Source organism: Blennius ocellaris (genome assembly GCF_963422515.1).
Source record: "Blennius ocellaris genome assembly, chromosome: 5".
Taxonomy (NCBI): domain Eukaryota; kingdom Metazoa; phylum Chordata; class Actinopteri; order Blenniiformes; family Blenniidae; genus Blennius; species Blennius ocellaris.
Window position 1 is genome coordinate 12,638,305 of NC_137654.1, and position 108,759 is coordinate 12,747,063.

Consider the following 108,759-nt stretch of genomic DNA (forward strand, 5'->3'; position numbering starts at 1 on the left):
AATTTTCAGGTTTGATGAATGCATTTCACTTGTTTCTTATTCCTCTTTTTTGAAAAACTGAATTGGAAAATAGAAAAGTATTGATTTTGTGTGTCATGGTTTTAAAGTCGATCAAAACACTTCTGACAGAGTGGAACTGTTCTGAAACAACTGTACATGTTATTTTGTCAACAACAAAATGGTTTTTAAACAAAAACCAAACACTCAGTATTAATATACTGCTATATTCCTGTTGAATTGAAGCACTTGAAACACCAAAATACTGCATGGAAATGACACACCGGTTCAGAACAGTAGAAAACAAGAGGTATAACAATGTGGACAGAGGTGTTTGTTGTAGTGTTGCACCAAACCCAGACAACGGTGGCACTGATTTTACTGGCCGCTGAATCGCAGAAAGAAAGGTCAACGAGTAACAACGGAGAGTCAAGTGTGGAAGAAACGAGATTAAGGAAAGAGGGATTTGGAAGGAAGGGAAGGTGCCGGAGGGGGAGGATGATAAGAAGTGTCAAAGGGAAGTTAAAGAAATGTGAAATGAAACTTGCAGGTGACCGGAAAGGAGGCGAGGCGAGGCGGGGGGGGGGGGGGGGGGTCCCATGGTGGACGACGAGTGAGGGGAAGACAAGGATGGGGAGAGACAAAAGATGAAGAGGAAGCAGGAGGAGGCGGAAGACAGGTGTGATCCTTCACAGCTTAGGTGTTTGTTTAGCCAGGAGCAGCAGTGGTAGAGCAGGGGATTATGGGATTACAATCAGTGTCGCTGGTCATGTGAGTCGGCACAGTCGACAGTGACCCTGCTTACCTTCTCTCAGTAAGGAAGCTTAGCTTGGCTGTGAAGGTGAGGGCACACACACACACATCCACACACATGCACACACACACACACCCGCCCACGCATCTCTCAATCTCCCGCACAGACCTCCGAAGCCTCGTGTTTCTCTCCGTTTTTACTTTTCTCCATCCTTCAAACTTTTCCTACCTTTTCCTTCTCATTTCCTCACAATCTCCTCCTCTCCCGACACCTCGCTTCCCTCTTTTTTTTAATTCGCTCTATTTTGGTCTCCTTATCTCCCTCCCTCTCTTCCTTTATCTCTCTCTTCCGGATGTTAGGCTCCTTTTGGTTGCATGTCATACATGCACAGTTCATCCATGCCCGCGCAAATCCAGCTGGATTCACCGGTTGCGCTATCACTGAGTGGAAAGAAGAAAATTGAAGACGGGGGAATTCAATATTTCAGCACCAGGAGGAGAGACTCCGATGATGTCCAGACTGTGAGGAGAAAACACAGGAACAACACCGGCCTTGGTGAGTTTGACTTGTCTCGATTTTCGTTGTGGTGAATCGATTTTGGTCGTCTGCCCGACCAAAATACGTATGTTGAGATTTAAATCAACAATTGCTGTTCAAAGCAGAAAATCAACTTATTAAACACACATGGACCAGACACAACCCCAGCACACAGGCCCTTCTAAAGTTGATCTGATGTTTTCACAGAATGTGGTCATTAGTTTGGCTCAATCACGAGAAAACACCTGGTCTGTCAATGATTCTGCCTCAGCCGGTAAAGATATTTGAGATGTTCGCACCAGTTCAGCATTGTGGAACAAGTGTAGATGTCAACACACTAAGACAACTTTATGCATGTTTCGGGGGACAGGAATGCAAATAAATACTTTTTGATTTGAACTCCATTGTATTCCAGAGGCAATATTAGAAGATATGCTTAAGTCTCGGTACGGCTACAAGATTTATTAATTTAAAGAGCAACATCAAAAATTCAAATGTGTCCACATAATTAACGTGACTCTGACATCTTAAAAATGAAGTCAAATGCATGAAACCTCATAGTAAATGGATTTCACTTATGTAGCGCTTTTCCACTGCTTGAGCAGTCCCAAAAGTGAGTTATATTGTTCATCACATTCACCCATTCACACACCAGTGAAGTCGATTCTGGTCGGACTTGAAGTCAATACAGTCATGTTGTCTGAGCCACTTCCCAAATCTGGCAAAAGTGCCTGTCAGAGTTTCTGATATTGTAATATGCTGACTACTGAGACAATATTATCTCTGGAGGTGATTTTACTCGTCGATATCAACCTGCTTTTCCCCCAAAAACATTCAGTTCATTATCTTCAGACAACAAAATACCGTTTGTACTGTTTGTCCTCATTTCTATGGAGATTTCAAACTTTATTTAAACAGTGACAGAACAGTCTGATCTAATCTAAGATACAAAGAAAGGTTTATAGTTAAGAAACAGTAGAGGAAGAGCTTTAAAGGGGAAGGATGGGTACATTTTGACCTGAGAGTGAAACGAGATGTGCTGCGTAAATAGCTTGGGAGTCTCAAAATGTAAAAATTGAGGTTCAAATTAACAAAATTGGGGAAAAAATTGCACTGAATTATTCCAGATGTTCCACATACTGTGGGTTTTCAACTGAGGAGAATAGAACAAAGTATATTCAGAAAAACAACAGAGTTGAAAGTGAACTGTGAATGTTGATTTGATTTGACAGTGCTATTACTATTAATATGTGGAATTTCTCTCTTGATTTGCAACTAAACTGATATACAATATTCCCAGAATTGTCCACGTACTTCTTTATATTTGTTTAGAAGTAATGAATATAGAAAAATGCAGCACCTCATATCTCAAATATTACAATATTTCACAAGATGAGATGAATAAACGTTCAATTCAACACAGCAACCTATTTTTAAATGAGAATAAAAACATTATAAAAATTTTTTTAAAGATGCACTTGTAGGCTAACTTCAAACTGACCACTCTAACACTTGGACTGTGTGTTAAAACTGAGGAGCTGGAGGCGTAGCCACACTGGATCTTTTCTGGGCATCAGGTCAGCGTCATGCATTTATCGCCTTAATCTCGTCCGATTTCATTTTCTGCTGTTTGTGTTACAAGGCTTGAAATTACAAGTTAAAAAACCATCATATTAACAGACATACTAGTAATAACATGAGTTACATTAAATACACCCTGATTATGCTCCTGAATAGCTTTTAATGTACAAATATAACTGACCTGTGATTAAAGCCTGTTTGTTGTCCAGTATAGTGTTTTTATAGTTAACCTCCGTGACGAAGTGGCTGTAAGCCTGAAGCGTCCAGTCCAGTGCCAAGTTTTTAAAAGGCACATGGAGGTCTAAATTTATCAGTATAATCGGGGTTGTCTTGTTGCATCCGACTATTTTCTTCCCATTTTTTTCTTCTTTTCGCACAGAATCTGTCTTTTTTAAATAAAGCAAAATTTGATGATGACAAGATCAAATCAGGCTCTCAGCAGGTTAAAATAACAAGTTTCCTTGTGTAATTTGCACAGCATGGAGGCTTTCATGACAGAGGAGCAGACACATCAACTGTGAGATGGAAATCAAGAGGAGAAAAACACCAGACAAAAAAAAGAAGGGAAATTAATAAGCTTATTAATTGTTTCTTCCCTAAAGGGTATGAAAGTAATTGATGTATTTCCTCTAAAAAGAATTAACAATAAAGGAGTTTACTTAAAGTCATCAAAAACATCCAAATTCTTGAGATAACTAACTTTGACTCAATACCGAGTGAAATCAAGACGGCCCACAGTAGGAGCCGCTGTTTGAGTTGTGGATCTTCAGCTTTAGCCTCGCCCAGACACAAAAGTAAACACAGACCAGGAGCTTAGTCTGAAGAGATTAGCCAGTTATCACGTTTACCACTCACTACTACCAGTACGGGAGGAATTACATACTGTGTGAGGGGATTACTATGGGGAAAAGAAATATTTGAAGAAAAAAAAAAGACAGAGCTGGAGAGCAGATTTGTGGCACTTTGGAAACAGTGGGAGCTGATTGTAATGACTGGATGTAATAAAATGTGATCGTCTGGCTCATGGTTGTAGAACATTACAGTTAAACACTCAGCAAGAGGACATGCACAATTATATACGACCTCAACTGCTCTCCGTTTCTCACTTTTGCAACCATGTTTCAAAACACGGAAATATGTTGATGTACTATATGTCCGCTCAGGAGACTTGATATTCTTCCATTGATCGAAAATGACCCATACTGTAACTCCAGAAGTAACTGTAACTCCACATATTTCTGTCCCTTGGTTCATGTTCACGTGTGCACTAATGCACTTTTCAACATAAACCATAAACAACCTTTTTAAAAGTCTGAAATCCTCTTTGCCGCAGTGATTCTCTTCAGAATTACGATGGTAAAGCCTCAGGCTGTTCTCAGCCTGCGTGATTTCAGCAGCGATCAGTGTGCATGTTTCTACAAATTGTCTCTCTTTGTGTGGGTTTGATGCAAATGTGATTTCAATTACAAAAAGCTCACTTCCATATCATCTTGATCAGTTCTGCTAATCGCAGTAAAACAATTAGAGCTGGGGGGTTGGGGGGGGAAGAAGAACAGCAGTATTAATGTCTTCAATGAAATCTTTTCACTTTGCAATGTTATCCTGTCGGCCAGTTTGGACAGTGGAGCGTGCCAGATTTGACCCGAGAGCCATATGATTGATGCCTCCGTATAAGCAGAGTGCAGTCAGAAACGAAGAGTCATAAAGAAAGATGACAAAAATGTGAGTTAATGGTCTGAATTACATTTTCAGCACTCAACTGATCAAGGCACATCATAATGCTGCGTCTTTCGCAACAGCTGCTACATGGAAATACTTCATTCATGTCAATTTAACCCTGTGCAAAGTTACTTTGGGGGGGCCACTGGGTCAATAATTGTAAATCATGGCTTCAGATATTTGGACATGCATTGAGGAGAGATCGTGGCTAAATCAGACAAAGGAGTGACAGCTTCCAGTTGGAAGGGCAAGGGGAAGATTCGTAGATTTAGTAAACTATGAGACGAGGCAGGAGAAGTGAGAAGTGATATTTTGTGACATTTCTTAAAGGTGCAGGCAAATGATAATTTAAACAAGAGTCAGTTTATTCAAGCATCTCCAAAATAGTTCTTGGAATAATATCTGATTATCACACAAAAAAGAACTTTATTCAGTACAACTTCAATGCTTATGATAACTATTGTGTTGATTCATAAAACTAACCTCAATGGTTAAGTGTATCACCCTTTTGTACTCAGTAATAGGTTACATTGATGTGCTTTGAGCTAAATACTTCCACCTCCACCTGTCTCACATAGTTTCTTTTCTTCAAGCAGCCCAATTTAATTATAACAGGTAAAAGAAAAAGAAAAACAGTACAGATTGAGCACATTCAATAATAAAAGACAGAATCAGACAGAAACCAAATCAACGAATCACCTTATTTCATATTCTGGCTGGAGGACGCTGTGCGACCTCTGACCTCCTGAGAAGCTTATAATGTTCACAATTAGACAGCTGATTCACCTCCTGGCCACAAAAGAAGTCCTTAACCTGTTGAAGCAAATAATTACATGTGTGTGGTTCATAGATGAGAACGCCTCCTCCGGGAGGTGATCTCAGGAATGTTAACTGGTATTTTACAAGTTTTCAAACACATCTCACGTTTCTAATTAACCTCCAACAGTGAAGCCGTGCTGTGGTCAGTCAGTTGGGGGCGGCTGAATATTAACCCTTCAAAGGCCAGCCAGGTTTTTAGGCTCCTGGTGAAAAACAATGTACTTTTTTATTTTCATAATCTGTGGAGTCTCTGCTTTCATTTGTTGTGTAGTTTGTGTGTGTAGCTTAAAGTTGAAAATCTGGGTTGATGAAATTATTATATGGATTTTGGCATTTGGGAATTAATTCAGTAGTTGTTCGGGTGTTTCATCATTTCTCATTCTTTTAAATGGTTATTTAGTAAAGATTTTATCTTCAAGATTCACATTTCTTCAGAAAGTAGCCGATTAACAGACACATCTAATGACCATTATACCTCCATCCTGATGATGCAACCAACTAAAAACTATGTAAAATAATATTATTGTGGTCGTGTTTATGCATTTCTGTAATGCCTCTTCCTGTGTATTTAAGTGTGAGTAGTATATAAGATGTAAGGGGGATGCCTATGGCATTTAGAAATGTACTTTGTCTCTAGCAGACACTCATCACATAAAGTGGAACATTTTCTTTTTAATGGCTTGTTAGAGAAGCGTGCAGAATTGTGCAGCCCTGAGAGGAGTTGCCACTGCTAACAAGCAATTCCTGGACCTCTCTCGCCGAAATGTGACAAGATCCTGGTGAACAAAAATAAGCCGGAAAACATAAAAATACCGCAGCCCCTTAAAAACACCAGAGGGACGGGTCACAATGTGATACAGTAGAGCTGAGTATGACTGCCATCAATCCAAACACACAAGGAACAAAAGCAAAAGAAAAAAAGAAAAAAAAAAGGGGGGGGACATAACAAGCACAGATGCTCCCACACAGAGAACAAGGGATCACTGAACGTGTGATACAGTATATGGACACACTGTGAATGGTATAGCAGTGAATTCACTGTCACCTGAACTCTCCAAAACTGATTCAACAAAACGCTGCTCTCTTGTCATCTAAACACCTAATGAGGGAATATGTTAGAGACAAATGATGCCTCTCCTCAGGAAGGGTTCATACAGCGGGGAAAAATACAGACCAGCCTTTCTCAAATCCGAGGTGCATCTCCATTTCCAGCTAATGACACACTGATAATGTGATGTTCTGTCAAAGTAATAGGGACACACACTCGCGGAGGTGCCGTGATGTCCTCCAAAATGCCACAAGTCAACGTGAGATATCTCTACATGTTCTCCATTTGAAAAAAAGAAAAAAAAAAGATTGATGAAAGATTTCCATATTTACCAAAAAACAAAAACAAAACTCCAATACATCGTCTAGTCCACTGCTATATCTAAGTCGAGGCAACAAGGTGTCGGAGCGAATCCAGGCTGATTATGGGCAAAGGTCAGCAGTCAATCACAAGACAAACACAGACACACAACATAAACATTTACACTTACAGGCAATTTAATTAAACTCAAACACATTTTCTTGGACTGAGGAAGAAAACTGGAGTATCGACAGGGAGCGAGACCATGCAATCTCCACATTGATATGTCCCTAAAGTCATAATCAAACAGGGGAATTCTCCATATAAAGAAGTGCAAAGAGCAGCACACTCTATCTTTTTGGAAAGCACAGCCAGTTTTAAACACAAGGGTCTGATTTACTAACATTATTCCCAAACAGAGCTAAATTGCACATTCATGCAAATAGAAAAGCAAATAGTTGTTTTATATGTATTGTCGCCCCAAGCGTGAAGTAAAATGTGATATAATGGAGTTGTACATGTTGGTGGAGGAAGTTATCAAACGTAGCTAATAATTGTGAACCCAAAAAGCAACATAGAAGATGACTGGTCTCAAAAGCAAAGTTTGCGGTCAAACACACAAAATATCTTTAAACAAAGTCGAAAAAATGTAAGTTGTGGCAAACACTCTCTTTTGAGGCCAGACTTATTGCTTCAGGGGGTTATTTGCAGTATAAAAGTGCAGCACAAAGTGCCAGTACACTAGTAGATTGTAGGTATGATGTGGTACATTGGCTCTTTCTTCAAACTTTTCCAGCTCGTAACGTAAACCTGGACAAGATTTAATCTGGTCAGATCATCCAGGAATGCACAGTCGAGAGATCACCCTGGAGTTTACTTGTCATTTCCTTTATAACACTTCACTGAAGCTGCCTGACTTCAGTTTAACTAGTTTATTGTTGTTCTTCACTGCACAGAGGTTTGATTCGATGCTGTTAGCCAGGTTACTTTGTAATGTGCTGCTATATGAAGATAACTATACCTATATGTTTCACAAGAGCGAATACAGTGAGCTGCTGCCACACGGACCATAATTATGCCACGGGTGAAGCGAGGACTCAAAGGCCAGACACAGCAGGTAGTGAGCAAAGAGAAAAGTGTTCTCTTTATTCCTTCTTAAGGGAAAAGGAAAGGTATGGCGTAGCAGAGCCGTGGTCGTGCAGGCGAAGGTCAAAAATCTTGAATGTCAGTCGAGGGCTGGACAGGAATCTTGGTCGGACCAGAAAAGGTCAAAATCATGACACTTGGAACACTAGAAGAAAGCTGGAGCGACTGGTGATACAACACAGATGAACTAGAAACGACACACAGAACTGAATCCCAACTTGTAGTGCAGTAACCAGGTGAAACACACCAGGGCCCAGAACGACAATCAAATATGAGGAGAAGAAGTCAAGGAAACAGAAATGAGAGACAGTGAGAGACTTAGAAAATTAAATATGAGCCGCTCCATACAGAAAATGTGCACTGTGACAAATGAATCTATCAAAACATCAATCCTATTCAAGTTGACATTTCTTTCTGAATAAATTGGTCCTATTTGATTGGAGCAAGTGGTGCAGCACTGCTGACCAGATGCTGTGGAAACAGCACATGTGTCTGTTCTCTCACTGTCAGAGCTTTGTACACATGTTTGACACCACATACACACTGATTGGAGAGCGACACAACGGGTCGATTCAAGACCCAGCGCTGCTCTTCAACATGTTTCCTACCATCTGTTCTAGTCTAAAAAGGCAATACTAAACAAAAGCACTATGGAATTGATCCATTCAATGTTTCTTTTTGTGCATATAAATCATCAGTCTGATCACTTTATTAGTGCTCGTGTCAACAGGACAATTTCATCCCTCAATCCTCAAGAATTAAGTCAGATTGAAGAAAAGTGATGACGTAAACGCAGCTCATCGACTCTCTACGCATGTCATGAGTTTATATTCTTATTAAGTAATTTGAAATGAGAGCTTTTGACTTGAACAGCTGAAGCTTTCAGTATTCAGTCGCTTTTCATATGTTGATTTCCATTGACATGGCCAGTCAGCAGCCTGACTTTGATACGTCACATATTAATGTTGAAGGGCCGGCCATACTGTTAGAAGTTCACTCAAACATATAGTATACATGCAACTGTATATTCTGTATCTCACATGATATTCTGCATCTCCAAAAAACAGGTGAGAAAATTCCAACTGAAGCCAAGCTTATTTATATGTAAATATCATCATAACAATTAGTACAATGGGAATTATGTTAAGGTTTCACAGGTTGCACAAAGTTACACCATAAATATGCTGACTTTTTTTAGCCTGTTCTGTTTAAATTCACTGATGATGCTGATGATGATGATGATGCTGATGATGATGATGATGATGGTGATGATGATGATGGGTTAGGGTTAGGCTTCACAACGTTAACAAAGTCATTGCTTCTTTTTCTTTTAACAACTTTTTCATTTGAACAAATAATTCCTTTGCTGTGTGACCAAGAGTCCGCCATCACACAAAACAACACACATTTAAAAAAAAAAAGGAAATAAAGAGTCAGTCTGAGAGCTGTTTCTACTTCTCATTATCTCTATGCTGTGCTGCCTGCTTAACAAGAGCTCAGTCCTCCGCTGTGACTGGAAATGCACAGTGTATCCCTTCCACTTTGCCCCATGTTTCCCGAATCAGACCCAGTAATGACGTCTACTTTCCCACTACGGTTCCGCTTCTCTGTCTGAAGAACTAATTAACACTTTAACCCATACAACTTCTACAGGTAGTTTGTTGGGCCAAAAAAGAAAAACACGAGACAAATGTGACAAAACTTTCTAACTCTGATTCACAAAAGAAACATTATCCAGGATGATTTCTTCAACATGAACAAAAAGCTGCAGGGAATGATGAATCTGTGTCCTCTTCTCCAAAAATTTAACATTTCAAAAAGAGCTGTGATCATTCAGAATTTATCAGGTAATAATACTCCGGAGGAAAACTATTCCATGCAACTGTTTGCTGGCGAGAGCGACAATCGTATAACGCACTGATTTTCAAAGTGAGGGGAGTAACTCCAATCCTCTGCTGAGCAAACTTAACCTTTACATCGAGGCAGAATCAATGAGTATTATTTACAGTAAGAAAGGAGGTTGAGTCTGAAGAGAAGACAGAGGAAATATGATGATGATTACTTAAAAGGTCATACTGTGTAATTGCAAAATGCTCATCAATCACAGTGAGAACTTGCCGACGCGGTTGTCATGTTGAGACAAAACCCTGATGTTTGGTGACCAAACTAAAGGAATTTCTGAACAATGGCTAAATGAACTGCAATCACAGAAAAGGAATCATAAAGCAGCAAGAATGCAAAGACAACAGAAGCTTGGTATTAGATGCTTAACAGTGAATTTCAGCTTGTAAAATCTGTTGTTCAGTTTTCCCTCACTGATTAAGAAATTCATCATAATTCAGATGTGCTGGATGTGATACAAACTCTAAAATGGATATTAAAACCCGATTCATCAAGATAATTACAGGGAAAAGAAAACGTTATAAATGTGGCAGTGACACTATTCCCTCCTTTGAGTGGGTGACTGGGGTCAAACTCTCTAATAGCGTTTCAAGATTGGACCTTGATCACCCGAAATCCCAAAATAGCACAATGGCTGGAGATGAAATAGCCGAAATTACAACATTTGTGCATTGACAAAAACTTTCTAAAGCATTTAACTGAACTCGGGGTATTTCTTGCAAAGTCATTGCAGTGACGAGCTTTGTGGTTTTAAAACGTCTCCTGATAAACAATATCAAACCGGCAGCAGCTGCATCGCATGCACCCCTCGTTAGAAAATCTGGGTTGTAACACGACACTGCGTATCATGCTCTGCTTTCTTAGTTGGAAAGACCATTACTTTTATTTCAATACTATTGTATTTGTCTCTACTGATAGTTAAAAACAAGGAGAGGAGAGGGAACCACTAGCTTTCGTCATGCCAACACTGACAGGAAGGAGGCTGCAATAAAGAATCATCTTTGAATTTTGAAGACAAGAAGTTTGGTCACTGATATTAGAAGAGAGTACGGAGAAATATTGCCTACTGATGAATGTTAAAAGTTTAGGTTGTGTACAATTGGGGTGATGTATAGAGCTGCATATTATCAATATCAAATTATTGTTTTATTATTGTTGTGTTTTGTTGAAGTGGAAACTGGACGTGTAGTGTATATGTGAATTGAAAAATAATGTGAAATTCTTAGAAAGAGATGGGTGATGAGGATGAATCAAATTTAAAAGTTACTCTGGCCGTTTGGATACCAGGTGATGTGAAATGCAGGTGCAGCAGTCCTGGGATTTATATGATTTCCCCGACTGGAGAGGTATAATAACCAGGAACACTTGGTCGAGTTTTCTCCCAAGTGAAACCAACAACCTGTTTTTTAGATCCGATTCCTACCTCACTTTTTAAGTCATTTTATGGGTTCTTTGAGGAACAGCTTTTATACATGGTCAACTGCTCTCTTCAGACGGGTGTTTTCCCCGCCGCCTTTAAAACGGCGGTGGTGAGGCCCCTTCTGAAGAAGAGCAGTCTAGACCCCAAGGTTCTTAATAACTATCGCCCTGTATCCAACTTACCATTTTTTAGCAAAATTTTAGAAAAAATAGTTTTTAATCAATTAAATACATTTTTACTTACAAATAACATTTTAGAGAAGCATCAATCTGGTTTTAGGAAGAACCACAGCACAGAGACAGCCCTTTTAAAGATTTTAAATGACATCAGGCACAATCAGGACTCCCAACAACTCACAGTCTTGATTTTATTGGATCTTAGCGCTGCTTTCGACACTATTGATCATTGTATTTTACTTGACAGACTTAGAAATCTGGTCGGCATCTCTGGTAATGTTTTTAATTGGTTCAGTTCTTATCTCACAGATCGACGCTTCTTTGTAAGTTTGGATACACGTTCCTCAGGTACCCATGAAATCCACTATGGGGTTCCCCAGGGGTCGATCTTAGGCCCAATCCTTTTTAATTTATACATGCTGCCACTAGGGGATGTCATCAGGAGACACGGTGTCAGCTTCCACAGCTATGCTGACGACACACAGCTGTATGTGGCCGTGTCTCCTGATGACACAAGGCCGATTGATGCCCTTTTTAACTGTATTTTAGATATCAAGTCATGGATGGCAGCAAATTTCCTCCAGCTCAACCAGGACAAAACAGAGATTTTAGTTGTAGGTCCTGAACACCAGAGAGAGAAACTTTTACCAAAACTGCTAGATTTTAACTCATCTTCATTTATAAAGAACCTGGGCGTAACTTTTGACTCTGAGCTTAATTTTATCTCACACATCAAAAATGTCACAAAGACTGGTTTTTATCATCTGAAGAATATAGCCAGAGTCCGCCCATTTCTCTCTCAGGCAAACGCGGAGGTGCTAATGCATGCTTTTATCTCTTGTCGAATTGACTATTGTAACGCCCTGCTCTCTGGTCTCCCCAAGAAAACTTTAGCACCACTACAACTCCTACAAAACTCTGCCGCACGAGTGCTGACGAGGACCAGAGGGCGGGCCCACATCACGCCTATTTTAAAATTGCTGCATTGGCTCCCCGTTCGCTTCAGGATCGATTTTAAGGTTCTTTTACTAGTTTTTAAGTGTCTTAATGGTTTTGCACCCTCTTATTTATCCGAACTACTTTTATCATATCAACCCTCGCGGGCCCTGAGGTCCTCCGGCACCGGCCTTTTAATTGTCCCTCAAACGAGGACCAAGACTCACGGGGAGGCTGCGTTCAGCTCCTATGGCCCCCGTTTGTGGAACAGCCTGCCGGGGAACCTCAGGGCTGCAGAGTCCATTGAGGTTTTTAAAAAAGGGTTAAAAACTCACCTTTTTAATCAGGCTTTTAACTGATTTTATACATGTATGTGTGTATATAGTTATGTATTTGATCAATGTATTTATCTACTTCTATTTATTTATTTCAGATAATTATCTAATTTTCTTTTTTATCTCCAGTGGTTCCTCTAGGGGGCGCTACACTGGTGGTGGCCGGTTTTTGCCGCTGGTGGAGCCGTCCCATGGGTTTCCCTGCCCGGGCACCTGGCAGGTCCCCCGCGTATGCGGTGGGATTGGCTTGTCTGCCCGGTTGGGGGGGGATCTGTGGGGCGGCGCCCCCTGTGGTCGGAAGTTGTGCCGCCCCCAGTGTGGACGGCCCAAATATGTCCCTTTCCTCACCTTAGTCCTCAGTGTCCTGCCATGTCTCCATATCACTCGGCATGTCTTCATCTATGATGTGTGTCTGCATGTGTGCGTGTGTGTTCACCTGCTTTTTATTCATCTATTTTATCTTTGCACTGTTTTTAATTTTTGTGGAAGCACTTTGTGTTGCTTAATGTATAAAAAGTGCTATAGAAATAAAGATTATTATTATTATTATTATTATTGTACTGTAAACCGCTGCACCAACACTGAACAATCGCTTGAGGTAGATGTCCATCAAACTGGTCAGAATGTTTACAAATATCAACAAAAGCAAGTACAACTATGCGGGTGGACAATGGATGTGTTCAGCTTAGGCGACCTTGTGGATTTTACTTTCTAAACAAACAAAACTTGTTCACTGCACCGTTTGCACCCGTGCTCTGAGAAAACGCGTATCGTGCATTTCCAGCCTCAAAAACCTGTTTACATGTTTGCAGTCCTCTGTCTGTCCTGTTTTTCCTGGGATATAGCAGCACGGACTACAATAAAAACAGTCTCGCAATGACAAACAAAATCACAAAGCGTATTTTGTTTACGTCCTCCATTGTGAAAGCCTGGGAACTGACGACATTCCACTAAAGTCATTCTAAATATTTTACATTGACATTATTCTGTTTTATGTGGCACTAATTAGAGCAAAGTAAGACCATGTGTTTGTGTTATTATGTGGACAGATGTTCTAATGTGAGTTTTGTTAAAAGGACATCAACTACAAATGAGACAGTATTACTTTGCCTCAGGCTTGCAGGCCGTGGGTTGAACAGTGACCTTGTTTTGTGATCAAATCCTTTTTCCAGACTGATGAATGGTCAACGTCTTCTTGTGTGTTTTTGTAGGAACATGATTGCTGATGACAGGCTGAAAGGGTGAAAGTCTGAGGCTGTCGCTTCAATGGCGTGGACTGACCGACAGTCCCACCCAGACCCAAAGCCACAACCAAAACAGACAATTTTCAATCTGAGGACTCACGCAGCTTCATCATCGGGTGTCTTCCTCCTCCTCCTCTTGCTTGCTGCCTTCACAGGCCTCTGTACGGCTGGTCCTCCCAAGCTGACCCGCCCTCCTCTCCTGTCTGGTCAGCCTTTTATTGTCTTTTGGGGGATCCCCGACTCCACCTGCTCGGGACGGACGGATGCCAGATCTTTTGGGATGGAACGGGCCGGTCGTGTCACCGTCTTTTACGAAGACACGTTGGGAAACTACCCATACTTTATTGACAGAGACACTCCCATAAATGGGGGGCTACCGCAGCACATGCGCCTGGACAATCATCTGCAGAAGACACAGCTGGATCTGGACGCAGCTTTACCAGCACCGAGGTACCTGGGGCTGGGGGTGCTGCTCTGGGCCGAGTGGGTTCCCCAGTGGTCCAGGAACAGAGAGAAGCAAGAGATGTATCGAGAGGCGTCAAGGAAGCTTCTGCAAGCTTTCTTTCCTAACTGGACCCCAGAGGAGCTGGAGAAGTGGTCAAAGGTGAGATAAGTTCGTGGAAAAATGGCTTTTCAAAAAGAGTCGGGGGAAAACGATCAAGTTAGAAAAGACAGAAAAAAAAAGTCAGTTAAAAAGAAAAACAATATAAAATATAAACGAATGGAACTTTAAAGGTTTGATGCAATGAGGGGAGAAAGAGAGAGAAGACATTAAAAGTCGCTGGCAGATGAGGGGTAGGATGCAATTTTCTCTCAAGAGGAATCCTATGACGCTTAATTAGACAAGTTTAGACTTCTTCGCTTTTGGTCATCAAACCAAAGTATCGGAAATAAGCTGGCTACATTTCAAAGTGAGTATGTGAGTACCTTTAAAGAGGGACCAGATACGAGGAGGGAAAAGTGAGGATGCAGCAGGATGAACACAAGTGCTTCACTCGTTGCTGTACTTTAAGAGATAAGACGCCAACACAAAGGCATTATCCTCTGAAGAGCTCGACGGAGCTGCTCTGGAGAACGAAACAAAGACTGCACTTGGATTCAAAACCGGAAATTTAATTAGAAGCTGCTTTTAAAAAATGAATTCCCGTTTATATCTAATGAGGCCTTTCAGACTCATCAATAACTGGAACTGTGGCTTCCATGAAGATCAAACGAAGAAATTAGGAATAATAAAAAAACCAGCCATGGCAGAACTTGTTGATTTGTTGTTTACCGGAGCATTTTTTAATGAGGTAGAGGTGAAAAACACAGCCAAAAATTCTACACTTAATCCGCTTTCTGAAAGAATTTGATTGACATTGCTCTCACGTAGCTCAGTTTGAATCATGCATGAGCATAAATTTTATGAGGTGTACGTCACATATGTGTCATAAAACCTGAATTGAAACAGTTGTGGTTTGACTGGACGGCCTGAGAATCTATCTCTGTCTGTTATCTCATGATACAGATAGTTCAGTGATCAAATCAGGTGCAGGACGATTGAGCCTTTTATCAACATCATGTGAAATATCAGTGGAAGGCTGAGTGATTTTCTCGTCGTGTCACAGGTGGACTTTGAGGCAGCGGCTCAGTCAGTCATCACAGAAACTCTCCGAGAAGCCAGGAGGCTAAGGCCCAAAGCATTGTGGGGCGTCTCTCCTTACCCCAGCTGCTACAATGGTGACCCCGCCCAAACTACGTTAGCCAATTACACCGGCAGGTGCCCCACGTCAGAGATGTCTCTCAATGACGATCTATTATGGCTCTGGAAACGAAGCTCCGCCCTCTACCCTTCTCTCAGCCTGGAGAAGCTGCAGGTGAGCAATTTTTCACATTGATCTTCATTAAAAAAAAAAAACTTACAATAAGAATGAAGGACAGCGACGTCAGAATGAGAATCAGTATGAAGATACAAGAGATAAGCAATGAAAATAGGATCGAGTGAGATTAGGATTGAGTTTCTGGAACATACCGGAGTGAGAGAGTGGAGATGGGAATGAGAGCTATTGGGATGGTGACATTATAAATGTGATTTAAAATAAGAATTAGTGTGAGTGTACCAGAGAAAGATTGGGATTAATAGTGTGCTTATCCTTGGAATGCAAAGTAGCTTGTGAATGAGATCAAGAATGAGACCGAGAATAAGATTACAAGTGGGATTTAAACAGGTAATGAGAGTCAGATTGAGGCTGGGCACGCAAATTAGACTGTCGATGATATTTTGATTGAGAATAAGATTGACAGTGAGACAGAGTTATGATGTTAATTATTATGAGACTGGGCGATTAAGGCAAAATGAGATTGCAATGGGAGTAACAGTGAGTTCAGTGACAAGCTGACCGTGAAAATTAGGATGAGAAAGTGAATAGAAATTGCAATTACCTTAAAACCAACTTTGAGGTCAAGATTATGGAGGAGATTGGGAATGAAACTTGAGATTAAGATTAATGCTATGTCGCACGAAGTGGATACAATCTAATTTTACCTTTAAAAGCTGTAAAATAGCTAAAATTAGTAAATATTTTGTCCATCACTGGAGGAACGCTGAAATGATCATTTTAACAAATGAGGCAAGTCAAAGTGTTTCGCAATTAAAGCAATTAAAACAATTAAAACAAAAAAAAAAGTTTGAATAGCTTTTTCATGGTTTGTAGCTACCCAGTGCTCAATCTGCTCCTCTTTCTTTAGGGAGGGACCACTGGAGCCAAGCTTTTTCTATCCAGTCAAATTAAAGAAGCTCTCCGAGTGTCATCGCTGACTGGGGCGGAGTTTGATCTGCCCGTGTTCCCACTGGTAAAAAGTGTCTACGTCTCAACGAATACTTTTCTATCACAGGTGAGACAAACTTGTTTGTGCACTATTTTAATGCAGGTACACTAGAACCAGATGACCATTTGGACAAATAAAGTAAATCACAACGCAGATTAAAGTATCATAGATCTGCTTTGTCCATGCTTCCTGAGAAATGTTTGCTCCTGAGTTTTCAATTTGAGGTTAAGTAAAATTGTTACACAAATGATGGAAAGTCAGTTTGGCATTTATTCCATTGTATATTTATGTTTTCAGGCTGACCTGGTCAACACAATAGGAGAAAGTGCAGCCATGGGAGCAGCGGGAGTCGTCATCTGGGAGAGAAGCGAGACCAAAACTGAGGTAGTTGTTGTACATTCACATTCATTTAAAGCTCATGTGTGACCCCAAAACACACACAGGGTTAAATTTAAGTGCGTGTTGTGATGGACTAGTGACCTGTCCAAGATGCACCCTGTCCAGCCAATTGGCATCATCTCCAGCAGGAGAGTTTAATAAAGCCGTACAGGAGATGGATGGGCTATTGGATGAATGAATAGAAGTCTTCATAACTGCACAGGTGACCTTGCTTTATACTGAAATCAAACTATCCACGTCTGTTTCATCCCAGAAAGAGTGCCAGGATTTGGCAGAGTTTGTCCGTAAAGTATTGGGACCCTACTCTATCAACGTAACCACGGCAACACGGCTCTGTTCGGCCTCCCTTTGCCAGGGAAGGGGTCGGTGCATCCGTCAAAATCCAGATAGCTCTGCCTATCTCCATCTCCCACCCCCTCCCACAGCAGCAGAAAAAGTGACTGAAAAGGTAAGGCGATGTCATTAAAAGACGATTTTAAGATGCAAGTGTAGATAACAAAGCTTGCTGATGTGTTGTACTCCAGTTATTATTAATTGTGTGCGAGACCCTGACTCTAACAGCTAAAATAAGCTATTAAGGAATGCTCAGAGAAGCCCGTTTAATGATCTTCAGATACAATGCCGAGTCGAACACCGGAAGCGTTGTCAAAGCAGCTATTGTGCAAAAGCATGACAAACTCCAGGACAAGTGGTGACCAAGTCCTCTGACAGATGAAACTTGTTAAATCTGAAATGAGTTCCCAGTTAATTAGCTGCACTCAGACAGAACCGCCGGAGTCTAACAAAACAGCCGTGATTAGAAATAAAAATCTCAAAATGTTGAAGAAACTTTTTTTTAGGAAATGTGTCTTTAGAATGGCTGATTAACTCTTGTGCTGCTCACAGTCCAGTTTGTGTATACATGGAGAAAGGCACATGCAATGATACCAAACTTCTCAAGCTATGCAAGAAAAGTTTGGAACAGAAAAACACATTTTGAGTCAGGACTAATAAAGACAAGCAGTCGCGCTGTATTTAAAGAGAGGGGGGGGGGGGGGGTGGGGGGTGGAGGAAGGACACAGCAGGGAGTCCAGTCGCCCGAGGATGTCACTGACAGAAAGAAGAAAACTATAGTGGAGACACAACAGAAGATGATCTGGTGGAGTTTGATACTTCAAAACCCTGGAGCACTGCTATGCATTAGTATCTGAAAAACCTCAGATGTCAAAAAGAAGTATTCCAACATGAAATCTGAACATGTCTGCAGAAGTCTATGAAAAAAATTATTTTTATTATTTTCTTACCATATATTTGTATTTTTAGATCAGAGCAGAATCAAAGTGATACAGTAAAATGTGAGATTGTGTCCTCTGAATGTAAAAGTGACTTTGTTTGCCTTATTTTCCGTCTTCCTTCTCAGGAAGAGGCGACAAAGGCCACAGATCAGCCAGACACAGACACTAAGGCGGCCGAACCGGACCCAGCTGAGATCTGGAAGAAAGACTTCCAATGTCAGTGGTACAAGACTGCAGACAGGGACGTGTCAGACCAGCAGTCCCCTAAAGATGGAGTATCTGTTCGGGGAACAGGGAAGGATACTCCCGGAAATGTAGTTAGGCCCACGATAACTTCCACCACAGGCCCCGTGACAAAACGTGCCTCTGTGACCGAGTTGAGAGGAGACACTACTTCGCCTGGAACAGGAAGTCCGATGCCTTCGTTGGAAGTACCTGCAGACGGGGGGACCAACCCCCGGATTGCACCAGACTTGACTGTTTTGCTGTTGCTGGCGGCTGGAAGCCTTTGCCTGGTACCTTAAATTGTGAACTGACCTTCACCTGGGGGCTCAGCGCGAAAACTGCAAGTCCAAACTTGTCTAAAGTGCCCTTGACAACAAATCCCTGCATGATGCAGGTTTGCTGCTTTGTAGCGGAACATAATCGGAACACAGTAGAAAACAATAAGAAGACAAAGTAGAGCAGGATGTGGAATTCAAATCAATCACTATCACATGTGCCAAGAGACAGTGATCCAAGCACTTTTCCTCATTTTTCTACTGGCTGGTTTGAGCCTTTCAGATGGGGCGTATTATTATTATACTCATTTCCATGGTTTTTACTGTATTCAGGAACTCATCATAGGTAGCTTTGAATTATTAACACTTTACATGATTTATTAAGGACTGTCCCTTCATGTAGAAGTTGTTTTAGCTTCAGTTTCTTTGAGACTACCTGAAAGCCTGCCGACATCTGATTGACTGGAAAAAAGCAAAGGTTTTAAAAAACCCAAAGATTTAAATTGACAGATTTAATTATTCTAGGAACGACAAAATGTGAAAGGCTGAACATCTTGAACAGATTAGACAAAAATAAATAAAAGCTAGTGTGTTCAGTTTAGCTACATCAGGGTGGTGACTGAATAGAAAATATCTCAAAATATTTTGCTAGAAGGCAATTCGTTACATATGATGAATTGTTTATATATTCTACCAAATACTTTTCAGCAAGAATATAATGTGAGCAAAAATATTGATTTGTGGAAGAAAAATCTTGCACCAATCCACCGCCATGTGAAGTGCTTAACTTTTTTAAGTTTTGGCAAATTTGAATGTATCAGCGACATGACAGAAATCATGGATGAAAGATGGCTCCCTTAAAAAACTCACAAATATGTTGGAATCATAATTGCATTATTTAGATGGATTTAGCGTAGTGCTCATTAGCTAATAACTCGAGCTTAACCGTTTGAAAAAAACTGCACTGGATTATGTGTTTTGCACGTTTGTTGTTACATATTCATGGAGGTGAACGTTATCTGGAACTCAATTTTTCATTCCGAGGCCTACAATACTCAGGTTTCTACTTTCTCTGGAGAGACAAAGGGCAAGTTCTGTAAAGTAATTGGATAAGGATAATACCAAATTATCCTCTGACTGTTTGGTTCATTGCTTTTCACTGGAACATTCATCTGAAATGATGGATCGTCAAAGCGGAAACGTCAGGGAACATGTTACATTCTCGACAATTAAAGCCAAACTATGTGTTTTGGGTAACCTGAACCTTTAATCTGCCTTAAAAAAAAAACAAGAAAAAAACCCCAAAACAAACAACAAATACTATTGGACATTGATGATTTATTATTTGACCCACATTTCATTACGACACCAGGCATTTAAGGAAAGGTTTAAAAATGTTTTTTTGTCAATATTGAGCTTGTTCATATGTCATTATAATGTATTGTAATATTTTTAGAGACTAGATTCTTAGACATGGGATGATTCAATGAGACACGCTTGTCATTTCTGAAATTCAAACACGACACAAGTGATTTAATCTTCAGACTTGAAGAGACAGTATTACCTTTTTCTTCATTTCCCGGGAGAAGCATTCAATCCAGTTTCAAGATGATCTTGAATGAAGTCAAATTATCACCAAGGTGATTCAGCTGCACTAAAGAGTCGTCAGTGGATCACGTCACCTGGATGTCTTCTTTCCTCAACCTGAGAGTTAAAGGCCACTTTCCAATTCTTGGAACGCCAGTGTGTACTCGCATACGTCATGAGTAACTACTTGCAGGGCGTCCTCGGAAGTACGGATCTCCTCTGCCATCTCTTGCCAAATGCATTATGGGTAACTTGTCTTCCAAAAGCCGACACAGGTCCGGTGTGGATACATCCTCGATAAAGAGGGCAGAGCGAGAATACACCCAGGTATTCCATGCGTATACTCGGTGAGAAAAGGCTTAAGTACTTGTACTCAGTACTTGGTTTCCCACGGGCGATGTTTCACGGGTACACGAGAACACAAGTATAGACAAGTATGGGTATTGGAAAATGGCCAAGGTCTTCCTCAGGGACCCACAGTGGTGACCCGTCGGCTCTGGAAATCAAACCGGGGAACGTCAAGCATTCTTATCTAACTTGTAAGCTCCACCTCTACAAAACCATCAAACAATGGAACTTTACACAATGACATTTTAAGCATCTTTTGTTACGTTTTTCTTATCTTCAATCTATTTTTACCTTTATAAATAATTTTCAAGATCAGATGATTTTCCAATTTATTTATTTTTTTCAATCTGAGGTTATAATTATCACAACATAAATTTTAAGAGGGCTTGAAACTTTTCAGTTTTATTCTCTTGGAATGTCAAAATAAAATGATTCCAATGATATTGAAATCTTTTTGAGAGGCATTGATGAAAGACAAAAATTAACAACTTTATTTCTTCATGTGAAACATATTGGAAAGTATATTGTTGAAAATGTGACTATATGACGTGGAGATAAGGCTTTTGTGGCGTATGAATGTCTCGCTTCGGGCAAGGATTGTGGAAGAAGTTTGTTTTTAAGTATACCGACTCATTCACTTTGCCTCCTCTTAATAAAAAAAAAAAATCAATAAATTACAACCCCCCCAAAACAACCACCTTTTACGGTTCACCAATGTGACACTGACTTATGTGAACCTCCCGACACTCTGACTGAGCTCTCTGGCCTCCTCTGCCTGAGATCAGGAGAAACTACACATCATCAACGCCGACCTCCTGGGCCGTGGAAGGAGCTCGATTGTAAATAATAAAATGAAGGTGACTCCGTCGCTCTCGGGATTACGGTCGGTCACAAGAAACCGGCATCACTCCTTGTAAATCACATCAGACCGCTTTTGCTGCTCATGTAAATTTATTTGTTTTTCATTAAAATATACACTCAAGACCAAGGGTATCGAAATCATTTGTTACAGAAAGAGGTCATATGTACACAGATGCATCTGATCGTAACACAGAGAAGTCATGGATCATACATTAACATATATTATGAACAGGAAAATGACATTTCTCTCTTTTCTTGTCATTGGATCCTTTCTCGCTTTCAAAAAAATTCTACGGAGACTTCAAAAAGGCTTTTCTCTGGACAATTTCACCTTCACCTACAAAAGAGCATCGACATCTTTACAGCCATGTTTTTAGTACAAGATGATCATATCTTTACTTACATTTTTCCAGAAGAATGCATCACTTTAAATAAAAAATTTTTTGAAATTCTAGTTCTGCTTTTTATTTGTTCACAAAGTTGAAAACAAGAAGAAAAACTTAATGTCTGAATAGCTGTTGTCTTTGTGGAGCCTGTGAAATGATCTTTCCCAATACGGCATTTATATCAAGTCTGATGTCCGTTTCTTGTAGTATTACTCTTCAGTGGCTGGCTTGAGTAACAGAAAGCACAACTAATATAAAGGTGTCCAGTTTAGGCTGGCCAATACCCCACCATTCATCTCATTACACTAATAATTAGTAATAAGGGACATGTATGAGTATTAGCTTAAAAATCTAGTACACGTTCTATGATCTACTACACAAGTCCCACCAGTGCAAAAACAGAAGTACCAGAGTTTCTTAAATCAAGTGTCATGGTTCATTAGCAACAATCATCATTCTGTGAAATAAACACTACCTTTTAAATGGTGAAAGTCCGTCTTAATTGACACCCAAAGGCTGATGACTGACTCCAAACAGCCCGCTTCCCAAGTTTAACTCTTCTTTGTTCAAAGAAATCAAAGTTGAATCTTCGCTATGATGAGGAAAAGGTTCTGCAGAAAGGTTGACGGCTGTGTAATTTGTGAAACAGATCTTATTGGTGACCGCTACTTAAACACAGTTGTATTTAATGGGTCAATGAACGGCCGACATCGAAAGACATAAAGTGAAACCTGAAGCTTGAGCAAAAACCTCAAGATTGAAGTCCCACAACTTATGACTCATTTAAATCATTCAAAGCTGTTTTGAAAAGCAGCTTCTCTTTAGAGCGGCAGAGCTGTTTCCGCACAAACACCATCCTATTTAAAGACATTAAGCACACCGTGAGCTCCTTGTATTCCTGGAAATGAAAAGCAGTTTCATTTGGGTGTATTAATGTTTCTGCTTGAAGAATTCATAATGTTGAAATCAAGCTTTGCCATACCATCCAGACTTCTTGTGAATGGTAGTTGACGTTAAGGGACTTAACTTATTAAAGCATCTTCATGTTATTTATTTTAAACATAAATATCCATTATGAGCCATGACGAAAATCATGAGCCAAACGAGTAAGAGACTGAAGGAATTACTCACTGCTGGCACAGATCTGAGGCCTCCGTTTACCTTGATAAAATGTCTCCGTTTTACTTTATTAACCGAGTCCCAGCAGGGGAGTGAAAGTGATCCAGCGGTCTTCAGAAACCGGGCTGACATCTCAACAACACAATTACATTTTCTGCATTTAATTTCCTCCAGAAACACATAAAATGACCTTGCGTATATGACGGACTAGAACCAGTGATGTACAGAAAATTAGCCTGACATTGAAAATGTTGCCTATTTATTCAGTATGATGACATCTTGTAAAGACGAATCTCAAATTTATCATTAAAAGCTGAATTGTTTGTCCAGTTATTTCATTACTCATAACTAAATTTGATTGTGATAATTCTGGTGTCCAGTTAAATGTTTTTTTGTTTTTCATTTTGTGGATTGACATCCAGCCTTCAAGTCAAACTCATTCCGAGCACTGAAAGCTTTTGCATGACGGACTATTTCAGAAATAACGTTTAAAGCCAGTGTGAAGGCTACATAAAGGTTAAACTGCTCTGATCATTTCAGAAAACTGTGGAGGCATGAGAGCAGCAGATCTGTGATTTACATGTTAAAAGTTTCTTCTGCACAGATGTGAGTGGATGATGGACTGAAACAGTACTGGTGGAGCATAATACACAGTACTCAGTACTGACTCTTCTACTTCCCGATGACACAAACGGCTTTTGAGCACACGTGCATGCCGACATAGTGAATAAATAAACAAACAAACAAACATATAAAAACAGACAGACAAGATGCTCCTCTTCCCTATTTCAGCCTGCAGTGAAAGAATCGGATCTTTGTTGCATAAGATAAAAAATAGACTTTCAGGTCCTGTGCAAAAGTCACTGTCTTCTCAGCAGTTTATTCTCACCTCTCCACAGACAAAGAGAGAAACGTCGACCCCGTGTGGCGAGGAGAGGTTAGTGCAATCTGAACCAAGCAGGCTGGACGGAGGAAATCCCACTCCAGACACCGTAAACTTGTAAAAGAGGTCTCTCCCAACATATCCCAGGATTTATTTATGTCTGTGGTTCCACACGTGTCTTAGTTTGTGAGATTTGGTTTCTTGACAACTTGAATAGAGGAAATGAGTGGAAAAAACAAAACAAAAACCAAAATACAAAATTGGAGAAAAAGCTGAGCCACGAGAGCAAATTAAGCACGATTCATTCGCGACCTCACGACACAGACACGGTGACCTCCAAACAAAGGACAGAGAAATTATAAGTGCCACTCATCCGTCATGCCTAGTCGCAATGGTTCCAGGACTCCGGAGGTGCACGATGCCTCAGTGTGTGTGCTACCTGCAGAGGAGCGAGCTGCTGACAAGACGTCCTCGCTGGGGACGTGCTCAAGAGTCGGATCTTTGAAGCGGGGATGTGTGCGATCGCACCGGGCGGGCGGAGTTACTTGCAAATGGCTTCCAGAGCGTCCAGGGTACGTTTGATGTCGCGGATTTGTGCCGCCAGGGTGTGTATGGGCTGCATGGAGCGGTCCAGCTCCTCGCAGCGAGCCATCAGCGTGTACATGCCCTGCGGAAGCAAAGAACACGGGGAGTTTCTCAGAGCTGAGCTCTTTTATCTAACGGGGACAAGCAATACAATTTAAATAAATACACTGTATCTCACCTTTATGCTCATGTCTACAGACTCTCCCAGGCTGTCAACAGAGTCTCTGTAGGTCTGGATGTAGCCCACACTCAGAGCGGTCATCTAAATGGACAAACCAGAGAGATCCATCACCGACACAGACTAAACCATCAGTCGTGTGCATGAAATTGCATTTGTAATAGTGTTTAAAGTACTTTTACTTTTATACCATGAAATTCTCCTAAATTAAATGCGACATTTGCAAACAGTTTTATGGATGAGTTTTCCCACAACTCCTTGATTCATGACTCACGGTCTTCGTACAGATTCAGAGTGCTGTGACGAATTACACTACAAAAACAAATAGCCTAAAAACTGCCGATATTTGGGACTCGCATTCTGGATGGTTCCATTGAGGCTCCGCATCATCATCTCCACACTGTGCGCCACTTCCTGTGTGTGCTTCTGGAGGTCCAATAGGACGGCGGGATCGATGGGAGGAATATCGGCTGGTCTTCGCGACAATCCCCGGCTTCGGTAGATGGGGCCCGAACAGTCCGCTGGGGGGAGGGAGGGAAAGATCGTGTCATGAATATGAAGAGGCCGATGCCGACGGACGGCAACCGCAGGTACAACACCGTTCAAACAGACAAACAGAGTAAACAAAACACAAATCCAGCTCAAGCGAAACTGAAGAATTATCCTCATTTGAAGCAACACCTGCTCTCACAAAAGCCACTCCACACATATTTTTACAAATTATGCACTTAACCATAAGCGCGCTCGTGCCTGGAGTCATTAAATCTCGAAACACACGACACACAGGTGGCTGATGGGAGTTTTAAAAAAGGCGTTTTCATCCGTGAAAGAGTTTCCTGTCAAGGCAGTGGCAGGAACCCAGTAATAAATCCCTCCAGTCTAAACAACGTCTGTGAGTCATCCATCTTAATTGAATCAGCAGGTAGCGGGAATGAGCTGCCACAGAGGGCATATTGACCGTGCTCCCGTGTTTAAATTGAGTGGCCAGTTTAGCTGACACTCCCATCCAGAGGGGCTTCTGACTGAAGGGCAGCGCTTCAGCGGCTTCCTCCCCGAAAAACCTGACAAGACAGATGGCTGGTAATGGACAAACCCCACAGACTCAACCGGCAGGACTTTGGGAGATCCGCCAAATGACAGTATATATAGTATGCGCGTATGACCTTTAAGAAAATACATCGGCTTCCATCGGACTCTCTGCAGTCTCCCTCCAACATGGTCTGAGGCTAATTTATTCCGCTGGGAGAATGGAGAGAGATGACGAGAGCAGAGGAGAGAGTGCGAGTCTCCTTCACCTTTGAATTATTCAGCTAAACATCTTCCCCAGTGAGGAGAGAAAGACTGGCTGGATCCTGAGAGCAAGTCTGTGACGTGTATGATGCTTTGTGTAACCACCAGTTCCCCTTCGCCATGTCACCTCAGCTGCACTGCGTTTCATAAGACGAGAAGTTATCCAAACACACGCAAACGTGAGTTTGCAATTTACAGTGATGCAACAGTTTCAATGATATCAAATCAAACCTCGATGAGGGTAAGTAACGTAACCTGATTGCTATCAGAAAGGCTGCTGACCCACATTTACATGTTTTCTTTGTGTGCGTGTGCGTGTGCGTGTGCGCGTGTGTGTGTGTGTGTGTGTGTGTGTGTGTGTGTGTGTGTGTGTTTACCAAGTTAAGATGGACATCAAAAAATATGTAAATGCATCTCAAGTATATTAAAAAAGCCATTTGGGACAAATCACATGACTGCTTGCAGAGACGCTGAAGAACATCAGATGATTCTGTTCATGACAAGTCAACAGACACAGCAATTCATTTGCTGAAGTGAGTCAAGTGCTTCGGCTCCTCTTCACCTCTCGTGGTTTGTAAATGACCGAAGCTATGAATGAATAATTGAATGAAAGCTGACTGGGCCAAAGGGGAAGACCGTGTGCGTTTCCACTAATCCGGTCATGAGTTACCAAGATTATAAAAAGAGAAAACTGCCTGAATGGAACGAGTTGAGTTCAGCTCTGTACTCACAGTCGCTGCAGTCCAGACTGGGCTTGGAGCTCATTTTGATCTTCTGCTCCAGGTTCTTGGTGATGAAGTTGGTCAGGTCTCCCTCCTGGCTCACGGTCCCCTCCAGCTCCAGAGCAGAGGAGATGGTGGCCCGCCGGCCCTCCGACTGCCCACTTCTGCCACCGCCTCGGGCCCCTGAGCCACCTGCGAGACACACAAATACCAGCCGCTGGGGCTTAACTCACTAAGAACCAGGGAAACACTCGAGCCAACACCTTAATACTTGTGTACAATCTTTTATTCCCTTTGAGAGCTGAAAATGATCAAATGGAGATGGTTGCTGTGTATGAAAATCGAGATGGGTTTTTTTCCTTTCATATAAAAATGCAAAAACCTGTTTTTAAACAGATCTTTTGAATATGACTGCCTCCGTTTAGGGCGTTGGAAAGTTTGGATCTGATTACAATTGTTCTGTGAGGTTTAACCCAAACAGCAAAACACTGACCACCACTCTGAGTTGTATGTTTGGGAGAATAGGCCTCTATAGGCCACCTGAAGACTCACTCATTGGTTCAGCTTCAAATACGAGGTCAATTCCCAGGCCACTGCCTTCCTGCTAAGGTGAGCTTGTTGTACAGAGAAGTGGTGGTTGTCATTGCTTTTATTCTCTAATATATTCTCTCTATTTGTTGCATTCTTTTCCTGGGAAACTGAGAGCACTTGAACGTGATTCCATCCAGCTTCTATACCGCCTTTACTCTGTTCAGGGCTGCGGGATGCTGGAGCCAATCCCAGCTAACTGTGGGCGAGAGCAGGGTACACCCTGGACAGGCCGCCACTCCATCACAGGACAAACACAGTGACACAACCACAACTACACACACACACACACTTCGGGCCAATTTAGTGTCACCAATTAACCTCAGATGCATGTTTTTGGACTGAGAGAGGAAACGCGCATACACACAGAAATACCCGGCTGGGATTTAAACCCATGATATTGTCGCTGTGAGGCAAGAGCGCTAATCACTGTACCACCGTGCGGCCATGAACTCAGTTCCACGTGAGGCAATTGTTTTGGTTTTTTTCATGATTTGCTTATTTATTTTTAACCTAACATTTTGTCTTATTTGTGTTTTAAATGTGTGATTTAGTAAAGGTGTGATTCTATATCTACTTCTCTTTTAGCACAGATTCTAATGAAAAGCTGATTGTTAACCTCAATGGGCCACCCTGATTAACCAAAACCTACAAATGAAAAGAAGATAAAGTCTATTGCTGCAGACGATGACTGATTTGATTTTGCAATGGGTCTTTAGAAAAGGTGGAATCATATGAACAGAAACACGTCCTATTTAGCTCTGAAGGTTCAAACTCCATTAAACAAGATGGAAGCTCTCCGACAGGTATCTACCTCCGCACGCTTGGCTGATTTCATCCAGGCTCTTGCTGTCCTGCATCCCCCGGACATTGCGAACCCAGACCTGGGCCATGATGTGAGGAGGACAGGGGGCATCATCTGAGGGGAGGAGCGGAGTTTGAGGAGACGAAGAGGACGAGGTGCTGGGGCCAGGAGCTGAGGAGGAGTAATGTCTCGAGGACTGCAAACATAGGTGAAAGGGTGGAATCCAGAAGAGGATGGGTGAGACTTAAATCACTGCTTATTAATTAAGAACACATCATAGACATGTCTGCTGCTATTTAAAACTCTACCCTTCTCTTTGATAGACAGCTTCTGTCCTCGCTTTGAAGTTTATCCACTGGAAAATCTATAATTACCTTCCTGTCAGTCAGCCGGCTGCACTTCATTTCAAGCATACCAAAATCTCAGTGGACTCTGCTGAAAAGGAACCGAGCTCTGATGGCTCACCAACTTTCCTCCGCACGAGCACTCTGTTGACATTGTTCTCGATTCATCTCTTAACTTTCATTCCCTCTCACGATAACCTGTGGCCCTTCTGCTACAGCTGAAATGCCAAAAGAATGATCCCAGTGCTCACCTCAGCCTCCGCTCTCTTCCCTGCATGCTGATTTCTCCATTTGCTTTCATTTTTCTCATCGTCCTCCTCATCTTGTTTCTCTTTCTCTCCATCTTCCTCCTCATCCTCCTCCTCCTCCTCTTCTTGGCAACCAGCGCCTTCATCTACTGTCTCCGCTTCTGTCTGCCGACTGTCCGCAGCCCCGGCGCCTCCTCGCTTGGACGACTCTTTGGACTGTCCATGCTGTGCCGATTCCCACAGACCATCGGGATGATACACAGTCTCAGAGGTCTGACAAATGTCTGAGTCTTTGGGTGCCGAGTCAGTGTCTTCCGTGCTTGTGGCAGCAGAGAAGGCGGAATCTGCCGCCTGAGAACTGTGTAACGACAAACCAGACATCTTCCCACCAATGTCCATCTCTGTGTCCAAATGGCCTTTGCCATCATTCACTCTGTTCTCCACGTCAACATGGTTCCCTGTGTGTGCAAAAGGCCTGTCTGCTGAATCCTCTCCGGGATCGGGCAATGTGCTCCCCCCACAGTGCACCGACACGGCTCCGTGGGGGCCGTTCTCCAGAGTAACAGGAGTCGCAACCCCGTTAGGCGTTTCTGGCACTCCAGTGCCAGTCACAGGGGAGAGACTCATCCCTCCACCTGCTGGAGAAAAGAGAAAGCATGTCACTGTAATACAATGCACATGACTCCCGTTTTTGTGACTATGTTAGCAGGTTTTACCATGTTGACCGAGTACCACTGCTTTTTAATTAAGGCTGTCAATACCGTGGCATGTTTGAAAACTAGTTTTTTCACAAGCAATGCTTCCGACATTTCTCTTGTGCTTCATCATTGGTGCAAAGATCCTTGCAGATCACAAGTAGGGAAACCATCATCCACTAGCAACGTCAGAAACTCCTACAGTGGCGATCTGGAGGCAGTGCAGATCGAACAAGTGAACTTCTGGTCACAAGCTTGCTTCACCAATCTTTGAATGCCAACTCCATCTAATATTACTTTGTGAATATGAGTTGATATTCAATGCAACGCTAAAGGGTTAGATAATGTGAATGAATCCTTCCCTTTATTGTGCGCAAAGTTTTAAAGTCCACCACCTGCTTATCCACCCATTAACCTTCAAGACCGCTTGCAAGGTATTTTACACAATATAGCAACTGAAACAAAATAAGGACACGTCAGCAAATGTAGCTACAGATTTTATTCACTTATGTTCTATACTGCTTGGATCAGCAGTTTTGAGGCTCGTTAGGAGGGTGGCCGAAGCCATACAAGCTGACTACGGCAAACACAGTAAGATAACCACACATTCACACCTACAAGGCACAACTTGCCTTACATGGATGTCTGCAAGCTGTTGGATAAAACCAGAACCCCAAGAAAATCCACACATGCACAGAGACAACATGGAGACTCCACACAGAAACGTCCCCCAGCCCAAATTTGAACCAGAAATTCCTGCTTACTAACTTGTCATTGTGTAGCAAGTTTACAAAACAACAATAAGATTGTCCAGTGCACATTACACGTATTGCAATATGTTTGTTACTATGTAATTATATCACCCTTATTGAATATTGTTGATTCAATTTTACTGCTTTAAAGTCCTCTCCTGCTCAGTCTTGTGATCAACTTACCCAATCGTCTCCAAGTTTGGAGGTAATAGAAGTGGAAAAATATATTACATTAGTTATCAAAATGAGCTGGAAACGCCTGGAACTGTGAGCCAGTTGCTGTTGAGAGAAAATGTTGTTTTTGGAGACTAAAAAATATAGAACAGGCCTAACATTTGTGTCTTTGGTTGTTTATACAGTAATATTAAGCCGGCTTCACTCACACGAATAAATATGTTCATGCTAAAGTTTTTGGAATTCCTCACGAGTAAACTGGAGAGGAGACCACACTGCGGAACAGTGGTAAGCCCTCCTGGCGAATACCGGGCTGGCCTTACTGTGTGGAGTTCGCATGTTATACCCGTATGTGCGTGGATTTCCTCCGGTTTCTTCCCAACGGTCCACAAACATGCATGTGAGGCTAATTGGTGACCTTAAATTGCCCCTATGTGTGAATGTGAGTGTGTGTGGTTGTCTGTTATTTTGTGACGTACTGGCGATCTGTACAGGACGAAGTGGGATAGAAGAAGGATGAAACTTGAGAGTGGTGCAGGGAAACCTTTCTTCTGACTTCTTCTGAGGAAAAGCCAATGAACCAATACTTTGGAAAGTACTCTATAAACAAGGTAATAAAAACAGCAGACTTTTCTGCAGAGCATCCCCAAGACAATGAAGTAAAACAGTTGTTGGCAGCAGAACAATTCTATCAAATTGAAGAATTTTAGAGGAACAATGCAGTAGAGGGATGTGGCCTGTGTTAAAACTAGATCAAGTATTCATAAACATTTCACAGGTTGGGAGTGCGAGTGTAATACTGATTCACTGTCACACAGCTGGCATTCATGTCCTGGTTGTGTGGATGGAAGACTGATCATCATGAAACTGCTCTGACCCTGTTATTTTCAGAACAGGCTGGTTGTGGATGATCAGTCTGGTTCTTGAGGGTCAGTCTGCAGAGACCGTGCGGTGCTCGGTACCATTTTACAATAAATGACGTAATATCACGGTGTTGGGTTTAACCCCACTGCTACACTCATGTTAGCCTGCTCCTTCAAGACTTCCACGGGGCAACTTTCAGGGTATATTGTTAGTTACGAACACATAAATGGAGAAGTGGAAGCCTGCTCTCGTGGATGGGGAAGTGGCTGTGTCGCCTTGTTAAACGCTGTCAGCGCAGTGCGGCTAACGTTAGCTGTCCCGGGGCCTCTGAACCACAACATCCCCAATGCTCTCCTTCTATTATCTGACAAGCTTTCACAATGAAGGCAGCTAAACGTCATCATCGATAGTTATGTGTCCACGTGTTGGCGCAGAATGTGTGTGAAGTGCATTTAGGTAAAGTAATCACTCACCAGAGCAGTTTAAACCTGGAAGATGTGCGGTACTACCAAGTCCGACCGAAATAATCCTCCCCTCTCACTTGTTAACAAAGAAGCGTTCCGCCTCAACAAAACTACGCTTGACAATAATATAAGAGATAACAACGACCACTACTTCCAAACAATATGTAAAAATATTAATCAAATTCAATATGTTTTTATTCAAGTTTATTTTACATTTCGACCATAAATAATTTTAGTTTCTAATCACCTCGTTCTCCAGTGCCATCAGATTCCTGTTAGTGAGCCAGAGTTAACACTAAATCAATAATATAGCTTTGGTACGCAATTGAGTGCACACTTTCATGCTGTTTCATATCACACTTGTTTTTTTTTGTATGCATACATTTCTTTCCCACGTTTTGCACTTCTTTTGTTTAGGTATTGTACATTTTTTTGACCTATCTTGCACTATTTTCTTCTACCTGCTATTTTACTGCTGGCATTCTCTGTAACCAGCTGAGAACGAATTTCCTTGTACGGGGAAGCATTATTTTACTGGTGTGCATATGACATTGATCTTTGAAAGTTGAATAGTTCTTTAGCTTTTAAAGCTGATATTTGTCTCTGTTAAGGATTATTTTATGTTGCGTGCATAATAGTGATTAAGTGTAAAATATAGCCCATTAATACTGAAGCTAAATTAATGAAATCAGTTTCCTTTCGAATCTCCACTGTCCATTTTGCATGCATCTGTTATCCCAACAGATGGAGACAAACACCACAGGCTCTCTGCCTGGGGCCTACAAGTACAGTCCAGTGTGTTTTGGAGATTTTATCCTGCCACGGGATTTTATTGGTAGATTAAAGGGTTATACAGGCTTTCTATCACTTCTTGGTATAGCTGTGCCCCTAACATTTAACCTGCACGCTTTAGAGTTCATTATAAGACAGTTTTTTTGTTTAAAAAAAAATATTTTAATGGTCTTGTCCTGTCTTACCTTTCAATTTTTATTCCTTAGCTTTTTTTTTTTTTTTAAACAGCATGAGACTTTATTCTTGTGTCTTTTGTTTTTATGACAATTTATGTACAGCAGTTGAATTAAGAGTTGAGCTGAATTACCATCTCTTTAGCAACAACGGAGTATTTTATTTCATTTTAAAATAGTGCAATTTCTTTGAAGTGAGGATGTATTTTGTTGTTATATGAAACACAATTTGAAAAAAGCTGTTTTGTAAAAAGTTGCTAATGTTTAGTTTAATTGGCTCCCTGCTTGTCTTCAGTGAATTCTGATCATGGAAAGCAGAAGACTCTAAGGGTGCATGCCACTAAATTAATCTTCCTCTTCCATTTTCAAGATTCTGGGGTTCTAGAATAAACAGATATTGATCAAATTAATAAGTTATTGCTATAATTTTAAAGTGTATATTAATTCAAAGAAGTGGGAGCAATTGTTCCAAATGTATACATGAAATGTTGTATATGTCAAGCTGTAAAACTATATAAGCCCCATATAAGACTATAAAAATGGCATTTTCACCCTCGATCTGATCTCATTTGTTCACTTTATGGAATCTCTTAAAATCTCAGTCATCAGAGTACTATTTTCAATGGAAAAGAGGTTTTATCTACCAAAATGATAGACACACAAGTAAATAATGTCAACCATCAATATCATTTTAGTGTTTTGAGTTTAAAGTCATTCAACAGCATTGTCAAAAAGATAAATGTTTGTTCTGGATGTATCATTAGCCCATGACTGTATTACAAAACAGCTCTTATCAGAGGTATTCAAGACAATAAATACCATTTAGACACCACCAAGCTGGTGTTTTTCTCTTCTCACATAGTGATCTCTTCCAGAAATGGCCTTTAAATTGTTTAACTAACCTTGACAGAGGGAATAATGAGAATACCTTGATTTGCCTTTTTTTGTCTCTGCAGTGGAACTCAAGCCAGTGTTTGTGGCTTTTAAATCCTTGAATGTGGTCACAAATGGCAAACACTGCTGCACAAGAGGAGAGCGGGCTCAAAACCACACAGCCACCACATCTGAAGATCTTGTAACATGTCTAATCTACCCCCTTGCATTCATGCCAGCTGCGCCCTCGCTCTCGGTGGAGATCCAGCTGCCTCATCCCATTTGTTGCATCTCCTTATTTGACTAACATCAAAGTCTGAAATTTTTTTTACCTAATTCTACAATTAGGCTTTAGAAATAAGCCTTTATCCAAAATGTCCCAGTTACCTTTCCTCTTTGACGACATGACTCTCAGAGAGAAACTGTTTTACCAGACATGTAAGGGCCACAAGAAAGGCAAGATTTAGGAAAACGATGGATACAATCCAAACTGGAAGCATGTGTCCTGATACTAATGTGGTTTTTTCATAATTGAATTTGGAGAGAGAACGTTTAAACATTCACTGCCAAAGCAGCAGTCACAGTCAGGTACCCACAACTGACATATACAAATATTTTAGGTCGAATATTTCTGATTAAACATCTTTAACATGCTCAGACAAAAAAGAGTTGCACCTTTGTAAATGCTGTTATTTATTTATTTATTTTGTTGTTGTTGTTGACTACAGATTAACATTTTGAGACACTTTGACTTCACCATCTATTCAATGGTCAGACCAGTTTGCTACGCTCTGCCATCTTCTCGCCTATTTTAAAATGTATCCACCTGATAGTTATCAAAACGTCTTTCAGTGGACCACACAAAGCACTTTAAATACATGTATTTTGAAATCTAAGCAAAGCAGAGCTGCATATCACCTCTCATCCATCCTGAATCAAACTCAATCGATATCTCAAAACTCAAAACTGTCTTATGCCAAATAGATTTGGTTTATATTATAGAAAGCACTTACTGATTAAAACAAAATGTTGGTTTTGATGGAAAACATTAGTCTGTATCACATCAAATGTGAAGTAACAGGCAAACTCTCCTAGATATAACTTGCTCTTTGCCCAATGCCAGTTGCCATACCCTCCAGCCCCTGCAGCCTTAAACTGAATTAATTAGGTGAAAAAGACAGATGGGTGGATCTTTGGCAAATGAGGTGATGTTTTCGATGTGGTTTATTTGTCATCACTAAAAACCGTGGGTCAATTTTTCAGTATATTTTCCCAACAGCCCATGAATTGCGACTCAGTAACGGTTAGGGTTCGTCGCCTAAAAGAAGCGCTGTTAGATCATCGTACTGCTGCCAATAGCCTGAGAACATGAGCAATACCCCACCCGCTGTTTTCTTGGGACAAACCCATCACATCTGTCAACTGAGAAACTACCAGTCCAGCTTTGGGAGAATTTGGAAGAACCCATTCACCCTCATTCACAGTCATTCAGCCCGTTCGTTCAGTTGAACCTGTAATTCACCCATGGATGCCAGTGGGCTTTCGCCAGACATCATTTCATTAATATTAAATGACATCCAGACATACGCTATAGAGTGGTTGTGGTTGCACATTTGCATACCATAGGAGAGTGGTTAGCTGGCTTTAGGTATGCTCTTTCATATGTTTTGTTATTTTTGTCATGGGGGAAATGGTGATCCTTGGAAGAGTGTCTCTTTGACTTTCTCACAAGTTTTCATCACTGGAGAAGATGACTGATGAAACTATCAAAAATGTTTGGACAGGAGGTCTTGTGGTTACCAGCAAGAGGAGGGGGCACCATCAACAACCACAATGTCCTTAAATCTCAGCCGGAATTACTCCCAGAGTGGCAGAGGACTGTCTGAGGCACTAGGCTGTAAAATTCAATCTTCAGCATGAACACACAGTTTTATTCAGCATGAAAACTTTTCTGAAAGGGATATTGTGGTGAAGTGCATGAACCGCTCATTACACCTAAAAGGCACATTTATGAGCAAAAGGGTAAAAAGAGGCCTTTCTGGTTGGGTGAGTGGCGGCGAAAGAAGTCAAACGGATATGTGAGTCATTTTGTGCGGCAAATGCCAAAATCCTCCCCTCCGGAGTGCTCGTTTTATCGACCAAAGTGTTCATTGTATTTCCCAACTCTGCGGTGTGTTTTTTATTGAATACTTTGAAGGAAACAGACAATAGCTACCAATAAATATAAAACCATTTTGAGTCACCATCTCTATAAAAAAACTGTTTTTCTTCAACACCTTGTCATCGTGTTGGTATTGAGCTCCTTTTGTTAATTTTGGACATCTCCCGGAACAGACAATTTCAGAAGCGGTTTTCGTAAAGTGTTTCTGTCATTGTCAGGAAGACGTGACGGAAGTCTACTGCTGTGAAATTGCAGCCACAGATGGCTATGAAATTGTCCCCATGGGTTTTATTGTCAAGTCTGGTTCCGTTTGTGCACTGGATGCCTCACAATCTACAAAAGATGATAGATGGGAGGAGAAACTCAAGCAATAAGCATGCTTATTTACCTTCGACTTTCCACCTACATTTTCACAGAGGAGTCCAACAAAGTTTGTAATTCTTTTTTGTTGGAAGTCTGTTCCATTTTTTTGTAGTGTGATGTCGAGTGTGGATGGCTGTCTGTCTTTGGACAAACGATCTCTGAACTCTGATATTTATGACAAGGATTGCTGATTGAGGAAGCAATCACAGAAGCGTGAATCCAAGCACAGAGAAAAGCACAAGGAACCTGGAAATCACGGGAACACAACTGACGCTGAAACACAGCAGAACTGGTAAACAAGACACAGGAAATGCCCAGTATGTGCCGAAGCCACCAGGTGAAAACAGTCGCACTCAGGCACAGGTGAAACACATGAGGGCAGGGAACAGCAATCAGACACGAGGGGGGGGGGGGGGTTAAGGAGGCTGAAAAAAAAGAGAGTTAGAATTTCAAAATAACAGGAAACATGAACCATGACATTTCACTCAGTGTGGGAAAGACTCCTGCCTGTGAATTGAGAGAATCTGATTTTCTTAGGGATGTAAGATTCCATCCATCCATCCATCTGGGCAGTTTTAAAGTCACTAATTAATCTGAAATATGCAACATAAAGCATTTTTTAAGGTGCGTTAGTTAAAGGGTTTCAATTAGTCGTTATCTCCCTCTTCTTGTTTGTAGACCTGTAACCATGACACCTGTTCACTTATAGTTTTTCATTAAAGCTTCTTTTTTCTAGTTTGGTTTATCTTCAGTACACTGAATTTATATACAGTTGAAAAAAGATGTCTGTTTTATTCAATAATTGAAAGCTTTCAACTCAACTTATTCCTGTCTTATCATTTTTATTTAATTTGTTAAAAAAAAAAAAAAAAAAAAAAAAAACAGATCGTGGGAAACATTCACCCCCCATCACATCCTGGGCACACCACTCACATGACTCACAGCAGGACTCAAACACGAGGCTCACAGACACAGACTGATGCACACGGCCAGTTTATTCAGAATCATCAGACACAGGTTTAAGTAACAATGGGGCAGTCACATCTGTGACAGTTTCCAAAAAAAGAACAGAGCAGACATGAAAAGCTGGGAAGAGAGGTTCAAGACAAACTGCACCAAGTGAAATGAAAACATAAAAGTGAGGAAAAGCAACACGGTTGGGCAAAGTCAAAGTGAGGGAGTTGCTCTCATCATAGACCAATGACAATTGTATGAAGCCACAGAACTCCTGAAATAGAGGAAAGAAATAGAACACAAAAACACTCAAAAGAATGAAAATGACAAAAACAGTAAGATCAGCACCCGACTATAAACAACATGGAAAAACATCAACCGACAAGTACAATGTCCGTGAATGTGAGGTGAAACACCATTTCACCACAAGGCTAAAAGGGAAAAAAGTAGTCTTGCACAATGTGATTGTAGATAAAACTACGGCCTCTGGCATGTTGAAGTACGGACAGTTTAAATGATTCAAATTGTTAAGATTTATTCTCTCGATATAGGGCATTCGTAGCATATTTATTGACATATTTCAGTCTGAACTCAATTGGCAGTTTGACCTTTAAGTGAAGAAAACACTCAAGGTAATCACAATGATAACATTGCTATGTGTAAATGAAAACAGCTTTTTCTTTAATTTACCATTGTGGTATCACTGTTCTCCATATACAGACATTTATTTTTTTTCAGGGGATTTTTATTTTTTTTTAAAGTACCGGTAATATTTCATGAGAGATGTACAGATATACCATGTCACATGAAACATTTATACTCAAAGCTGTTTAACATGCAAACCTGACAAAACACATCAGATCAATGTCATTCATCATCATTTTATCACTTCATGTGAAATAATACGCCACACTGAGTTATAATGAGCCTGACTTCCTGAAATCCTTGGACAAAAATAACAATTTTGGGGGAAACAGTAAATGTTTTTCTAAGGTAATTAGAGTTTATTTATGGCATGATGTGAGTAAATGACACGATCCAGTCAAGAGGATTATTTGACTGAGGCTAAAATACTACCTTTCATCTATTCCACGGTATGATGAGGAAGCCAATACTGTATAATTATGGTATCACAACTTCGTGAGGCAGGAGAAGTTTGTAGGAAAAACTCTTGGGAAAAAAAGTCTTCTTGTTAGCATAATACAGCACCACAATGCTTTAATTTACTCTGAATGTGAGGTTGTCTGTTTAGCTGTGATATCCTCTTTCTCAGACTGAAGTACCCATCTTTTTTTTCAGTTTTCGTGAGCATAATCATGGAGGTGAATCTCAGAGAGGAAATAGGGAAAGCCACAGTTGCATGTGTTTGACCAGAGGCTGTGAAGTTAAAAAAGCAGCTTTCATACAATAACACTGCATAAACAAACAGTAGAGGACGATGAGGCCAACTGGCCAACACTTGTTATCGCGAGGTCCAGCAGACAAACTGAAGGCCGTCAGGTTTCTGGTATGACAGGAGTGAACATTTCAGCCTCTGGATTGCTCTGCATACCAGTTGTTTGGCATTAAATGAGAAAGTGCTGTATGTGGTCAGTTTGGCAGAGGCAGCCGGGGGTTGGGATTGAATGGTATGTGACTGTTTTAGAGTGAAGCCAGTGATGGACTGCTTACATGAAACAAAACGTGGTTGGAAAGGAATGAATGCCTGCAATATAAATCTGCCTACTTTGCTAAAAGGTGTCCATGTTTGAAATACTGCTGTGTTTTGCCAAGAAGAAAAACAGCCCTTGGGCTTGTTATAATGATTTGGGATTACTTTCAGTTAAATATCCACCACTGTCAAACTACATCGTTCCTTTTCTTCTTTAAGACGCCTCAGTTTCACATCTAGTCAAACTCATATTTCTCTGCACTGTGTGATCATCAATTATGTCTTTCATATGTTTATTGCAAGTTAGCAGATGCTACCATCACACTACAGGTAAAAATGATCTACCCTTTTTTTTGTACATATCTCATTTTTTTAATCACAGCCTGAGCAGCACACGTCCAAGTTTTTTCAGTCACATTCAAGCTACTTCCATGTCGCTCTAATGGACTGTGTGCGATATATGTCAACCTTGGTCTGAATGATCGTGTTGGATTTCATTCTCTTACATCATTGAAATAAGACAAATATCATAATTCTGCCTTGGAGGACATGACCACAGCAAACTCCCATTTAAATGATGGAGAAACTCCACATCAAGACATAATTACAGTGCAGAGGAAGAATCCATTGCTCCACAAAACAAGAACCATCTGAATGCAATTCAACTATGAAGTTAATGGAGACACGCTGACATGTGTAGCCTCCATATCGAGGCAGGCGTGCCTTGTGTGTGACAACACATCTTCACAATAACCACACTCAACATTCATTTAATTAATTCCTGCAAAGAGAATGTAGTCAAATATGTGTACAAATATTCACATGGCAGAGAAACAAAGTGACCATGAGTGGAGTGCATGAACAAGACTTACTCAGTAAAATGTGTGTCAGCTGCAGCTCGTAGAGTCAACGACAATAGAAAGAGAGGAGTGCAATTCACCTGATCTTCAATCTTTGCACTGTGCATGTGTCAAAGGATCCACTTCAATCTGACTTCTTGTCGATAAAGCTTTTAATAGGTCTTGGGCCTATATACGTCTCAGGTTTACTTGTCCAATATAAGACATCCTGATGCCATCGGGGTTCTGGATGTCTTATAGGTATATTTATAAAGAGGTTTATTTAAAGTTCCCAGAGTCAGAATAAGAAAAAAAGGTGAAACAGCTTTTAGTTCCGACCCCTGTGGAACAAACCTCCTGAACACCTGAGGACTGCTGACACACACTTCTTTTAGATATGGACTTAAAATTTCATTAGGCCTTCAATTAAACAACAGATTTGAGCTGTTTCATTACCTTTATTTCAATAAATGAAGAAAAGACAGAAAGGAGGGGGTGAGAGGGAGATTGAAATAACAGGTATCTGTGTAATGGTGTCGTTTAATAGTGTTACTGTGTTCATTATAGTGTACTTCTACTATAGACTGAGAGGTTTTGTTTTGACACTGGGAACTGTCGGGGTTCTAAATATACTCACTGAGCATCAAAAATGTGTGGGGTGAGAAGAATCTGTACTTTATCATTTGAAAGTTGAAGAATGATGGGGAGAATGTGTTAATGGTGCTGTAAATGAGGTTCAGTGTTTTGGTTCTCACTTTAGTGCTGTACCGAACTCTTTCTAATGTATGTCAGCGTGCAGTGTTCAGAATCTGGATCGATTTCATACAGACACACGAAACACAGACATCCTCATTTAAAAGCCGACCTTTATACATATTTACATGAAGAAAAAAAACAAAATCTCCATGTATTGGGGGAGATCATCGGCTGACATATTCATTCCGTCTGCGGAAAAGTCGCTCTGGAAAATCACACGAGCAGGAGATTGGCAGCGAGATGTAAATACAGCACAGCAGAGAGAAACACATGAGGCTGTTGTAATGAATAAGGAGCTGTTCTGCATCACATCTTTCAGGGAAACACTGAATGTTTAAAGCGGTTTGCCATAAAAACGTCTCGTAGGAGTTCTGCCTCCCACTTGTGTGCTGTTTGGATCCGACACAAATATACACAAGTCACACGCTCATGTGTGCACGGTATTCACATGCCAAGGTCAATACAAGCAGGATTATTTTCATATTTTCGCCTGTTGGATGTGATGCATACTAACTAAACTGGCAGGGCCATTGAAAAGGAATCAAAGTTTTTTTTTTTTTTCCTGTTTTTCATATTGCAGGCAAAGTAGAGACGCCTAGAAGAAGACACACTTTGTTTTTGTTTGCCTGAGGGTGTACACTTTGGCAGGCAGATATTCAGCTTGAATTCAAACTCTCCAACAGATTTTTGCCTGCAAGCAGCCTCTGCCACTAGTTTTTTTTATTATAGTTTGGGGATTTTTTAAGTTTGTGAATCCCTGTGGTTTAACAGTATATCTTGCACCTGTTTCTAATCTACAAGCTAAACTAAGCCAACTGGGTCCCGGTGGTAGCTAGAGGTATGTCACAGCTGAGTTATATAGTGAGAACGTGTTATTTCTTCTTGGTTATAACAAACTGATTCTACATTTTATCACAACTAAGGAGAGCTATTTATTTTAAATGCCCCTAAAGCTAATTAAAAACATCTATATGCAATAAATACTGTGGAAATATTAACACGTTGAGTCTACAAAACAAATAACAAAAAAGCAAGTATTGCAAAATGTGCCAATAAAGAAGTTGGTTGGATTTTGCCACATTTTTAACATAAAGATTATCTGTAGGCCCTCAGTGAGCCGTCATTATCTGATCTTAACAAGCAATGGATATCCATGCAATCATGGGATTGGCTGACTGCGATATGTTTACCTTTGACCTTGACCAATCAAAATTCAAAGTACCTGGTCTACAACAAGCTGCATCTTTGCTAGCTCATGAAACAAATCGGGTTTCTGATGTTCAATCGGGCCCAAAGTTCAGACCGTTCATGTGGAAGGTCGACAGTCAGCAATGGATGGAAGAGATGTTGAAATCAAAGCACTGTTAAGACACAGATTTTAAAAAAAAACAATAGGGCTGCAGACAAAGCTTAAACACAAGTGTTCAAAACTGTTTGTTTTTTTTTAAATCAGCAAAATGCAAATAATGGAGCCTTTAAAATTTGCATAAAAATCAACAAAATGTACACAGAAAATAAACAACCAGAAGTTATGTCACCAACAATACAGCAACAATAACAATAGCAGTCAGCAGCTTCAGTGACAATTAAGACTGTATGGGCCCTTGATATGTGCTTCCTAATGAGGACATGATGGATGTTGGTTTCTGCTTCACACTCGCTCAAGCGTGACTTTTTTTTCAAAGAAGTGGCTGACACTTAAACAGCTTCACCAAACTCAAGAGTCACACACTCCCTCATAAACTGCTTTTTCCTCTGCTCAAACACATGTTCAGAAGTAGCTCGGTGCGAGCGAATACTTTCATGTGGCCCAGACCAAGAAGCCAAGACGTTAACCTCCGAGTCATTTTCTCCAGGCTGCTTTATTCTATTTTTTATAAGTATTTTTACAACATCAAAAGTGTCTTTCGATCTTTGGCCGAGTTCTCCATACAGCAGATTGACTCACTTCACCTCTGAACTTATGCTTGAGCTATTCCCACTCTGATCTCACGAATGTCAAACACAAACCAAGTGCCACAGAAACATACTGTACAGGCACACACATGCACAGAGACAATACGTGAAGTCAGTAATGATACGGACAATAAAATAAATTAAAAAAAACATCTTTGGACTTAATAATGCAGTCAGTTAGTAAATTCAACTTTCATGTGTGTTTAACTTAATATTGTTGTCCATAATGCAGTTTGATCTGTGAACAAACAGCTGTGTGACTCTTTTGCTTTGGATCCACAGCTCTGAAACGAGTCCGTTTCAGATCCGGCTGCCTCACTTCAACATGCAAATGGAGCGATGTTCCAACAGGAAAATAATAACAAAACATTTCAACAAGTGGAAGTGGGCAATTTCCAACAGAAGCAACACAAAGACCAACAAACCCGTGTCAAACACATGAATCAAACAGTCCCTCTCCAGATGAAAATAATAAATACCACTGAGAACAGTTACATGGAGGTGGAGGAAGCTGTGCTGGCAGAACATATTTAACATTGAGGATTTACAGCCTTGTGAAGTCACTGAAGTCACTGAAGTCACTGGAATCCCGCCGGCCACTTGACGCCGGTCCCGTTTAGCGCTTTCTCCAGATCCAGCTTTGCACAAGAAAGGCTTCTTTATTATACGCTGGACTTGCTTTGTAATTTACAGTCCGATGTCATTACCAGCTGGAGCTGCTGACCCAGCGGTGCGTTACTCACTCCCAGTCACTAAAGGCTCATATTTTGAGAAACATGCAGGTTTTGTACAGAGTCTCAGTCCTCGATGAGTCGAGCTTCCATGTCCAACGATGTTGGAAAATCTTTTTATTGCATCTTTATATTTTACACTGTTCAGTGCGCCCAGTTCATCATTTCCAAAGTCAGAGCAAAAACTATTTCCTCTCATGGAAGTCTGACAATATGTTCAGTGTTCTTGTACCGAATGAAAATGCTTCGTTTTGGATCATTATGTGTCACATTTGCAAATCGCCAACTGATCTTCTTGAGTTTGCTTGTATTTATTAATTTATGAATTTATTTGCGTTAATGCTTTCAATGTAGTCAACAACTGTGTGCAAAGTTTTCCCCTTTCTTCTTTTTCTGACATATGGAGGCTTTACCAGTGGGCCATTATCTGATTAAAATATTCCACATTCCACTTTCCATTCAAGAATTCCTTCTTGATCCTTAACTTTTCCAACATTATTTGATGTCTTTGACTCTAAAAATCCCACAATTGCATATTTGCTGCCTTGTGGTTTATAGCTTCCTTTTTTTGCCAATAGCTTTTGTTATACATGGGCAACATGTACTTAAAATAGGTAAGGAATTATTTCTTTTGAAATGCCTAACTCAGAAATCATGACTTCTTACAGACACAGACTGCATTGCTGAGCCAGTACAATAAATTTATGATGCATTTTCAAAATGGCTTTATCCAGTTGAGGGTCGAAGGAGGCTGGAGTCAATTCCAGTTGACTGTGAGGACACACTCACACGATTTACTGTCAATTTAGAATCACCAATTATCCTCAAATATATATTTTCTTGGAGTGCAGGAGGGAAAAGAAGCCAACATACACACCGGGAATGCATGTTATGAAATATTAAATATATACTTATATTTTAATCTGGAGCAATTTCTGAGCTTGCACACAAGTTGTGGGGTTAGTTGATGTTTATGAACTATATGGATGCCGGTTTCCATTTGAAATCCAATTAGTTAATGACCATATCCATTGCCGTTAATCAATAGACAGTGAATTATGGATGTCACAAAGCTTTTCTTTCATTTCCAACATCTAAAATAAGAAATACTGCTTCTCTTCTAGCAAAGGAAACCCACCTTCCTTTGTTCACTTTGTTCCCACGCTGAACCCAAACAGGCCTCTGTAGCGTGGCACTCAACCTGAGGTGGCTCTCACCAGCTCACATCACAGGACCGAATTTTGAGGAGAACATAATGGAAACATCTCCTGCACTCTGAGTGTGTGCCGTGCTGCAACACGGGGCACTAACGTCCTGGGAAAGTTGATCTGTAACCTCATCAAAGCCGCTGTGGTGCCTTTCCCTCGTCTCTTTCATCTTTGCGGTCGCAGGCAGTCTCTTTGCGGTCAGACTCCACCTATGTGAAAAGAGCCTCGACGGGCTCACTGGAGGTGTGTAGGATTGTTTGATGTCTTAAAGCGCCAAAGATAGAACCCATCAGTACTATTTACAGCTACTCGCAAACTGAATACACTCTTAAAGCTTGTGCTGAGTGGCAAAATTACTTCCAAAGATGGCAACGTAGTTTTGAATGTATCAGCCCTTTAATTATGAATAAGCACGGATAATTATCCAAAGGTTCAAGAAAAAAAAATACCCCCCATATAGATTATTCATGCTTTTGTTTCAGCTGGGTGACCACTACCTGCTGATGTGTTCAAAGACCGTGGAACATCTGAAGTTTTACACACGTTTTGCTTCTTTTTCTCCCCCCCATTTTTCACTTTGAAACAACAAAGCTCGTCTTTTAAATGTTTTTGAGGAGCTGGCAACATCTGAGGAGGGGGAAGTCCTTGAAAAACTTTGGAAATGTCTTTTCACAACTACAATAACTTTGACAATAAAGCCAAGGACTCTCCAGCATTCCTGCCTGATGAACTTAGCAGCGTACTGCACCTAATGGTAACCAGTTATTTGCCTGGGAGGTAGGAAATCTAGAAACATCTGTTCTCTTTTGAAGAATTTGGAGTATACATGTGATGTGTAATTAATGGGCAAAAACATTCAAAGTCACCAGCATGCTCCTCACATGCAGTAATCATTTTATAAGAGTTTGGTGAATTTGGGTCTGGGCTGTTGGAACGAGACCAATATTATTTTGTCTGTACAGGCTCCAAATCCAAAACATCCACTTAAATGTCCCCGTCACGACAGAGTCAGTCAGACTGAGCCGATCATCCTTCATTCAACATGCGATGCAACCTTAGCTATTCTTCTTCCGCTGTTGTTTTTTTCTTTTTCTTTATTCACAAAGTCCTTTGTCTTGGAGAAATAGTCTCTGCAGTCCACATCGTCCTGTACATACTTCAGTGTAGCTTCAAAGTTTCTCGCTTTCATGAAAGGACGCAATTTTTTTTTTTGTAGATAAGTGCATGCGCATGAAGTTTCTGTACATACAGTATGTGTGTCAGTGTATAGTGTGTGTGTGTGTGTGTGTGTGTGTGTGTGTGTGTGTGTGTGTGTGTGTGTGTGTGTGTGTGTGTGTTGAAGTCTGGAAATCTGCCCTCCTGTTCTGCGATGCATTCAGGCGCTTCGTGGCGCCCGCTGCTGCGGCTTGCTCCTGCTCTTCCTCCCCGCTGCTCTCCCTCCTCCTCCACCACCTCCTCCTCCCCCTCGGCCTCCCCCGTGCTTATGCTTCTCCCCCCTCTCTTTCTCCTTGTTCAGCTCCGCCAGAAAGTCGCCATGGCGACGGTGGTTGCGTGGGGGGCGGTACCCAAGAGCCTTGCAGTGCTGGCCGAGGTTGGCGGGGTGGATGAGCGCCATCACGTCGTCGTACCAGGGCTGACTCCCCGCGCTCTGATAGGACGAGCTGGACCAGGAGGCCAGGAGGCGGTTGGTGGAGGGGCTCCAGATGGCGAGGCGGACGGTGACCGCAGTCCAGTGGTAGCCGTGCTCCTCCACCTGGCAGTGGTACACACCGCCGTGGGACAGCTCAGCTCGGCGAATCAGGACGCCCCGCTCGATCACCACCAGCTGGTCACCTGTGACCACCTGCAGAGAGAGCAGGGGGGGATAAGCATCAGACTCATGCTGAAGATGCTCAGAGAGCGGATGTGAGGAGGTAATGACAAAGCACAAAGAGACGCAGTGCAAACTTTACACACTGGGAGTGTCCCTGATCGTGATTCAACCACAAATTTAACTTTGTTCTAAAAGCAAACAAAAAGTGATTTCAACCTGACGGGTCTTCACGTGAAACATAATGAATTATATTTACAACTTTCGAGATGAAAACAGGAAGTCTTGCAATCAACCATTATAATCGTAATGTTTTCACCAATAAATTTGTTCTGTAGCTTCATCATGGATAACTGTTCATATATCAGATGCTTTAATTTTTCAACCGTGAGTTGCTGTGAAAAAAAAAAAAAAAAAACTTGAAACGTCGTGAAAAGTCCCGTTGAGTAAACCTTTGCTCATGAGAAAAAAGCCTTAAGATTTATGTGAATATTAAAAGCAAGTGCAGAAAGCAGGTGTTCATACCTGGTTGAGTTCGGGACTGTTCTCTCCGGCCTGTTTGTACCAGGTGACTGCAGCATGTCTGGAGCGAGGCAGACACTCCAGGTAGGTGCTGTTCCCTTCTGCCACCATCATCACCCTCTGCTCGGCCTCCACCTGCAGCCCGGCTGAAACAAATCAAGGAAACATGCGTTGACTCACACATCTGACTTCTTCATTCTGAATCCATTACTTGTATTGTTGCACTGAATTATTTCCATTGCTTTTTATTTCTCAATTTATTCAAAGAGACGTGATAGCTGAATATATTCATTTTAATATGGAATGTTATTCATGCTTTCCATGATACTGGAATGCATATGAATAAATACATACAAAGTGCTTTTCTTTATAGACAAATACTTTGAGCCATTCTATTTTCGGTACTTTTCATTTAATAATTTTTCTGACTTTTTATCTATAGTCTGAAGATAGAATGTGCCTTTTGTTGAGCTATACAAATTAAAGAATCTTGGATTCTGATGCTTTGCATATACCGCCTACATGTAGTTAATACAGTGCAAATAAAGAGTGTTTATGGCATACAAATCACAGCTGAAAGGTCTTCAAATTGTTGAATGAAGTCAGCTGCTCACCTCCCTGCCTGACACATTGAGTTAGTGGATCCTCATCCTCCCCTAAATGACGGGCATTCCTCCTGCAGAGAAACAGACATTTCAGTCAACACAGAATCACAGAACCTTGAGATCACTGCACAATCTCAGACTGAGCAAACCACAGTGTGATGATCTTGTTCACAAAGTCGATTTAATTAAAGTCAGGTTTTTCCTGATGATGACCTTGCAGAAATGTCATGAAAATTAAGTGTTTATAGCATCGCTGGATTAAAGTGTGTACGTTCTTGAGGAGATCGACTGTGTTGTTTCAGTTGGTGCTGGAACAAAAAGTCTATCAAGAGGAACAATGCTCCCAAAATTAATCAAAATGTTTTGTAATTGAAGAACCATCTCACACTGTAAACACATCGATCTGATTTCAGAAGATTTCTTCCCGCTGCGTTTGAGTGTCAATTATGAAGACGACGTGAAAGTGTATTTTAACTGCAGTCATATTGGGGGGGGTACATACCTGCGCACGGTGGGCATGTAGGGGCTGCAGGCATGTCCGTCCCAGGTGCAGTAGGGATCTCTGGCCAGGCAACACTCAGCGCAGGCCTGACCGTACAGCTCACACTGGTACAGGCCAAGCTGGGACACACCCTCCCTCGAGCCCACAAACAACCACTGCTGGAGGAAAGCATGAGAGGCAGGAGATGAATATGGGATGGGTGAAGGATAGAAATAGAGAGTAGGAATACGACGATGAGTAAAGGATGGTAAAGGAAGCAGGGAGGGGTCGGGAGAGTAATGTAGGGTGTGATGGAAGGGGAAAAAAAGGACATTAAGTTCACAATCGTCGACACACATGGGCAATCAACAGCAACACCCGATGTGTCTTCACTGAGTCACACATCCACTCACGCTGTAACAATGTGAGAGCATGGCCACGGTGTGTGTGTGTGTGTGTGTGTGTGTGTGTGTGTGTGTGTGTGTGTGTGTGTGTGTGTGTGTGTGTGTGTGTGTGTGTGTGTCATCTCTTCATTATTGTGCTGAGTGAGCTGGGGTAACCATGGCAACTGGTGATGAAGTTGTCCTTGGAGATGCAAGGTGGAGAGATAACTGATGAGTGCAATGTTGTGCGTGAGTGAGAGAGTTTGAAAGTTTGAGACTAGCTCTCTCTCTCTCTCTCTCTATTATTACCTTTTTCTTTGAGAGTGTCATGGCTGTCACTGGTGATTTGTGCTGTGAGGAGGAGAGAAAAAAGTCAGAGACATTCCAAGCATATACCAAGTCATAGACAGACAGACAGACAGACAGACAGACAGACAGACAGACAGACAGACAGACAGACAGAAAAATGACTGAAGGTTAAATTAAAAAAAAGGTCAGAGAGGTGTTTGTCTTTGGGTGCGGCTGCAGACCACAGCCATTTCTAGCCGTTCACTGAACTGCTCTCAGTTGTGTAAAGTTTACAGCACAGAGGCGAACAAACAAACTCAAGCTCGACCACACTTATACAACAATGTGTCTACGCCACATCACTCAATGCATTTATTTTTTATTCTTCGGGAGTTTGAGCCTCCAGTGGAAATCATTTTGATTGGAACTTATAAAACTTTTTGCCTTTTCTTAAAACATAAAATGGCAGCTGCTGTAACTAATAGGGGTGTTTACTGCACAGGGTATTGTGGAAGCACAGCGTCAGTAGTCAACATCACTGAAAAAAACACCCACAAAACTGATGTAATGGTGAATTTTCTGTGCGTATTCTGTGTGCTCACATTTCACAGAGTTCTGCACTCTTCTTGCATCTGTTGAAAGTCATGCACGCTTTACATTTTCTCAGCGCCAGCCGTGCGTGCTCCGATGTTTAAGTCGATGCTTTCAATTAATTTCCATGTGACACGAACAGAATATTTCACATCAGGTCTGCATTTATTCTTCTCATGTGCACTGATATGAAAAGTCTGTGCTGCATCTTATTTTTAATAATAATGTCTCGATTTGGCCGGGGAACTCAGTGGATTAATAATTTGCAGGGGAACAATGAACAGACGCATGAGAGAAAACTTGATTTTCAGGATGAGGGAGGAAGGTGGTGCAGGACTGTGATGTTTTCTGTACCTGAAAGACCTGAAGCTGCTCCAGAGTGACTTCCTGGCTCTGACCGTGCTCTCGGGGGAAATGGACGGCCTTCAGCACGAGTCCCGAGTCTGAAAAAAACAAACATTTCATTCGAATGGATTGAGGTTTTTGGTTTCCTCACTGGTGCAGGAGTTCGCCGTCTCGCCTCACAGCAAGAATAATTCTCATTTAGTATCCAGCGTTTGCATGTTCTCCCTGTGTACGTGTCTGACATTTCTCAGTGTACCTCTGGTTTCTTCACAGTCTAGAAACATCCATTTGAGATTATTTAAAAATCCTCATAAGAAAATGGACGCATTCGCGTTTTGGAATTCCAGATTACCTGTGCCGATGAAGAGGACGTCATAGGTGCCGTCCACGGCCTCCACCCTGTCCACCAACAGTTTGCTGAACTTGTAGTGAACGCCCACTCTGACCAGAAGTGGCCGCTCTCCTAGAGGCAGGACATTTTCCTGAAAAAAGAGGCAGGGATTGTAATTAGAGGAATGCACCACATTAAAGTGTGATATATATCAGATGACAGTATTTCACAGTATTTTTCTCTGTAAGAGCCTCATTAATATGATGGAGGGTTCATGCTCGGAGGTGGCGCTCCGTAAGTGAGGACCGTCTGCTGATTTAATTTCTTATTTTCACTTTAGAGTTTGAGTAAAAAATAGAGAGAAAGATTACTTGACCCACTGGTCAACAGGCTGCAGTCTAATTACATTAAGTTGGTCTAATTCAATAAAGTGAGAAAACAGCTGAACCTGCAGCAGCGGGTGAGTCCTGCTGAAGAAAATGACGTCGTCCGGATACTCTCGGGTGGAGCTGTAGCTTCCATATGTGCTGCTGGGACACTGGGAGCAGGAAATAAGGGTAAAAATGTTATTCATTTTATGAAACATCGGAAAGCTTTTTTTCTTTTTTGTTTACCTCTTATGCCTATTTCTATTTTTATCTATAATCATTTATCATATTACTTTTTGGTTGAGACTCACAAACATTTGCCAGTAATAGTAGTTGGAAAGTTAAACCCATTTAGGACAATAAATAAGACATTATACTGCAATAAATAGCCAATGGTGAAAAACTAAAATTACATTTCAACGGGATTTGTTGGGGGATGAAAGCTGTGCAGTAATAGTTGCTCCACATCAGGATCGAATTATAATGTCTGCCTCAAGTCGCATGCAACTTTAGCATATGTACAACACGCAAATGTTTTTTACTTAAGGATTAAAAGTAACGTCTGCGGGAGGTTTTGAGCATTAACTCACAGTTCCTGGGCGTGGATAGGGCACCTTGCCCGTGAACTCTGCCCACTTATACTGAGGTCCCTCCTTGTGAAGGAAGTTCCCTTTGAAAGCTCGAACCACATCCTCCATTCGGTAAACGCACACCGCTGAACCGTTCAGGATGTCACTGAGGATAAAGAACATGAAAAGGAGAGCACTTTAAAAAAACAAAACAATACTTTCCACCACTTATTCTTTCACCCTGCATGAATAAAAACATAAGCCGAGTATCCCTTGGATTATTGCACATGATGGGTTGCAGTGCTATTTTCACAGTAAATGAAATAAGACGGCGATGCATCGTGCAAGGAGCAGTGACTCATTGTGGCTTTGCAGCTTGAATGCATCAAGTTGATTGGATGCACTTCCAGCTCATTTGGGGAAATGTGCTGCTTTTTGTGCATCGGTCCCTGCAACAGCATAACTTACAGTTTTGTGCTGCAGTTGGCTTCAATGTTTCTGGAAGCTTTAAAGAACAATGTCAAAGTGTGGCGGCTTGCAGCAAAGGAGAAAAAGAACAGAGAGGAAAAAGTCACAGACACATGTTTACATGTGTTACTCATATATGGGTCTTTTTGAGAACATTCCCAATTTGTTGGTGTAGGAACGTGTGCAAAATCTGCAGCACCGAAGACGAATTTAAAGGATCTCGTTTCTTTTTAAAAATAGGCCATCAGAAACCAGATCAACTTCAGGTGCAAAAACATGTGACGTCTTGGTTTCTGTATAAATTGAATTTTAATAGCCTGAGAACTATATAATTCCGTCGAGATTATCTAAACTGTTGCTAAACCTCCTGAATAAATATTACGGCAGGAGTTATGTCGAAATTAAGCGCAATTACACTTCATTTGACTCGTTTAAAATCAGCAATATGCTCATTTCTAGTTTCCCTTGCTGTCCACTTGATTTTAGTTTCAAGACGACGGTTGGCTTGGAGTGAATACACAAAAAGTTTGTGCATTTAAAAACATCCAGATCATCCAAACCATGTTTGAAAATTCACATAACTTTAAATCGTCTCTCAATTACACTTCCATGATTTACATTGAGTCACATCAGAAACCACATACAGAAAAATGTTTTGTCTCTTCATTTCAATCCATTTTCACAATGTTTGAAATTGTTAGATTGAATTTTCATATTAGACATGATTAGGTGTGAGGCAAGGATGCTTGACAGGATTGTATTTATTTGTTTTGTTTTTTTCTTCCAAATCTATGAAAATCATATTCAACACATCTGTGTTTATCATAGCTGGATTAGACTTCAGCCCCACCGTGACTCTTATTTAGATAAAGCAGGCAGAGAGGAGAGAATAACCAAAAAATTATGATTCAATATCATCTCATTATATCAGGAGAGTCTGAACAATAAATCCAGTCTGTTCTATGATACAAGGCACGGGATAGACAAATAATTGAATAATGTCATCATCAATGGAAAATGAGACGACAGGTCCACTGTCCAGGACAGATTTACTGTAGAGACGCTCGTCAAAACCCTACGCGTGTGTGTGTTTGCGCACGCCTGTGCGTGTGTGAGTGACCTTTCTGCACTCTGCAGCTCTGTGGCTGAGACCTCAGCCTGGGTGATGCTTTGGATTTCAATCCATTCACCCTACTAAGATTCCTCACACTTTCCAAAAACTCCCCCTTAAAAAACAGAGTAACACCCTTCAACCTCCGCCAAAGTTTTGTCCAACTTGTGCTGCTACTGTGGAGCTCTGGCATCCAGCTCTGAAACTTGGGTGATTGTCAAAACATGAGCCTTAAGCCACTTGGAGAAAATGAGAAAGCACTGCTGTTTCTTCTTGGCTTGCATTTTCAGTCTTTTTTTTTTCTTGTTCTTTCTCACTTTTTCCCCTCATTTTCTTTTCAGTCAGCATGTCTTTTTCTGTGAGTCATATATTTTTTCACCTGACATCTTTCTCAATCATCAGGACGCGTGCGTCAGCAGGTTTCTTTCCTCCTGTCTTTGATGCTGTGTTTTGTGGGGCTGGAGTGTCTCTGACTAACATATGAACAACTCACATAAGAGAAAACATGAAATAACAGAGAGAAGACTTTATGGGTTATAATTTACAACATTTTAACAGTAAAGCCAAACCCTCTCACCAATATGCAAAGGTAGGAACCATTAAATGATAAAGCAAATGGAGGGTTTGGTTTTCTCCAGAATCCAGCAGACCCATTATTCATTTTCTCCGTATTTTTCCCTCTTTTGTGTGGTTTGTGTTTATCTCAATAATAAAAATTAATCTCAGGTCAAACAGCAACACTCCAACGTGCCTGCAGGCAGTGTCACAGTCCGTTCACCAACGATGACGACTCGATGATGAAGGCTCACATGTGCTTCATATTGTTGACATGAGTGAATGCGTTGCATTCATGAGCTGCGCTGACAGAAGAACCCGCGGGCTCGGTGCGTCCCGCAGCGAGTGACATCAACATCTGCGTGTCACAGTGAGACAGGGAGCGTTTATCCCGTCACAGGCACAAAGGGCTAATGTCGCCAAACACGAATATGACCAAGATGTGCGCCTTTAAACACCTTCAGGTTTTCTTTTTGTTTTGTTTTTTGTCATTATTGTGTTATTTGGATCACATTTGTGAGTTTATGAAGAAATAATGTTCATATTCGCGGCCTCCCTGTGTGTGTGTGTGTGTGTGTGTGTGTGTGTGTGTGTGTGTGTGTGTGTGTGTGTGTGTGTGTGTGTGTGTGTGTGTGTGTGTGCCCCTTGATGGATTGGCAACATGTTCCGTATGTACCCTTCATAAAGAGTCAGCTGGATTTGCCTCGAGTGCCATTCATTCATTCAGTTCATTTCAGTTCATTATATTTGTGTCCTTGTCGGGCAATTTGTGCTGCAGCAAAGTGTAAAACACAAAGAAGGCACAGCCCATCAGCCATAAAATCAACATTGTTTACGTGCCATCAGAGCATATTAGAGCATATTCCTACCTGTGAGAAGCCACATAATGTTGCCCTGTCCTGAAGTCGGAAGGGAAATTGCTTTAGGGACGAAGGAGTACTTGTACCTGTTGCCCTTCATATGAGGAAGTCTGAGCCAAAAACCAGAAGGCAAAAACTGGGACTCAGCATGTAAAAGATGAGAGCTGTCAGAAAGGACTTCCTGATTATTTGCCTGTTGTGTTGAACTCCCATAATGTTGCTGCTGGTCCATTTTCTGACCTGGTGCTAAGGTTGTCAAACCAGCAAAGAAGAGAAAAGCTTTGCACAGATTCAATATATGAGCTATAAAAAGAGTACAGAAGATGAATGACTGAATGTCCATATCTCCCTTTTCACTGCAGTTATACCCACATACAGCCTCCAGTTGTTCGGGTGGGTGTGTTTGCATTAAGAGCACTCTTTTCTTCACTCATTGCTAAAAGTAAACACGGTTTTCACTGAACTGCATCATCGGAAATACCAGCTAAATATATCTGCAGGCTCTGATCAATAACCATGACTCACTGTTCTGTTGTCTTATTTAAATGGAGATCTGTCTGTGGGAAGAGTCTTCAGACGTTGCTGTCTCACCCACCGCCACACCGCAAAAAGTTTCATAGTTTACAAAAGCATGGGTTTTCAAGATATTCTTTTCCCGTGACGTCTGTTTTACAGAAGCACATACCTTGAAGTGGTAAACAGGCCATAGATGAGAGGGTTCTTCTTGTCTTTCCCATGGAGAATAAAGACGTCCTCTGGAGTGTGGAGAGGAGGAAGGAAGAGAGGGAGGCGTCAGCGGAATGACAGAGAAGGGAGTAAAAATAGAGAGACAGGTATAAACATTGTGACGTCTGAATTAGTGGAGAACTTTTACACAAGTCTGCCTAAAATGTATGTGTCTGCACATGTGTGTGAGCGATGCACATGAGTCCGTGTGGCTGTCAGCGGTTGTGAGTCTGAGTGAGGCACTTTGTATTCATTATGTGCACGACCATGTGTGTATATCTGAGTGTGTGCATCTATCAGTCTGACTGTGTGACTAATAGCATCGGGCGTGCAGTCAGCATGGCTGACTGGCTGCTTGTAATGAATCTGTAGCCATTAATAACCAGCCGCAGTGGGAGAGCGGAGCGCCGAGCCCGCCACAGAATGTCACCTGCTGTCACACACACACACACACACACACACACACACACACACACACACACACACACACACACACACACACACACACACACACACATACAGACTAACACCACGCCTCAGTCTTCACTTCTCATTTCAAACACAGTCGATCGCAACGTTTCACACGCTTTCTCACTCTGATGTTACTCCGACTATTTGCACAGTGGAATCAGGAGAATTGTTGCTTTTTTCACTTGTTTAGAATGATAGCTCACTCTTCATCAGTCCATCAGCAGAGAAAATGTTTTTTTTTTATTATTTAAATGATGTTCTAGCATTCGAAGTCCATCAGACTTAGATGAAAACATCAGATGTGGTGCCAGCGCTATAGTGTGAACTATTTAAATTGAACTACCATTTCAAATTATTGAAAAACTTTATCATTAAAAGTCAAAATCATTAAAAGAAAATCTAAAAGCCATTTTTTTGAAAGCCGTACTTAGCGCACGAGACACTTTATTGGGAGGAAAACCTTAATTAGTAAAAGCGCCACATTAATAGTTAAGAGACCAAAGAAATATGCCAGACGTCTGAAGAAAAAGACAAAATCAAGGACAAATATATTTCAACCTATCAATACTGAAAAATCTGTTTCCCTGCCATTGACAAACTCACAATACGGAAAAGAAAATCTGCTAATTATTCAACACACAAAAATACATTTGTTTATCAGAAATCCCCAAAAGCTGCCCTCAACTTGCAAACAACAGACCTTCAAATCCAGTCATTAGCAACTAAATCCACTGATTTAACAGGGAGCCGAAAATCAAAGCATGAAATTTTAATCAGCAAAAAGCACTGGTCCAACTTTGACAAATTGTGAGGAAGACTGGAGCTGACTTCTCTCTCTTTTTTTTTGTATTAAAGTCTCTCTCTACTTAAAAACAAGTTTTTAATCTTCTGTCTGCAGTTGAAGGTTTGAGATTCTCTCTGCACACTGATGTATGTGCAACTTGAAACCTCACCTCAGGAAAGTTTCTCTCTGCCTGACAAGGACCTGATTTTAACAATCTGGGACTTATCATCCTTTAACATAGTCTGGAAGTCAAACTTTACCAAAATCAACAGCAGCAACAAGATTTTAAACCCAAGCGGTGAAAGGATTTGTACTTTGTCACTGTACATAAATAGATTTTCGAGCATCTGTACTTTACTTGAGCATTTATCCTTCTGGCTTTTTACTTTTGTTGTCTTTACCTTTTCTCTTGAAGACAAATATCTGTAATTTATCCTAATTACATTTTTAAAATGGGCTTGTTGTTACTTTTACCTTTAAGATGATGATGACGACGATGATGATTCAGAGTGAAGGGGTCAAAACAGCTGAATTTACAAATTTATCCACACTGAAGCTGCAGAAGTTGACAAATGTAAGAGTGATGAAGTTACATTGATAAATATCGAAGGCCAAGACATCCTGTCTTTCCGGCATGAACATTTTAAATGCAATCCATAGTGTTTTATATACAGTGGAGTCTAACTCCTGTTTTCATATTGAGAAAGTTCAATCGTGATCTGTAGCACTGATAATGAATAAAATCTAATATTCCAATAACAGCAGTTATATGTACATGTGCTTACATGTGTGGACAAACATATGTTCCCACACCACCAGAACCAAAAATGCTTTTCAAGATGCCTTTAAGCAAGGTATTGTTCATTAAACAAGTTATAATATATATATATTTTTAATGATGTACATGATTATTTTGACCAAAACAGAAGTAGCAGTACCTGCACTTCTACGTCATTGAAAAATGTGAGAGGTAGTGATCCTTTTATTCAGCGAGGATGAGTAATTGTCATTTTATTCATGTTTTCAAGGTAAGAAAAATAATTTCAGAAAAAAACTCAAAACATTTATATCTACCTTCTATAGCGCTTTATTCTCCTTGGAGTCAAAGGGCTTTTGGCACTGATCCCAGTTGATAATAGCCAGAGAAGAGAGAAAACCATACACAGGTTGCCAGTCCAATTGTATAAGAAAACTGGACTCGGAGAACGCCCACACACACATAGGTTGAGCAAACCCTTATTTTCTCTGTAGGGTTAGATTACATCTACCACATAAAATCTTCATAAAGGGAGTATTCTATATGAACCTTATGTTCTATCGAGAGGTGACCTTAAATGTCTCAGAACTTAATTGCATTTTTGACAGGTTTTTTTTTTTTTTACCTATTAAATTGGAGTGTTGCTCGTGGTTATTTAATCAGTTGCCTGCAGCCGCAGTTCAGACGGGACCTTGGCTTTCACAGTTTATTTAAATCACCATCAATCAAAGGTTTGCTGTTTTGCACATTTGCCTCAGATAAGAGCCGGGAGCATTTTATCATGCCATCAAAACAGTGAAGAACAGAGGCTTTTGTTTTGTGTGCGGCATGCTGAGATAATCTATAAATACATAATTTGTCGAAGCTCCAACAATACATTTGGAAAATCGCTTAGAGTCATGGGAAGAAAAAACTACACAAGTGGATCTTGCGATAGAAGAGTCGAGAGCAGTAAGAGTCAGAGATTCTGTCTTTGCCTCTTCTCTCCTTCTTTTCCTCACATCTGCAGCACACTGAGGCAGCAGTGTAGTGGCGATGGGGACGGCAGAGCGCATCACGGTTCCCACATTCCTGCCGTTCCTGATGCTTCAGGTGGCCTCTGAGGACCCACAGCCCCGCAGGAGGGCTAATCTCATCCCATAACGGCGTCACACACACACACACACAACCACACACAGCGGCCGAGTCTTAAGGAGAAGAAGTATGTACGGCCACATGCATGCACCCACACAAACACACCCTGTCATACAGTTCCTATAGACACACACAGTAGCAGCGGCACATCGGTCTGCAGCCTGCAGAGTACACATTACTCACTTCTTTCGTCCCTTCTTGTATCACCGCTTCAGTTATTGAATTTTCTTTATGGCTTTTTTTCCCCCTCCTCTCTCTTACTGCTTTTAAATTACAACAAAGATTTCTCATTCGTGCTATCGCTTGCCTTTGTTGTGCTTTACCATACTGCCCTTACTGTATATCATCCATGCATCTCGCTTACCACCTCCTCTCTTTTCATTTCTTCCTTGCTGGTTTTTTTTGTGTAGAATGCCACTCAGTTCATTAATCAGAGCTATTATCATGACCTGCCTTTCTTCTTTCCTCTATTGCCATTTTTCAAAGTGTTTTTTTTTTTTAAATAGCAGCTCTGCTTTATTACTCTGCGTGATGTATATTCTGTGTGCTCTATGCTTTTATCTGAAGCTCCTCAAAGCTTTTTTTCAAGTCAGAGTCAAAAGAAGGGCATCGGAAGATTTACATCCTAACCTGTAAAGCCGAGCTTTATAGCTATAAAGGCAGCCTGATGGAAACCTTTTCAGGGTATGGATGACAGACTCCCTTAAAACCCAGAAGAAACACATTTATCAGGTAATCTGACTGTGGTCAGATAAAACTCTTCCCTAAGTGCACCCAAATGGTCACTCAACCTCGTGTTATAAACAGAAGATCTACTGAAGTGGACAGAACCGTATTTGGCAACAAGGACCAGATCAACACCATGTAAGTTAATCATATTGATCAGCAGATCAAAAGGAGGACAGAAAATTTGATTTGGAGGAGGATGGTCTGGATTTTCTTTCTAAATATCAAGGATTGGTTTTCAAGCATGCAGAGTAACACCACAAACATCTGAAAATGATCTCAAGTTAATTGGATCAAAATACCTCGTGTTGTTTAGGTTAATTTTTAAAGCAAGTGCAAATCAATATTTGCCGTTAATGATTTGATCATTATTCTGATTTATTCTTCTGGATCTAGAAGAATTCTATTCTTTTTTTAGGCGTCCAGTCCTTCAGGAGAATTCACATGACAACAATCAGAAGTCCACGGTTATACAATGACTGATGAAAATTAATAACATAACTGGAGACGTCTCTAGTAAATTGGGTTTGATCAATTATATATCCTTTGTGTACAAGTTTTTCCATCTAATACACAACAAATCCACCAAAGAGAATAATTAAAGTCACCTCGACCTCGTGGTTTGATAAAAAGATTCCTCATTTCTATTGATTCATGAACCATAGAGGCCAGACTGAGCCAACTGCAGTTCAGTCAGTTATTACTGTGGGTGAAACATCCTAGTTTTCCAGTGGAAAGCTCTCAGTTGAAGTGTATTTTCTCTCCTCTGAAGTTGGAACTTTCTTTATCCCTCGTTTACGATCTCATTCCCTGTTCTGACAATGCTTACTATTGATTCGATCTTTGACCATTTGTATTTAGGTCTCTCACGTTGAATCGTGGCCAAGATTAGAACTGTAGAACAGCTCCTGAACTTTTTTGATAAAGGAAAAGTAAAGAAATGTCAGACACAGCTAACTTTCCTCGATGATGAGTTTTACACCGAATGTCATCCCCATCCACAGAAAGACACCTGAAGAAAAATGCTCCAATCCTCTTGACAGTAAAGAATAAAAATCGTATTTAGTGTGTAAACAAAGGCTTATTTTTGAATGCTTGGGAGAAATAATGCCGTACAGCCCGTAAAAGTAAAACACACTCGGTTTAATATCGGAAAAAGTACTGCGTACACTTAACACAAACTTTGGTAATCCCTGTAGGGGGAAAAAACAACTCTTGAATCCCTGCCTTCTGCTTGAAAGTTCTTCAGTCTGTCTTTCTTCCCTGCACCTCACAGAGCATTGAGACTCTGCATGAAAACAAAAGAGAAAGTTGGAAGACTGCAGTCAGAGCAACATTTTTCTTTTTCTTTTTTCACATCCTTTGAGGAAGGCGTTTCAGTTATTTACGGCTCGACTAAGCAAAACAGAAAACGCCGTTATCACTGGCAAGTTTAAATTACAACTGATTTACTTTCCAAAAACAAATCTTGCCGGTCTGATTTATTAAACTGTCGTGCCTTTAATGTGATTAATCTTTGACAGGAGGGGAAAATCAAAACAGAGATGCCCACGCTTTTTCCACGAACGGCGCAGAAATAATGAGGTCAACCTGCTTCTGTCTGCAAAATGCTTTGACCAGGTGAATCAGGGTAAGTCTGTGATTGCGGAGGCAGAAAAACGAGTGAAGATTTCAGATCGTTATTCACAATACGCTCATAAAGAACGGCTTTTCCTTATCTCTTTTACCACCTTTTCCTCTCAGTCTTCCATAACTCTGTCGACATCTGACAATGACAACAATCCCCCGCAATTCAGATACTTTTCATTGTCTCCTTCTGAACCCTCTTCTCTGCTCTTCTTTCTCCAGCCTAATCTTTTCATCAGGTGCTTATCCCTCGCCCATTCATGCTCCTATACCCACCTGAACTTGGAGGGATCTCAGAGGGCCTCTCTCGATCTCTTTTGTTTCTCACTTTCGCCATCCCCCCCCAGTCTCTCTCCCTCCCCCCCTGCTATCGCTCTTACCCACCACGTCCCCATCCATCTGTCTGTCTGGCCTATATTCTCTGGAGGACTCTTCTTGTGTCTTCTTCTCTAAACAAAACAAGGTTGTTTCCCCCTGAGGGAAGATAGTCTTGTCTCGCCCGCAGCTTCAGCCCCTATCTCCCTCTCCCTCCTCCTCCTTACTGTCTGGTCAAATGAACCCACCCTAAGGGCAAACACCCCTATTCTTTTTGTTTCACTTGCCCTGCGACCCTTTCCCTACATTTCTGTGGTGCCATCCTAAATCCCAACATCCTCTCAAGTCGTCCTTCTCACCCTCCACCTTTTTGTCACCTTTCCGCTCTGTCTCTCTCTCTCTCTCTCTTTATTTCCCGCTCACCATCTTGCACTCATTTGCTAATAATAGCCGTGCCTCCACGTTGTCGACGAGTGGTGCTGCACACTTCTGTCTGTGACACACTTTTTCCCCTTCCAGCTTTACTATTGATACATCCGCCGTGATGGCAACTGTTTTAGAATAAATGAAACTTCAACGCGGAATGATTTTACCATTTTTTGCAAACATGGAAAGTGCTTAAGCCATTATGACTAAGAAATATAAGATACAAATTGGGGCTTCAATGATACCACTACTATTACAATATATATGTCCAATAGCCTGCAGGGACACATCGAACTTGAACATAGCTGCAAAACATACACCATGTTGCTCTATGTTCATCTGTTGGTAATTGAAAGGATGAATAATGATTGTTTTCACGCTCAGCAATGATGCTATGTGGTGCATTTGTCACAACAAAAGTTGCGACGAGTGTGCATTTCACTCATGATTTCAATTTTTTTACCATGCTTGCATTTCTACCAGAAGCAGCTCCGTGCTTCACTCCATTTAAATACACAGAATATCTTTTTTGTTTTTCATCTAAGAGATGGAGTCAGGCAGGTCGTTCACACATAGTACATCTGGTTGTTTACAAATGAAGTCCGATGTCAACAGATTGTATGCCACTTCATCTATAAAACATTACACATTATCATGACTGGTGGCAATGTGAAAAAAACATTTTCAAAGAACCTAAGACCAAGATGTCAGACCTCACACATTCATACTGGATGTGTAAACATGTAGTATTTGATGCATCAAGGCAATGTAATGCAAATGGTTGTGGAAATATGTAACCCCACTTTTCTTTGTTCCCTCCACATTGTTGTCTGCTCCACCCTTTGCTATTAACCCCATTTCCCTCGCTTGCTGTCCTCCTTTCACTTACCCCTCATCCCCCCTTCAACTCACTTCACCTCATTCATCCTCTCCATGTCCGTCCAGGGAGCTCCCTTTATCATACCATCCACCCGGTTTTCTCTTTAATTTTACTACCGTGAAGCCAATTTTATTTCCTAATCAGCTCTTTCCTCCTTCTCGCTCTCCTCTATTTCACCGTGTCAAAGGAATAACACCTCCATAACAGCTTTTACTTTCCCCTCCTCATCCCCCTTCCACTCCCTCTATTTTTCTCCCTCCATCTCCTCTCCTTTGTCCTTCTCTTGTCTGGTCAACACCATGTGCAATGACCTCTGCCATCTCGTCCTACTTCATCTTTCTCCCTCCATCTCTCCTCCTCCTCCTCTTCTTCTGGGCCTCAGCCCCACATATAACTCACTTCTTTACCCCTCCATCTTTCCTCTTTTCTCGTCTTTTTCTGCTACTTGTGAACTTGGCTTCCATTCAACTACTTTCACTAAAGCATTGATACATGAGAAAGTGGAGGAGTCCAAACCATGATTAATTTCCCTCACTATCACAAAACGTGTTTTTCCACACCAACTTCCAACAAAGCGGTTTTGTTGATGAGGTTAATAAGCAGCAAATAGTGAAAATGCATTCATCAGTTCATTCTGACAGGGTTGGGATTCCTGGTGGCTCAGTAATACATGGTCCGGCTTTATATTCAGTTCATATATGCAGCATGATGGATCGGTCCTTCTTGTCTCACTTTTGACCTTTTCTTGCGTTTCCCCGATCCAATTATCCAGTAAGGGCAAACAGCCTAAAAAAAAAATAACTAAGCTAAAGAAAAGCTTCAGTTGTGGGGGTACCAAGTTCAAAAATCTGGACCAAAAAAATGGGGCTGATGAAACATCAATCATTCAGAAATGTCACCCCTGCTGTTTCTGTTATTCAGATCCCATCCATCATAGGTGTTCGGTCCAGAGATGGAGTGTTTCAGCATTACAATCTCTACGTTTTCTCTTATTCACCTTATAACATGTTTTTCCTTCAGGGCATTTTTTTTTTTTTGTGTGTGTGATTTGTGAAAACTTAACTTAACTTAAACTAAATGATTCATTCATTACCACACAGTTAAAATGACCCGCGGAGCAGTGACTGGCATTGGGTGTATTTTTCTCACTGAGGAATAACTTTCATAGATAATAGCCACCTTTACAGATTGCTTTCATGAATACTTGTTTTCCAAAAAAAAACTAAAAACTTTTACCGCTATACTACACCTAGTCAATGAATATCCCGCTCACTGTCTCGTCATCATTATTGTCATAATTCAGAGCCATTCACTCTCTGTTCTAGTTTTTACTTTCTTCTCTGTTTGTGGAAAGTATATGGGTGCTGTCTTATGTCTGGAACATTGAATGATATATGTACATGCCGACAGGAATAGATGATGAACAAGGCTGAAAATACGCCACTGAGTCCAGCTCAAAAACCTCATAGCATGACTCCCTTACACAACAACAGCAGCAACAACCACGAGAACAGAGACAATGGCAACATGCAGCAGGGAATCATTTGCTGTGAACTGGATGCACAAGAAAGGAATCTGAATTGTTTCAGCTTTTTGAATAATTTCCATTGGGCAAGGGTTGAATTATTTCACACTCGTAGGAAAGACAAAACAAGTCCTTCAATAGAGGGACTTATGAAAGGGAACAAAGCTGTAAAAACTCCAGACAATAACAAAAAAACAATAACAAATTCAGACCACTAGTGATTTTTGAGTCATTCCATACAGCCGGACGCTGCAGTGGACGCTTTGTTCAAAAACAGTGAGGGATCTCAAAAATATCATTAAATCTATGAATCACCATCTAAAAAAAACAACTTAAACATACAAGAGTGAAGTAGCTCAGTTACCCTTAACATCATCTTAGGAGAAGGTGAAAATAACTTGTCTGTAAAAGTAAAGATGATGCCATATTAGCTTGTGAATCCTTGTACGTAGCTTGTACAGCATGTACAGTGCTGAGCAGTGTCATTTGGCAGAAAGAAGTTTCCTGGTTTTGACCAATGATCAGAGGGCACTGTTCAATAAGCCACTTAATGTTCTTTCTAAGTATGTTTGGTGATATTAATTGGCAACTCAAAATGAGCCATAGGCATGAATTTCTATCTATGAGTGTCTCTATGAGTGTCCATATGATGTGTGGGGAACAAAGGACAGGTCACTACTTTAACAACAATGTAGTTTCCCATATTTAGGCTTTTGCAATACTTTGGGTGTTCCACAAAGTTCTATCCTTGGTCCTCTGCTTTTCACCAGCTACAATTTCCCCCTCTGCAATATCCTTTAGAAATCCTGCTTTGTGGATTGTTGTTATTTTTAATATACATGAGCAACAGCTACATTGCTATTTATTGTGAACTGGCTATTATTACGTATGCCAAGGACATAATAAAATCATCCGCGTATATTTGTTTGTCTGTCTGTATGTCTGTTAGAACGATTACGTCAAAACTACTACATGGATTTTCATGAAATTTTCACCACAGAAAATTAGCCGATGGAAAATTCAATTAAATTTTGATGATTTGGGAACTTTTTTTTTTTTTTCAGAGTCCAGGTCAAACTTTTGTGGACGTCAGAAATGTCTGACTGTTCCTGTTTGTAGACGGAGAGATAAATGTGTCACGTGGTTTCATACGTGGCTGAAAAACAAGAATGTTGCAGAACCAAAACACTGCTGTTGCAACGTCTTTTGGTGTCTTTAAAAACAAACTTAATGTTGCGTGCTGATTGATTGATTGATTGATTGAATTCTTTTTCTTTCTGTTTAATGTAACTCAACGCTGCCATAACATTCTGGGGTGGGTGGGGGGGGGGCTGAATTTAACATGACACGCCAGCAGAGCGCCAGGTGGCAGCCGCTGCTCTGCTCTGAGGGTCCCGCAGACTGTCAGGGGTTTCTGGGATTTGTAGTGTTTCTGTTCAATAGAGCGTAGCTTAAATACAGCGCTGACAGCATTCTCAGCCTGATGTTTTACTCTGCTCTGTGTGAACCGTGTGTGTGTGTGTGTGTGTGTGTGTGTGTGTGTGTGTGTGTGTGTGTGTGTGTGTGTGTGTGTGTGTGTGTGTGTGTGTGTGTGTGTGTGTGTGTGTGTGTGTGTGTGTGTGTGTGTGTGTGTGTGTGTGTATGTGTGTGTGTGGGTGTGGGTGTGTGTGTGTTCACAAACAGATTTGTATGCTTCCTTATCAGATGTGTCAAACGTGGCCACAGGCATGCCGGGTCCAAGTGTTTATGCTCCTAACAAGTCTAAACTGTTTTGTGTATACAGACAAATCGAGACTCAAGAATGCCTGTTCACAACTAAAAAGCCCTGTGTGTGTTACTTGAGGTGTTTGTTATTGTTGTGTGTGCTTGGGTGTAAAGGTTGGACTGTGTAAAAGACTGCATGTTTGATTGGCAGTGTTAATGTACTGTATATGTTTAAATAAATAGTAATGCTGTGACTGAACTTAGCAAACACAGAAGGCTTTCTGTTTACTCTGAGAGACCTTTGTGTACAAGAAAGCAGAGATAAGAAACCTTGCCACACTCTCCCTCTGTTACTGTGCTGTTAGACTACAGTAAATATCTGCAAGTTCTTGTTTTCCTGAGTTAAATTTGTTTCCTCAGGGGTCATTTCAATGGGCTCCACATCCAGTGAGGCTGAGTTTCAGGTGGTCTCTCACCAAGAGGTCATGGGGGCTACAGAATGATGTTATTGTTTCCCCATTATGTCATGGCTTTTGTTACAGATGCACTTGTGGCCCAATGGAGCCTATAAAGCTCTGGCCTCCTAAGCCAGGGATTGTACAGCTGAATACCACCATTAGTGCTTAAAGCAGAGTGGCGCAGCGGAAGCGTGCTGGGCCCATAACCCAGAGGTCGATGGATCGAAACCATCCTCTGCTAAGAGCTTTTACTTAGTTTGTTATTAATTACAATTGTGGATTTTAGTGAGACTCCCTGATAGGGTGAGAGGTGCAGAACTGGGTAATCAATAAGACGACCGAGTGTGTTTATTCACTAGCATATCCCTCTCATCTCTCTTGTGCGTTGTCTCACCGTGTTTGTTACTTTGCCGTTCACTTTACAGAGTTAGAGAAGCCCGACTGGCCTTGAGAAGCAGGGAAAGTGAGTGTGAGTCCCATCTGGGATGTTTCATAGCAGGACTGGAGAGGTGCGTGAGTCCTGTGGACTGATTTCCTGAACAAAGCTGCTCTTTGTTAAGAGTTTCTTCCTGATCAAGCACTTTTCAATTCGTTAATTACTGCATTTGCACTTTGGGCTATTAAATGTGAACGTGTCCTTTAAGTGAACCCCTCATACCATCTTTCACATCCTGTGTACACTCTTCATCAACAAAAAAACATGTAGTTTTGACACAGGGCCACATTTTTCTGGGCTTGAATATCTCTTGGTGTATTCATGAGCAGAGTGGCACAGTGGAAGCGTGCTGGGTCTGTAACCCAAGGGTCCATGGATTGAAACAATCCTCTGCCAGTAGCTTCATCTTGTGACGGTTTATATTTGGATGTTACTGACCATGTTTGAATGCAGCTCTGACACTTTGCATTCCTTTTTAAACAGTAACCGTTTGTGGTATTCCCACTTTAGTCAGTGCTTTGCTTTCCTGCCAGGTTGTTTCAGCACCATTTTATATGGGTGTGTGTGGCATAATGGGTCAAACACTTCCCTCCAATCTCATGTAGAGTGTTTCTAACGGCATTGAAAGGAGTTTGGTCGACCATTTGGTGAGGAATCAATGGCAAACAGGACCGCTTTAACACGTTGAGTCCTTTCAGTTGGTCCGTACTCAAAGTAAAAAAAAAACAAAAACAAAAACAACCCCCTTGAAAACATTTCCAGAGCTTCTGAAATCATGTATCATTTTTTTGTCTTTTGGTGAGACCCTTCCTACAACTTGAAGGTACAAAAACATCTCACTCAGAATGTTTGAAAACTGTCATTGGTACTTGATAACTCTGGATAACTATTGCATCTCTCTTTACACTGTCTGAAGACCTACAGATTCTGTTCATTGCAAGCTGTGTTAGCTGGTTTGAAGTACTTTGGCAGCTACAAACACAATTCAGTTACTTCAAATACTCATTCACAAGGACCAATCAAGAGATCAGCAACACAATGTTTGTATACAGAAAAAGCCCCAGTTGCCTAATGGACAAGGCACTGGCCTGCTTAGCCTGGGATTGTGGGTTTGAGTCCCATCAGAGTTTATGGAGAGTGGATGGTCATTACTATCACACCGACTTAATTTAAAGACCTATTCAAATTATTTACTACCCTTTGAGTCAACGCTCTGTAAATCTTTCATATCAAAGGCAATATGTTATGTACAGTCTTCCTCAACCACCTGTAGCCTCACCAGGATTCAAAGAAAGCAGGTTTTGCACTGTGAATACTGAAGAACTCAGCGGTCAGTGATGCTGCTGAAAATCATTGCTTTAATATGTCCAAAGTTTTTAGTTCTTGGCTTTGCCATGTTTGCTTTGTCTGCTGTTCATGTTTCCCTCCAATCTTTATTGCTACACTTTATTGGCCTCCTACATCGGGGATTGTGGGTTGAGGTTCCATCAGATCTATGTGGGTACAACAGCGTAAAGGTTGGTTTTTTTCTCTCTCTATGAAGCAGTGCTTTTCAAGCCCCAGTGGCCTAATGGATAAGGCACTGGCCTCCTAAGCCAGGGATTGTGGGTTCGAGTCCCATCTGGGGTGTTTTTATATCCAGTGTTTGTGGCTTGTGCCCTCGATCACTGGCAAAAGATCAACTTACTCAAAAAGCTATTGGACTGGACAATTTCACAGACCCTAATAAACTGTGTGTACCCAATAATTATTGAGAAAATGCTCTTTATATAGCAGTTCACTTTAAATTCTGCAGGATAGATGATGGATCTTTTTCACTTGAATAAAAGAGAAATAGAGGAAAGATGGGTGGTCAGATCTTTTTCATCTGATAAACACCATCTCTATCAGACAATATGAAACCTTGATTAACTCAGAAAATATCACTCACTTAAAATCTCCACCAGAGTATCTGAGTAATAAAAACCATATTTCAAAAAGTACATAGTCATGATAATGTCAGAATTTTTGCTTGAGTCACCGTGTTGGGTGTATGCAAACTTTATTGTCACCAATGTTTATCGGTCTCAGTTGCCTCATACAGAATAAGACTACTTTTGTCCATGTTTCGGATCCTCCCTTCATATGATAACACAGCCGATCACCTGCCTCGAACTCACCTCATGTTCCCCCGACATTACATCCATTAATCTTCTCTGAGGTCTTCATCTTCTTCTGCCTGGCAGATTCATCACAACACTGTTTGACCATACACTATCTCTTCTCAGCACATGTCTATTAAACTCTTTATCTATGTCCTGCCCAACCTAAACTGCTCATTTTTAATCCGGTTTATTCTTTACAGCCCTGATTGAAATCTCAGCATCTTCACCTCTGCCACCTCCAGTTCAGCCTTCTGCCGTCAAACCATAAATTATAGGAGGTTTCACTTCTGCCTCGTGAATCTGACCTTTTCACTCTTTCTGCTATTCTTCTGTCACACACAACACCGGTATCCTGCCTGCCTCCTTCTTCACCTTGCATGACCACCATTTTATATTAAAATATAATCCTGATGGATTAAAACAACTGCAGTTAGTTGTACATCCACAGGTACGAGATCCAGGCTGAAAAATCAAATCCAAATTCACTTGAAACACGTCAAACATTCACCACTGCATAAACCAGGTGCTGTTCACACACACACACACACACACACACACACACACACACACACACACACACACACACACACACACACACACACACACACACACACACACACACACACACACACACACACACACACACACACACACACACACACACACACACAGAGCTGACGAGAGGACACTGGCACGAATCCGAGATAATGAATAAATCCAGCGCAATTGAATGTTGAGGCCAGTTGCCATGGAAACCAAGGCTGAGGCACGAAGACGAACCTAAGGTGACCGAATGGCCCGTTGGTCACCGTGGTAACAACGGTGCTATGCAGACGTATAATGAGGAGGTGGTAAAGCACTTTTAAGTTTCTCCAGCCTGCAAACTCTCTTACGTCACACCTCCAAACGGCAACACTCATAAACACACAGACAGAAAGCGAAAATCCAAACCCAATCCTTCTTTTCATGAAACATTCGGTGGCAGGTCTCCAGCTGGTAATGTGACTGGTGGTTGAGGCCTGTCTGATGTAATTAGTTTTACTGTGCATGTAATGTGTTTGCCATTTGATGTTGGTGCATGTACTCACGCAGCTGGTCAAAGTGCGTCTGCAGGCCGTCTGGTCCCGGGACAGAACACACCATACGAGCCTTCTGGAAAGTGCTCCACTTATTGACTAAACTCCGCTGGCCTCCAATGTCATTCTGCACAAAATATGAAAAATAAGATGAGATGTAAAATGCATGAGCCTCCGGATGTCTCGCCACCATTTTGAAGCGGAAGGAGACCTGAATAAATGAGAAATGTATGGTTATTAGTCAGTGACAGAGACAAACTCATTTATGCAAATAGACTGATCTCTATTGCTTTCATACAGTGTGTATAAAACCACATTGGCTGCACTTTTTAAAAGGTTTTCATACTTTCTGCTAAACAGACACCGACATGCTCATGCCCATCTTCACACGTCCACACACACTGTTTAAACCTCCACATTGTGTCACAGTGCAGCAGAAGACGCTGCGATAGAGACAAACATAAACAGTCTCCCTCACTTCAAATGGCATATCAGTGCAAACCTGCGAGAACAGACAATCAGACAGGTACACACACTTATCTGCATGTATGGACAGCGTCGTGCAGGCAAACAGGTTGTCTTTTGGGGGGGAACTACATGCAGGAGAGTGGGGATACAGACAGTGAAACCTGCACACACGCGCACACACACACCCAGTACCTTGCAAACTCGTGCCACTCTGGAGTAGAGCACCTTCCCAGCAGCCCCTTCCGCCTCTTGTGCGCGCTCGGTGAAGAACACGTAGACCTTATCGTCTTCTGAGTTATCAGTTTCAGACAGCGGCGCTACCCGCACAAACTGGGCATCTGGAAAGAGTGTAGTGTGCGCGCACACACACACACACACACACACACACACACACACACACACACACACACACACACACACACACACACACACACACACACACACACACACACACACACACACACACACACACACACACACACACACACACACACACACACACACACACACACACACACACACACACACACACACACACACACACACACACACACACACACACACACACACACACACACACACACACACACAGATAAATTACAGCAAATCCACTCTGGAGTCCAACTACGTGAAGGACAGCCGTACGCACAGGACCTTCATGTAAGCGTCTGCAAGCTGATAGAGCAGAGGTATGATGAAGGTACGGCTGAGTTTACAAAGAGCAGAGAGCGCAAACATGTATCTTGTTGTTATCAGCTGTAGACGTCGACACGCCGGCGTGATAAAATCCCACCGGCGCGCAGGAGAGGATTTTGTAGATTGACGACAAAAGATATTTCACTTTACTTCAGAATATTCAGTGTACAAAGCCAGAATTGAAGAATGAGACATCTTGAAGAGGAGTATGCATTTATGTCTACCTATTGTGCTTATATAAAACACACACATTTGGGAAATACAAATGTGCCACACACCAAATGCTTTGTCACAGCTATGCGCTCACAGCAAGACTGGATAGGTTCATAAAGTATGAGTCTCTGAATCTCACTTAGTTCAATCACTATTTTTGCACTCACCCTGCATCCAAGTGGAGTCATACTGCTCGGTCCGTATGACGTGACGGCTGCCAAGACTACGGAAAAACGCAGAGTCCCGGCTCATGAAGTCTGAGGTGATGCCAGCGTACAGCTCTCCATCTACACAGAGCACACATAAATAATATCTGACATTGTTTTTCATGATATTATTTGAGGGAAAGTGTCTTCTCATAGGTCGTGGTGCTGTCGACTGATTTTGTCATTGTGCAATGTGAACCGAAATCTTCTACAACCTTTCTCCAGTCACCTAATAAAAGAAGCGCTGGCCTTCTAGGTCAGAGGAGGTTCATCTCACAACTAGAATATTTAAGAACAGGTAAATGTGCACATGCATGAGACTGCTAACATCCCCATCTTCCATTGCAATGACAATAGGTTTAACCTTTTGTCCTTGAAACTAACACAATGAAGTAAAGAAGACATGACAAGAAAACAACAACAAACTCTAGTTGTCTGACTCAATGACTGATAATGCACTTTACTCAAGAGTGAGCAATGCTGCAGACACTGTTGTGCTCATCTATAATCTATTTTCTTGAGTTGTCAACTCACCAACAACAGCAGAAGCAGTCTTCTGGAGCGGATCGTAGGGGCATTTCCCCTTCCCACACTCCGTCTGGCTGTAGGAGAAAGTCTGGTACTCTGACTGAAAACAGAAGCATACAAAGAGGTCACTCAGTCATAGAGAGAGAAAATCAGCCCCGCAGACAGAGACAGCCGAGAGACTTTTCCTGGGTGAAGTAGCAGACTGTAACTTTTTAATTAATTTAATTTCTACATCGCATGTATCGACTAAATTCTAAAAAGTGCGCAGCCAGCTGAGAGTTACTGCCACACACACACACGCACACTCTCTCACGCACACAAAGTCTTCATCTAATTGGGGTTAATTGGGATAAGAGCAGGGATTTAAAAATGTGTGAAACCAGTCAGCACCGCCAGCTCCTCTAAGAACCTTGTCTGAACCTCTGCTCAGATCTCACATGGCCTTTCATGGGATTAGCTGTTGTCTGACTGACACACACACGCAGGCACACACACACAAGCTGTATTGTGTCTTCCTATTGAATAGTACATTTCCATAGCCACTAACCTAACCTTAACATTAACATTAACATTAACCTAACGTGACAGTAACCAAATGATACACTAAAATGCTTAGAAACCGATGGGAGATCCTTCATCTTAGGCGCAACAAGCATGGTATTATAGCAGTTTTTTCAGGCCCCAGAAAGTGCATTTGACACATGCCTGACCTAACCTTCAACCTCAGTTAAGCTGCCCAACCAAAATTCCTCTTTGCCAAAACACATTGTGGAAACTACAATTTTTGTCACCACAAGGATGGAGATTCTCCAGAATAATAATAATGTGTCAGTGGATTTCCTGAAGGTCCTCGCAAACATAAGTAAATGTGCAAAGCATGCAACTTGAAAACACAGAAATATTCACGTCTGCATTGTCTGCATAAGCAGACATAAACTCCTCCAAAGCCAAGGACATTTAGAACCAGTAACCTAGTTCTGACAGAGAGATAACCCACATGTGTCAAACTATGATAAACTATGTGTCAGATCAGAGAGACTCCTGGCCTCTACAATTACATTTACACTCCATCTGACACTAAAGAAAAAAAAAAAATCAAATATGAAAAAAATGTAAGGTGTCTCTATCCCCACAGTGCAGCCTCAATGACAAAAGGAAAGTAGTTTATATCATAGACAGATGGCACACGGTGAACCCTGGGTGATATATGGGAATAGGGGCAGACACGACAGAAGCTCATGAGCCAGTATATAAGGGCTCATACTGGCGGTCTGAACACACACGATGGTGTGTAGAAGGACAATCTGATTACCTCAGATAATACTATCTCATATAAGTATATATCATGCTGAATTTAATTCCATTTAATGTTGAGTAAATGGAAAATACAGAACTACTCAAAATGTCAAACACTGGTATCATATTTGATGGTGTACAATAGTGACTAAAAGAAAAACACTGTGCACAGAAAATTCTGTTAGGTCCAAGATGAATCCATGACAGAAACATGAAACATCTGAGAAACTAACAGAGTTACTGTTGGGCCAAAACCATAGCTTAAGCTGAATCCGCATTGCTGGGTGTTTTTTTTTTTTTACATTTTGATGGTCTGATTCATTTTACCACCAAATCTTGCAGACTGCAAACTAAAGTCATGTCACATGCAAGCCTTTTATCAATCCTCCTCATTGTGAATGTAATTCTTTCATTTGGTTTTAGTCTTACCTGATGGAAAACATTGGTTGCGACGAATGCACAGCGAGGGTTGAAGGCCCCCGTGCCGCACACGTACAGGTGAGTCTGATTAAAAGGCTGCAGCACTCGCAGGAAATTTGCACACTCCATCTAAACACACAGCGAGAGAGAGAGACAGAGACAGAGACAGAGAGAGTTAAAGATAGAAAGACCACCACATGGATGTACAATGTTTATTGTTGCCCTTAGGTGGCTTCTAAATGGGAACGGTTGTGGTATATTAACTGTCTGAATTTCTAAAACCATCGTGCAGCAATAAGACCAGGAGCTGGCATTTAATAATCAAAACTGTGACATGCATGTTTCTCATTATGCTCTGGTCTTTAAAAAAAAAAGAATGCAATAAACTGAAGGATTTGAAATGCACTGACTTGTCCTTGAACCCTTGCATTTTGGATGTGACTGGTTGGTTTGCGTTTTCCTCACCAAATGGCCACTTGTGACTTTTGATCTGAATAAATCTCTGAAACCTGCATCTTGATGCGGTTACCTGCATCAGCGCTGTCTTGTTTGTTTTAAGTTCCTGCATGATTCAGAGTCATCCAGCTTCGGTTCCGCTCTCGATAAAGATCTAACCTGCAACTGCCTTACTTTATTGCTGCACAGCAATTTAGATGGTTTCAGTGTCTTCGTGTTTACTCTGTAACTTTTAGTGAAGAAAAAATGGTGGCCTGACCTGTAAGCCACTGATCCATATCTGTGTAAAATCCTGCACTTCTTCTGCTATGTGCCTTTCAGCCGATTACCTCCCTCCACAGTACTACCATAGTTACTCTTTTCACATGTCGCGGTCCTTATGCAATGTGGTGGTTTTGTGAGTGTGTGTTGAATCACCTCTGGGTCCTTCCCAGCCATGAGACATTCTTGGACACGGTCAGGACTGGCTGGCCAGTACAGCTACAGGGAGCCGGAGGAGAGAAAACAACACAAAGGAAGAGACATTTACAAAAACAAAATGTTTTTTTTATTACTCACTCTACATTTACGATAAAAGGGTTTGGCAGGTGCTTTACAAACAAGCAAAGCAAAGAGAGTCAGCAAAACATGACTAACCTGGAAGAGTCAGAGGATTTTTTTTTTTTTTTTTATACCTCTTGTGTTAAAACACGGGCAGCTTCTGAGTGGAAACTATAAAAACCAGCCGACGGCAGCGCTGCGTTTCAATTATGCCAGATCAGCAGGAACAGCAGCCACAAAACAATTTCATCTCAATTTCAACAGATTGAATGGAAGCATTACGAGACACTAATGCAGCTTTTTGATTAGCTGTTAGTTTTTCATTCATTAAAACCATCATTAGATTAATTGTAATTTTCGGTTTGGGAACATTCATTTATTTCAGAGAATATCTATGTATTAATATTGTATTGTAAACTATCATTATAGGACAGTATATTGTATCATTCTACCTGTGGAGGCCAACTCGTTCAGATACTTCAGCTTCTTGCTTCAGAATTAAAGATATGATGCTGGAATTTAACAAAGCCCAAAATGTGAAAATGTAGTGCATAGGTTTAAACGTGTTTCTCTTGTTTAATGTGACCAGTACAATCCATCTATCAACCTCTGATTTACATCTTGTCATGTATTCAATAAGGCAGCTAATATATACATATGATTGTTGTTTCTGCAGCTTTCACAATCAAATGACATCCTTCTATTTATATATCAGAGTTGGAACAGCAGATTGCTGTCTAATCCCTTTAAAGGGACTTCAATCTTCAACTCATGAGTCCAAGGCACCAAACCACACGTTTCTTCTCAACAGCAGCTGTGTGTGAGAGTGAAAGCTTTAGATTAGCACTTTTATTTGGCTCAGATGTGCTTTTTTTTTTTTTCTTTAACCGTGAGTTTGTATTAGACATGGCAGCACCTGCGTGAAGTCCTCTCTTCACTCTCTACTTCTTTCGTGCGCATATCATTTTGTAACGCGAGGCCGAGACTTTAGCCCTTAATTTGCATCTCTTGTGGTCTTTCCGACAAAAGTTTTCCATCCTCTGCGATGCAGACATGGGCGGGACGGAGAAGAGATGGAATCAAGTATTACAAACACAGTGGAGACTGTCCAACTATTGTTGGCGGACTGGGGGATGCGTGCCTGTTGAGAGGTCTTGAAAGAGTCACCAAAGGTTTATTGATGGGGTTTTCTTTTTTCTTTCTTTTTGACTGTCTGGATCACTGCAACTGCTTAAAATCCACAAACTGTTTCCAAAATCAGGCTGTTTACATTTGGTCGTGTGAGGCTTCCCAGCTGCATGAGCTCATCCTGAGTTCAGGTAAGACAATCAGCCCTGCGAGGGCAAAGAAATGAAGAATGACTTCATCATTGGGCCAATTTTCTTAAGCCCTGATCATTAGTATAAGTGAAGTAATAAGATTTACTTAAACTGAGTTGTTGGTTTTTTTCCTGCATGTTTCAACATGTAAACTTCAACAGTAACTCTAAAAAATGATGACGATTCCACTGCTTTCATGTGAAGCCAGTGAGAGAGGAAGAAATGGAGGCAGAGACGATGCGTGTCTGAAAGAGAGAGAGATGTGAGGCCTCCTGTCAAATAGCAGTGAAATGACTCATGTAAATATTTCCCCGAGTCATTCATTCCCTCTGCGACCAGGGCAGTGAGAAAGAGATGCAATCGATAGGATAAGGGATAGTCCTCACTGAGCAGCACATACCACAGACACTGTGAAGTGCGTGAAAGAACGTCGATGTTCACTCCACTTGAGAGTGAAAATGAATCATATTGAAACTCTACCAATGATTTTTCATGATAAATGAATTTCCCCACATGGTGGATGATGTTATTGAATACGTCTGCAGTTTGTTTGTCCTGAATATTTCATTGTCGATCTGGAAACTGTGACACACAAACTCACATTTGTGATTAATGACAAACGCTGGTGGTGACAGGAAATGATTTCTGAACGTCCAGTAATTGTTCCCCGATGCAGTCATTCCCACAGAGCCCGGAGCAGAGCGGAGACCATCAGATTAGATTAGAAACCGCGGTCCCCCTTATCTCCACATACCACACACTAACAACAACGTGGACCACCACTAAAGGAGTTCTTCACCTGGTAAAAGCTGTGGTTAATGGGACTTTCTCCGCTTAGTGAAATGCTGACTGTCAGTTCATCTTACATTCAAAGGCAAAGGTGTTTTGTTTTTTTTAAAGATAATGATTTAAAAAACATGTGCATTAACTGTACTTCTGCACTGAGCTAATTGTTTTCAGAGTTGGGCAGGAAACAATAAATGTGGTGGGAATGAGTAAAACGAACACTTTTTTGTTTTTAAAGAAGCCACAAACACATTCAAACTCTTAGTGACCCTTAATGTCATGGTGCCTCTGAGCTGGAGACTCACACTGAAGGAATGTCCTGAGGGTTTCTGGGCAGATCAAAGAAAAATGTGACTCCAGACACGGTCACATTCGACATGCGACCCTCAACTCGGAAACACTGATGACACGGTGTCCATCTTCCTGTGCCGGGGCGAGCATGTGCTTTACAGATTAGTATTCAGTTTAAAGCTGCGTGAGGGAAAACTAAACAGAAGTAGAAATCTCAAGCAGCACTGATGATAAGCTGTGTGCGCCATTAGCAGAGAAAGGAAACAAAAATTTGGAGAATATATCACCAAGAATGGGTTTTTTTAACACAAGTGTGTGTGTGTGTGTGGGGGGGGGGGGGACTGAACGCAAGATCGAATGGAATAAACAGACTATAAATACTGTATATACAAATATATAACTTCACAGCACACGCAGAGTTATGGTACGACAATGACTATTCATCCTGTTGTTGGCTGGAGGTGGCTGGTGCTGTCTGCCTGTCTGGCCGTCTGTCTGACCGGCTGTCTCCCTCTTCAGCCGTCTGCCAGCTCACAAGTACCCCTGACTTATGGCAGTATTGATCAGATGTGACAGGACAGAGGTATGGGAAGGCAGTCCTGTCGCCGCCCTTGTTGTGACCCTGAACTCAACATCCTGACTCGCTGGAAACCCATCAGCGTGCCCGTCTGGCTGTCTGCATGAAACGTAATACTGTTACAAACCTGATGTCTAATGGTCACTGTTGATTTCTTTTGAGAAAACCGGCCTTTTTGAAGTGATTTCCCCAGGCTGTGGTATCGTCATGCATCTGGATATGAATGATAGTTTTATTCTTTGCTGCATGCTTGATCTCCCGTGTGCATCAAAATTGATGTAAACTAATGTAAATGAGGTTCCCTACGTTAATCTGTGACTCTAAATTGTGTTGACATGTCCAGTGAGCGTCCCCGCCTTCCTCCATATTCAGCTGGGATGAGCTCCAGCAGCCTCGGTTACATTAAACAGTATCAGCGATCATTGGATGGATGTTCTGTTGTAGTTGTCAGGTGGGAAATTGGCCAGCTGATTTTGAAAAAGATGGAACTAAGAGCTTCCTGCCTCAGTGTTTAAATCCTACATCCTAGAAGAAGTGGAAATCCTGGTTTTTGGAAGGTTACAGCACAACCACAAAGTCAGATTGTTTAAAAAACAAAAGAAGAAATCGAGAATGAACCAAGCACGACGATGGTTATTACTCCCGGTGGTTTACAAAATCTGGCTTGCAGGTCAACTGGTGACATCTGCATCCTCAATTCCAGCTATTTTAGGACAAAGTATCAAACCTCAGCGTCGCTGCCAGCACACTGAGGCCATCGGTCTGCTCAGTGGTACACGTGGGCAGCGGAGGAAAGAAGCAATGTGAGAAACGTGTGGAAAATAAATTGTGGCTGGTCTGGAATCCATTATGCTGCTGTCCAGTGAAGGTTTAGGGGGTTACAAAAAGTGAGTAACATATTCTTTAGACAATTGGCAACGTCAAAGGATAAAATACTTAACTGAAGTTTTAACACTAATGAGATTAAACACCTGAAACTCATCTTCCTGAAAAGGTAGAAAAATTTAAAAATAAAATAAAATAGACCAGTGGATGAAAAGAGGAATTTTTTTTGAAGAATTCAACAAAGATAAGACATCGGAGAGGATATCAGTCAGATGGGTTGGACTTTCCTCTTAAACGATCTGTAATTAGCCTCATGCCTGTGTGTGTGTGTGTGTGTGTGTGTGTGTGTGTGTGTGTGTGTGTGTGTGTGTGTGTGTGTGTGTGTGTGTGTGTGTGTGTGTGTGTGTGTGTGTGTGTGTGTGTGTGTGTGTGTGTGTGTGTGTGTGTGTGTGTGTGTGTGTGTGTGTTACTTTCCCTCTGAGGCATAAGTCCATATGTGAAAGTGTTAGTTTGTGTTCGTGTCCGACTATTTCGTTTCTGACCTTGCGTGGGTTTTGCGTGATGTCGTCCAGACTGGTGGACAGGAGGTTGTCTTTCATGGCCACGTACAGACGCTTCCTGTCTTCATCGGGCAGTAAGGAGTGGAGATCTCCGGCCACGAGGGGCAGCGTCAACAGCCGGCCGTTCTGGATCAGCTCTGAACGACGAAAAGACACAGCAAAATGTGTTCACAAAATTTGACATAGATTTGACAATTTTACGAGATCAGTCAACCTTATCGGTCACAAAAACCTTCAATGTACAGTCCAATGTCATTTATTCTACAGTGACACTGGCGACAAAACTGGGTGGATTTAAAAATGCATTGGAAATCATGTGATTCGCAACACAGCATTGGATTTCTCCATGATTTACAATGAGCAGATGAATGTAACTTTTTGATCATGTCCATTGTTTCAGCAAGGTTTCTGTAGCCAGCCTGACACATGCAGGTCATCAGTTATTAACCTTCCCAGCTTATCTCGAGCATCTGGTCTTTTCATTTAAGTTTCCATTGTATGTCTGATATTTTTCTCTCTTCTCTGGGAAATAGCCAATTTGCATGCACTTTGTGCTTGTTTCAGTTTTAAATAATCTCACACACAGGCTATCACAGGCTGCTTTTATGTTTCTGTTCAATGTATATTTGGTACCTTGATTAAAGTTCAATGAGGAGAATAATTCCACTGGGACTGCCAGGCGTTAAACACAGAGGGATCGTTTTCCTTAATTTTGTATAAAGATTGAGTCGGGATAAGAGCTCATGTGGCTTTTAGTGCAGAAAATCTTCCTTTCATCACCAATGGAACTAACCACATCAGTAACAGATAAAAGTGTTTCTGATGTAAATGATTTCCTTTACAGTCAAATGAATAAACTGGACTTCAAGGACAAAGAACAAACTTTCCCACACCTGCTGCCACTATCACACAGGTAATCCTCAGAGCTTGATTTGCTACAGTCCTCTTATCAAGACGGATTTCTGAATCAAACAAAGAAACTGTAATGTATCTCTGTAATGTGAATAAACAAACATAGACACTGTTCCTGGCATGCATCTCCAGACAGACTGTGTGATAACCTGCGACTCAGAAACCACAGATAATGAATGCGCAGATTACGTTGGGTTTTTTTGTTGTTGTTTTTTAAACGATTACACTGTCGCACCATGTAAACAATGAAAACTATGGTGCGGGAGATCGGCCGATACCCGAGCAAGGACAGGAGCCGCACGTCCGTCTGTCTTGTGTTAACGTTTGCGCACTTTATCTGCCAAATGTTTTCCAGTGGATTAAACTTGGCTTGCAAAGCTGAAAGCGGGCACATACAGTATACGGCCCTTTAAAGCAACACCGCTGGGCATGGCTTCACACGCTGGCAGCTCCAAATAGCGATGCAAAGTAGAAACTGCTTATAAAACCTGTTTGAAATTAAAAACGCCTGAAAACTGGTATAATGTGAGTAATCTCCCCAGAGCACAACATTTTTCAGAATCGAACCGGCTGCTTTTTGCTTTCGGACTGAACTGTGCTGAAGGAACGTGAAGCATTAGAGAACAGTTTTGAGAACAGTGGGTGGCTGTGGCTCAGGCGGAAGGGTCATCTACCAATAAGAGGCCCCCTTGAATGTGATTGTGTGCATGAGTGACTTTAACAATGCACTGTGTTCGGGAAATTAATTTAGAACTTTGTTTAACTTTGTTTCATGTTCTCCATGCATGGATGTGTTTTCAGTGGAGACTCTCTAGAGGATGGATGGTTGATACCAAGGCTCAGTTCACAGTGAATGTAAACTCGGCTTCATTAAATCTATCATGTACAGTTTGTGAATCGTTCACCGAGGTGACACCTCTTCTCCAGCAGTGATGGATAACACTTCTCAAATTCAGCGTGTGTCTTCAAGCAGCTAAAATCTGAAGTGACACGCACATCTCTTTGTGAATTTGCTGCACGTGGGGGAAACATCTGTGTGAATGAAACATTCAAACCTGGAAGCGTCTCCATTGCTCAATTACACAAGAGCCACTGAAGAGTGAAATCAATCATTTTAGTTATGGATCAATTGCAAATGCAATCACAGAAAAGTAACTTTGGCATTCTGTTCATGTGTGGCCTCCATAAGTTTCATTTATACAGAAACCCAACAACAAATACAAATATATAGCAATCGTTATACTTTAAAAAAATATATCTATTACAGCAGTAAGGGGTAAAACCTCAAATAAATCCAAGTAATGAAGAGCTGAAACCTCTTACAAATCAAAACTGAAACCTATACGATTACCTCTAGTCTCACTTCTCCATCGTTCAGTCAAACTAAGTCATACATTTTGGTTCAATGCTGAATTTTCCTTTAAAATATACTTGTCCTCTGGCCATAAATGACATCCTTTCTTCATCATTCATCACAATCACCCTGCATCACACCTAACGTATAAAGCAATGCATCCATTAAAACTTCAATTCATCTGGTCAGATATCACTGGGACCCAAACTGCGCACATCAATTATCTACACTGGAACAGACTGGGGAAGAAGTACGATTAAAAAAAAAAAAAAAAAAGTGATGAATGACCCTGAATATTTTGAGCACGCTGTTGAATCTGTTCTTTCAAACTGAGTTTGAAAGCATTTTGTGTTTAACAGAAAGAGGTTCGGGAAGATCGGGGTACAAACGAGAAGAAAAGCCCTCCTAGAAAGTCTGACAGATGCAAAGAGCAGCACGACACAGTGAAGATGGCGGTAATCTATCAGTGAAAGGCTGTGAAACTGTGGCAGGCTGCATGTGAGATGTGAGAAAAGATTTTTTTAAAAAGCGAGCAGCAGACTGGGGTGAGAGAAAGGCCACTGTCAGCCGAGGCATATTTGTAGCAGCTTAAGCTAATACTTTCTTTTTTTTTTCTTCTTTTTTTGAGGCGATGAAAAAAACAGTCAAAATAGCAAATGATCACAGGGATCTACTGAAAAATCTCTTCCAAGAGAGCAGCGATGCGCTTTGTGGATTGTGGATGGAGGAGGAAATTATTCCTACATTACAATCCCATGATGAAAGATAGGCTGCTGGTCTATAATTGATTCCCTGTGGTGATTTTTAAAATGCATTTCCTCTTCATTTTATTCATCATGGCTTTTCTTCCTTTGTCCGCAATACTGGTATACCAGATCATGACAGATCGCACTCGCATAACAATTCTCATTTGGAAAACTTAAAGTTTAAATTTAAACCTAAATTATCTTTGAATAGCAGGAAAGTACCTGAATTTATGCCAGAATTAAAACAAAGCCATAATAAGTAATAATATACTATCTATAATATCTCATCTCTTATTCTCTGCGTGAAAGAATCCATTCAGAAACAACTACGCAATTAGTCCAAAACAAAAAATTCAATAAGAGTAATTGAGTTTCAGGAACAATAATAATATGGAATAAAATGTTGTTTTTCTAACTCCACAGTCAAGAACGTACAGTTCCTCGAAATGTCATCTGCTATGATTCAAGCACCCATTAGAGAAATAAAGTTACATTTATATCATCCTGAAACTGCAAAATAATCTTTGTATTGCATTGAAGTTGACTTCCATGAAATCCCTTCCTTTTCTTTACGACAATTACAAAACTTCCAGTTCCTTTCCCTCTGAAGTTATTCTGGGCATATCCAACCAGCCTTTGGCAGACCTAAAACATACCGGAGGGATTGCATATTTGGCCAGATATGGAAACGCCTCCTGGGAACCGCCCAGGACGGGATGGAAGATGTGACTGGGAGGATTGACGTCTGAGCTATTCAGCTCATCCTACGCTGACCACATGCATGTCAAGTCTCTTCTGCCTTGAAATTGTTTTGAATCTTTTCTTTTCTTCTCAACTAAAACGGTATTCATTATTTCGTACCAATTCCTCTGGTTGTTGGTTAAGTTTGACACGAGCCAGCATTTTGCAGACCAACTGTCAAATGTTAGGAGGAGTTGTTAAACTTTGGTCCCTATTTTAGTTTCATGTTTAAAATTTGCACTGAACCTTTGTGTTTTTATAATTTGTAATTTATATTCAGCTTTTCTTTTGATGCTTCCGTAAGATTCGCCAGAAGGTCCAACCAAACACTCAGAGTTGAACCTTGACTACACAATTTATTAGTGGTCAATGTGGTCATTCTTTTGTCCACAAATCTCAATTGATATCACTTACAGTTTAACAAAGGCAGAGATAGTTTGTGTTTAATACATTTTTATTGCCTTGGATTTTCTGAGGGCGCATGACAGTCCAGAAAGGCAAACCGATGCCTCAGCAAGGCCAGAGAAGCCTTCAAAATGACGAACAGCGTTTGGCAGTCATCCCAATACACCAACATCAAACTAAAACCGTACCCGAGCTGTGTGCTCTCTACCGCACTGTATTGCTCAGAATGCTGGACCGAATGTGACATAAACAAATTGTCTACCTTCCATACAAAAAAAACCCTCAAAAGGATCCTGCGCTCTTTTGATGCTTCAGCAACGGACAACTGAGACAAAAGGTCCAACAAAAGACAGAATATCCAACAAAGATTATCGAAACGTGAGTGAGATTTTCTTTTTTTGTAATCAATCCAAGTTCATCAAACTATGTAATGTGATGAGACAACAGGTCTTCATAACTGGACCCAATTAGGAGGGTTCATGCTGTGAGCCCATGGGATTTTTTTTTCTCCATGTCAGCATGTACAGTAAGGGGAATAAAAGAACTTCCAGTGAGAAATGCTTGAGTATTTTTTTGTACTTTGTCCAGAGCCTGTTGTCCCATTGGCCCAATGTCAGTTGGTCTTGAGCTTTATAGCCCCCAATGTTTAGAAAGATGAAATAAAAGATGGATACAGAGTATCTTTCTTTTCCATGGGATGGATCAATTGTGCATGATGCGGTTTGCTATTACAAGATTGAAATGTTAAAAAAACTGCCTTGCATGCATGTTTTAAATTACCGAGGTATACATTTTATAAATACAATAACACCCCGCAAAATTTTTTTTTTAAATTGTGAGCATTTGAAATAGTGAAGGTGGAGAAAGTTGAAGACAGGAAAGCAGAGAACAGCAGGGGATGGGAGAAGATGAGAAAACTGACATGACAAAGTGACAGGAAGATGAAAACGCTGTGATGGGTGAAGACGGTTACGGGATGAGAATGGGAAAAATGTCAAAACATGACACGGTGATGGACAGATGAGGTGGGGAGGGAGATTGGAGGGGGAAACGGGTGGGAGAAGAGCCTCAAAGAAATCCTGATGTAAGAAATTAATAAATATAGACAGAGGAGGGAGAGGACGGGCTTGAAGACGAGGGATGGGAAAGGACAGGTGGGGATTGGGTGGGAAAGGTTGATGCGAGCGGAGGATGGAAAGCCTATAGGAATCACGCTGTGATGACATGGCGGGGGTGATGATGGACATATGGCTGGATTGAGAAGGAAGTGGAATCGGGCGAGGAAGCGGGGTGAAGAGGAAGAGTCGCTGTGTGCGTGATGGAAAATCGTAATGTAATAACGGAGTGAAAAATTATAGCGGGATAGATGAATGGAGGAGGAAGGGAAGACGGCCCCGTCGAAAAAAAGAAGTGGAGAGACGGGGAAAATGTTGCGATGACAAGGTGAGAAACGATTTTGTGGGCGAAGTAAAAGAGGAGGGAGAAAGACAGATGAAGGAAGGGAAAAAGAAGGAGGGGGCGAGAGACGAAACACCATCGCTGGAGACTAAAATTAGAGGAACCACAACATGCTGACAGTCGGGCGAAAACACAAGAGATGGATGGCGTGAAAGGAAATGAGCTCGGAAAACTGCGAAGAAGACATGACTGAGTGGAATAGAGAGATAATCTGCATCAGAGAAACAGTCAGAGCCAGAGAGGGACGGTCTTTCACACTGAAGGTAGACAGCAGAAGCTCAGTGGGACGTCTCACTGGGTGTGTTGTTAATATTCAGCAGACGGTCAGAGAGGTAAATTGTTTTGCTTCACACTGATCCTGGTCTCATTAATCCCAGAGGGGGAAGCAGCACGACGGGGAATTGAACAGAATCAGACGCTTTATCTTTGTTTTGCAATGAGTTCAGTTATGGAGGATTTTATTCCAAACAATCCATCCGTGACATACCAGACTGGACACTGACATCGACACAGCAAACCTCCATCTACAAATTTTCAATCTCTGTAATTTGCATAACAGTTTTTTGGCAACTTGTGCCACACATTCGTTTACATGCTACAGCTAAAACAGAAGTCCCCTACGCAGAGTCGCCATTTAAGGACAATTTTAAAGTGAACACGCATCGTTTTCATTATTATCCATCTCCTCGCGCAAGTGCAGAAGAACTATTTATTTTTACTACTGCCGTGGTGCACATGTACGGTAGCAGCACTTCAGAAAAGTTCAGAGTTGAGCCTAAACTCAATGCATGACACAATTTGTTGGTCGTCTATGTCCACTCAGACAATGTGGTTATTTTTGCTTCCAAATCTGCATCAATATTATTTACAGCATTTAAAGGCTGCAGCATGCTGTGTTTAATTATTCAGTGTTCAATAAAAATGTCCGCCTTTAATTCTGTCAGAGGATGCATATAGGGTTTTAATTTAAAATAGTGCAAAGACAATCGAAAAAAGGCTCCATACGAAGCAAATGACTGCAATGTTGTGCTTCGAATCGCTATAATGAATGCTACGTTGGACAAATGCCTCTGTAGGAAGTCGTCCTGATTTCAATAACTGCTTCCCAGTAAAATAAAGTTGCCATTGTTTTCCTATCTCTTCTCTTCACTTATTTCTAAAGGAAGGAATGTATTTATTATTTTATGAGGGTGGCTGTCAACGTCTCTTAAAATCCAATAACACGAACTCCACTTGTCAACTTGAGAGCTTCCATTTGAATGAAGGCGGTTCCTGAGAGCCGCGCTCTTCACAGAGACTCAAACCCTGGCGGGATTCACTTCTCGCTCCGACGACTCAAGCATCCAGCACTTCATCTGAACAACCGAGTGCGCGCCACAAGAGCAGCATGACCTTGTTTAATTCAGTATGAAGGGGGGAAATTCCACTTAATTGATTGTGAAACCACCTCAGTGGTGAAAACACCGGCAACGTTCAAGCATTGGTTTCAGGACCCTACTGGGTCTGACAGGGTGACACAGCTCACAGCCGACTGGCTTTGGACTTCATTAAATCAGCATTAGAGTGAGGAGGATCTGTGAGAGGGAACTGAGAGTGGCTTTGTGAACACACAAGCACAAATAAATGGAGTCCAACACATTGGTAAAGATAGACACAAAGTGGGTGCAATCAGTGAGTCAGCAGCACATGCTCGATATTTAAAGCTAAATTAAGTTTAACAGCAACATCTACTCAGTTTGTCTGCCTGGATGCGATACCGCTTGACTTTCTTTATCCTGCATACGATCATGTCAGGCATGCAAACACACACACACACACACACACATACGCATACCCCACATTTTTGGAAAAATCTGAAATAGTCAAACGTCTACCATATTGACCACACAACGATGAATGGCACTTCTACAGTGTGAAAAAAAAACAAAAAAACATTCAAAAAGCACATTCTTTTCTCCACCAGGGTACACACACACACACACACACACACACACACACACACACACACACACACACGCACGCACAGAAAGACATTTCGACACACACACAGACCCTGGACTCAATCACGAAACACCAGCTGCACCCACCCCACCCTAACTCTTGGGACAGTTGCCTTGGTAACAGCAACCATGCCGACATAATTTGCAGGAGAGGGTGTGTGGCATGTCGAGGGGTGTCTCCTGGCCTTACTTCCTACACGCACACACACACACACACGCACGCACACAATTCTGCCAACAACCAGCCTTATCATGATCATTGGATGCATATAAAGGGGTGCATTGTTTTGACAGTGGAACTGGAAGTTCGAGACCTGACCCTCGACCAGGACCAGGTCTGCAGCAAGGGAATTAGTTTGCCTGTTTAGTATGATCTGTTTGTTGCTTGGAGCGCTCTGTCTTCTCCTTTCCTCTCTTTCCATCCCCTAACCAATCAGAACAGCAGAAAGTCTCTGATTCTTGTTCTGCAAAAGTTTCTTCCTGTTCAAAGGGAATTAAACCCTTCTGCCGTCACCTATGCCTGCCCAAGTGGAACTGGTGGATTATTCTCTGTGAAAGTGCCTTGAGTAACTTATGTTGTTTGTACACATGTGTAAAGCATTATCTGTGGGGAGCAGCACAAGACATTCCCATGCGTCCTCTTACTCTTACCCAACACAAATAAATGCCTGACTCTAGACCTAACCGATAGATTCCCTCAGCAAACCAACCATATCTCAGTCCTTGATACATTGTGCGGTCAAATGTTTTTGTCCCAGTTCGGTTGGTCAGGCTGCACAATGATGGTGGACTGCCAAGTTTTGGACCACACAAAGTGAGTGAAACAAGGACATGCACACGCACACGCACACACACACACACACACGCAGCCCTATCACTGAGCGGCCCAGTCCCATTGACGTAATGCATTTATCCTAATCTTAACATCACAAGTAGGTCTCGAACCCTTCGCCCCAAAAACCACGTTTAAACCCTCAATTGTAAAAATGTGTAGAATTCTGCATTTGGTTCCCCACGCAAAAAAGAGAAATATAAAACCGAACACAAGCAGAAACACACTTGCGAGTACGTTCTTGGAGCTATTATTGACCAAACATGGTCGTGGAAGGTGAATCAATCCACCTCACAGTCTGCACCAACTTCAAAATAGATGCTTTAAGAAGTCCTCGCGAAGGCATTTGTGAAACTTTTAGTTTGTGAGGATTTCATCGACCCAGAGGCAATCCGTTCTCCAGCCTTTTCAGCAACTCAGAATTAACATTGATTTTTTTTTTCTTCTAAACAGCCCTCGGCTGCCAAATGCTTTCAAATTGCACCAAAAACTAGAAGAAGAGCCCAACACCAAAACAGAAACTAGTTTTGAGGCACATAAAGTGGAGAACACGAAGCAAAAAAATAAAGAAATGCAAAATTAAAACAACCTACAGAGGTGAATTTGTTTTGTGTGGGAGTAAAATTGCCTTCTATTATTCAGAGTGACTTCTGCAGAATTGATCATTTCATCTTCAAACTTGTTTGTACCTTCATGGGGGGGGGCATGCTTCAAGAAAACCCTGACAATTACAAGTTGAGGTTCCTGTTGAGCTTTTGTGTGTTTTCATAGCAATAGACAAATTTGTTGGTCTTGTTTACTGCTGTTGGAAGTCAGTCCAACAATGAATACGTTTGTATGCTCCTTATCAAAGTCGCTGCACACAAGGGACCCACAATACACATGATTTAAACCATCAAACAATTGTTGAGATGATAACTTCCTTCACCTGATGCAAAACAACACCCTGACAGTTTTCCCTTCAGGGGACGAAAGTGTTGTGCTTCCTCGTGAGTACGGTGCTAAAACTAAATGAACTTCCTCATTCTGGTTGTTGAAAGCAGCTCAGTCTGTTAGTTCCCTGCACGCAATAACACACTCACCACACACACACACACACACACACACACACACACACACACACACACACACACACACACACACACACACACACACACACACACACACACACACACACACACACACACACACACACACACACACACACACACACACACACACACACACACACACACACACACACACACTTGCTGAGTGCAGCAGTTCTTATTGCCTTCAAGCTGACAGGAAGGTCAATGAGGGTCGTGACCTCTGATCGGAGCCAATTGGCCTTTGACTCCTGTCACTTGGAATCAAAGACAGCAAAGGTTAAGATGTAAAAGAACACACACGCTAAGACATAATCCTGCAGATCCTCATACATGCCCGCTCCCACACACATCAACACACACACAGTGAAAAAGTATGAATAGTTCCATTATGTTGGTGGAAGCGTCCGCCGATTCAGATTCACCTCAAAGTGTTTTTGTTCATATATACTGCTCAGCAATGTAGGTTTGTGTGTGCATGTGTGTGTGTGCGTGTGTGCGTGTGTGTGTCTGCGAGCCAGTGCCTCGATATTTTTATCCAGGGTGAACATTAGATTAAAGGCTGCCGGTCATGGGAGCTCTGATGGACCTCGATGTGATTAGAGCAAATGTGTGTCGTGTGATACAGCTAAGGACATTCCTGCACTGCACAACATTCACACCACACGAACACACACACCACTGACATTCCCAAACACACCTGCATACAAGCAAAAAAAAAAAAAAACAGAGAAATTCAACAGTGTCTGCTAAAACTCCAAATTTTCACATCGATGACAAGAAGAGCTGACAGAGCAGACAAAGACTGACTTTGGTTGATTCAGCAGCTTTGTGTGCATGATGTCAGCTGCCATGTCATGCGCCGTGCAGACACACGTCATCTGATGCAAATAAAGGTTTCTGTTTATAAATAGTTCAGTAGTTGCATTATGTCAGTATCAGGAAGAGCTGAGGCAGATACAATGCAATGGCATCAACAAGCCTGTCATTTATGTGACCTGTCAAACAGTCTTTACTGGCAACTTCACCATAGTAGGTATTTGTATCGTTCCTGTTCAAGAGCTGCCGGTATATTAAATGATTTTAGTCATTGATTTGAGGAACTACACTACTGTTAGTGGGGAATGAGAATCTTAAGCAGGAGTACAGATACTGTAAAAAAATTTTTTATAAAAATAGAACAATATTTTACTTGTGCAAAAGCAGACAATAATTCAGATTTTGAAATGTATATACGTGGGAGTGGGTTACATGTGCACACATGCACTTTATGATTCGATATTATATGTTCATATCTATATGTACTGCATTTCCATAACCGTATATGTGTGGGTGTATACTGTACCACACTATTTTTTATATTCAACTCATTCGAAGCTTTGTAGTGATTGTGTATATGTTGTATACAATAACACCAATTACATTGATGATATGTTCCTGCTCCAATTTGCCATGTTGTGTTTCTGGAACACAAATTAAACACTTTGGAGCAACAACTGCAATGTTCATGGAAATTATTAATATTCTAAACCAGAATTTAAACCAAAGAGAGGCATTGCATCTTGGGTTGAACCTGTGAGGGATCTCTTAGCCTCAAAGATTTAATTGACTTCTCAGTTGTAGTTATATTATGGCCAAAGACAAATTACTTCAGCCACTTATAATAGTCAACATTGCAGTTTACGTCACCCGTCGTCTGCCACTTCTCTCTTCTCTGTACCTTCCTGCAGGTATCTCCAGCTGTGGAGACAGACGCTCTTGAGCTGCGGTTTCTACACTCATCAGTCTGCAAGAGATGATTATTTCACTGTTGCCTGTCACATTGTTTCTCTCTTTACTTTCCTCTAAACCCTGCAGGCTTGTGTCATATGTTCTTCACCTCTGGGGCTGTTAAAAAGGGGTTTGGCAGGTGCTTTTTTTTTTCCTGCATGAAGTTCTGTTATATTTTAGTCGCTGCGACATAAATAAATAATAAAAATGTAATAAACTGTCAAGGTACGTTATTGCCTAATATAAAGCAAGAAGGTGTCATTTCTTTATCACCCATGCTCACTTTCAAGTAACCATAGCAACAGGTGTTATAGATGTTCCATCGAACACTTTATATAAGGACATCTGACCAAGATGAGTGCTTTCTCCTTCTGTTTAACACTATTTCTTATCACAGATTAACACCAAACAATAAAATAATCAGAACACTTGCGTTCACCGGAGTGTGATAGAAAACAGATAAAATTGCATAAATCGTCCCTCCACCCATCACGCTTTATTCTGTCAATTGACATTGAAATTAACATAGTCCGCACTGGCTCAGCACCAGTCCGTCACTGACTACACAAAAAACATCCCAACATTTTATTTGAGATGTTTTCTTGTTGATGAATAACCGAGCTCAGCTGTTGAGGGGAGGCTGACAGACAGGGGTGCTGGACGTCACCTCACCGGGAACAACAGAGGAAACTGGCGAGCCAGAAAAGAATCAATTAGGCACACGGTGCGGTGTCTGTCAGCGCTGCTTTACCACGCTTGCATGAAAGAAAAGAGCAGACCCGAGACGGTGGCCTGGTCTGTTCACAGCTACACAGGTAGGAGGGGATTTCATCAACAAACGGGCAGGGCTGGAGCATTTCTCACTTTATGAACTGTGACAAGTTGCGTGACGGAAACGTATCCGTCTCCGCAGAGCACTTGCAACATATTTCAAGTCGAACAGGAAAATAGCTTTGTAAGATTTGCCAAAGTTTGTACTGGCGTTGGGAAATGTGTGTGACATAAAAGATTTTTTTTAAAAAGAGGATGATGAAAGGATCAAGTTGCGATTTCATTCGTTATCTTGCTCGTGGGACTCCAACTTTGTTATTTTCCTTGTGTTTCATGGGGAGATCTTCCTTACACGTGTGCGCGCGCAAACACACACACACACACACGCACACACACACACACACACACACACACACACACGCACACACACACATGCTTATCATAAATCTATCCAATTATTGTCCCACAGCCTAAAGCACTGTCCATGTGAGGATACACATGTGTGTTGTTTGTGTTCAGGGTGTGTGTCCGTCTTTGTCCGTCTGTTCGTCTACTCGCCGAGCCCCGGGGACCTCCGGCTGTCTGGTGCGACGCTCCCAGGGGGGGAGGACTTTGCTGGCTGCTGCACCAGAGGCAGCTGAGGGGAGGGGTCGTCGTGTTGACGGGGAGGGCGAGGAAACCGGGGCACATTTCCTGTGGAAATGGGGTTATCACTTCGCCAATTACTGGTGCAATTACAGTGGGAGGCCTGCAGAAGCCTGGGAACAAAGCCCACAGGCACACGCAGATGGGCGCTCGGGAAGATGCGCGAGCGTGTGCACACCACCAATTTCATCTCCAACACACGTGTCGGCATGCTTTCAGTTCTGAAATCTGTTTGTCTGCCGAGACCACGCCGCTTTGTGCCTGTCACAAAGAGTCTGGCATGGAGTGAGGGCTCCTGCTGTGACCGAGAGTCGCAACGCACAATGAACGCACTGTTAAACTCCTCTGATATCCCTGCCTGTCAGTCGGGGTGTAGCGAGGTGTTCTGGATGCAGCATTAATTGCCTCCCCTCACAGGATGTAACTTTTATCTGGAGCGGGCAATGGCCAGGTGTTTTGTACTGGACTGATAACTGCACTCGAACGCTGCCCTTCTTACTTGGGTGATTTAATGGCCTTGCAAAAATGCACTCCCTGCTGTTTTTGAGTCATAAACTCTGTTTTAAACAGTATTGTGTGAAGCTCAAATGGCAGAAATAGACACTTCGTAGGAAGCGAATTGCCAAAACCTGAAGGGAACAAATACGGAATCACTAATTAAATGTGTTAACTTCAATAAAAGTTGGGGTTCACCTGGAAATAAAAGAAAAGGAAATATGCTTGTGATTAGCGTCATCTGTCCACTGAGAACCGTATACAGATGTGCTGGCTCTGCTCTTCCCTTCATAACTACTTGTATATAGATATTCAACACCTCATATAAACGAACAAGTGTGAGTTCACATTTTACACTATTTGAACACTCTTTACCTTCAGCACTGCTTAAGCAAACACAAAACATTTTTGTTTTCTGATTGCCTGTCAGAAAAGGCAGATCTCCAATTGCCAAAAACATTAGAAGCCAAACACTGACAACACATCCACTCCCAACAACAAACCCAAACACCCTTGTAAACAATGTTTTCCAGATTTCCTATTCTAAAACGATCAGTTTATGACCGGGCATGACATTTTCACATCCATTTGAGACAATCTGTTACACAATTAAGTAATTTATTCAAACTGCTAATGATTTGAAAATCTGCTGCTCATATCAACTGGCATAGACATATTTAATGTTCTAAATGTTAAAGAAATTGCATCTTCTTGCCAGTAAACCAAACCCAATATACAAAGTTTACAAAAAAAAACAAGGTCTGAAAGTATTTCTACCAGCTGGTTGTTGTCTCATCATTAGTCTTAAATAAAGCCGGTGATGGATGAGGAGTATGTTTCAGTTCTGTCTCTGCCAGGTCATCTGGTCGACTTCCAGTAGTGTGGCTGCTGTTTCTCCCTGTCACACACTTTATGAGACACCTTTCCTCTGTGCTGTTAAGCCTCCCTCTTCTTTGCGTATGTCTCCGTCTTTTTATGTCTGATGTTTTATGGATTGATAAATACAAACGGGTCTGTTCTATGTGTTATTGACATTTTGAATAATCAATCAGCTCCACTGGAGAACATTAAAAGGAGTAGAAATACTTTGTTCCCACCTCTCGTGGGGGCGTCTCTTCCTACGAAACAACAGACATAAAGTCATTCTGTTCAACCCAGACTGAAATCTTCACACACATTTAAACATGTGCACTCACGCATACCACAGCTGAATTATAACCGTGCACGCAGACATGCCATGTCTGGACTGTGTCACCGACAGACCAGGTCCACGTGGACAGCTTGACCTTCCACCTTAGCACAAATGATTATTCATCATCATCGCCATCAGACTGGTCGGTACTTTGGGTTGTTGCTACGCACACACTGGAGTGTATTCACTGTTTGCTTTTAATCAAATTAAGACTTTTTTTTTCGTAAGGGAAGTATTGCTGAGAAAAGATTGTTTTCTCTGCTCTATATTCATTTGGTTACACAGCCTGCAGCGTGGGAGTCTCATTCAGAACAACGCTGTTGGGTAAACACATTACTCACTTTTTGATGTGGATCCTTTAAATTGTTTTTTAGTGTTTGAACATATAGCACTGTGTTATGATCATGATGCAATGAATTTAAAAACAAAACTGAGATGACAGCAGTTTTATTTTTGTTTTGATTTCCTTAAGCGACAGCCATAAATTACAAAGCAGTGTGTCTTCATCGTACCAACAGGCTCACTTCTTTAAAAAAAAAAAAAACCCAGCACAACTGGCCTTACTGAGCACAGAAACCTCCCTGAACAATAACTACAGTCACTAATATAAAACACTGTATCATCTCAAGCATGCGTTATTAACTTGTTGGTCTGTGTTTCAGGATTTGAAATCATGTTCCTGTTTCTAAAAACAAGGTGTACAATATCATCTCTTTTCCAGAAACAAGCAAAATTTGAACGTATCGTGAGTCATTCCTATTTTTGCTGCTGAGTGTGTGAAGTGAGGTCTATGACTCCACAGTGGATGAAACAATCACTCTGATTGGTCTGGACCGGTGACAGAACCTCCCCCCCTCAAACAAAAAAAAAAATACATCAGTTACTGCCCTCTGCAGCAAAAAAAATCTTCCAGTGAAGGCAACACTTTGCAAGAGCTTATACACGTCCGCCTCCACCAGATTGAAAACTCACTGCAGCTTTAAAATCATCCGTTGTTTCCACTTCTTGGCTGAGCTTCAAAGCATGTGAGACATATGGTTTGCTTTGGAGACTTTTGCTTTGAGAAATGGGCAGTAACCATATCTCTTCATCTTCACAATGGGCAGCCATAAAAAAAAAAAAGGTAGCAATTGCTGTGAAAGTTCAGGACAGCCGAGACAACAGTGGTGATTTACAGTCATTCTCGAGGGTCACACTAATAAAAAAAAAAAAAAGAACTCTCCTTTAAAGTCAGGCCAGATGATAAACCCCCCCTATCGGTCCCTACACATCCTCCCTACTTTTTTCTTTTAAACAGGAAGAGGATGTCTGACTTCCAACCTTTGTGGCAAATGCCTGATCTCTCCATCACTGTCAAAACAAAAAAACAAAAATTCAAATTCTTGTGGTTTCTTCTTTTCTACCCTTCCATGGGAACATCAGATCGGTGACATCCCAGGTTAAAGATTAGAGGTTTGTTGCTGGTGTGCACGATTTCATACAGTCTCATCATCCTTTTGATTTGAGGCAAAAAAAAAAGACATTCTGTCCATCTTCAAATGAGTCAAAAACCCTCATGACAACATGCATAAACACATCTGAAGTGGCTTTCAAGCAACACTTTGATTTGCTGACAGCTGCATCTGGAGTGCTTCATTTTGAGAGATCACGGCTCAGCACAGTGGGGCAAATGCATCCTTATTTCGGACCAGTGATTTTGTAAATTGCGTACAAGCTATACCCTCTGCTCACATCCTCCGTCTCCAAGCTTTCCCCTAATCTACAGCTAATGAGGCAAACTAATGGCTGGAGTTGGTCTCAGCACTCTGGATCCCACCTGCTTGTGGCCCGCAGCTCGCCTGCAAGTCAAACTGTGTCTCTGTGGATTAAATCCCCTAATGCTCCTAAAGTAAAAGGAATGCCGTGAGAATAAACGCAAAGGTGAAAACAAACACACTCCGGTCATTCAAATTGAAATAGACTTTTTTTTTTTCCCCTGACATGGCTACTTGAAGGTTTGAGAGGAAAAAGTTGGCTATTTTTCATGGCTTCTTTTCACTGAGTTTTCACCACATCTGACTTTAAACACCCCATAATAAAGTTAATTTCCCTGGTCACTTGTAAACATCACCTGAACCATATGCATAAAAATTCCCTCATTCAACTCTTGACTGTGATATGGAAAATGAATGCCGACACTGGAGAAGAACAAAAAAATAAATAAAGAAGTAATAAACTCGGCCTAGTATGAAGTATGGCTCCTCAGACTGGAGCAAATTAATTCTAAAGGGAAATGGAAGAAATATGAAGCTCGTGGATTTTCTCCTAATTACAGGCTTCAGGTTAAAGATAGCCACTGATATTAACACCAGAAATCTCTCCAGGGGAAATTTACAGCATGTCCGCTGTTGTCAGGGGTTTTTGTTGCCAAAACAAGACTGTAATTAGACTCCTTTCTCTCCCTCCATCTGAAAAGAGGAATAAACCCTTCCAGCACAAAGTCCCTTAATCTGACTTTCCCAAGTCTTAAGTCTGAGTGAGGAACTAACGTTTAGCCACAAGGGATATTATTCACTTCCATCAGAAACTAAAGGAAAAGTAATTTAAAACAGTAAAGGAGGCTGAGATCTTTTTAAAAAAACTAAACTTTAATAGTTGTAACTTTGTTTTGTTTTTTGCCAAATGAGTCTGCAAACAACCAGTAAACTGAGGGCGCCATCCAAAATAGAACTCTGCCTGAATCGAGTCTTTCCTTAAGTGAGGGGTGAGCAAACAGCTGCCGGTTGACTTCAATAATAACAAGCAGCGGTCGAGTCACTGCTGGGGACCGGTTCCATTAAAATTAATAATAGAGAAAATCCTGATTCTGTGCCAGATACCAGTCCCAGTGAAATCCACATCTCAGCAACATCCTCAGCCCAAAGCCTGGAAAGCACTGGCCTAGATAGAAACACATCTGAAAGAATAAATGAATAATGAATTATCTCTTGATTTTCAAGATCGCTCAACAGACTTTTTAATAGTGTGCGCAGAAAAAAAAGAAAGGTGAGGCTGCAGAACGATGAGAATGATGTGTTCTACCCAGGACTTATACGAATACAATTCTTACAGGTTGAAATCCAATGTTCAGTTATCTGCTTAGAGTAAATAAAATATAAAAAAAAAGTAAAGTGATGTGGAAGGCTGACAACTTAATTTGACCAAATTGCTCAATATATCTCTGCATATCCCAATGTACTGCTTGACGAAAAGCATCTGAAAAGCAATACAGATGCGTGTTAAGCCTTTGTTCTTAGGATGTGACTGCAGTTTGTTTGTTTTTTTAAACATGAACCACTGCAGCATTGCTTCCTATGGGCTAGAGCCCAGATTTACTCACTCGTTACACCTCTTGCAGCAAACTTATATCTGTGCTCATCCCTGGCTACTCTCTAAACCACTACTGTCTCTTATTCACTGATGCACAGCAATTGGACACAGCACATTAGCCCTCATCTCGCAATTCTTTCTTTTCTGTTCCTCATATCCTGACTTTTCATTTCGAGAGTGTATCTAAACCTTGATGTGAAGGTAAACCTTTATTTGGCTCACTAAATCATATGTAGGTCTCTATCGATGCACAAACAACGATAAAACTCACCCTGAAGTTCGAAAAAAAAAAAAAAGACTGGTGGAGAAAGACACTTTTAACAGCATCTATAATCTAATAAAGCACCGTGTTGGCCTTGGTATGTCGGAAGGAGGGAAGCCTCTTTATTTTTATGTATATGACGTATATCTGCATTCATTTAGGCCAACAGGAGCTACATCCACAGACAGCTGCGAGTCTGAGTCTCTCACACAACACGGCCATATCGTATCCTTCAACTTTATTAGAAACAGACAGCTGATCGAGGGTTTGAATTTATGGCAGCTGTATGTATTTTCTTTTTTTCTTTTTTTTTTAACATCTTTGTATATTAGGGATGGCCATAAATCAATTTGTGTTGGATTGATCTGAAATCATCTTTTTAAAAGTGAAAATATTTCAATAGTTTGTACAGCGCTTTTAGACCCCCCAGATCCACTTCTACAAACAAGCATAAACTTGCATCTGGACACTGATGAACTAATTTGCCGTGAATAGTAGATCAAGCAATTTGCATGCTAATAGAACTGAAGTGAAAACAACTCATTACATTTACATTACAGTTTGGGCATTTGTCCAGACAGAGAGAGAGAGAGACAGAGAGACAGAGAGAGAGAGAGAGAGAGAGAGGAGTGAGCTCAAATACCCCAATTACAACCATCAAAAACAATCAGCGGCGTGGATAAAGAAAAAAAAATCCAAGTGGCGTCCCCATTCATACCAAAAATCTCTCATATGATTTCATTTGAGTATTCTCCAGTGACTGATTAACAGTAAATGTCTATTACAAGCCAATTCATGAAGCCAAAGCTGGATGAATAAAACATGACTCAGCCTCTGTGGAGTTAATAGATTCACTGAATTACCCAGCCGAAGCTCCTCTTAAGCTATATGAGAGAAATATTCTGTGGCTGTCGAGACGATTCTATAAGTTATCATGTACTCAGCTACAAATGCAAAAATGTGTCTGCGTGTGTACGTGAAACCCATAGGAGTACTTAGTTACTCCCATGTTGTATTTGTACCTGTGTTTTTACACTGTAAACTGGCATTTATTTTTATTTTTTTACTGTCTCGCATGATTTCGTCATTCATTTGTGTTTGTTAGTCCACAAAAACATGTATCCCCTCAATCTTTGTGTGTGTGTGTGTGTGTGTGTGTGTGTGTGTGTGTGTGTGTGTGTGTGTGTGTGTGTGTGTGTGTGTGTGTGTGTGTGTGTGTGTGTGTGTGTGTGTGTGTGTGTGTGTGTGTGAGTAGTGCAGAGATTGTATCTTTAACTGCCATCTATCAAGAAAATCATACAGCCATTCACCGAATGGCCCGGATAATGAACTCATTACATTCAAGTGTGTGTGTGTGTGTGTGTGTGTGTGTGTGTGTGTGTGTGTGTGTGTGTGCGTGTGTGCGTGTGTGTGCGTGTGTGTGCGCGTGCGTGCGTGCGTGCGTGCGTGTGTGCGTGTGTGTGTGTGTGTGTTCTTACACAAAGTGAATAACAGGGATAATTCAGTCATTAAGAGATAGGTGGGGGGTAAGAAGGTAATCAGGCGTGTATTTAAGTATTTAAAGCTGTTTTTTTTCAGACACATGAAGCTGTCCGGTCAGTCAGTCTGATTACACTCCTCCAATCAGAACTAATCTCTCCCACTGTTTAAGGGCCTCTCACTCAGCCAGACAAACAACTTGCAATGTCGAGTATTTTACACGTTTATCACCTCAAAAAAGTACAACGACAGCAGATGTAAAAGTTTGTTGTAGTGATCACAGAACAAACAAACAAGTTTCTGGGGAGCCAATGTTTTACAGTTGTCGATAAAGATCACTCTCGCTTTTGTTACAATAAATTCAACAGCATCTGGTGCACAATCCCATTTTGCACAAAGGAGACATAAATAAATGATTCTTGAAAACTGAAAGTAACACTTTAACAAACTAATCACTAAAGACTGAATACCATGATCAGGACTTTCAAAGTCAGGAAACGTGGTTTTACAAAAGGTAGGATACAGTAGAAGTGTCCTCAACTGAAGTGCAGCATTTATCTAATTTCTCTCTGAACATTTATCCTTCAACACTCAGTTATCCAATGGATCAGGCCATCTGGGGCACTAGAATGTCCCATTTGAGTTCCATTTAGATTGAAAAAAAAGCAAAGTTACAGGAAAAAGTGTCCTCACCTCGAATACTTCTTTTGCCTCATCTTTGGAGTGCTGCTGCTTCACTATACATGATATACGTCTCTGCATAGTGTAAACTGAGGGTTCAATGTGTGGTGGTCAGCTCACTCTTACCTTTTTCAGTCACTATACAACATTACTTCCTGGTTATACCCACCTGTTATCAGTCACATGTCTCAAGTGACCAATGAACCGTGAGAAAGGTACTGGCTGCTTCTGAGAAAGTGGGTTCGAGTCCCATCTGGGGTGCTCTAATATGAGATTGCAGCAGCGGGGTCATCACCTGAAACATAGTTCCTGTCTCAGCTCCCTCTTAGAACTTGGCTACGTAATTGATAAAGTACTTTCTCCTAACCAAGGATTGTGGTTTTAAGTCCCATCTGAAGTTCCAAAACACAACAACAGAAAGGCCTTTCCCTAAAATATAACCCTTGTTTTCATCTGCTTCTGAGAACTTAGCTTTGAGGCCTCACTAACAGATAAGGCAATGTCTCAAAGCCAAATAATTCTGTTTTAGTCCCATTTGGGGTGACATTCAGGAAAATACAGAAAGACTGTCCTCGTCTGGAATGCTGCTTTTGCCTCATCTTTGGAACGCCCTGTTACATGAGCATTACTCTCTCTGCATACGCAATGAAGCAGTGCTTTTTGAGCCCCAGTGGCCTAATGGATAAGGCACTGGCCTCCTAAGCCAAGGGTTGTGGGTTCAAGTCCCATCTGGGGTGGTATGCAATGACCTTCAGCTGAGAGAGACATGTTGTTTAGGCCTTCAGGCCTCATTTACCAAATGGACATGGATCTTCTTGGCTAGGGAACATTATTTCAAGACCCCTCCTCTTGGTTATGCTCCCTGTTATTTAATCTCTGTATGAAATCCTCCCATTCTAGTACCAAGAAGAAGAATCTGCCCTGGTTCTTCAACATGCAAATGGCCAAGGTCACTTCCTTGTCCTCGAACAAATTAGTTTTCCATTTGTATTTTTGAGTCCCATGTGGAGTGACAGGATACATCACCTGAAATACTGATTTGTCTTGTGGTTACTTCATAAACTTCATGACATAAAATGTGGACAACAGTGGCAGGGTTCTAATTTGGAAAAGTAATTATATCTCACCTCGTTATGAGAATCCAGCTTTCAAATCCAAGTGGCTGGCGTGGACTGTAAGACCCTGGTCTCCAAACCAGACATGGTGCGATCAAGTCCCGTCTACAAGCAGACGAGTGCTGATCCCATAACCTTCATATCTGTTAAATGAAACCTTCTGCTACGCGTTTTGTCCCGCCTGAGTCCAGGAGATTACCGGAACATCACCGACTTCTCCCACTGTGCAAAACTGATTTTCTGAAATGCAAAGTCTTTCACTGCCAAAGATTATTGACAAAATATTCAGCTTAACAGAAAATTATTTATTTCACCCCCTTCCTTTCCCGACATTTAACACTCTTGCAAAATTCTGTGCTTTTTCAGGTTTTATTTTGAGCTCAAAACAGCTTCGTCACACATGCAGTGAATGCAGTTGGGGCTTAATGTGCCATATAGAAACATTAAATAGGTGCAAATTCACTACATACTCAGAGGCCCCTGTCACACTGCCAGTCTGTTTCAGAGCTGTTGCACCTTCACCCCGATCCTCAACGTCTGAATGAATGGCTGCAAGGCGTTATGGACGCCATTGTCATTGCACTTCTATTGTGCCTTTGTGCCAGCGTGCCAATTAATAACTGAGGCACAACTGTGCGTGCGTGTGCGTGTGAGACATAGATTGTGTGAGATACAGCAGCTCCAGCTCACACCTACATCATCAATGAAAGGTTTTCAAAAAAAGACAGACTTGATGAAAAATTAAAAAATGTTTTATTGGAAATCATTATGATGATAGTTTACCATGCGCTGCTGTGTGATTGCTGAATGAGAAAAAAACAAGTGTCTTCACACGAAAAATGTTTCTCAATTGTTTATTCGACTGTCTTTTTTTCTTCTTTTTTTCAATTAGTCATTAGTTCCCAGAGATAAAGGAAAATCTAAATGTGCAATGACCCTGAACCACATAACAACCTCAGAGTCAATGTGTTTAAGTGGAGCTGAAATCCTTTTCTAATTACAGCAATTCCAAATGAAAAAAAAAAAACAGAAAAAGAAAAACTCCTCCGTCTGTCTGAGGAAAACCTCTGTGGTGATGAGAAGGGAAGTGACCACAGCATAGAGCTCCCACAGAAAGATAGACACACACACGCACACACACACACGGACCCACGATGGTGGACATCACAATCCCTGGACACATTTTTTTGGTTCCTGCTCCCAAGGCGAGCCCACTGCTCACTGTAGATGTGAGACAAACACAAACCTCAGCTGTTCAAAGACATGAGGATTCGCCTCGGCAGGAATAGCACAACAAAGAGCAAAGTGGGCAGAGATCCTGGAAATGCTCTGCGTAAATGCACGAATGGAAGCTTTTATCTTCAAACGTAACCACGCACGTGCAGTAACGCATTTATACACACGCACACACACACACACACATGCATGCAAAAACACACGCACACATATTCAAGGACATACAGTCCCATGTACAGAATCAGTGCCCACATTAATGAGCGCTCACAGGCACAAAACACTACTTTAGGACGACTTCACATTTTCACTTTTAGATTTCATTAGAGCTAAATTCCCACCTGGGAGAACATGGTTTTCCTTTTTCCCACTGCTTGTAATTTCTAGGCCATGACTCCAGTCTCATCATATTCATCGCATGGACCTTCTGAGTGTCTCCCATGTAAAGAATGTGTAACCAGTTGGTTTATTGGTATGCGCTGGTAAACATCAACAAACAGAAGCTGCATTTACCTTGTATGCCTTCAGAATGCTTTTAATTTGAGAGGGATTCTCGGTAAATAGAGTTAAGAGGGCAAACGAATCAAATCGCCAAATCCCCTTTTAATTACAACACGCAGATTGCATTCTCATTACGTTTGAACAGTCACGTTTGTCGACCCCAAACAGCAAAACACTCAACGTAGGTCAGAGCGTTAATTCCTTCCTTACTTAAAGAACAGCTCCAAGAGCATCAAATGCAGCGCCGGTTACACATGCTTCATGATGAAAACCTCTTTTTTTTTTTCCCCCCAGTGAGGAGAGCCACACCCTGCTGCTGCGACCACAAGGTGAAAACACAACTGCTAACAAATTAACAACTGATGCAGCCGCAGCCTCACATGCTTGAAAAAGACGAGTGAGAAAAACCCAGTCGGTTATGAATTTCCTCTTTCTGCATTGACTCATTTTGTATTCTGCAGGCTTTTTCTGGGAGAAAATGCATGAATTTTCAGTCCCGTGGTCATGCTGGCCCCGCGCCAAGAAATAATGAATTTGGTGGCAATCTGGGTCTGGGATTTCTGCCATCTGATCATCTAATTATTTCTTTGTTGGCCAAATCTGAAACTAACTGACATCGACACTTTTTCCAGTCCCGGAGGAGGAGCTTTGCTTTCAAGAAGTCACTTTAAGTTAAGGGGGACGTCTTTAGGTGTGAAGGACTAAATAGTTTCCAAGATGCTGGCAAACATCGGCTGGAAATAAGTTTAAGGTTGATAAAACAACCTCAGGCCTGTTTTTTTTTTCTTGCAAGAAAAACACAGTAGTGCTGACCCTTCATCCAGAATGTCAATATCGATCCAGCTCATATACTGCTATACCAACTCATATAGAGTTGGCTAAAGCGAGGAATTACCAAAGGAATATGGAGTGAACACAGAAATAGACAGTGATACACGCTCACATCTCAGAGTCAATTAGCCTCAAATTCATGTTTTTGGACTGTGAGAGGAAACCAGGAGGAATCACACACACACTCAAAGGGCGAAAATCCAAAGTCCACACACTTTCAGAAAATCATACAGCCAAACGTAAAGACGTTGTCATTCGTTTTTATGTTTTGAGCAGTAAAAGAGACAACCTGACCTCTCGGTAGTGAACACTCCTCACAGAGCTCCAGCTGCTTGTCTTGATCATCTGGAGCATTTATGGTTTATTTTAGGGATTGCGGCTGTACTCACCTTCGTGTTTCTGAAGAAAAAGTAAACGTCTTGCAATAAATGGTCACGTGCAGTTAAAGTTCAGATGTGGCTTACTGGCATTTCTGAGCACTGAACAAAAGTATGCACATAGAAAGCTTTAATTGTTCATTAAGGTGTCTTAGAGTACTGATGATGATGATGATGATGATGATGAAGTTCATCAACACTTTGAGAGAAGAAAGTGCTGCTCAAACCAGGATTAATTTGACACAGGTGTGTGTAACGGGAAGGGAAATAACCAAGACGGGGTCGGGACAGAAAGATAAAGTGGTTTGATATCCATCTGTTGCGCAGTGTGTTTGGCGTTGAAGGAAGACGAAGGGCAAAAAGAGTGTGAGAACTTGAAATGAGAAGACCCAGAGAAAAACAAGAGAGCATTTTCATGCTGCTTCTTACCGGAGTGACTGAACTGCAGTCTTGGTTGAGAAGCTCTCCATGCCCCCGTCAATGAGACCCCAAGATGGGCCAGCAGGACCGCCGTCAGTAGCCAGCGCATCCTGCACCTCACGAGTGAAATGCTGGAGTCTAGAAATCTAGAAGTGCCAGAGGAAGTGGTTGTCTTGTCAAAAGGAAAGAAATCCTCTCAGGGTGTAAATGTCCAGGTCACACCGACGTGTCAGGCTTCAGTTAGTCCAGCTCCTTTAAATAAAGTACCTAGAGCACTCAAATGCACACACCCACTCTACCTTGTGTGTGTTTGTGTTGATGTCTATGTGTGTGGGTGTATGTTTCTGTGTGAGTGTGTGTGTGAGTGTCTGTGTGTGTGTGTGTGTGTGTGTGTAGGGGGCTTCAGAGACATAGAAGAAATTATATTCCAAGAAGAGGAAAGAAAAAACTAAGTCGTCTCTCTGCTGCTTCCTCGCAGCTTGACAGCTCTCTTCTGTTCTGTCTCTCGTCCCAGCAGCTCCTCTCTGCATGTGCTTTCTCTCTCTCTCTCTCTCTCTCTCTCTCTTTCTCTCTCTCTCTCTCTCTTTCTGGGAGGCGGAGGGAGAAAGATCCCAGATCTTTGTGGCCACCCTGTATACACACACACACACACACACACACACACACACACACACACACACACACACACACACACACACACACAAGTGCAGACGCGCTCGCCCATTCACTGCTCCGAGAAAACCTGGTTAAAGTGGAAATGAGAGGCAAATCAGCTTTCATCTTTATCCACGTCTCTCTCACTCCCCCTCTTTTCTTCATCTCTCTTCTTCTCTTTCTTTCTCTCTCTCTCTCTCTCTCTCTCACTCCTTCCCCTCTTCTGTCTTGATCAAGAAGTTTGTAATATGTAACTGACTTGCATATTATTTATTCTACAAGCCAGAACAAGCCTCAAGGAACACAAAGGGGGAGGGAAAGAAAAAGAAGAGATAAATAAAAGTAACAAAGATTTAAAAAGAGAAGAAACAAGAACAATAACTTGAACATAATTGTGGAGACACACATGAACAATCGCTTGTTTTGGCTGCTCGGTGGCAGCAGCTTGTCAAACAGCTTCGGTGATGATTTTACGACGACGAGCCCGGCAGCAGTCTCTCCTGATTCAACAACCCCCTTCAGACGGTGTGCAGGTTGATGAGAGGAGAGCAACTCAAGACACGTGAGCCCAGAAGTGCGTTAAAAGTAAAGATCTCACAACATTTTCCAAAACCAAACCTTCTCTCTCTCTCTCTCTCACCACCAACAGCTCGCTCCCCCTCTCATTAGTTCCTCCGTGCTCACTCCTAACCCAAATGCAATCATTAAAACCCTGCGCCTTCTTTTCCCGCTCGGTTATTTTCATTAGACGGCGGCTCACATGGGGTACAGGCTGAATTTTTCACCAGCTCAAGTTCAATCACGGGCTAGCGGGGACAATTTATTCATTCTCTGGGATAAATAATGAATTTAGGTTGCGTGCAAATGAACAGGCGTGCTACTCCCTCTAAGGTTTTCTGATTCGTAAATGATTTATTCTCCTCGCTTGTTTGTTTATGTATAATTAGTGATGGGTGTTTGTTTGTTTTTTTTGGGGGGGGGGGTTTCTGATTGTGACCCAGCAGTTTAATTATATGATGAAGATGTCCTTTAAATTGATGTTTACACAACCTCTTACAGCTTCCAGTTGGCCGAGGAGCGTGTGGTCAATCCTGCCTGTTAATTATCTAATTAGTGATGAGAAGGAGTCGATGGCGGAGTGACCTTGAGTGGAACGTGACCGGGGCTGCAAGCCTTCGCTAATTAACATTAAATGATTCGATTGACATCATGACAAAATAAACCTTAATTACAAGGCTGTGAAAACCACTTGGTCCTTTGCTGTATGTTTAAATGACCGTGTCTGATTAAAGCCTCTTCAAGCTCTTTTTATCAGTTGGTAGTTTGGGTCCTGTCGGTAAGCGGTATAAACTTTCTTATCTTGTTTTAGGCTCCATTTACACGACAAAGTTTCAAGTGACAAAGCATTGGTTTCACGTTTTCTTTTCAGAAAAGTTTCACATTTACACGGTAACGTATTAACAACGACGCCTCCTTTGCACAGAAACGGCAGAAACGCTGAATGTAATTTTCCTTTTTGGCCACTAGTAGTTGCTGTTGTTTGTTTTTCTTAAGAAAACCACACACACACACAGACGTGCGTGCAGAGAGCAGTACACTACAATCATTAACAGTGGGAGTACCCAGACATTTGTACGGAGAGACAATGAGGTTGGATTGCTTTTACAGGTTACGCTCAATGACGACAAAGTCGGAGGAGAATATCCACTTGGCGTCATGACACGGTGTCGGCCACATTGCTGTCATTCTCCGTCCACTTGCACATGTTTTGAAAAAGTTGCAGCGGCTTCAAGCAACATTGTCGTCCATTTTCACTTAAAAAAAAATGTTGAGTGAACAAGGCCTTAAACTAAACGACTGCATAAGAGCCAAAAGCTTCAAGAATTGTTGTGCTTCTTATACTGACTCAATACACCATCTTGTGGTGCAAAAATGTACTGCAATGCTAAAAGTGCTGGTACAACTTGGATAACTTTGGTAACTTTAGTAGATACACACAAAATGGCTTTGGAATGGAAATCATGACCGTTAGTATTTAATCATTCATCTCCCAATTTATGATTATTTTGATTTACATTAAACTAAGATAACATGTTGTACCTTAAAAAAAACATAAGTCGTATTTTTCTTTCTGGCTACACCTCTCATTGTTTTGATCATCATGCAAACTTAGTGACGTCAGTGTACTTAAATACAGCACAACATCACTTCCAAAAGGTTTGACTTCAAACACTATTTCACCGTAGTGAGACTTTATTCAAAGTCTTTTTTTCATGCTAGCAGAGGATGTTTTTGTGTCACTGTGTCAGAACATTCATACAATAGTAAATCACAAACAAGTCTATAGAAACTATCAAAATCAGTTTAGTAAATATGAGGCTTGTTACGGTCCCAAACTTTGGGGGAGAAAGCATTTTGGAGAAGCGAGAGTCTGCAGCATCAGAATGAGCTCCTGCAAACTTTAAGGAGTCCGGATGCATCCGCGGGGTTTTGGAAACTTGCTGGAAAAGGAAACTACTCAATGGATACAAATGATGAAAGTAATGGTAGCAAATAATGTATTTTCACTATCAGGAAGAACTTTTAGTTGTTGAATAACTTTAAATGACTATTAGTTTTGGAGGGCTTTCTGTGCAGTTTGCATGTTCACCACGTGCATGTTTTCTCCAGGTACTCTGGTTTCATCCCAAACATCACATAAATGATCCATTCTCTGTTATTTCCCCATGATGTCTGGGATGTCTACTTCGCAAATTGGACAAATTAGTAAGAAGATGTATGGAAAACAGACTTTTTCGCTTTGTATTCGATCATATAGGTTGTTTTTCGAGTTGTCCTACAATCCCACTTCTCGTGTAGTTGTCAAAAACAATGATGTGGATTCAAAGGCTCAGCATGTTACATCCACCTCAGTCACTTTCACTTCGTGCCTTAAAAAACATTGACTCAGTAACTCCAAAACTCACACGGACAATCTTCACTGATCAGTCGGCCTGTTAATTACAACTAATGACCTCCCGGATGGCCGGGACAAAGGGCCTCTGCTTTCTGTCTGACAAGTGACGTTGATGAGTCGATTAGCATTTTGTTCCTGCCAGTTAAAGACCATTGTTGGTGCTCTCAGATCCCAGCGCTGCTCTTCTGCACCGAGCACAGAAACACACACTTCCATTAGCTCAGTCACATTCCCTGTGTTCCGTGAAGTGAGCGAGAATAGTACAGTTAATGAGTGCTCATCGCTCCCTCTTCCGCTCGCTCCGTGGCCTCTTTTTACATAATGTCACGAGAGGAAACCGCCCAGGGAGAACATGCAAAGGTCCACAGGAAGATTTGAACATGGTGATTCTTTCTCACTGAGAGGTGGGAGTGCAAACCAGTTAGTGCATGTCAGTTAGGTTCATTTAGTCAATTACATTCAAATATGGGGGAAAAAAAGACGAAATTGTCCTTTAAATAGTGGACCCATAAATATAATAAAAGAATATAAATAAAAGACAGCTCTCCAAACTGAGACGTTGGTTGGTCTGAGTGTGTTTTCACCTCAGGTGGGACTCTGCTGCCACCCGATGTTTCTTCTGGCTGCTCGCCTGAACGTGACCTCGCAAATAGGCGTCTGGGTTCGTTTCTGTGTCGTCGGCACGTGACTTTGTCTACTTTTCTGATGTCCAAAAAAAAACAACCCACCAATACCCGAAAACGAAACAAGGAAAACGTGGATAAAAGAGGAAATTAACTTTTTCCATGTGACCGTTCAATTGAAGTCAGTACATCTGCAAGGACATATTTTGGCCGCTAGGTGTCAGTGTCGCATCAGTTAAATTCAGACTGCGATAGAAAGGGGGTACAACAAAAAGTAGTCTGAAGATATTAAAACGCAGTGTTTAGTAGAAATTGGTTGCATATTTGCTTCGTATATTTTGTTTGTTTGTGACTGTGTTCGTTGATCTACTGCGTTTGGCTCTCTAAATCTTTGTGCTTAATATTTCTATTTCCAAATGTTCCACCTGTTATTTCTCTAATTCATATTTTAGTTACTTTACAGAAATACATTTTGTTAACTATTCATTGATTATGCCAGAGGGACTTTACGTTGCTTGTGGAGTGTGTATCGCGTGCGACTAGGAGTGTTTTCATTATTTCCATCTGGTTTAATCACACAGAGTAATTAGACGTGAAATACTTCACCAGATGTGGACTTTATGACAGGGTGGAGTACGCGTGTTTTCGGGGGAGTGGATTTGACTTGACCGTCCCCGTCCTGCGCGCTCCCGCCGTGATGTGTTGGAACCTTCTGTACGGGACCGCGCCTGACGGGAGCGCGCTTCTCCGCTCCGTAACGTTGAAGTTCGAATAAAGCGGCAAAAAAGGGCGAAAAGCACTTTGTCGTTGTTGTGAATGAGGCAGTGGGGAATTATTTTGTATTATGCATTGTGTGATGTTGTTTTTCTTTTCGTTTTTCTTTTTTTTTTTCCCATATAAAAGGAGCACCAACTGTTGTCCCAACGGAGAAGCAGAGACAAGGGGCAGGGCGCTGCGTTTAGGGCTAAAAATAAAACTTTTGGAGACAACAGAATAGGTGGGCGGCGTGATGACTCACAATCATGGGGCAATCCTTGTCAAAACCTCCTTCCAAAGTCATAACAAAAAATAAAGAGCCCAGACAGAGACAGAGGACTGAGCCGTACCAGTCCCGAGTCATCACCACAGATCGCCTATCCGGACAGATGCACCGCACTGAAGCTCGATCTGGAACATTGCATCAGAGTATCGAGGCTGAAGGTAAATTTAGTGATAGTGTGTGGGAGATCGCCCAGAAAATTACATACTTTATCAATCACACCAGTAAAGTGAATACAATTAATAATTATTAACCCAATTAGTTCCACAAGAAATTTAATAATCCACTCAACACAATAATGCCCTTTGTCCGTAGATAGAGATGCAGGCAGCCTAAACATCAAAGAAACATCAATCTGGAACTCCTTCTGTGAAGTGCATTGAACAGTTATGTAATACAGTAACTAAAAGTCCCTGCAGCAGCCTGTGGATTGTTGTTGACAGGGGGAAGAAAATCAGGCTCACTGTGGCTCCCTCGTGATGAGTCAGAGGATGTGGTGGAGAGGAAACTTTAAAAAAGCAACAAAAAAAAAGAAAAAAAAATCCAACACATTATACAGAGGTGCCATTTTAGCGTTATAAAAACATGGTGAACCTCAGGCCTATGATGAAGTCAGTTTAGTTTTTGTCTAGTTGATAGATTGATAGATAGATAGATAGATAGATAGATAGATAGATAGATAGATAGATAGATAGATGGATGGATGGATGGATGGATGGATGGATGGATGGATGGATGGATGGATAGATAGATAGATAGATAGATAGATAGATAGATAGATAGATAGATAGATAGATAGATAGATAGATAGATAGATAGATAGATAGATAGATACTCATAACACTCAAAATACCAATGATTTTAAAATATGGGTATATTATTCAAGATGTCTGTAGCAAATTCCAAAGTTATGATTTACTAGCTAATCAC

General features: G+C 41.4%; 3 protein-coding genes across 4 annotated transcripts; 1 reads left to right on the plus strand and 2 right to left on the minus strand.

Annotated features, from left to right (window-relative positions):
• Positions 1-13,936: 13,936 nt before the first annotated feature.
• LOC308130098 (hyaluronidase-1) lies at positions 13,937-18,919 on the plus strand (the record flags this gene model as incomplete). Its single annotated transcript, XM_080496290.1, has 6 exons — positions 13,937-14,518; positions 15,522-15,770; positions 16,642-16,788; positions 17,020-17,106; positions 17,375-17,557; positions 18,521-18,919. The coding sequence occupies 6 exons, from the start codon at positions 13,937-13,939 to the stop codon at positions 18,917-18,919; spliced, it is 1,647 nt and encodes a 548-aa protein (XP_080352416.1).
• Positions 18,920-21,762: 2,843 nt separating this feature from the next.
• On the minus strand, positions 21,763-31,831 carry borcs6 (BLOC-1 related complex subunit 6). Its single transcript, XM_080497164.1, has 7 exons — positions 31,798-31,831; positions 28,843-29,477; positions 28,257-28,443; positions 26,864-27,046; positions 25,200-25,363; positions 24,843-24,926; positions 21,763-24,746 (listed from the first exon to the last, which is right to left on the minus strand). The coding sequence occupies exons 2-7, from the start codon at positions 29,464-29,466 to the stop codon at positions 24,621-24,623; spliced, it is 1,368 nt and encodes a 455-aa protein (XP_080353290.1). The 5' UTR covers positions 29,467-29,477; positions 31,798-31,831; the 3' UTR covers positions 21,763-24,620.
• An 8,611-nt stretch (positions 31,832-40,442) lies between these two features.
• On the minus strand, positions 40,443-103,040 carry sema3h (sema domain, immunoglobulin domain (Ig), short basic domain, secreted, (semaphorin) 3H). 2 transcript variants are annotated; one of them, XM_080496507.1, is made up of 18 exons: positions 102,567-103,040; positions 77,884-78,038; positions 73,421-73,483; positions 72,557-72,676; positions 70,838-70,931; positions 70,265-70,384; positions 69,381-69,526; positions 68,733-68,847; positions 54,218-54,287; positions 50,560-50,704; positions 50,050-50,139; positions 49,623-49,752; positions 49,280-49,368; positions 48,356-48,397; positions 47,685-47,839; positions 47,192-47,253; positions 46,581-46,723; positions 40,443-46,088 (listed from the first exon to the last, which is right to left on the minus strand). In XM_080496507.1, the coding sequence occupies exons 1-18, from the start codon at positions 102,664-102,666 to the stop codon at positions 45,621-45,623; spliced, it is 2,307 nt and encodes a 768-aa protein (XP_080352633.1). In that variant the 5' UTR covers positions 102,667-103,040; the 3' UTR covers positions 40,443-45,620. The 2 variants fall into 2 exon arrangements, with proteins under 2 accessions (XP_080352633.1, XP_080352632.1); XM_080496506.1 differs by having other exon boundaries at positions 47,685-47,842.
• Positions 103,041-108,759: the final 5,719 nt, after the last annotated feature.

Excerpts from the sequence above, each read along its gene's own strand:
- borcs6 (XM_080497164.1), bottom strand. The coding sequence starts at position 29,466 with ATGAGTCTCTCCCCTGTGACTGGCACTGGAGTGCCAGAAACGCCTAAC. Across the intron at positions 27,047-28,256 it reads AATCAGCCAAGCGTGCGGAG|GTGGCTCAGGGGCCCGAGGC; the intron begins GTAGATACCTGT and ends TGTGTCTCGCAG. Across the intron at positions 24,927-25,199 it reads TCAATGGAACCATCCAGAAT|ATGACCGCTCTGAGTGTGGG; the intron begins GCGAGTCCCAAA and ends TTGTCCATTTAG.
- sema3h (XM_080496506.1), bottom strand. The coding sequence starts at position 102,666 with ATGCGCTGGCTACTGACGGCGGTCCTGCTGGCCCATCTTGGGGTCTCA. Across the intron at positions 70,932-72,556 it reads CAACCAATGTTTTCCATCAG|TCAGAGTACCAGACTTTCTC; the intron begins GTAAGACTAAAA and ends TTCTGTTTTCAG. Across the intron at positions 54,288-68,732 it reads GACGCACTTTGACCAGCTGC|AGGACGTCTTTATTCTCCAT; the intron begins GTGAGTACATGC and ends TCCACACTCCAG.